At 46.1% G+C, this 121,896-nt stretch overlaps 2 protein-coding genes across 4 annotated transcripts; one reads left to right on the top strand and one right to left on the bottom strand.

Moving 5' to 3' along the window:
* The first annotated feature begins 4,408 nt into the window (after nucleotides 1-4,408).
* On the top strand, nucleotides 4,409-60,406 carry OCRL (OCRL inositol polyphosphate-5-phosphatase). Of its 3 annotated transcripts, none has more exons than XM_040999757.1 (24): nucleotides 4,409-4,542; nucleotides 4,811-4,899; nucleotides 9,192-9,271; nucleotides 9,887-9,925; nucleotides 23,466-23,576; nucleotides 23,987-24,076; nucleotides 24,750-24,870; nucleotides 24,957-25,112; nucleotides 27,019-27,120; nucleotides 27,576-27,690; nucleotides 29,443-29,559; nucleotides 29,658-29,845; nucleotides 32,761-32,872; nucleotides 34,232-34,341; nucleotides 35,854-35,989; nucleotides 41,165-41,275; nucleotides 41,891-42,056; nucleotides 42,631-42,866; nucleotides 51,701-51,724; nucleotides 54,783-54,902; nucleotides 55,759-55,843; nucleotides 56,727-56,854; nucleotides 57,669-57,780; nucleotides 57,977-60,406. In XM_040999757.1, exons 1-24 carry the CDS (start codon nucleotides 4,504-4,506, stop codon nucleotides 58,099-58,101), a joined length of 2,712 nt encoding a protein of 903 aa, XP_040855691.1. In that variant the 5' UTR covers nucleotides 4,409-4,503; the 3' UTR covers nucleotides 58,102-60,406. The 3 variants fall into 3 exon arrangements, with proteins under 3 accessions (XP_040855691.1, XP_040855692.1, XP_040855693.1); XM_040999758.1 differs by having other exon boundaries at nucleotides 4,409-4,544; nucleotides 4,822-4,899; XM_040999759.1 differs by lacking the exon at nucleotides 51,701-51,724.
* A 47,166-nt stretch (nucleotides 60,407-107,572) lies between these two features.
* Nucleotides 107,573-114,644, bottom strand: APLN (apelin). The gene is made up of 3 exons (XM_040999996.1): nucleotides 114,578-114,644; nucleotides 108,671-108,842; nucleotides 107,573-108,052 (listed from the first exon to the last, which is right to left on the bottom strand). Exons 1-2 carry the CDS (start codon nucleotides 114,642-114,644, stop codon nucleotides 108,676-108,678), a joined length of 234 nt encoding a protein of 77 aa, XP_040855930.1. The 3' UTR covers nucleotides 107,573-108,052; nucleotides 108,671-108,675.
* Between the last annotated feature and the right edge of the window lie 7,252 nt (nucleotides 114,645-121,896).

The raw sequence follows: 121,896 nt of genomic DNA, 5'->3' as shown, positions 1-121,896 counted from the left end.
TGCCACCCATGTGGAAGACACTGATGGAGTTTCCAGTTCCCACCTTTCACCTGGCCCAGCCTTGGCTGTTGCAGGCATTTGGGCAGGAAATCAGCAAGTGGAAGATTTTCTCTCTCTCTCTCTCTCTCTCTCTCTCCTCTTTTCAAATGAAATGCAAACAAATAGATATTAGTAAGTACAATATATGTGTGGTGAATCGTGATGAATTAATTTTTTAAAGAATTATTTATTTTATTACAAAGTCAGATATACAAAGAGGAGGAGACACAGAGAAGATCTTCCATCCAATGATTAACTCCTCAAGCAGCTGCGATGGCTGGAGCTGAGCCAATTTGAAGCCAGGAGCCAGGAACTTCCTCTGGGTCTTACATGCAGGTGCAGAGTCCCAAGACTTTTGGTCATTCTTGACTGCTTTCCCAGGCCACAAGCAGGGAGCTGGATGGGAGGCAGGGCTGCTGGGATTAGAACCAGCACCCCTATGGAATCCTGGCGCTTTCGGGGTGAGGACTTTAGCCACTAGGCCACCGTGCCAGGCCCTAATTGTGATAAATTCTTTAACAAAAATGAATGGGAGAGGCTGGCAAGATGGCATAGCAAAATAATCCTCTGCTTGTGACTCCAGCATCTCATATGGGTGCCAGTTCGAGTCCTGGCTGTTCCACTTCCCATTCAATTCCCTGATTATGGCCTGGGAAAGCAGAAGAGGATGACTCAAGTCCTTGGGACCCTGCATCCATGTGGAAGACCTGGAAGAAGTTCCTGACCGCTAGCTTCAGATTGGCTCAGCTCTGGCCATTGTGGCCATTTAGGGAATTAGCTGATGAAAGCTTTCTCTCTCTCTTTCTCTAACTCGGATTTTAAAATAAATAAATAAATAAATAAATATGTTTTTTAAAGTGGCTGGGAGACACATAGAGAACATGTATGCATAGCGTGGTGTAAGGAATTGCAATTTTAAATAAAGTCTTCTAGGAGTCCCTCACTGATAAAATGGCATTTACACAAAGGCCTGAAGGAGGTGAGAAGTCAGGCAGGATGAATAGCAAGTACAAAGGCCCTGAGCCCATGTGACCCAGCAGAGCAAGTGTAGGGAGAAAAAAATCCAAAAGGCGATGACATCCAGATCAGAATCCCTTAGATTGTCATTTATTGATTATTTGCATTGAAAAATATTTTCCTAGTCTGTGGCTTGTCTTTTCAATTTATATACACTGTGTCAAAATACACATATTTTTAAACTTAATTAAGTTGAAGATACTCCCATTCTTACAACAAATCATAAAGACATTGTCTTTATTCTGCAAGTTGCAAAGATTTCCTTCCTTATTTATATCATTAATCTACCTGGAATTGTTTTTTTTTCCTGTGTCATGTGAAGTAGATCTGATTTTATAATTTTCCATATGGGCCATTTTAGTGCTATTGGTTAGATACCCTGGCCTTTCTCCAATGTTTTGAAATGTTATATGCCCTGTCAACTTTCCATACTTGTGAGACAGTCTGTTTTAAAGGCTCTGCACTCTGTTCCTTGGATCAGTCCCCATACCATTCTCTTAATTACTAAAGGTTTAAAGAAAATCTTTTTTTCCTTTTTTTTTTAAGATTTATTTGTTTTCTTTGGAAAGGCAGATTTGCAGCAAGGAGACACAGAGTAAGAGAGAAGGAGAGATTTTCCATCCATTGGTTCATTCCCCACGTGACAGCACATCCAGGACAGGATTAGGCCAAAGTCAGGAGCCAAGAGTTTCCCACACAGTGCAGAGTCACAGGCTTTGGGCCATTTTCTGCTGCTTTCCTAGGCCAAAAGCAGGGAGCTGGATGGGAAGAGGAGCAGCCAGGACATGAACCAGCGCCAGTATGAGGTGCCTGCACTTGGAGGTAGACGATTAGCTAGTTGAGCCAACAGAGTGGCTCCAAGTCTTTTTATTTTTAAAAGACTTTGTTTATTTGAAACACAGAGTTGTGGGGATAGGGAGAGAGAAAAAGGTTTTCCATATATTGCTTCACTTTCCAAATGGACACAACCACCAGAAGTAGGCCAGGCTGAAGTCAGGAGCCAAGAGCTTCATCCAAGTTGCCCACATGGCAGCAGGGTCCCAAGGCTTTGGGCCAGCCTGCGCTGCGTTCCCAGGCCGCAAGCAGGGAGCTGGATCACAAGTGAAACAGCTGGGACTCAAACTGGAACCCAGTTAGGATACCAGTATTCTAGAAGGCAGCCTTACCCACTACATCACTATACTGTTTCCTCAAAGTCAATCTTGAGGGTTAGTCTATCATAGATTTCTGGAGAGAATGAATAAAAATATTGGAACATTGCTTTGAGGTCCCAGAGTAGAGATGGATATGAGGAAAGGAAGGAAGACTGGTGGCTTTAAGGTTTCAATCCCTGTTGACTATGTGACATGATGATGAATTGTCCTGTCACAGTATTCATTCTCTGTGAGTGTATCAGGCAACAGGTTTGACCAGGGGCCCAGCATTATGGTTCAGTAGGTTAAGCAACTATTTGCAATGCAGCCTTCCCATGTTTCAAGCTCTGCTTGGAGTCCCAGCTGCTCTGCTTCCAATCCAACTTCCTGATAACATGACTAGGAAGGCAGTGGATAATGGCCCAAAGACTTGACTCCCTGCCACCTTCATGGAGGCCAGGACAGAGTTCCTGGTTCCTGAATTTGGCCTGGTCCAAATCTAGCTGTTCCAGTCATTCAGGGAGTGAACCAGCCGATGGAAGCAAACTCTTTGCCTGTGTCATTTTGCCTTTCAGATAAATAATTGAATCTTTTGTTCAAAGGAGACATAGTGTTACAAAGAATAGTTTTATAGCTGCTAGAAAGTAAAAAGGTCAAAGCAGAGATTAAAGCCAACAGGATTTGTCTGGGGGAAGTGCAGTAACCTCAACAGGATATCATGAAGGCTTACAGTAAAGTGATGACTATGACTGGAGAGGGAACAAGGAATTTAAAAAGCACTCCAAAGAAAATGTTAAGCAGGCCTGTTGACTCATTAGAGACAGATATGAGGAAAGGGAAGCAAGCTGATGGCTTTGAGCTTTTAGTCCCCATTGACTATGTGATGTGGTGGTCAGTTGTCCTGCCACAGTTCTCATTATCAGTGAGTAAGTACAAGAAGGAAGCGGTTTGGCCAGGGATATATACATTTGGACACTGCGTGATTAAAAGTGAATTGAAGGAGGCTCAAAGGATGACCAAAAGTCTACGTTTTGTAATGGGGTGCAGCGTTTGATGGCTAGCACCCGCTTGACAGGCTAATTGACAACGGTCAATGTCCTCACCATTACTACTTCCTCTCACGTCATTCATGTTAATTGAACGTACGGATTCAGTTTCCTAGGCTCCTTGTGCGTACCCTGCTCCTCCTGTCTTCTGCACCATTCAGGACAACTGTCAGCACGCAAATTACTCCCAAGGCTCCAGGCTTGGTGCACCTGGCCCCTCCTGCCTGCTAGTGTACTAGATTAGGATAGCTACAGGAAAACTTGAGTCTCTGGTAACTGCCTTCCTGCCTCCTGCACATGGAAACTTTGTTTGTACTGCGTGGCTCTCAATCTGATTGGAGGATGAGAGCTTAAAGACGCCTGACTTTGGGCAACTTGGCGCAGTGACTCCTGGAGCTACTGTCACCAAGCTTGGGAAATAGACTTCTCCTAACATCCTACACTTGGGTCCAGTGTGATCTCGCTTGCACTCGCAGCAGTTCTGGAGAAGTTTCCGATTTAAGAGATAGACAAGGTGCTAATATTGTGGTGTCCTGGGTTAAGCAGCAGCTGCAATGCCTGGACAGCGGGTGCAGAGCCCGGCTGCTCCTCTGATCCAGCTCCCTGCTAACGTGCCTGGAGAAGTAGTGAACGATGGCCACTGTCACCTGCGTGGGAGGTTGGATCGTTTTTCGGACTCTGAACTTCAAGACATTTAGAGAATGAACCAGCAGACGGAAAATCTCTGTCTCCACGTGACTGTGTCATTATGTCTTTCAAATAGATAAATCTTAAAAGGGGTTGGGGGGGGGGTGAAGAAAAGTGAGGAAGGCTAGCCAACAGGGTTACACTGTAACCCTAACAAAGATTTTTTCACTGCAGGATGCGGATCTTTATTGGGCCAATACAGGTGAGCTATTTCATAGGTATGGCAATATTTTGTTTCTGCGGCAATCTTTAAGGATCTAGGCACAATTCGGCTGTCTCAGGATGCATTTAAAATTAAATCGGTGCTGGAGTGGTCCCAGTCCGTTGGGTGTGTGGCCGCAGTTCCGCTGCTTGGCCACAGGAGGCAGAATCTGCGGCGGCCTGGAAAACTGGAGGAGGCGCGAGGCGCCGCTCTCTCTTGGATCAGGTTCTCCATTCCCGGCTCCCAGCTCCCCGGCTCCTGGCTCCCGGAGTCTGGCGCCGAGCGCCTAGCCTAGGCGGGTGGGTGTGAGGACGCGGTAGGCAGTGTCATCGGATCTGTCCGCAGTCCCGCAGCCCCACAGAGCTCAGAGGCCGCCGGGATGGAGCCGCCGCTCCCGGTCGGAGCCCAGCCCCTTGCCGTATCCGCCGAGAGAAGGGGGTGTTGGGGGAAGGGAGGCCGCAGAGGGCGGGGGCTGGGGGCTGGGGTTCTGGGGGGACTGCGGAGCTCGGCGGGGGAGGGGGAGGATCTCGGAGCCCAGAGGCTGCGCGAGGAGCGCGGAAAGGGGACCACTGCAGGAGGCTAAGCTTGGGGGCACGGGGGAGGGCGGCCAGCTGGGCCGGAGACTCCCTGCGCTCTGCACCACGCACCCATCCCCGACTGCGTGTCTACAGGAGACCCTTGACTAGTGCCCGCATACTGTGGAGGGTATGGAGATGAAGGGTCCTGTCCGTGAGCCCTGCGCCCTGACCCTGGCCCAGAGGAATGGGCAGTATGAGTAAGTAACCACCTGATTCCCACGGCGGAGGGGAGCCTGCTGTTGCCTCCCAACCCTGAACTGCAAGGAGCCACCCTCTCCCTTCCCACCGCTCCGGCAACAGGTTCTGGCCTAGGTGTGAAGTGACAGTGCCCCTAGTCTCCAGCTCCCAAGCCACCAGATTGTGCGTGGCAGTGGGGCTCGGTGAAGGCACTCCATGGGCAGGGAACCAAGAAGCCTGGGTTCTTAGTTCCTGGCCAGTGACTGAATGGATTGTGTAACCTTGGGCAAGCCAATAAAGCTGTCTGGGCCTTACTTTCCTCACCAGTGGAATAAAAACATTAATTGCTTACCTTTCAGCCTTTGTAATATGTAACTTATACAGGTTTTAAGTGGGGCAATAATAAATGCCAAAGTGACTTACAAAAAGGAAAAGTGCCATAGAAATGCTTCACTGCTAATGCTACAGACTTGTCATTTCCTAGCTCCATTCAACTGGTTCCTCCAGTCTCCCCAACCTCCCCCGCATTATTCCACTTGCTTAAAGGCATACTCGTTAATTCAGTTGTAGCTGGTGTAGGCCAGAAACTGCTGCAATTAACTGTTGGAAACAACAAGTAATCAAATGGGTAAAAAATAAATAGGCATTTTTAAAATCAGTGTGTATTACTTTCTACTCTTCCTTGGACATAAGTGCTCAATAAATACTGTTGCCTGGATTGATCAAAAGATTATTTTGACAAGCTGTCACCATGGCTGCCAAGCTGATTGATGTGCCACTGATGGTGCATCCTGAACGTATTCACGGTGACGATTTCACAGTGTAGGTCCCAGGCCCCTGGATGCCCAAGCTACTTCCTTTGGTTTTTCACTGGTGTTTGGATATCAGGTTTCCTTCTGGCTTAAAATTGTTGATCATTTGAGTCTGGTTGTCTCCCGACATTGGATCTTGACTTAAAAATCATTTTTTTGCTCTTCTTTTAATTTTTTAAGTGTTGGTTTATTATTTGAGCAGCAGACGAGACTGATAAAAAAGGAGAAGAAGAAACACAGTGTTTATCTGCTGCTTCATTCCTCAAATGCCTGCAATAGCCTGGGCTGGACCATGGGGAAGCTGGGAATTCAATCCGGGACTCCTACCTGAATTGCCAATAGTCTCCAATGGTGTGTGTCATGAGCAGGAAGCTGGAATCAGGAATGGAACCAGTACTCTGTCCCAGGAACTCTGATAGGGCATGTCTTAACTACTAGGCTGAGCACCCACTCCTCAGTTCTACTTGGATTCTCTACATCCACGTTGTCTGATTTGTACACTAAACATTCTCACAGGCATAACCTGCTTTTACTCTACCTGGACATCAACAGGTTCTGTAAAGTAGCTTTTCCCTAAGCGCTGCTGGCTCCATCCCATTGATGTGGGAAATTCACGCCATCAAACCAGGGAAGGCCAGTTTGATGAGACTAAATTCAACAGAAAAGTGAATGGAGAAGTAGAATATCACTACCAACTTTCAAAGGCTAAAGATCAAATGGAGAGATCTGGTCCTTGAACAAACCTGTGAATTTTTGTGCCTTAGTTTCCTTTTGTGCAAAACAAAATTATGAGGATTGTTAACAATAGTTGTGTGGTTGAGATGACCACAACCCAGAACCTCATCTCTTGGTTGAGTGCATAAGGAGAATAAGAGTATGCTGTTGGCCTTGTGATCGATGTCTTATGTTTTCTGGCCCTTATACCAGAACATTTTTTAAAAATGTACACTTATTTTCATTGGAAAGGCAGACTTAGAGAGAGGAAAGACAGGAAAATCTTCCATCCACTGGTTCACTCCTGAAATGGCCATAACAGCCATAGCTGAGCTGTTCCAAAGCCAGGTGCCAGGAGCCTCTCCTAGATCGCTCATACGGGTTCAGGGTCCCAAGGCTTTGGGCTATCCTCTGCTGCTTTCCCAGGCCACAAGCAAGGAGTTGGATGGGAAGCAGAGCAGTGGGGCGTGAACCAGTACCCTTTTGGAATGCAGGTGGAGGGTTAAGCAGTAGAGCCATCTCCCTGGCCCCAGTACTGGAACTTTGTAACTAGGTGATAGCAGCTCTTCTGACTTTTTGCAGAGAAATCAAATTCTTATTTGCCAATTTTATATAAGTTATGGGGGTATAGTAACAATAAGTACTTTGCATTAATTAGTTCATTTAATTCTTGTGTGAGAGTTATCATGATCATTCAGCTTTCATAGATACAGAAATTGAGGCACAGTTAAGAAATACCATAACTCAGATCTGAAGCTATATATCATATCTCAGAATTGCTTTGGGAATTTTTAAAAAATCATTTCCTGGAGACATCTATATGAGGGAACTTCAAAAAGCTTGTGGAAACATGAAACAAAAATGTGTGGATTTCACTTTTTTGCATCAGTGAATGCTTCATTCCATTTTTCTGTGAACTTTTTGAAGTATTCTTACACAATACAATCAAAACTTTACTGCTAACATTCAGCACAATTTTTGTTCCACAGATTTCAAGATTCTGGCAGTTTGTTTTCATTTTCCTTAAAGTAAGCTCTTCCTTCTTGACCCTTTGTGTAGCTTCTGAGTGTTTGGACAACTCCTGAGCTTTTCAGGTTGAAAGGGGTCTGGCCCCACATCCCTATAATCAACTTAAAATGCATACCACTTCAAATAAGGCAAGTGGGATTAGAGCAGGAACAACATTGATACTTTATTTCCCTTAGTTCTTCTGTAAGCAGTAACTCGCTACTCCTTATCCTTTTCCAAGCTTGATTTGAAGAATATCCAAAAAGAGAAAAACAGCCCATCTAAAAAGACAACAACATGAAATCAGACACTTGGAAGCAATGACATTTTTAGCATCAGAAGTTGGATGGATGGGGTGGGCATTTGGGACTACCACTTGGGACAGTTGCATCCCATATCATTGTTCTTTGTTCAAGTCTCAGCTACTGCACTTTCCTATCTAACTTCCTAGAGATACGTACCGGGGAGTTTAAGTATGGGTCACTGCCACCCACATAGAAAACCTAGGTTTGGTTTCCAGTATCCTACCTTCAACTGGCCCAGCTCTTGACGTTGCAGGCATTTGGGGAGTGAATAAGCAAATAGAAGGGCGCACTCTCTGTCTCCCTGCCTTGCAAATAAAATGAAAGTAAATACATTTTTTAAAAAATTAAAAGAAAATATACTTTAACATAAGCTGATATTTAGAAATTCTTGCCACTACTCATAGTTTAATTAAGCTAGTTCCCTTATTCCTCCAGTATTTACTGAACATTTGTTAGGCAAAACAATATGATAGAGTCTTTGCTTTCTAGGAGCTCAAATCGGTGAGGGGAACTATTAATAGAGTTTATGTTTTATTAGACGGGTAAGCAAAGCAATGGAGCTTCTGGTTCTACTGGGGGTGATAGAGGAAAGCTTCACAGAGAATGCAGTATTTGATCCAGCTCTTGGAAAGAAAATAATATTGCTGGGAAAAGGAACCACTTGAAGAGTCATTGACTTTGGGGAAACTAGTTGATGTTGAGAATGTTTACTTACTGGTGTGTTATGCCTTGGTTCTGGGTCACTGTGGTTAAGTAATGAATGAGACAATAATTCAGGAATACATATGGATTTAGAAGTCTTGCATTTCATACTTGGAAGCCATGTTCAGTCATGTAGAAATATTAGCATGAAATTGGAGACCAGAGGACAGAAAGGGTGTAAAGGCGATCTGATGGTGCTATGTGCTGCCTTGTTGGTCAGCAGGGTTATTTTTTGACTAATCCAGGTGGCTGGGTACCCTCTCTCATTCCTTCATGAGCCTGTGTGCCTGTTTGAGGAGATAGACTATGTTTGATAAAACTCATGGAAATATAAGTAGAACACTGATGTCTGAATTTTATAATTCTTTGATTGACTTCATACACATGAGTACCATGTGCCCAACCACTGTGCTTGGTTTTAGGAATGGTGTTATAAAGACAGAATTATAGTTTCTTTTCTCATGGAGTTTATGTTTAGCTGTTAATAGGATGTGCATACATTAAAGTTATGATTGTAAGCTGGTTTTAGGACATAAACTAGAGACATGTTCCTCATGTGTTGCTTACTATCAATATCCTTTTAGAAGTAGAGCAGTATCTATCTGTCAGGCTCAAATTCGGGGTATTAGATGCAAGAAGTTTAATAAATACAGATACAGACAGGATAAATTAATGTAACGAGGTAGCTAAGTCTTTCTGGTTTGGGTTGTGTTTCTGTGAAATATTTTGTTTTTCAGTAACCAATCAGTGATACGTTCTTCTGTTTCCTAGGTTAATAATCCAGTTGTATGAGAAGGAACAGCATGTTCAAGATATCATTCCTATAAATAGCCACTTCAGATGTGTTCAAGGTACTAGCTTTCATTCCTTAGCTAGTTTTATGTGTTTTCCACACTTTGATCATCCTTGCATTGTATAATACCATATACATTTTAGTTTATCCCTGCATATAGAATGAAATAACATTTATTATTCTTTATGTAAAAAAAAGATGGCATTGCTAACCTAGCATTGATATGATGTATGCTTTTTCAAAATGTGCTGAAGGGTTGTATTCAGAGAGACAGAGTGAGCTACCATCCGTGGATTGACTCCCCAGATCCCTGCAGAGGCCAGAGCTGGCTGGAATCGGAGACAGGAGCTGGGAATGCCATCCGGACTTCTCATGTCAGTGTCAGGAACCTAATCATTTGAGCTGTCACTGTCACCTCCCAAGATCTTCATTGGCAGGCTGCTGGAGTCAGTAGCCAGAGTAGGAAATTAAACCAGGCGTGCCCGTGAGGGGTGTAGACATCTTAACTGATAAAAGAAATGGCCACTTCTACAAAGCATACATAAATGTGTTCTGAGACCTAGTGGTAGTGACCTGGAAAAACAATTTCTCAGTTAAGCTTATACTTGTTTTGCTTGGAAAGAATGTGCTTTGCCCCGACCCCCCTGATTGGTTCTCTTTCTCACTTCTTCAGAAGCCGAAGAAACTCTTTTGATTGACATAGCTGCAAACAGTGAGTACCTCTCCAAGTTGCCTTTCACTTAGCAAGTATTTACTTGAATACGCTATAGATTTAAGACACATTTTGGGGCAGAGCTTTTCTTTTGCCCTCTTATTCTGTAGTCTCTCTCTTTTTTTTTTTTTTTCCCTGAAAAGAGCCATACAAATCAGCATTGTCAAAACAGTTGACATGTTGAGCCATACCTAAGAAAAAGCAGGTAACTGGTAAGAATCTTTATGTGTATTAACAATATGACCTGGTGCTCTAATGCTGAGCTTAAAATACTGTTATTACTGAAATCATTGATATGGACTTGGTCATTTAGGAAGGGTAATAGTAATATGTCTAAGGCACATGATGGATATGAGTGGTTTCTTTGAACATTGTTATAAGCTTTATTCTCTACTTTTTAATTTTTGTGTGTTAATCCATGGTGTTCTCCTTTATTTGTTTTATTATTTGGGGAGACTGCACAGTTCCTTAAATTGCCCGTCTAGGTATTCCTTCTCCATGTTAAACTACTTTTGGTGTTTTACTTAAGCTGTATCCCCTTCAAGGCATCCTTTTTCTCAGCAAGAACATAGTCTTCCTTCTCACTGATTCAGTTCTTTTATTTTTATCTGTTTGAGGCAAATTGTCATGGACTTTCTGTGCAAGCTGTTCTTTGTTTATCATCTGATTATACTGTGTTATGAGGAGGAAAAATGGGGACTGGACTGCTACGTGACTGCTGTGTGGTTGCTATGGAAAAGAGCATCTGACCACATGAATCTAGAACAGACAGGTCGCCTTATCTCCTGATTGAGTCCTCAGATGAGTGGAACTTGGCACTTACCTTGGAGCTATGGGTTATACGTGATTTTGTTTAAACACAGTTGCTGCCGTTGGCACTTTGATTTGCGCCAAGTGGTTTACGTAGGCTTTTTCTACTTTGAGTTTTTTTTTTTTTTTCCTCTCCACGCTCATGGATTTTGAAAGTCTTAAAAGTTGATGCTGGAAATCTAAGTAAACTCAACAACTAACCAAAGCAGAGAATAATGTCTATATTTTATTGTGCTTAGTAAAAAAAAAGAAAAGAAAAGAAAACATACAAAAAAGCAGCATGCGAGCATTTCTGCAGAAACTGACATTGCTGCTGCAATAAGATACAGAAACGTCTTATTTTTGGGGGACTGGAAAGATTTTTGGTTGAAAGCTGAGAGATTAAATTGAGCTGTGCTTTTTCTCTTGTAAACACCTAGTTCACAGTATTGATGTTGTTATAACCCCCACTACATAGATATTGCCATATGTTGCTATGTGCAGAGTTCAAGCCTTGGATCATAGGGAAAAAATAGGGAAGTGACCACTTGAATAAAATCTGTTGTTATTTCTGTTCCTTGGTCAATCAGATTTTACCTTGGCCTTCATATATATGCCTTTAGAGCACATAGTTTGGATGAGGAAGACCCTGCATTTGTCAGGCCCACCTAGCTTTTTAGTGTATGTTGGTACTAAGTATACTTGTATTTTGGTACTAAATACATCTAGGTTTATCTTTTCTGATTGTAGAGATAATACATCTTTATTATGTATAAGTCTTATGTTCAGACAAGTTTAAAGTATCAAATTTGGGCCCAGCACAATGGCTCAATTGGTTAATCTTCTTCCTACGGGTGTCAGCATCCCATATGAGTGCCTGTTCATATTCTGGCTGCTCACATCACTTCCAGATCCCTGCTTGTAGCTAGGAAGGGGAGCAAAGGATGGCCCAAAGCCTTGGGACCCTGCACCCACATGGGAAACTTGAGGAAGCTCCTAGCTCCTGGCTTTGGATCGGCTCAGCTCTGACTGTTGTGGCTACGTGGGGAGTGAACCAGTGAATGAAAGATCTTTCTCTCCTTCTCTCAAATCTGCCTTTCCAATAAAAATAAATAAATCCTAAAGAAATAAGCAAAAAAATAGAATTCAATTTTTTCTTTTGTAATCTAGAGATTACCACTGTAGTTACCATTTTGTTGAATTTTCCTCTAGTCTTTGAAAAAAAAATTTTGACATAATTGGATTCCTCATATGTAGGGTTTTAAAATGTCTTCATTAAAATTAATTTATTATTTGAAAGGCAGAGGTGTGTGTGTTTTGAGTGGGTGGGGTGTGACAGGCACACAGAGAGACACAGCAGCCCTGCCAATTGCTGCTGGGACAAGCCAAAGCCAGGCGCTAGGAACTCCGTCTGGATTTCCTGTGTGAGTGGGCAGGAGCCCAAGGACTTGGGACATCACACATTGCTTCCAAGAGTGCACATTAACAGAAAGCAAGAATCAGGACAGAGACAGGACCAGAACCTAAGTACTGGAATATGTGATGTGGGCATCCCAAACAGCATCCTAACTGCTATGCCAAACAACTGCTGCCTCATTAGTTTTTGTCTTACATTTCTATTTAACGTTACATCGTGACATTTTCTCATGTCATTTAAAATTATTTGAGAACACAATCTTTAATTACCACTATTTCACCATAGTTATGTGTTAAATTCTAATTAGATAAGCTTCTTGACAAAATTAAGACACTGCCAAGGAACATGGTGTATTTCTTGTATTTATTCACATTGTCTTTTTATGTCTCTAAGATTCGTAGTCTTGTCACTTTTTGTAGGTAAAATTTATTGTGGTGGATTCCATTTATTTGCTGTATTTAGTGTGGAACTTATTTTCTGTTAACTTCTAGTCATGTGTTGTTAGTATACAGAACAGCTTTTGTTTATTTTATTCAACAACTTCACTGAAATTTATTTTCATTATTATTTGCTGTTTTTTTGTAATGGCCTTAATCATCTTCAGATAGTCATGCTGTCTCCTTTTTGGTAGCTGTAACTGTTGGCTTTGCTTCCCATCCTACCGCACCAATGAGAATTTTAGAACAAATGTTGAATAATGGTGATGATCTTATTTAACTCTTTAAGTGGTGTTTTGCTGTTTAAGAATATCATTATCTATTGGTTTAATGGATTGTTATTTTAAAAATATATGAATGAGCTGTGTTTATGTCAAGCTTGTGTATGCTTATGAATGTATACTGAATTTTATCAACTGTTTTTTTTTTAATATCTATGGAGATGGTTATATCTTCCTTATTTGACCTAGTGATAGCCTATGTGGTACTCATTTCCTGATATTACACTCTCCCTAATTCATTGTTCAACAAATATTTGGTAAGTGCTGTCTGTTTGCAGGGCATGGCAATTAGTGCTGCAGAGTCAACAGAAAGTAGTCTAGGTAAGGTTGTTGTTGTTTTGAGTATTATTTCTGTGCTGTTTGATACTAGTGTCACATAGAGGGCTATAACCCACTGATTCATTTTGTAAAACTAGGAATGCCTTTTATGTGCCAGGCACCCTGCTTTGCTCTAAGGACATGGCATAAGCAGAATAGTGTTGTGTGATTCATTTTAATGCAGGACAAAGACTTTGACAAGGTACAGTTTTTCTAGGTGCTATCAGGAAGTACAAAGCATTTCTCTTTTTTAAAGATTCATTTATTTTAGGGGCAGGTGTCATGGCACAACTGGCTGATCCTCAGCCTGCAAGTGCTGGCATCTCATATGAGTGCCGGTTTGTGTCCTGGCTACTCCACTTCCCATCCAGCTCCCTGCTTGTGGCCTGGGAAAGCAGCAGAGGATGGCCCAAAGCCTTGGGACCCTGTCCTCATGTGGGAGACCCAGAGAGGCTCCTGGATTGGACTTGGATTGACTCAGCTCTGGTTGTTGTAGCCATTTGGGGAATGAACCAGCAAATGGAGAATCAATCTTTCTCTCTCTCCCTCCCTTCCAGCCTCCCTTCCTTTTTCTCTTCCTCTCTCCTTCTCCCTCCCTTCTTCCCTCCCTCTAACTCTACCTTTCATGGAAAGCAGATCTCTGTCTGCTGGTTGACTCCGTAAATGGCCACAATGTCCAGAGCTGGGCCAGTTAAAAATCAGAAGCCAGGAGCTTCTTCCAGGTCTCCCACATTTGTGCAGGGTTCCAAGGATGTGGACTATTCTCCATTGCTTTCTCAGGTCATAAGCAGGGAGTGGGATTGGAAGTGGAGCAGCTGGGAATCAAACTGGTGCCCATATGGGATACCAGTGCCACAGGTGGGGTTAGTTTGCTGTGCCTCCATGTTGGCCTAGTGGAAAGAATTTCTAAGAGTGGTGAGTAAATTAGGCAGAGTGATCATGGAAGACTATTTTGAATAAGTGACATTTGAACTGAGACTGGTGGACTTAAGTAAGAGACAGGTGAAGGAGAGAATAATCCAGATAAAGGGAACTGTAAGTCCTGAAGGTGTGAAGTATCTTGACAGTTTCTTTGAAATGAAAGAAAAGGTAGAGTTCCTGAAACAGGGCTTGGGCACCAAGGAAACACAGGCTAGGGTCACATCTGGCAGAATTTTGTAAGCCATGATATTGAATCTGGATTTCTAGATTTGAAAAAGTAAAGAATAGGAAGGATTTTCTTCGATACAATCAAAATCTGCATATAAGCAGAGAGACTATCTAGAGGAAGCTGTTTTCCTAGTATAAGTTAGAAACTCTGACGGAAGTAGAAATTGACATCAGCAGAGAGATTTGCTTCATGTATTTGGAGGTATAATTAATAGGAATTGGTTTGGATGTAAGGGATGAGAGAAATGTCAAGGGTGAGTCTCTGTGACATGAATGTGGATGGTGGTACCATTTGCATAACTGCAGGAAAAAAGTGTTTTCCTTTGTGCGAGGGTCATGACTTCAGTTTCAGCTGTGTTGAGCTTTGGATTTCTTTGAGACGTTTGAGTGCAGATGATCAGTTGTCAGTGGAATGTGTGTATTGGAAGCTCAGAATGTAAGGTCTGGGCCACTAGTGTATAGATGGTGTTTGAGGCCATGAGAGGTGATGTGATTACATAGGGAGTTGTGATACTCAATACAGTACCCACTACCTAAATGTGCCTGTTTCAGTTTCTCAGTCACAGTAGTAAAATTCCAAATGCTCATCAGTGACATGTAGTTGGCTTTCAGCTGTCATATTGGACCATGCATTATAGAACATACCCATTATCACAGAAAATCCTATCGGATAATGCTGATATAGAATAAGCAAAATATTTAGGATTGAACTTGAAGAACTCTTAGACGTATAGAGGGAGCAATGCTACTAAAAATTAACAATGACAGAGAAGGAGCAAAATTAGATGAATCTGCTCTCTAGAAGCCCTTGGGAGAAATTATTTTGAGAAGTGATTCACTGTTGATTTCTGCTGATAGATTGAATAAAATGACCGAAGATAATCTATTGTATTTAATAATATAGAGGCTATTGGTGATTTAGCAGAGCAATTTCAGAGGAATAGTGGCTGTAGAAGTCATATTGGAGTAGGTGAAAGAGAATGGGAGGTGAGCAAGTAGTGACTGTGTTTTTTGAAGAAAGCTTATGTGTGTGTGTTTGAGGTGGTTTATAGAGATGGACTAGAGTTGGAAAAAAATGAGTCCAGGAAGAGTTTTGGTTTTCAGATATGAAGGACTTAGAACAAGATTGCATGCTGGTAGGGAACAGCCTGTAAAAGGGAAAGACTAAAGATACTGGAAAGGGAGTGTGAGTAGCACAATGGCTCAGTTGGCTAATCCTCTACCTGTAAGTGCAGCATCCCATATGGGCGCCAGTTCATGTCCTGTCTGCTCTACTTCCCATCCAGCTTCCTGCCTGTGGCCTGGGAGGGCAACAAAGAATGACCCAAAGCCTTGGGACCCTGCACCCACGTGTTGGACCAGGAAGAACCTCCTGTTTCCTGGCTCCTGGCTTCAGTTTGGTTCAGCTCTGGCCATTGTGCCCATTTAGGGAGTGAACCAGTGGATGGAAAATTTTGCTGTCTCTCCTTCTCTCTGTGAATCTGCCTCCTTCCCAATAAAAACAAATAAATCTTTAAAATAAATCTTTAAGAAAAGATATTGAAATGATTGTTTATGAAATGATTGCAAATGTAAGACCATTTAATCATAATTCTAATTCAGTGTGGAGTGCTGTTTTTGTTGTTTTTAAAGATTAATTCATTCATTTACTCTTTGAAAGGCAGAGTGACAGAAAAGGAGAAAGAATCTTCTATCTGCTAGATTACTCTGCAAATGGCTGCAATAACCAGGCCAATGGCTACACCAGTCTGGGCCAGGCAGAAGCCAGGAGCAAGGGTCTCCATCCAAGGCTCCCACATGGGTAGCAGGGATTTAAGGCATTCTTCACTGCTTCCCAGCTCATTGGCAAGGCTACGTCAGACACAGGCAGCCATGACTTGAAACCACATTTGGATATGAAATGCTCATGTCACAAGTGGCAGCTTAAGTTGCTTTGCCACAACGGAGACCCCGTGAAGGTAGCCTTGATAGGAGGAATTTCCCTTGTATCCAACAGGAAAGGAAGGGATGTGCACAAATAGAGGCAGCTTTCCATGTGGCAGCTTTTTTTTTTTTTTCTCTAAAGTCAAAGGCAGAGCAGTCTGCTTGGAAGGAGAGGCCTTGTGAAGGAGATCCAGAGTTTGAGGATAAATGAGAAGGCATGAAATAGTTGTTCCACATGGTTGTAGGAAATGACTAGACTGTAGAAACTTCAGATTGCTTCCTAAGATAGAAGGCACAATTGAGGTGGGCAATCAAGAATTTATAATTAGGAGTGGCATCATGGCGTGGCACATTAAGCCTCTGCTTGGGATGCCCACATCCCATATCAGAATGTCGGTGTTTAAGTTGTGCTTCTGCTTCCTATCCTGCATTATGTTCATGCACCTGGAGGCAGCAGGTGATGGCTGAAGCACTGGATTTCTACAAACCATTTGGGAGACCTGGATGGAATTTGTGGCTCCTGGAGTGAGCCTTGCCTAGCCCAAGATATTGGGAGCATCTGGAGAATGAGCCAGCAGTGGAAGCTCTGTCTCTTTTACAGTCAGTCACTCTAGCTTTCAAATAAATAAGAATGAACAAATGTGTTAAAGATAAGCAACACTAAGAAAAATGGACTGGCCATTAAAACTGTGTGAGTGTGTTATCACTCTGGTTGCTCAGATGTAAGTACAGCGAGTACAGCGAGGGCAATTAAATGGATTTCTGGGGGTTGGAATTTAGTTAGATAGGGGGATGAAAGAACACAGAGCAGTTCTGGGCTTTTTGCATGATATAATGATGACAAGCGTTTGATTAAAAAAAAGGGAAGTGAAAGCAGGAGGGAGCGGACGGATACGTGAGAACATGGAGGAGTCAGTGGTCTGGAGATTTCCATGAAGTTGAAGAGCAATTACGGCGGGGATAATGAGCAAGGTTGTTGGAAGGAAAAACAGGTCAGAGTGGGATGTTTGAATCAGATTTGTGAGGTGGTGGTGTGTGTGATGAAAAAAAAAAAGAGGCATAATTTGGAGTGGCAGCTAAGGGGGCTCCAAGGTCAACTGGATGAGGAAGTTGAAAGTATTGACAGGGTTTTCCATGCTAACTTGAAAGGGACCCAAAGTAATGGCAGGAGACTGAGTGGAGAGGAAGGCACAAGTGGGATTGATCCTAGATTCTGAAGTTTCCGGGAGGGTTCTGGATGCTCTCATAGACCAGGAAAAGAAAGCTGCTGGTACAGTTCAATGGTACAGTTCAGCCTTAAAGGAGAAAGGCCTCTTCTCAAGGGAGGAGCAGGGGGATTAGTTTAGAGGTGGTATTAGGACAAATAAGAACGCCGACCTTAAATTACATTAGGTGACAGAGAATATGAACATTATATTTATCTGGATGCAAAAAAATGTTTAAATCCATCTATGTAAGGAGTCTTAAAGTTCATGTAACATGTGTGTTCTGAGAGAATGGTATGGATTTATTTTTTAAAAGATTTATTTATTTTTGTTGGAGAGTCATATTTATAGAGAAAATGAGATACAGAGAAAAAGATCTTCTGTCCATGGGTTCACTCCTCAAGTGGCTGCAACAGCTGGAGCTGAGACAGTTCAAAGCCATAAGCCAAGACTTTCTTTGGGGTCCCCCAAGCAGATGCAGTATCTCAAGGCCTTCAGCTGCCCTCTACTGCTTTCCCAGGCTGCAAGCAGAGAGCTTAGTGGGAAATGGAACAGCCTGGACATGAACTGGCAGCCATATGGGATCCTGGCATACACAAGGCGAGAATTAAACCACTGAACCACCACGCCAGGCCCAACATTGTGCATTCAACATACTTTGCACCAAAAGAGACAACTAGTTTAGCTCTGTTTTTTTCCACAAACATGTTGAAGTCTTTGCATAAACAGCTTAAGAGGACTGCAGGGGAAGTGGTTCTCTCAGAGACCAGACAGCTTGCAGTTGACTCTGGTTTTCAATCTGGTTGCACATAGAATCAGCTTGGGAGTATTTTAAAAACTACCAGTGCCTGCAGTTGTCCTGGAATAGCCCCCGTTGTCAGTTTTTCCTAAAAGTGACTGGTGATTCTAATGCATCGATGGTTGAAAATTACTGAGAGGTTCAGGGAATGTTTGAATGATGCTGAGGAGCCAAGGGTGATTGGCTGATCCAAGTCCAGGGGGTTCTGCATGAAAGAAAAGGAGAAGGTTGGGTTATAGAATAATTTGTTCTCTTTTCCGAACAGCATGGGAAGGGAGCATCTACTGTTATTTTGTAAGCAATTTCTGGAATCTTGAAGCTGTTGAATGTGTCTGTTTCTTTTATTTGTTAAAATATATCTTCAACAATTATGGGAGAGAGAATGTGTGTTCTTGTTCTAAATTTTTATCAAGTGCAAACTATTCCTTTGTAATTACTTTTAATATAGATTGTCTGAGAAAGGGAGGACTTGTTACACCCTGAAGGAGTTTTTATCTTCAAGGCTGTTCCTACTTGATATTTTATTCATTCTGGCTTTTTTTTTTCCTCCTCACAATGGTACCTTCAGTAGATTTCTTATCTTTAGTACACATGTGCACCTCCTTTTACATTTTTCCTCTACTTTTTATCTTTTCTCTTTCTGATCAGTACTTTCATTTTCCTTTTAAAAAAACGTATTCTGTAAAGATAGAAACAGCAGGAAATGCAAAGGACAAAAAGACAAAGACATAGAAACAGATTTCCACTTTAAAACATTGGGAATTTCAGTTTGTTTTTGCATGTGTTTCTTATTTACAAGTGTGAAAGAACTTGATTCAGGCCCTGTTTGCCTGGGACTTCCTTAGTTTGGGATAGAAAGTCTTGAGTGGCGTGAAGCCCGTCAGTTCCAGGTAACCCAGGGACAAGTTGATCATCCTAGACTAGGAGTAGGAAACCTTTTTCTTCTTCTTCTTCCCAATGCCAGTTGGGTATTTATAACATTTTTGGGGGGCCATACAAATTATCACCTTAAAAATTATCCTGTATGAATCTTTTGAATTTAAAGTCCCGCCTGTAGATGCTCTGGTAGGCTCCGACCCAGTGATTTTGCAGGCCTGCTTATAGAGGCCATGGATCAGTCCCTGCCTTAGAGCAGCAGAAGTGCTGAATAACTGTATATACAACCTGCCACTTGTCCTTTGAGGAGTTTGTGGTTTTCAGGGTCATGTGAAAGCAACTTACATAACAAAACAGAATAAGAATATTAAAAAGTATGTTGGTTTCCTAGATCACCGAATCCGAACAGTTAGGCAGATGACAACTATAGGGCATCAGAAAAGAGGGGACAGAAAATTAGAGTCCTAGGGTAATGCATCTAATTCTGCTATTCTCCAATTTGCTTATATTGAGCAAAGCATGCCCAAGTATAGGTCACCATGTTGCTTTTGTACATTTATTCAAGATATAATAGCTTTCACTTGAAAAAATGAGGTATAGATGCTTCTTGCAGAATATATTGAACCAATCCCACTGGTCTTTCAGTAGTTTGCAAATTTAATATGTTCATATGAACAAACTGGTTTACTTGTATTACTCCATTCACATTTTAGATACTCTCACTGCATGATCAGGATGTGAAGTGGTAGAAATGGAAGCTTCCTGCATTACCACCTGAGAGAGAGAAATTAGAAGGCAGGAAAACCATGATGTTAGGGTGTGCCACATCAGCAAGTCTGTCCGGAAAGTCTGATTGACATTGTTAATTGGTCCTATGAATGCTCACTTCCTTAAGGTTTCGTCTCTGTAGCACTCCTTCCCCCACTGTGCTCAATCCCTTCATCTTATACGTGTGCTTCCAACATTAGAAGTTTTGAATATGTATGATCCAGACCTGCTTCTAGTAACCTTAGACATCAGCGATCTGCCCCACCTGTAGGCAACTCCCTAGGTTGCCTTGTACCTAGACGAGTGTTACACTGCTGGTAGAAAAGCAGCCAATAGTTGATGGGCATTCTGGGCCTGCATTAATGTGTTAACTATACTCAATACAAGTGTACCAGCATAGTTGGCTTTTGTTTGTTTATTGGTTTAAGATAGTGAGAGGGGCTGGCAGCCCTGCTGGAAGATGACCCCAGGACCCAGGGCCTATGCTGGCAGCAGGGTTGTGAATTACCTAGGGAAGAGGGTTTGGGGATGTGTGGGAATGGGGTCTGCCAAGGGAGTACTTTACAGATGCAGAATGATTTCTAGGGGCTCCCATGGACCAGGCTACTATACTCGCAGGTAAATGCAGGAGTTGATACCAGATGATTTAGAAAGGGGAAGCCAGAGGGCATGTCTGAATCAGACCAATGCACTTGCCTATGTGAAAGGCTGGGGCAGGGCTAGGTGGCATTGCCCTCCATCTGCTAGCATTAGAGGGCCTGCCTGCCGGGATTAGACCACCATACCCGCCAGTAAAGGCAAGGCAAGGGATGGGCTGTGATTGAGGGCAGACTATGCTGGGCAGGGTCCTAGCACCTACCAGCACACATGAGATGGGGCATGGGAGTGGGGCTGGGATTGGGCCAGTCTAGGCAGGGCTATACCACTCTTCAGCATGTGTGTGGGCTGGCTCGGGCAGGGGGGAGTGTAGGCTGGGATGGGTTGGCCTGGGCTGGGCCAGGCCAAACCCTACCAATCATTGGCACGTACAGGAGATAGGATGGGGTATGGGCTGCCCTAGTTAGGCTGTTTCATCCGTGGATTCACATGAGAGCCAAAGATGGGAGCAGGCTAGGCAAGGCTAGGCCATAGCACCCACTGGCAAGAGTTGGGACTGGGGGCAGGTTGGGCCAGGCCAGGCTGCAGCATCCTCTGGCAGGTGCTAAGACTTTGGGCAGGCCAAGCCAAGTCAGTTAGAGCACATAGGTAAATGTGCAAGACCTGGGCTGTGAGCAGGACTAGTAGGGGAACTAAGGAGGCTCCCCTACTATGTTGCAGTCCCCACAGGGGATTACAAGAGCCAGGGCTTTGGTGGATCAAGCTGAATATTGCTGCAGTACCCATTGGCGTGTATGTGGGATGGGTGTAGAAGTGGGCCTGACTGGACTAGGGCCTAGCACCTGCTGGTGGTGCTTATAAGAGCCAGAGTGGTGTGGAATAGGCTAGAATATGTTGTGGAACCTGCTGGTCCACAAGAAAGCTGGATTTTAGGGTGGGCCAGATCGGACTGGGCTGTAACATTTGTGAGTAAGTGTGAGAATAGGCATGGCTTGTCAGGCAGGACCATGGTACCAGCCAGTAAGTGCCAGGACTGGGGAAGTACCATATCAAGCTGGGCTGAGCACCCACCAGTGTGCATAAGAACTGTCTGGAAGCTGGTCTGATAGGGAAACTTAGGGAACTGCTCTGTTAGGCTGCAGTTCCTAATGGACAGCTCAGGCCATGCCAGGCTGCAGTACCTGTTGGCATACATGTGGGCCAAGTCTTGGGGTGAGCCATACTGGGCCAGTCTGCAGCACCTGCTGACAGGTGTGAGAGCCAGGATAGGGTGCAGGCCAGCCTGAGTTGGCTTACAACACCCACCAGTTCACATGAGGGCTAGGACTGGGGGCTAACTGAGCAGAGCCAAGCTGCTGTACCCACCAGTGAATGCTGTGGCAAGGTGAGGTGGGCTGCAGCACCCACTGACACACACAAGACCCAAGGTTGGGGGTGAGCTTGATAGGCGAACTTCAGGGACTTCCCTACTAAGCTGCTGCCCCCACTGTGAGTGTGAGAGCTGAGACTAGGGGCAGATGAATCTGGGCAGGACTGCAACGCCTTTCAACCCATATGTGAGCTGGGTTTGGGGGAGAACCAGGCTAGCTGAGTTTACCTCATCCACTGACACATGCAAAAGCCAGAATAAGTGTGAGCCAGCTGGGCTTTTCTGCACAATCTACTGGCAAGTGCTAAGACTGGGTGCAAGTCATGCCAGGCTGGACTGTAGTACTCCCTGTCAAGCACAAGATCCAGGCTGAGAGTGGGTCTAGTAGGGGAACTGTGGGTATTCTTGTGCTAGGCTGCAGCTTGTGCTGGTGAACATGAGAGCCAGGGCTTAGGGCACGCGTGGATGGCCAATGCAACAGCACCTGTCAGCAGAAATGTGTGCTGGGTCTGGGGTTTGGTCAGGATGAGCTTAGCATCAGCACTCATGGGTGTATATGAGAGCCAGGTGGAATGTAGGAAGGGGCAAGATAGACTGCTGCACGTGTGCAGGAATTGGGGCTGGGGCGGGCCTAGTGGAAGTTATTGGTGGTCTCCCCAACTGGGCTGCAGTTCCTGTTGGTGTGTTACTGTAAGAGTTTGTGGCATATTGTTTTGGGATAGGCCACAGCACCCATCAGTTGGCATAGGAGATGGAGCTGGGGCCTTAACTGACAAGGCAACTTCATTTGTTGTTATGTTTGTAGGCTGATACAGTTGATAGACTGAACCCAACCTTGCATTAGCTTGTGCACATGAGAGTCAGGTCAGATCTGAGGTCACTGCAGGTGAGGCTTCTCGGGTGGTCTCCATCTAGATTGCTGGACTCAAATTCTGACCACAGGGAAAATCATAGTATATGTGGTCCAACCTTGGAGTGCATGTGTCAGGACTGGGCTTCCTCAGTTACTGATGTCTGTGTAGTGGACAGCATTCCCAGATGTACACAGGGGACATAACAGCCAGCTCATCTAGGCCAGCAGAATACATGGAGTGTCTTGTCAGAAGATAGAGAACAGAGAGGTTGGATAGCTCTCCTGGCCAAGCTTTGCAGCAGAGGCACTAAGGTGGAATTTGTCAACCAATAGGCCTTGGAAAGATTGTCTCAGCCCTGGAGCAATGAAGCCAACCATGTCTCTGAAATATCAAAACCACTCATGTAACACTCTTGGAACAATCTTCCCGGCGTGGGGAACCTCTGATATAACATCAGATGACCATCCAACATCCATAGGTGCTGATGTAATTTGGCAGCAAGAAGCAGGCCCCTCCTCTTCCCCCATCCCTGTAGATACAGGAGAAAAAGAAAACAATTAGAAGAATTTGTCCCACCCTCCTTCCTCCATACCTCAACCTTTCCCACCATAATCGGTGGCCTACATGGGCATACATCCTTCTCAATTATGTTAACACCATTGAAAACAAAATAATACAAAATAAGATAAAAGTCAGGGGTCTGATCCTAGGAAAGCATTGGATCTGTAAACATGTGTATGGATTTTGATTCTTTTAAGGTGGCTGCAAAATTCGGATCCAGGGCGACTGGACCAGAGAGCGACGCTTTGAAATTCCTGATGAGGAACACTGTCTGAAGTTTCTCTCAGAAGTCCTTGCTGCTCAGGAAGGTAACTCAAAACTCAGCAGTTTCCTTTCTACCATTTCAGTGCAAGTGAAATTCTGACATGCTGATACAGAGGCAAGTGGCTAAAACAGAGTTCCTCACCCTGTGCGCTAGATGGCTGATAAGGACGGGTTAGGGAACAAGTCCGTCCAGCTTCACAGACACTGATTCCGTTGGTTGGCTGGCGGAGTCTCCAGTGTCTTGGCAGGCATAGCTTCCCCGCTGAGTGTAATCTCCCTACTGCCCCCAGGTGACTTCAGCACTGCCCTCATTTCCTTAGTCTCTTCCATTATGGTCAAGAATGGTGATAACTTCTGCATGTGAGGAGTGTTGACTGAATGGATTTAGGTTATGATAAATTCCATTCAATGACAGGTTCTCTGGTTTCTGATCATAAAATCCTTACCTCTCCAGCTCAGTCACAACTTCTTGTTCCGGAGCAGAAAGACTCATCCAGCTGGTACCAGAAATTAGACACTAAGGACAGACCTTCTGCTTTTACAGGTACAGGAAAAAACTCTATTCCCCACTCCCTCCTATCACTGGCTGCTATGGTGATTGCAGAGTCAGTAGATTTTTATCAGGCCAGGTGAGATGATGTGTGGACTAAAGTCACTGTCACACAGATGCCCACTGACTAATGTTTACTCTTAATCCTTTCTGTATTACGGTAGCACTCAAGAGCCAGCTTAGCAAACTAATGGGGAAAAGAAACAGTATAGGTTTGAGGGCCAGATGACCTGAGTTTGAATCTCAGATCTGGGACTTGTTAGTTATATGACCTTGGGCAGTTTATTCAGTCACTTTGGATTTCCATTTCTTGTTCTATAACTTAAGGTTTTTTTTTAATAGCACCTATCTCATGGAGTTTTCTGTTGGTTAAGGGAGATAATAATCTAATATTTCATTGTCAATGAAGACTTTGTGTTGTCTTCAATAAATGTTACCTATTTTTATTCAGGTTCCACTTCAATGTAAACCTCTTGGGGTCTGATGAGTGGATCAGTGCTTCAGGGATGCCTGCTTAAAACCCCAGCCTGAGTGATTATTGCCCTTATGGTACCTTTCTGTTTAGTAATGCCACTGGTCAAATCATAAGCAGATCAAAGCACTGTCTACCCTGGATATGTTGAATGCTAGTTTTTCCTCCTTTAACTTTGGATTCTGTGTCTTTCAGGGTTTCTTGGATTTGAGGATAACTTTTCAACAATGAATTTGGACAAGAAAATAAATGCACAAAATCAACCTTTGGGGACTCATCGGGAACCCCCACCTCCACCCCCTCCTGGGAATAGAATGTAAGTCTTTTGTCGAAACATGTATCTCTGTAGGAGACTTATATTTCAGGCAATTTTACTTTTGAATTTCTCACTAATTTTTGAAGGCTACCACGTGAAAAAGACACTGCTAACAAAGAACAACCCAAAGTAACCAACACCATGAGGAAACTCTTTGTACCAAGTAACCAGTCCCGGGAGGGCATCATCAAACACATTCTGGCAAAGCGAGAAAAAGAATATGTCAACATTCAGAATTTCAGGTTTGTCTCTCTTCTATGTACTAATGCTTTCTGTAACATGGTAGCACTTCCGGAGTTAGCTTAGCAAAGTAATTAAAAAACAAAAGTATATTTAGTTAGTAGGGGGTGGGGATAGACATTTGGCCTTGTGGTTAAGGTATCCTCATCCCATATCAGAGTGTTGGGTTCAGTGCCAGCTCCTGACTTCAGGTTCCTGCTAACACTGGCCCTGAAGGGCAGCAGTGATGGCTCAAGTGATTGGGTTCCCAACTTTGGCCCTGGCCTAGTCTAAAGATGCTGCAGGCATTGGGAGAGTGGGCCAGTGGATGGGAGTGTTCTCTTGGTCTGTCTTGCTCAATTTCTCTGCCTCTGAAATAAACTTTTTAAGATTTCTAAATTATTTTAGAAGGGTTATTATAGTTCTTTTATTTATTCGAAATATAAATACAAAGAGAGCTCCCCTCCATAGTTTCACTCTTCAGATGCCCACAATGATTAGAACAGGTCCAGGTTGAAGTCAGGAGCCATGAATTCAATGCATATCTCCCATGTGGGTGGCAGAGACCCAACCACTTGAGACATTACTGCTACTTAACCAGAGTTCAGGTAGGCAGGATTGCTAGAATCTGGAGCCAGAGCTGGGAGACAGACTCTGGTGCTCTGATAAGCGATATGGATATCTTAACTGCTGGGTCAAATGCCTGCCCCCCAAATTGGCCTTTTGGTATTTAAATTATGGGCTTTGTTAAGAGTCAAAGCATGATAAAAGGGAATGGTCATCATATTCAAACCCCTATCTCTATGCTGGTCAGTAACATACATATACAAAATGATGCAGATACTGGAATTTCTCTTGGATTTTCTAACTACTACTAATACCATGTCTCCTAATATTTCTATCCACTCTTAGGGAACCAAATCAAGCTCACATATTCTAGAGAATTATCCCCTAGCACATTTCATAAGCAAGTGTGTCTATCTATCTGGCCTGCTGAATTTTTTTTCCAGCCAATATTGGAAAGTTAAAGCCCACCATTACCACTAGATCTTAACTTACTTACTTTGGTAAGTTAACTAAATGAAAGTTGCACCCCACCCCCTCTTGATCGAGAGGTCTATCTTGAAGTTTCTTCTGTATTATTTTTCATTTCATCTCTACTTGTCAATGCTGTCTTTTCTAGACCTGGTGTGTTGTGGTATACTCGGGGTGGGGGTGTGATGTGGCATGGCATGTATTCCCCAGTGTGCAAAGCAGCAACACTTTCCTTGTTACTTGTGTACAGGATGTACTCTTCTAGTCCGAGGTTACAGTCCTATCTTCTGTGCCATCATGCCTTGTGTGTTCTAATTTTGTCATAACTACATCTCAGTGCTGAGCCCTCTGGTTCCTCACACTCCTCATGGTGCTCAGATTTGTGTGAAAACAGTTAAGACAGTCATGAGTTCTCCCTTCTGCTTTCCTCCTCAATGCCTTATCTACCTCACCAGAATTTTTCTACGGAGATGTCCTTAGAATCCTCTGGAAAGTAAGTCTTTGGATTCAACTACAGCGTGGAATAGAATAACAATGTGTCTTAGACTAGCTTGCAGCATGAATACTCTTCTTTTTCACCCCTAAGTTCTGCCTTCAAGTAGGAATTTGGGTGAAGTATAATGGAAAGCAAACAGTGTAAAGCAATCTACTCTCTGACTTCTAAATAGAGTCTTGGTTCCTTTCTGTAGGTTCACTTTATGTAAAAATTGAAGAAAATAAGTCCACTGACTGTGTTCTAGATGCAAGAGGTTTTTCTAATGTGTGTGGCAAAACATTTTGAGGAATTGTGTTAGATGATGCAAACATGCCCTTGTATAGAGGTGACAAGAGAGAGCTTTTGTTTGTTCACACGTGATCTTTGTTTTCAAATTACTTTCTGGTGTTATACATTAGATTTTTTGTTGGAACTTGGAATGTGAATGGCCAGTCTCCAGATAGCGGGTTAGAGCCCTGGCTGACCTGTGATCCGAATCCTCCTGATATCTACTGCATTGGGTAAAGAACACTTCTGGAATTTCCTTTTGATTGTATGGTTGGTGTACATGACATTTTACCTTTTTTTTTTTTAACTGTTTGGTAAAAATGTGTGATAGGCCATATGTGTGGATTGACTGGTGGATCAAATTTGTGAATTCAGAAATAAACAGATACTGGAAATGGTATAAAGAAGCAACTAGTTTTCTCAAAACCCCTAGAAAATGAAATTCTGCATAGAAGCTGAGAGTTGTTGGTTCTAACAGTGAATGTTCCTTGGATATAAATGCAGAACTGTGCTTTTATTCCTTGTGAGAAATATTTTTGGTTTAGTTTTTGCACAGCCTATAGCTATTTACTGCTGGGGAGTCTTTAGAAAGAAAGCTACTTGTCCTTATTGATAACTGCAAACAGGACAGGAGGTAGCCACATCTAACTTTGGGATATGTACAGATCTCATATCCTTCCTTTCTCAGATTCCAAGAGCTGGACTTGAGCACAGAAGCCTTTTTCTACTTTGAATCTGTAAAGGAACAAGAGTGGTCCATTGCTGTGGAGAGGGGTTTGAATTCCAAAGCCAAGTATAAGAGAGTAAGCCACATTTATGTATCCTTTTAGTATATGACTGAACAGAACTCATTGGGAGTTTTTGCATAATCTAGACCTTGTTCCAAAAGAGTGGTTTAAATGAATCGTTGCCTCTGTGTAGTACTGGGATAGGGCAGACTAATCCATCATAATTATTTCCTAGGGAAAAAAATTCCCCTAAACTTTCTAATCTTTTATAATTCAGAGTAATTATATATATGCTAACTGATTTGTATGGTACATTGAAATTGTCCATTGACATGATCAGAATTGCAGGATTCAAGAAATGCAATATGAAGCATGTGGGTACATGGAATGTGCTTTGGAAGCAGAGCAGCAAGTGTTACAGTGTACACATGTATTGAAACATCACCTGCTACCCATGTGTACATGTGCATAGCTTTTATGTTTCAATTTTTTTAAACAAAAAGCATCAATGAAATTTAAAGAAGTTCTGAACTCAAGTGTAAGTAAAGAATAGTGTTGAATTTAATAAGCTAGGTCAATTTTTTGGCATTTAGAAAGCATTCTGTAGAGACATTTAGCAGCCAGAAGAATTACATTCATTACAGCTATTATACTAAATTCTTTAAAGGAAGTAATTGAGTGATTCTAGTCTATATCTGCTAACTATATGTAGGTCATAAAATCCTTGAAGTCGTTATCCCTCTTATTCCTCTCTGAATAGTTGAAGTAAAAAGGGATTTTTTTTCTACAGGTTTGAATTTCTTAGAAAATTAGTAATGAGAAACTTGGAATAAACTAGGATAGTGGCTTTATCTTTGTTGTGAACTATTAATGCTTTCATTCCTGGTATGCTGAAAAATGATTGAAAGACTTTATCTCTAGTTGAGTATACCTATTTTCCCTCAAGACTTTTAATTTTTTTTAAAAAAATGTGTTTTTTTTTTTTTTTGACAGACAGTGAGATAGAAAGAACACTCCCATCTATTCATTCATTCCCCATATGCCAACAATGGTCTTGAGTCCCGGACTGAAGACCAAGAGCCAAGGACTTGGGCCTGGCGCTGTAACCTAATGGCTAAATTCCTCACCTTGCGTGCACCAAGATCCCATATGGACACTGGTTCGTATCCTGGCTGCTCCACTTCCCATCCAGTTCCCTGCTTGTGGCCTGGAAAAGCAGTAGAGGATGGTCCAAAGCTTTGGGACCCTGAATCCATGTGGGAGACCTGGAGGAAGCCCCTGGCTTCAAATCAGATCAGCTCTAGCCATTATGGCCACTTGGGGAGTGAACCAACAGATGGAAGATCTTTCTGTCTCTCCTCTGTAAATCTGACTTTCTAATAAAAAATAAATGAATATTAACACACAAAAAGCCAAGGACTGGATCCAGGTTTTCCACATAGATTAATTATGTGACAATTATCTAAATACTTAACTCATCGCTGCTATCTCCCAGGGTCTCCATTAGCAGGAAGCTGGTGTCAAAAGTGGAGCTGGGCATCAAGCCTAGGCAGTATCGCCATGGGTATCTCAACTGCTAGGCCAAAGACCCAGTCCAAGATTTTCCACTCAAAATGATCAAAACCAGGTTAGAACTTCCCCAAGGAATTTTGGTTTGTAACTTACAGAGTCTGCTTGCAAATCAGAGGATTTGGATGCATTCAAATCTAGTCAGAGGATTTGGGCACATCAGCTTCAATATGTCATATTGATGGAAAACTAGTTGAAAGTAGCTGCATGAACGAGTGATATTAACCTTAGACTTTGCTAATTCCCTGGAACTCATAGATTCAACTAGTTCGCCTTGTTGGGATGATGCTCCTTATATTTGCCAGAAAGGATCAGTGTCGCTATATCCGTGATGTTGCTACAGAAACAGTTGGGACTGGAATCATGGGGAAAATGGTGAGACACTTTGTAAATGAGCTTGAAGATTATTTATGTCCGTGTGAATGAAGTTCAGTCACTTGTTGAGTTGACTAACTGAGCATTCTTGTTAACAGGGAAACAAAGGTGGGGTAGCTGTGAGATTTGTATTTCACAATACTACCTTTTGCATCGTCAATTCCCACCTGGCTGCCCACGTGGAAGACTTTGAGAGAAGGAATCAAGATTATAAGGACATCTGTGCCAGAATGAGTTTTGTGGTTCCTAATCAGAGCCTCCCACAGCTGAACATCATGAAACATGAGTGAGTGGTTAAGTCTCCCTTGGTCTTTGATTAGTTGGTACAAGAAGAATTCAATGTGAGAAGGTATAAAACTGTGAAGACTGAGGGAGTACCATTTAGGAATCAGGATCACAAAGCAGAGGCGTTTTGAGACAGAGAGCAGATTTGACATCAACAAAAAGTTGAGTGCAAAAGAAAAGTTAAGTGTATTAGTGGACCAGCTAGAGTAATGGTGTTGGGATCTATCAGATGCATGCAAGTAGGCAGTCTTTCTTCTCTCTCTCTCTCTCTCTCTCTCTCTCTCTCTCTCTCCCTCTCCCTCTCTCCCTCCCTCCCTCCCTCTTCCTTCCTTCCTTCCTTCCATCCATCCACCCATCTTTAAAAACCATTTATTTGAAACTCAGAGGGACCAGTGTTGTGGTAGAATAAGTTAAGCTGCTGTGTGCAACACTTGCATCCCATGTGGGTGTCAGTTAGGGATGTGGATGCCTCACTACAGGTTCAGTTCCATCCCAGTGCGCTTGGGAAAGCAGCAGAGGACTGGACCCCTGTGCTCATGTGGAAGACCTGGAAGAATCTCTGGGCTCCTGACCTTGGCCTGGCACAGTCCTGGCCTTTGCAGCTATTTAAGGAGTGAATCAATGGATGGAGGATCTCTCTGTCTCTCCTCTCTCTCTCTCTCTCTTTAATTCTGCCTTAAAAAATGAAATTCATCCTCCATCTTCTGCTTACAGGAAGCAACTTTCCTTGCTATGCCACAACACTGGCCCTGTAGTAAGTTTTATTTTATCATTATGAAATAGAAATGTTTGCTGTAAATGTAGTAAAAGATAAAGATTAAAAATCCCCAATTTATTTTTTAAATTTACTGAACATTTTTAAAAAGATGTATTTATTTGAAAGGCAGGATTACATAGACAGAGGGAAAGACAGAGATCTATCTGCTGCTTCACTCCCCAGATGGCCTCAATGGCTGAGGCTAGGCCAGGCTGAACTCAGGAGCCAGGTGCTCCTTCCAGGTCTCCCATGTGAGTACAAGTGCCTGAGCACTTGGGCCATCTTCTGCTGCTTTCCCAGGTACATTATCAGGGAGCTAGATCCGAAGCAGAGCAGCTGGTACACGAACTGGCAGTCATATGGGAATGCCAGTGTCACAGGTCATAGCTATCCATTGTTGGCCCCTAGAATTCCTCTTTTCTCACCCTCTCCTCTCCTCAAATTCTGTCCAAAAGAAATCATCCTCAGTGGTCAGTGCATGACCTTCTTGGTCTGTTTGTGCTATCCACGATTACAGCCAGGAGCCACATTGAAGACTGGGCACTTAACAATGCAAGTTCAAGTGAAGCTATGCAGTAGGCATAAACTGTCAGATACTTAGTAGGAGAAAATTTAAACTGTCTCAATTGTTAAATATTAATCACCTGTTGGAATAATAATTTATTTTTGTATCTTGCATTAATATGAAGCTTTTATTTTTACTGGATTTTTTTTTTTTTTTTTTTTTACTTTTTAAAAAATATTTGTAAGGCGGAGTGGCAGAGAGGGAGAAGGAGAGAAAGAGAAAGAGTCTTCCAGTGCAGAGACCCATGCACTGGATTTAGCCTGCACTGCCTTCCCAGGTACATTAGCAGGAAGTTATATTGGAAAAAAATGGCCCACGCCTCAAATTGGTACTCTGATATGGGTTGCTGGCATCACAAATTGTGGCTTAGCCTATAATGCTAGCCTCAATTCTTGCACATTTTAAATGCAGCTGCCAGAGAATTTAAAACTATATTATGACATGCATCATATTTCTATTCTAGACTTTCTCTGCACATATAAACACATATATACTTGTTGTATAAGACCACGTTATTCTATTTAATGTGTATCTTTTTTTGAAGCCACTGCATCCAGGTCTATCTACATTGTTCTTTTTGATGGCTGTGATTATTTCAAAAAGGAGTAGCAGAAAGAGGTCAGTGAAGAATGGGACTTAATATGGATACAACCAGAAATAATTGAGGAGTGGATTGGGTAGTGGGAGGAGATAATTAGCTGTAAAGAAATTACAGCTGGTTGTTGAGATTTTGAGACATTATTCTGAAATAATGGTTTGAGATGGGACTTAATGGAAAAGCAGAAGATTATTTAGGGGTATTACAATCAATAGAGAGCAGGGTAATTTTAGGGTAAAGTAGTGATACTGACCTGTCTCACAGTGCTGAAGTCAAAGCCATGAACTTTGTGACCATGAAATTGCCTTGAAATTCCATGAATTTACTCAGCTCCAGGACTCCTTGAGCCATCTCTCAAGGGAATCTACTTTGATGTTTTAATTTCAGGGTCTCCTTTTGTGGGATTTTCAACTTATGTGGAGGCCAGTTGTTATTGGGACCAAGGAGCCCCTAGCAAGCCAGGTACCCTCCTGGCCTGGATCTTGGGCTGCAGCTTGTGGGTAGGGATAGACCTGTTGGCTACACTGCAGAGTCCTGGGCCTGCTTTACCTGGTGGGCCGTGCCTGGGAGTGCTGTCAACGCAGACCTTAGTGGCAAGCCTGCAAAACCTCAGGACTCAGAGAGGCAGAAAATGTTCAGATTCTCTTTCCCTAGAGACCTGCCAAGCAGCCAGGCATTTTGAAGCTATTCCAGCAGATAAATTGCATACTTCTCAATTCATTAACTCCTTGACTTCTGAAACCCACAAATAAGCTGTGTTTCCCTGCTTTTGTTGCCAGTGTATGGAGTGCCTATTTTCTTACCTATTTTGAAATCCTTTATCTCTCTTAGGTGTGGATAGTTAATTATGCCCAAAGGATTAGATATGGCTTTAAACAGCTTGCCAGAGATTGATAAGTGAACTCCATAATCTGCCCATTGTCTTCCCACATTCTTCTCTGATTAATTCTTATGCTAATAGTGGTTCCTTCTGTTCATTTACTTCTTGATCCTCAGTGTGGTCATTTGGCTGGGAGACTTGAACTATAGACTTTGCATGCCTGATGCCAATGAGGTAAAAAATCTTATTAAAAAGAATGACCTTCAGAAGCTCCTGAAATTCGACCAGGTAAATAAAGTTTTGTTCTATCGGAACTTTTCTAGGTGACAGATCAGACTGCAAGGGGTTTGTGGGTGGGAGCCACACGGGCATCATGGCTTACTCTAGGAAGAGATGTGGAGGTCTTCCTGTCTCCTGAGACCAGTATGACGAGTGATGTGCTGTGAATCCCTATGAGAGTCCTAGTGCCTGTCGTTAAGTGTTTCGGTGGGAGGAGGGGAAGTATAACTCGTGATAAAGAGTAACATATATTCAGTAAGTTTTTATCAAGATGAGATTTCAGAGATTTGCTTGCATAGCTGACTTGGAGAATGGGTGGGGTTAATTGGCGAATACTTCCTGGCGGAAGTGAGCCTTCAGCTCTGTTGATGTGGTTTGGCAGCTGGAACAGGGGAAACTGTTCTGTGATTACTTGGAAGGCTGAACAACAGCTTGGAGGTAAAAGAGGGAGGCCCTGTGAGAGGGATTGGGAGACAGAGAATTGAGTAGGCTATAGTCTAATGAGAACTGATGGCTAAGTCCGGCTGAGCCAGTCTGGAGAGGTGGATGTTGAAGTCAGTGGAAAAGGTATTGATTATGTAACATTTCCATGTAATCTGATATCCAGGAACCTAGTTTCCATGTATTTAAAATGCTAGGTTTCCCTCAGAACTTGGCATGGGACTGGAGTTTGTACTTCAGCATATGGTAGGGATTCTGCCTTCTGAAAGGGAATGCTTCTTACTGAGTGAAGAAAATGTTTTGACTGGATTCAAAAGTCTTTAAATCTTTGTGAGAGCCCTTTTGACCTTCAGACGCAGTCAAAATGCAGATGTTTGCAGTAGAGTGATTTTTGTAGTGAGCTGTTTCTGGCTTCACAATGAACTTCACTGGTGAACTTTGCATTTCTTCCTCCTTGTGGTCTGCAAAAGGAGTCCAGTTGGAGCACATTCTGAGTGTCGTATAACTCGGGTAAAACATTTGAATGAGGATAGCTTTCAAAAACAGTTTGTAGCTATACACTGGATTTGGGTTGGGAATTAGCCATTTAACCTTTGTGTGCCTTTTTTTTTTTAATTAAGATCATACTGGATTATCTCAATTTTTGATTATTCAAATTTCATGCTTCCATTTTGTCCCTGGCTAATATTAGCATTGAAAAACTTAATGATGAGCTAATAAGCATTTTATGTGAGGGTGAGTTTAAATATTGTGACAGTGCTGAGGTTTAATTCACAAGATATAGAAATATTATGTACTATCACAGTTATAATAGCTGCACAACTGGAGACTTAGAAATGAGAACCGTGATGAGTCAATCTGTTTGTCTCTGTTATGATGGTGTCATGTTGCTTATGCATTGCTTTTTGTTTGTTTTACTATCTGTAGCTAAATATCCAGCGCACACAGAAAAAAGCTTTTGTTGACTTCAATGAGGGGGAAATCAAGTTTATCCCCACTTACAAGTATGACTCAAAAACAGACCGATGGGATTCCAGGTAAAAAGAAATACTAAGAACCTTCTCAGAGACTAGGTTAAGGCATGACCTGTTTGGGGCATTATGGACTCCATCCATATTCGTGAAGAGTGGATAATGTTTGGGTCTTGCCGTAGCAGTGTTAATGCTTTAATGGTTTGGTGCTACTGCTGCAGGACAGTTTTAATCCAAGTGTAAGCAAAGGTGAGCTTATCTTAGAAAGTATTACTTACAGACCAAGGCTGTTGACATTTTATGGACTTTCTGCAGCACTTATTTCTGTCACCTCACCAGACTCACTTAGGTGCTTGCTTTCCTGATCTCAGCCCTATTTCCTATCTATTGCCCTGTTCTGGCTGCTTTTTTTCTTCTTCTGTTTCTTGGCTGTTGAACTCAAGATACCAGAAGGTGAAGCCAAAGATGCATGTGAGAACTAACCCAATAGTTGTCAAGCCTGAGAAAACAATTGAGTCTCTTAGGAAAAATGAAACACTTTTAAAGTCTTGATGCTTGGACTGCATGTCCATCACTGTTGAAGACAGTTGAGACCTCTCACTGGCAGGCCCCCTGGCTTTCTGATCGCCCCAAGGAACATGCTTGTGTCAGGAGCTTCTTGGTAACTGAGTCTCCTCTTCCTGTGGCCATCTCTTTACTTCTCATGGCTTCCTAGCTGGCTGAGCACAGAACCTTGAAGGAGAAAGAGTTTCAGACTCTGAGAGCCATGGGGCAGGAGGAGTATATATTCTTGTGTTCCAAGGTAGCTAGTCATAAATAAAAAGTGATACTAACACACCTTGTACACTTTGCCTGGCTTTTTTCCCATTCATTTGCATGCGGAGTCAACTGAACAGAAATAGGCTTATCCCCTTCTGGATCAAGTATACAAGGTGCTGCTTATTTCAACAGAGTCATGAATAGGCCTTCTCCTTACCCATGGCATTCAGCGAGCTGTCAGATGCTCAGACTCACATGCTTATGTGTTCATTCATCTCTGTTAGAAGAACCTCGACTTGTCCATAAAAGCCCAGGTTTCAAGGAAAACCTCTCATCTGTTATTCCTGTCCAGAGATTTAAGTCTGGCAATACAGGACTGGATTTTAAACCTGGATTAGTTAGTTATCTTTTGGAAAATGTCATTGCATTTCCCAGAACAAAGGAAAAAGAGATGTTCAGATTATAAACTGGACCTTTTAAATAGGTGCTGTTATCATTTCCACTGGGATTACATCCAGTAATCCCAATCTTAAGGTAGTTTATTTATTCATTAGGTAACTATTCATTGAGCACCTACTTTGCATCACATACTGTATCACTAAGTGCAAAGAGCCCAGATGCAAACAGCAGGCACAGTCCCTTGTTTAAAAAAAAAAAGTCACAGAGCTTGCAGCATTACTAATGCTGTGATAGTTCAGAAAGGAGTAGTACACAGCTGTTTAGGAGCATATAACAAGAAGGCTTGTCCCAGCGTGCTAGGCGTTCTGTGGTTCTGTGATTATGTGGTACGTTCTCCGTAACTCATTGCTTTATTTACAGTGGGAAGTGTCGCATTCCAGCATGGTGTGATCGAATTCTTTGGAGAGGAACAAATGTTAATCAGCTTCACTACCGAAGTCACATGGAACTGCAAACCAGTGACCACAAGCCTGTTAGCTCTCTCTTCCATATTGGGGTAAACACCTGTTTGTTTATTAACTTTTCTGTCGTTGTTAAACGTCTATTCCTAGAGCATTGTGTAGATTCGAAATACATCAGTAATTCAATGAACCATAAATGTTTCATGACTAGTGATTATTTACAGCATGGAGGACTGGGCCTGCAGTCCTTCCAGATGCTTTCCATCTAGTTTTCCACTGTGTGAGTGACAGAGATGTATGTACTATGTGATGGCTAGGTGGTAGATAAGCTGAGCCTCCTGAAATCAGAATACATACAGAAGGGAGATGCTGTGCTTTAAAAGATGAGCAGCTTTTCAGCAGATAATAAGAAAGGATAGGTTCTAAGTGGAAGAAAGAACAGCAAAAGCAAAGGTACCAACCAGAATATAACCACCAATCTGTATATTGCCTTAAGAAGTATAGTATAATCTCTGTTGTAATAAAATTTACTTGTCCAGTAGCATTAAGTTTATTTTTCTTCAACTTTCAGGTATTATGGGCCAGATTAGTAGCCAGTTATGTATTTACTTTAAGGATTTTATTTACTTATTTGGAAGGTAGAGTTAGAGAGAGAAATTTGTCTACTGTTCACTCCCCAAATGGCTGCAGTGGTTGATGCTGGACCATGCCAAAGCCAGGAATCTGGAGTTCTTCTGAGTCTCTCACATTGGTGCAGAGACACAAGCAGTTGGATCATCTTTCACTGTTTTCCCAGGCACATTAGCATGGAGTTGGACTGAAAATGGAGCAGCCAGGACATGAATCAGTACCCATAAAGAATCTTGGCGTCGCAGGTAGCAGCTTAACCTGATGTCCTGTAGTGCAGAGTGGCCAATTATTTTATTTATCTCTATTGTAAGCAAAGCTTTTTTCCCATTGTGTTTGCTTTAGCTGTATAGTACATAAGTCACATCTCGTATTCTGGCCTAAGGTATTCTAACCAATATACTTAGGTTATTGCTTGTGGATTTTCATAGACCTAGGGTCATGTAATCTGTCAAAATGTATTTAGTGCAATGCTTAGTGCTTAGTTGCATAAACTTTTATGATAGACTTCTTGGATTTTCACCCTAGGTCAACCATTTCCTAACTACATATTACAGCCTGGTACTTCGGTTTCCCCTTGATGAAATGTGAATAGTAATGGTATTTACTGATGAGGATTCATGACATGCAGAGATCATAGTAGGGTGAATTTTCTTTTCTTCAGTTTGTATTACACTGTTGGGAGTTTCAGAAATGGCATCTACCACCAATAATAGGTCTTATCCTGCTCCTGCATCAAAGAATGACTTTGTGACTTTGCCTTTAACACTATAGTTTCCAATCTTAGATTCTAATTTAAAAACATTTGCTCTTATTTATATTAGAGGCAGAGTTACAAAGAAAGAGAGAGATCTTCCAGGTGCTCAAATTGATTGTATCAGCCAGGGCTAGATGTGGGTAAATCTAGGAGCCTAGAACTGTATTTGGGTCTCCCCATGTGGGTGGCAAGGCCACCAAGTGCTTGGATCACTTCCCCTGCTTTGCCAGATGCATAAGCATGGAGCTGGATCAGAAGTGGAGCAGCCAGGACTTAATCCATTTCTCATATGCGATGCTGGCGTCTCAGACAGTGGCTTAACTTGATGTGTCACAGCACTCACCCCAGATTTTAAAGCTTTTTTTTTTCAAACAATCATGACTTGACTTTTGTCCATTTAAAAATTTTAAAATAGTGGTGTTTAATAATAGCATGTGTTCCTTCAGTGGTAGCAGTAGCTGTGTACCATCGACTGTGTTAGGCAATTTGCACACATCTCACTGACTTCTCGCAGTAGTGCTTTGACTTCAGGATTTCTCATTTAATAGAGAAGCAGATAGAGAACCAGTGAGTTTAAACATCTCCTTTAAGAGCATTCTATTAGAAGTACTGAGAATCAGGGCTGATGCCATGGCGTGGCAGGCTAATCCTCAGCCTGTGGCACTGGCGTCCCATATGAGTGCCAATTTGCCTCTGGTCCACTCCCAATCCAATGCCCTGCTTGTAGTCTGGGAAGGCAAGAATGCACATTTTCCATGAACGTTAGGCAGACCCCTTGTATACTTTCGGATGCTACTGCCTGGAGCTGTTCTCTTTCCTTTGAATTCTCTTAAACCATTTTAAGAGAATGTCTTTCTTTGAATTCGAACTGTTTTGATCTCATCAGCTGTGCTTAACTGTTGTTTGCATTTCTTTTTAGAACTTTGGAATATTAATCCTCTATGCACACGAATCCGGAGCTCTCGGTGGGATATTTTTTAAATTTCCAGGCTCCCCGCTTATTTTTGTGTTTCCTTGGTGAAAGTCTACTACTTTTCTAGTTTTTAATGATTTTGAAGTTGTACAGCAGTTCAAAAGTACTTTAAAAAAAAATTAGAATTTACAGATGAAGCTGACATTCTTTGATTCCTCTACTACCTCCTACTTCTGCCTTTTCCCAAACTCCCAGCTGAGCTGGCTGCTTACGAGTTTATATTCTCTAGGTCTGTGAGATCCACTAGTACTTGCTGCAGTGATGCAGATGTCCTCTATGTATGTTGTTTGTCTGGTAGCTATTAGCCACGAGTGCCTATCAAGTACTTAACTGAGATCTAGTTTGAAGTAATTTAAATGTCCCTCTGTGGCTAGTGGCTAATGTGTTAGGCAGAGCAATTCTTGTCTCTTGTGTTTACAACAAAATGGTTGCTGTGTAGTGCTGCTGACCAGCCGCGACACTAAAATGGCGAGGCATACTCTTGAGGGTCTGAGAAAACCTGGAACCGCAACTAGACCCCTCACTGCCAAAAGTGGCTGCATTTAAACCCTTTTCTCCGCTGTCCCTTTCTCCATTGGTCTTAGCTTTCCTCCCCGTTCTCCAGCCCTCTCTCTGCCACCCTTCTCCGTTCTTGTCCCCATACTTTCTGTTGCACTTCTCTGTTCTTGTCCCTGTATGTAGGTCTTACTGCTTCTGTACTGCTTTTGTACCCCTCTCTGCCGCTTTTCCTCCTTGTACTCCTTAGCTTTTCTACACAAAGAGCTTAGCCCTTCTTCCCCTCTCTGCTGCCCCGTTCTTCCTGTTCTGTCCGTCGTTCTTCTCTCAGTCTTTCTCCTCGTCATCTCCCTCTTTAGCTTTTACTGGCTGCTTTTATACCATTCTCCACCAATCACTTCTCCCCATGGGTCCACTTGGCGCTACCTGATAGGCCAGTAGCAATGACATAATTACAGCAAGGGCATCAGCCTATCCCTGTGACTTCCTGTTTACCTGCTGATGAGACCAACCCTGCCTCCTGGCCCTAGGCCAACCGCTATTCTGCGACGGCCTTTCCTATTCCAGCTTTCCTATTCTAAGGAGCGGCTTCAGCACCCCGCTCCCCACAGTGTAGATTTATCTGTCACAAGTGGTTGCATGTTATCTATGTTGGTCTGCAACTTCCTTTTTTCTTTCCTTTCCATAATTCTGCAGCGTATCTTAGAAAGCTGTCCTTTTGATTACATAAAGACCTAGCTCATGATACTTTGTCCTGAATTCCTAATTTTGTCATTAATATCCTTTGTTAAATGGATGTTCGTTCAGGTGGTGACATTCTTTGCTATCCCTCCTCCATTATCCTTTATATTGATGATCATAATAACCCACTGAGAAAAGATTCGACTTTGTTGTGTAACCTGAGCATGTATTTTACCACCATTGGCACCAATGCAGCCACATGCTTTGTGGTCAGTTTCGAAAAACTTTCTGTGGGCTGGCTGAGATCAAACTAATGTGGGCTACACACTTGGTATTGTGATTTGTTGTGTTGGTTCTGAATCTTTGATAAACCTAGAATTGCCTAAAGAGTTTTTCAGTAAGTCGGAGAGGGAAGGAGCTCCAGCCTTGGAGAACAGGCTTAGTAGGCCCAAGTAGCTATGCATTTGAGACATGCCCAAGTTGATTGTCTCACATACTTGGTATTTTAGAAAGCGTCTTTCACTAGTGGTCATCTTTAATAATAACTGTGACCATAAGCATGTTCCCAACTACATGGAGAATATTTCTTGGTTTGCTAGTCTTGCAAATTGTGGAAGTTTTTTTTAAAAAATATACTTTTTAAAATTAAAAAAAATGCACAATGTTGAAACTATATAAAATTCATCTGGACTTAATCACCGTGTACAGTATGGACTCTGGTTATGCAAAAAATGATGGCTTGACCCTCAGTTGTCTGAGAAGTATGGTTCAAATATGTTTAAAACATCTTCCCAGTTTGAGATATTTGGCTGACCTTTAATGTTCTGTTTTTCACACCTGCTTTAGAAACTCTGCCGTATATACATGAATCTCTTGACATGGATTTTTGTGATTTTTTTGTCCTAAAAACTGATATCTGAACAAGTTAAAAATATCTTGTCAATTATGTTCATTTTGGCATTAGTCTGTTTGAAGTTTTAGTATTCAAAAAAACACTGCTACGTCAGGAAGCTGAAAGTGCTCTGTCATGTGGAAGTTTTTTGATGCGTTAGTCATGGTACTTTAGCTATAATGATTTTACTCTAGGACATTTTGTGTCAGCCATTTTCTAAAATGAACATAGGTTCCATTTACTAATATACCTTCGCTGTTATCCAGTCTGAGTCATGATATTATGGTTCTTAGCTAATAGAGTTCAGTACTTTAATCATATCTTCTGCTATTTTCACCACTTTTTTATAATTATTATAAATGATAATGGGTATATTTTGATGCTGTCATTTTGTATAGTGCATGAAGTAATTTTTACTGCAATTACATTTTTTTCCACTACTAATAATGTAACAGTTGAACAGGAAAATAGCCTTCCTAAGTATTATTGCCAAGCTTAACATAGAGGTTTCAGCTATTCTAGAAAATTAGTCAATTACCCTTGCCTTTACCTTAAAGTATGTGCTTCTATAATGGTTAATGTATTTGCTTGAGTAATCTTTTAAAAAATTATTGGAGAGACTTGGAGATAGGTACAGAAGTTGGGAGAACGTAAGACTAACACAAAGATCTGTTTTCTTTTAGGTGAAAGTTGTGGCTGAAGCAGGATGAGAAACTGAGGACATTATTTGCCTCACAGTTTATTTAAAATGATTGCTATACCAGCCAGTTTTAACTTGTTAGATAACCTCAAGAGAGATGAGCTGGGCATGTGTGAGACTGAAAAGGGGCTTAATTTTGTTTCAGGTAAAGGTTGTGGATGAACGGAGATATCGGAAAGTCTTTGAAGATATCGTGCGCATCATGGACAGGATGGAAAATGACTTCCTTCCTTCCTTAGAACTCAGCAGGAGGGAGGTGAGAAAACATCTGTAGCTGTCCTGTCTGCTACCCATTGTGGCCATTGCAGAGGAAACCATGTTACTCACAAAAGGCATCATAGCCAAGTGGTTAAGGCCAGGTATACCAATACGACTTCCATTCCAGTTCCAGTGCCATTCGGTACATGTGTGATGCCCTCAGATTTCTGGATTAAGGGATGCTTGTTAGAATTCCATGAGTTGATACATGCAAACCTGTTAGAACAGTGCCTAGTACATAGTAAGCCCTCAAATGTTAGCTACTCTTATTTAATATTTCAGAGTTGCTATTCAGTTCATCACTCAAAAACCAGGATTTTGTCACAAGACAAATGCCCTGAACCAAAGTTCGGTTAGTTATCCTTTTCGGCTCCCACAGGCAGTCAGTAGCCAAGGGTAGTAGCAAGAGCCGTCTAACCCCTCTGCTGGTGTGACTATAACAACGTATGAACGTGGACCCTGTGCAGTTGGCTCAGTTGGTGAATGCAGATGGCATTTGCACACCTGGCTAATAATTACCTTATTCTTTGTATTCGTATGCTCTATGGAATAATCCAACTGACTGACTTCCCCTACTAGTGATGCATGTCTGTGTCTGTCTGTTATTCCTCAGTTTGTGTTTGAGAATGTGAAGTTTCGGCAACTACAAAAGAAGAAGTTCCAGATCAGCAACAATGGACAGGTTCCCTGCCACTTTTCTTTCATCCCTAAACTTAATGACACCCAATACTGCAAGCCATGGCTTCGGGCTGAACCTTTTGAGGGCTACTTGGAGCCAAGTGAGTTTTCCCCTACCATTGTCTCTGCTTGCAATGCAATATCTCTTCAGTTTAACCTCTTGTTTTCTAACCATGTCTCTTACCTTCACATTGGAGATACTTCTTTTGTGTGTCCAATCTTTCCTTTTGTTACTTGATGATTTTTAAATATTTGTTTATTTTACTTGAAAGAGTTACAGAAAGGGAGCGGGAAAAGGAGAAGTCGAGAGAGGTCTACCATCTGTTGAGATTCACTTCTCTAAATGGCCACAATGGCTAGAGTCGGGCCAATAGGAAACCGGAAGCCGAAAGTTTCTTACAGGTCTCCCATGTGGTTACAGGGGCCCAAAGATTTGGGCCATCCTCTGCTTCTTTTCCAGACCATTTTCAGGGAACTGGATGGGAAGCGGAACAGCTGGGACTTGAAGCAGCACTCATATAGGATTCTGGCACTGCAGGTGGGGGATTAGCCTGATATGCCACTGTGCCAGGTCCAGCTTGACAACTTTTTGGAGGACACTTGTTGATTTTCTAACTTCTTTTGCTTTTCTACTGGAAGAATCTCTGTTACTGTGTATTGTCTCTTGCATTTCAGATGAGACGGTGGACATTTATCTTGATGTGTATGTCAGCAAAGACTCTGTGACCATCCTGAACTCAGGGGAAGATAAGATTGAAGATATCCTTGTCCTTCACCTGGATCGAGGCAAAGATTACTTCTTGACCATCAGTGGAAATTACCTCCCAAGTTGCTTTGGCACATCCTTAGAGGCTTTATGCCGAATGAAAAGACCAATCCGAGAAGTTCCTGTTACCAAACTCATAGACTTGGTGAGAAACATCCTAAGACATAAACCTTCTCACTATCTTCTGTGCCTTCTCTCTTCTGCGGGACAGAGAGACTGTCGAGTAATAAAGAAGAATGTTGCTTTATGCTAGCATCTCTTTGATTAGAAATTATCCTAAGAGGAAAGAAGGGGCTAATCTGTAGTTGGCACTTGTCAGGAAAATAATAGATAACATTAAGCTCATCCAATAAGATTAAAGACTGCTTGCTTGAAGATATAATGCTTGCTTGTTAAGCTCTTCAAAGTTTCAAGTCACTAGTACATAAATGAGCGTGTCTATGAGGCTATGATAAGAAGAGCAGGCCATATTAACCTCATTAAGCATATGAGGAAACTGAGGCACAGAGACATTATCTTGCCCAGAGTCTAATAAGTTAGTGACAAATCTATCACTCCAATTTTCTGACTCCCAGGCCAGTATTCTTCAGTATGCTGCATTATATCTCATCAGTGTAAAAGCTCACTGTCTATAGAAGTACAGACCTATAATGGAACCTTAAATACCAAAAGCAAAATCCCTAGGAGTTAGGAAGGTTGCTTTATTACAAGTGCAGAGTCCTTCCTACCTTATTTCTGTCAAAGAAATTAGAATCTCAGAATGTGCAGTCTGGAAACCTACATTTTTATCAATATCCTAGATGGTTATTGGTGTACACCAAGGTTGAATGTGACTCAAGAAAGGAAAGGAAAGGAAAGGAAGGGGGATTTTCTCATTCCTTCACCCAAGCTGAGCTATAATGCCAGTGCCCAAATCAAGGAAATGCTTTTAACCCTCAGTAATAGAAATGGGCTCCATACCAAGTGCATTCTATTAAGGACTTTTCTTCTACATGAAAATATTGTTGGGTTGGTATGCAGATCTCTTGGGCCTACAGAACTCTATTCTTAGTCTTTTACCCCAGAAAATTGAGTGATATGACAGCCACACATTAGTGTTTCCATTAATGTTCTTGTTAACCCTTTTGGCCTAGCCAAAGCAACTGATTTTTTATCATCTGGCAGGATGAACTTGAACCAATAGGCAGGTTACTGGCTTCTCTGAGTGTTCCGTTCTATTGCCATGGAGATGTTCTAGTGGTGATTCACACAGCAGATCAAAACACTTGAATCCGATTCCTGCATTCTCTCTTGAAATTATATTCATTTCCCTAGAGCCCTCATGACTGAATGCATTGCTTTAAGCCTGCCATTCTACTGTCATGATTTTGTGTTTTCTTCTACTACCATAGTCCCAATTCAGATTTGCTGTTTCACCTTTGAAAATACATGCTAAATGATGAAATTGTTTTCCTTTTTCCTACTCTTTCTCTTCATTAAAGATCCCATTCCCCAGATTTTTTTGCCCCAACTTTTTATCATGAAAAATGTGCACTCTGTAGACTATTTGAAACAACAGTCCAGTGAACTGCTATATGCTGTATGTATATATAGACAGAATTTGGAGAGGCACTAAGCAGCAGTATTATGTCATTTTCTCACTAAACACACCAGCTTGCATTCCTTAAGAAAAAGGACAAGCTTCTCTATGAGCAGAGCATACCAGTACTGCACCTGAGAAAACTGTCATTCCTAGGCTCTTCTAATATCCATTCCTTACAGATTTCTCCAGTTGCCCTAAACATTTATTTCATTGTGTTTTATTTTGTAAAAGATTTCTTAAAATTTTTATTTGGAAGGCAATTACAAAGAGAGGGGGGAACCAGGCAGAAAAAAAGATGGACTACATCTAGTGGTTCACACTGCAGTGGGCTGTCTGGAACTCCATCCAGGTCTCCCACATGGGTGACAGGGATCCAGGTACTTGGGCCATCTTCTGCTACTTTCCCGGGCACATTAGCAGGGAGCTGGATCAGAAATGGAGTAGCTGGGATTTGACCGAACATCCACATGGGATACCAGCATGACAGGCAAGAGCTTAAACCTGATATTGCCCCCTCCAACACACCCCATATAGCTTTTTAAAAGTCAGCATTCAATCTAAATTGATATAGCATATTTGATGAGATCTCTGTAGTTCTATTCTTATAATTACAGCCATTCTCTACTTTTTTTTAAGTGATATTGACTTTAAAGAGTCTAATACAGTTGTCATTTTGTCTGACCTTTCCTCAGTTTGTTTCCTTTTGGTATTTTTTTAACTTGTCCCTTTATCTCCCCCTTCCCCTTACTTCCTATAAACTGGAATCTGCCTTTATTTTTGACCTTGATGGAGGCCTCCTAATACTCTTTCCCATGATTCTCCTCTATTAGCTTTGGAGGTGATTGGAAAGATGCTTAATAAGTATTACAAACTTTTTTGTTTTATGTAAAATATATTATCAAGTAATTCTACCTTGTCTATCCACGGAAAGGAAATAGCCAAAGTCAATAGTGAAATTAATGGGTTTTAGGAACTATTTTCTTTGTATACACTAGAAGTGATGTAAGGTTAAAAATAAAACTCTGATCATTTTTTAATTGCAAAATTGCTCAGTTTTCCTTTTTTAAAATTTATTTTTATTGGAAAGTCAGATTTACAGAGAAGGAGACAGAGCAAAAGATCTTCCATTCGCTAGTTCACTCTCCAAGTGGCCACAACAGCCTGAGCTAAACCAATCTGAAGTCAGGAGCCTGGAGCTTCTTCCGGGTCTGTGACACAGGTTCAGGGTTCCAAGACTTTGAGCTGTCCTCTACTGCTTTCCTGGGCCATAAACAGTGCTTTTCTAGGCCATAAGCAGGGAGCTAAAATGGAAGTGGAGCAGCCAGGATATGAACCGGCACCTATGTGGGATCCTACAGCATGCAAGGTGAGGACTTTAGCCACTGGCCTATTGTGTCGTGCCCTCATTTTTTCCTAAATTCTGTGTCCAGCCATCATTTCTTCTTTCTGAATCTTTTGTTTCCTAGGAGTTAAATGTTGCATCTCAATAGTCTTAGATTACTGTAATTGATGAAGAAATTATCCATGGTAGTGTTGGACAGAAAACAAGAAATCGAAAATAATTCATATCTGCAGCAGGCATTTGGCACAGTAGTGAAAATACTACTTGGGGTAATTGCATCGCATATCAGAGTCATTAGTTTTGAACCTGCCTCTGTTTCTGATTCAGTTTCCTGCTAGTGAATACTCCAGGAGGCATCAGTGGGGTAACGCAAGTACTTGGGTCGCTGCCACCCAGGTAGAAGACCCCAGTGGAATTCTCAGCTTCATCTTGGTCCAACCCTGGCTTTTGTAACTATTTTGGGAGTGAACCAGCAGATGGAAGATAATTCCCTCTCTCCCTTCCCTCTCTTACTCTCTCTTCTTCTCGATCCCTAGTTCACCCTCAGCCTATCTCCATTTCTCTTTTTGCTTTTCAAATAAAAGGAAAATAAAATTTTAGAAGTATAAAATGACCTCAAATAGCAGTCAGTATCCCAGTCTTAATATCTCCTTCCTACCCTGTTTTAACTTGATGTTGACTTTCTGAAACTCTTCCTTAGGTACAATGTTTGTTCATATTGTTCTCCGAGACCCAAAATGATATTTCAAATCCCTGAGATGAGGCAATTGGAAATGGAAAATTTGATGAAGTCAGAAATGTACTCAGTGCATGTAGTGCTTTAGGAATATTCTTTATGCCATGCCCCCTTCCTACTCAATGCAAAATGAAATAACTGCAAAGTCTATTTCATTCTTCTGCCCTTCTCACTGACCCTGGATTTGCCACGTCTAGAAGAAGAGTTAGAATTGGCACAAGTGAGAAACAGGTGACAATCCTTGTTCTTCCCAGAATGAAGATGGATTTTTTTTTGTCTGCTTTCTTAATTAACATATCAAGTTGCAAATCATCAGCAGTTATTCATTACACACTAGATATAAAGTGTTACCGGGTTTATTGGATTCCTATAATTCAGTGATAATGAAACCATAGTTGCATCTTCAATATGGCTAAATTCCCAATCATAGTTAGAACCAGAGTTTGGTTAGAAATAATCGAAACACAAATTGCCATTGCTACCTAATATCCACTGTGTTTGGTTAATTTGGAAAGTGATTTAAACTGTTAGGGAACTTGTTGCTTGTGTTAACGGATTCATTTCCTGTGCTGTTTTCTCAAGTCCTCATGTGCTATAAAATAAAAGCTTATTGACTTATCTCCAGAAAAATCAATCTCAGAATCAGCCTATTTGGGTTTTTAGTAACCTTGATACATGTAACATTAACAAAATAGGTTTAGCACATAGAGTAAAATAAATTTGGCAAGTGATTGAGGTTGGTTATCAGGGTATTTTTCCATCAATTTCAGGTTCTTAGGAACCAGGTGTTAATATAATGAGTGAGCAGGCTTTTCCAGCTGCAAGGGACATCTTAAGTAAGAGATAGAAGGTAAAAGTGAAAAGATTCCCCCATATGAAAAATGGTTATGATTTCCTTAGAAAGAGTGAAAATTATAAATAAGAATATGTGAAGTTACAGTTTGGAAGGATAGTCAGAGTCAGCCGCTGACCGTGTATGTTTGAGCCAAAGGCCGTGCAGAACCGGTGGAAGCCTTTGATGTGTAGCATGAAATTGTAACTTGACATGTCTAACATTGCTTGTACAATGGAAAGGAGACTGGGCTTGAATTTGCCAGATCTGATTAAGGGTTATGGTTGGAAATAGATGAAAAAGGTTGATATATGGGTAGAGAAACTGTATTTGTATGGGAACGTGTGCATTGGGAGAATAACAGTCAAAATTTTGACATTCTTGGAGGATTGAGTCATCTCCAATGATTGTTTCATGGTGGTTTTTCTTTCTTTAAGCTTTTTCATTAATTCATTTCAAAATCAGAGTCAGAGAAAGAATATCTTCCACCCGCAGGTTCACTCCCAAAATGGCCACAATGTCCAGGGCTAGCCCACACGAAAGCCAGGAGCTCCATCTGTTTCGCTCACATAGGTGGCAGGGGTTCAATGACCTGAGGCATCCTCTGAGCGGTCCCAGGTACAGCAGCAGGGAGCTTAACTAGAAGGAGCAGCTGGGACATGAACAGTCACCAATGTTTTCTTTGTCACTGTTCCCTCAACCTATTTCTCATCTTGTTGGGAAAACGATTTGTGTTTCTTCTCTCTGTGTTTCATATGAACTAATACTTTTTAGAATTCAATTTCCCATTCATATTTTTGCTTTTGATTTTTTTAAAAGTTTGAATCTGCTACTTATATTATGGTAGGTGCATTTACTACTAGGTGCATCTAAGAGTGACTGTTGGAGTAAAGAATGATTTGAGTTACATTTGCTGTGTGTCATCATGGTCCTACTGAGCAAATCCGGAATTGTTTTTCCTGTTTTTTTTTTTTCTTCCATGGGATCAATGCATAGCCCTTTGCAGAGAGCTGGCATCACTACCCCTTAAAATCAGTGGGAATTAATGATTGGTAGTAAATTTGGGACTTCATTAAGAATAGTCTGTTTATGAGTGGAAGTTAAATAATGTTTTCCCTTTTCAGAATGGAAACGAGTGTTTAATTAAATGTAATTTACAGCTACTGCCTTTATGTCTTTTTCCAAAGAAGTGAACTAACAGTGTGAAGCGCCTGCCCCTCCACAGGTGTAATCAAAGTCCTATTATTTTCTTTTCAAAAATATTTATTTTTCTTGGAAAGGTAGATTTACAGAGAGAAGGAGAGACAGAGAAAAGGATCTTCCACCAACCTGTTCACTCCCCAAATGGCCATAACGGCCAGAGCTGAGCCAGTCTGAAGCCAGGAGCCAGGAGCTTCTTCCAGGTCTCCCACTTGGGTGCAGGGTCCCAAAGTTTTGGACCATCCTCCACTGCTTTCCCAGACCACAAGCAAAAAGCTTTATAGAAAATGGAGCAACCAGGACATGAACCAGCACCCACATGGGATCCCATTGGTTGTGGTACCTGCAAAGGGAGGTTTGGCCAAATGAGCCATCATGCCAAGCTCTGTTATTTTCTCTATTGGTTTAAGTGTTTCCTCTCTCCTGCTTAACCTACCCTGCTAAGCCGACCTTTAAACGATCCCCTCTGCCTCTCTCTCTTTCACCCCTTTCATTTTTTATATTCAGAGCTATCAGATGGATACTGTAATACTACTTTGGGGCCTGTCTCTTCCTTGCTGTAAGATAGTCAGTCACCAGCTTCCCGTGTTTACTGAATATAATCCAAACTCCTTAACCTGTTATTCAATGGCCCCCAAAGTCTGTCTTCACAACTTTTCAGAAATTATCTCCCACTGTTTTTAACCATGTTTGCCATATGCCCCATGAACTAGATGACCAACTTCTTCATGATTAGCTTATCTTTACCTCTTCCATTTTTACCTCTGCACATCTCAAATCCTGTGACTCATTTAATGGCTAATAACCTTTCATTGAAAACTTGCATTCCCCTTTGTCTCTCCTCTTCCCCCAGATACAGGAAGGAAAAAGAGAATGTGGAAACAATGGTCTTATCCATTTTCCTGTAGCGCTTGACCCTTTGTGCCCTAATCAACTATGTAAAGATCATCAAAATAAAAAAGAAAAAGAAAACTTGCATTCCCAAATTATAGCAATATTGGGCCAGGAATTCCAGAACTACTCACTGTAAGTCAGGTGCAAACCAGTCAAGAACCAAGCATGTCTTGCTCCTTCGTGAGTGCTCATTCCTCATTGCCCTCTCCCAGAAGACTTTAGCACAATGCCGTGTGCTACTGCTAGACAGCCACTGCTCAAAGAAAATGTCCTCAATGACCACGTTTTTTTTTTTTTTTTGATGACCACGTTTTACAGTCTAGTAGAAACGGGTTGGTTTCTGCCAAGTCTTATTCACCATATCACATGTTCTTGGCAAGAAAAGTATAAAGTCTGCCCAACAGGCAGATTCTCTTATTTTCTAACACCTACTCCTATATTTTGTAAAAGGTTATGCTCCAGAATTCTATTAAAGTGTGTTAGACACTTAATTTTAAAAGGTATTCAGACACTATAAATATTGTCTACCATATAAAGTGGTGTTAGCCTGATTATTTCATCTTTGATGTGGTTTTTGTCTATCTAGAGAAACCTCCAGGGAATGTTTAATTCATAGTGTATTAAAAAGAAAACATCCTCCTTGCTGAATGTAGCAGTCATTTGGGGGAAATACATTCAGTATGAGCACTTGGAACGTCACAGTACACAAACATCCTCCTGACCACCATTTGTCTTGGATAGTTAGATCGGGATATCTTTTACTGCCAGATATAAGATGTTATTTATGCTTGAGTTCTTTCCGTGGCCCACGGTGAGGTTGGAAGGAGTCCAGTTGGAGAATTGCAGGGGAGGTGTGGGGAGCTAGGAGGGACCCAGGCCTTCTCCTGGCATAATGTTCACCCTTCCTGCTTGCGGACTGCCTCTTTGCCCCCACTGAGTAAATGTCACTGCTGTTTTAGAGATGAAGAAACTGAAGCTCAGTGAGGGCGTTTGGCCTAGCAGTTTAGAAGCCAGTTAGGATGGATGGCTGTGTCCCACAGAAGAGTGTCTGTGCTCAGTCATGGGCCTTGGCTCCTGCTTCCGGGCTCCTGCTGACCCCAGCAGGCAGTAGTGATGACTGAAGCAGCAGGGTTCCTGCCACCCACGTGGGAGACCTGGGTTGAGTCACCAGTTTCAGCCCCACAGCTGTTAACAGACATCTGGGGAACTGGACCGGGGAAGGGGGACTCTCTCTGTTTCTCTGCCTCTCAAAGGAAGAAAAGCTGAGACAGTACAACGTTCAGTAACCTGAGGTCTGTATAGAATGAGTAAGAGAAAGAACAGAGATCTGTGCCTGGACTGTCTAATACCATCAGCCACGGTGCCTTGCACTGCCTTGTGAGTGGGATTTTTCAGGCTCTTCAGTCTGTTATGGAGAATGTACTCTCGCAGCTTTCCCTTGCCTCTCCCGCTAAGAAGCAGTTGCTGCAGAAGCATAGTGATAATGACTGTGGCATTGGTCAGACCTGGATTCCAATCATGATGGTACTGATAGTGTCATCCTGGGCAAATAACCTCTCAGAGCCTCAGTTTCTTCATGTGTAAAATGGGAACAGTATCTGCCTTGCACATCAGTGCAGGTTGCCATGACATAAGATGCAAGCACCTGGCACAGTTCCTGGTGTATATCAGATGCTCTGTAAGTAGTGCCAACAATTACAGTTACTTTATCACTAGGTTGTCATAGTAACATAAAATGGAATGTTTAGTAAGATGCCCTTTTCTCTTTATCTGGCTTTTCTTTTTCTTTTATTAAAAAAAAAAAAAAGGTGGAGGGGGAGGAGGGAATAGATCCACAGAAGTCTCAAGTGAAATGCATTTCCATATCAGAGGTTTCAAATCTAGGGGGACTCCACAGACAGGGGTGGGTATGGGTAGATGATGGAGAGGAATCTGGGATGCAGCCTGGGAAGCTAGCTGGAGTCAGGAGGGGCGGGCAGCAGAATGGAGAGAAGAAATCACAATGTCAGACCCACAACAAACTGTTCCATGGAGGTGGGTTAAGGTAGGGTGAGAAGATTCACAGTACAGCAGCAGATGACTAGAAAATACCAGTGAGTGTTTGGCCTGCACTGCTAGCAGCTAGCCGTCCAACTATGAAAAACTTACAGGTATATTTCTTGAATGATGTACTCAATAAACAGCACTCAGACAGGTATTCATAATAGAAAACTTTGTGCATGGAGAATGTGTTGCATGTTTGAAAATTATAAAAGCTTCGTTGAAACATTTGAAGCAGTATAAAGCATGTGTATCTATTGAGTGAGTGAGTTCTAATACCGACCTGCTGCCAGTTCTGTAAATCTAATCATTTTCTGTCTGCCGATGACTTTCTTTCCCTGCTCTGCTCTCAGGAAGAAGACAGCTTCCTAGAAAAGGTAATGCGACCCCTTGCTTCCCCTGTGCTTGATTAACATTTACCTCTATGCTCCCGGGACTTGGCCCTTAGCTGTTCCCACATCTGAGACCCCAGGCTCAGTGAATCCCCTAAAGTCCTTCAAAGTGTGTTCAAAGAACAGGAAAGATGTTTTGGCACCGGTCAAAGCTTTGAGACTTATTATGTCACAGCCATATGACTCCCAAGTTCCAGGTTTGTATTTTTGAGTTAGCAAGGAACGTTAAGTTGCATTGAGGAATCTGAAAGCTCTCATGGATTGGAGGAAGGCACCTCCTTCACCATCCTCCACTTTCCAGGGACAGTAAAGCCAGAACAAAGGGCTTACTGTTGCTTCAGAGTGATTTGGGCTTAGCAGTTATAGTGAGTCATTACTCAAAGAACATACTGACAGGGTCAAGAAGCAAAACATAGAATAGACTCTTGGTGCTGATTGTAAGGGAATCCTGATTCTAAGGGGTCGTCTGGTGAAGCCCTCTGCCTGTGGACAGGGTCACATACTCTCCCCAATCTAACAGACAAGATAGCCATGGCCCAGAAAAGGTGAAAACCTTGCCAAAGTCGTGCTGCTCCTCCTGACTGCCAGAGAGTGCAATGAGGGACCCTGGAGCACAGGTCTCCAGAGTGGTTGATGCAACCTTCCTTTTGCAGGGCCTTGCTGCCTCTCCGTCCTCAGCCGAGAGAGTGTGCAACTCCCGATGGGGCTACAAAATAGAGTGGCATGAGATTGGGGAACATTCTTTTAAAAGCTGTCCTACAGTATTTAATGAGAGCTTCCCGTGTGGTATATGGAGTACTGATTGTGTACTTTTAGTATCAGCACCATCATTATAAAGTGTGGCCTGATCGGATACCTTTTCTATAATTCCTTTTCTAATTCTTAACTATTGCTTTGTCAAAACTGTAAAATAATTTTTCACAAGAATATACATATATTTCTTTTTGTTTCTGATATTTATTTGTTTGTTTATTCTTTTAATATTAGCTCCCACATGCAAGAGAGAACATGTAGCATTTGTTTTTCTATGTCCAGCTTATTTTATTCAATGCAGTGTTCTCTGGTTGCTTACATTTCGATGCAAATGCTAAAATTCCATTCTTTTTAAAATAACTGAATAACATTCCATTTTCTTTATCCATTATTCTGGTGATGCACAACTTGGTTGATTCCAGATTTTGGCTTTTGAGATACTTTTTGAGAGAAGAATATCTTTGCTTTTCCTTGGAAAATAAGGATTCAGAATAATATGTAGGATTTGTTTAAAGTACTGATTTTTGGTATGTGTGATTTCTCACTAGGCTTTAGACATACATTTGACATTTTGTATTGCCATACATAAATTTAAAAGTGGATAGTAGATGGTGTATGTCGCTTACTGACATTTCATTAACCTTTTTAAGTCGCTAAGGTTTGAGACAGCCATGCCCCCCACCCCCACACACATTACCACTTCTCTGTTACCAGCACTGTATGTTCTGTCTTTTCATCTTGGGCAGTGCTCTGTGTTGCCTTGGTGCCTTTGGTTAGCAAAAGATCCAATTAGGTGTCAGATCTTTTTGGGAGGAAAGTACATGACTCAGTGCTGAATAATTTATATGTGATCAGTTAAGAAGCAGCTGCCAAAGAATCCATTGCTGGGTTGGGTTTGCTCCAGAAAGTTTGCAGAGTACTCTATGGACAGTGTTGTGACTTAGATTGTATGTGGATGCCTGGATGTAAGACTCACATTGGGAACAAGTCAGTAAGTGCATGGGCCATTGATGGAAGTTCTGGTGGCTATATGGAACATGCATATGAAGTGATAGAATCCCAGGAAAAGGAAGAAAGAAGGCCGAGAGAGAGAGAGAGAGAGAGTGATAGCTGACTGTCCTACTCCTTGCTCTTCCTTGCCCCTTTAGACTTTAGAAAGTCACAAGGCTTTTCAGTGATGATCAGTGCTTCTTCAAGAATGCAACATTATGAGGAGACCCCAGCTCTACCATAGTGTACGTGATCTCAGTGAAAGTAGTGACGTGCTTGTTCACTGTCCCTTGCAGGCTGCACAGTGTTAGGCAAGACTTGCCTCAAGTTGAACATTTATAATACAATGACATTCAACTGGAGGAGAGCAGAATGGAAACCTTGGCCATGGTTTCTTTCTACCCTGCGATTTGTCTGAGGGCTGCTTTCAGATGCCTGTCAACCTATTACAGACAATTCTTTGTATAATTTGGCATTTGACTCCGGAAGCCTGAGATGACTCAGTCTGCTTCCTAGCAATTTTCAGATTCAAAGTTAGGAATGATTCTGCCTGATGTCGTTGGTGGGTTGTACTCCTGCATTCTTCACATGGACCTAACAGGTAGTGGGAAAGAAATAGAAGCCGCAAGAGCATGCTGCTGAGTCATTAACAGAAATGATGACTTCTGGACTCAGACCCCAGTCTCCTCATGGTATTTCTGGCTCTTGGTTTGCCATATTCAGTTGATTGTTTGGGGATTCTTTTAGTGCTTTATGATGTGGGTCTGATGTTGAGAGCTGTGTTTAATTCTTCAGAACCTCATTTAAACCACCAGTGAAAACAATGGTATTTGCCGTGACATCTGGAGGAAGAATAAGTTAAAAGTGAAACAGAAGACCTAAGTGTAGGCACTGATGCCTCAAAGCACTGTCCAGATGGTTGTGATTTACTGGTCTACCCATCACCCCTGGGGTGTGTGTGTGTGTGTGTGTGTGTGTGTGTGTGTGTGTGTGTGTGTGAGACGCTGGTCCTTAGTCAACCTGGAAGGAATTTATAACGTGGAATCCAGCCAAGCGGTGAACAGCTTAACCCAAATGAACAGGCTACAATTAATGGGGGCATTTAGGAAAAGAGATTGTGTTACTGTGGCCATCAGTGTGGCGTACCTGCTACCCAAGGGTGTCACCGGTGAGAAAAATGAAACATCTTCAGAGATGAAAATTGCATTGTACCCTCATGAGCAGAAATTGAAGATTAAGTGACCCATGGATGTCCTTATCCTGAGACCACCTTTGATTCTCATCCCTTTTCATCTATTAGGAGAACTCCCTTTTGCAGATGGTTCCCTTGGATGAAGTTGGTACAAGTGAGAGACCCCTTCAGGTCCCCAAGGAGATCTGGCTTCTCGTAGATCACTTATTCAAATATGCCTGTCACCAGGTAAGTGATGGGAGACCTTCCCTGCAGCTTTGAAAGTGTGCAAGTACTATGGGAAATTAGAATACCTCACAGTGGCCGAGTGCTTTTAACATTCCCAAGCTACCACCACACCACATGGCTAGATCACCCAGCCAGGGTGAAGTGTCCCTGTTCCCAGATGGGACAACCGCAGCATGTGAGCCAACTGACTCACCTAAGAACACAGCTTCAGTGTAGTGGCAGGGCTGGGACTGAGAGTCCCTGGCCTTGTACTCTTTTCCCCCAGACAGCTTATGTACCTGACTCTGTCATTGCTATTTTAGCTGTCAAACAGGCTTTGTGGATCAGAAAGACCATTTCTTTCACTTGGTTCTCAACATTCTTTTCAGTCCTATCTGCAATACTAAACGCTGCAATTCTCCCCCGCCCCCCAAAGAAGAGAACTTTCTTAAGATCAAGTCAAGAGGTCATGTCCTCTTAATTACCAAAGAGGAGTAGCACTGGAAAGGGGGGGTTGGCACAAATGGGCCGTTTGCCCTTTCCTTCACCAGCACTCAGCAGTCCTTATGTTTGAATGTGATGGGGTATCTTTCCCTCAAGGGGTTCAAAGTGGAACACCTGCTTTCCCAGTCTAGCCATCTCCTCCCCTGCCTTATCTGTGACAGACAGATCATTTGTTTATTTGAAATACCATTTCGCCCAAATCATAGATGTGATACAGAGGGAAAGTGCTGCTTCCTCCCTTCCATATCTAATCATTAATACATGTACCACCTCCCCTATTGCTTCCTGTTTCTCTTGCCATTCCCCGGGGTCATCTTCAGAACCTTAGGGTCATTAGTGTGCCTTGTTCCCTTCATTCTGATCTCTTTGGTAGGAGGACCTGTTCCAGACCCCTGGGATGCAGGAGGAGTTACAGCAGATCATCGACTGCCTGGACACCAGCATTCCTGAGACAATTCGTATCCTTTCTGATCCAGGCTTAGGAAGCTGGCAGGTGCTTGGCTAAACTCTTCTTACCCGTGTACATTTGGTTTCTGTCTCCCTGTTTGTTTTCTTTGCAGTCATCTGTTACAATGTAGTTACTGACTATGCAGTTGTTTCTCAGTTCCCTTCAACAACTTTTGACTTTTCTGTCAAGATTTTATTAAAAGCAATGGAGGGGTAGGTAAAGACTTCATTGAACTACTAGTTTCTTACATGCATTTTCATTTCATTCGAAAGGCAGAGAAACAGCCAGACAGGAAAAGAGCTTTCATCCGCTGATTGACCCCCTAAATGCGCACAATGGCTGTGACTGGGCTAGCTAAAGTCAGGAGCTGGTAAGTCAGTCTGGGTCTCCCATGTGGTAGCAGGGACTCAAGTACTTGGACCATATCCTGTTGCTTCCCAGGGTATACATTAGCATGAAACCAGATCAGGAGCTGAAGAGCCAGGACTGTAACCAGGCACTCTGATGTGGGAGGTGGGCAGCCTGCATGGTGACTTTACCACTGTGCCGCAAGCCACACAACTTTAAACAGGCGTGGGACATGGGGCAGTTGATCCCTCTTGCCACCCAATGTCCTGTGTGTCACTAGGGCAGGGACAAGGATGGGAAACACTGGCAGCTAGCATATAGCACCATAACTCTGAATGCCATGTTCCTCTGGACTTTGCAGTTGGTCCAAACCTCCCAAGAATCATATTGTAATACAGCTCAGCTTCAGGGCATGTGAACCAACAAAATATCCAACCCTGATTAGAATCAACATGTCCTCTGGGAGCCTGAGCAGGGACGCCACTGGGTGGGTCTCCCTGTGGCCTTTTCTGGGAACCTCCTGCCCTTGACTCGAGGTGATTCAGCTGGTAGCAATCACTCGGTGGCTGAGGCGCTGCTCATTTTCCTGGAGGCCCTGCCTGAGCCAGTCATCTGTTACGAGCTCTATCAGCGCTGTCTTGACTCTGCCCACGATCCCCGGACCTCCCGACAGGTGAGTTGGGTTGGTCTAGGATGTGTTTGGGGCATGTTTCCCCAGACAGAAATGATCAATTTTACCAAACCAGATTGGTAGCCAACTGGGTGGTCAGATGGGTCTGGATCTGTTATTCGTGACAACGTGCCACTGTTAGCAGTTGAGACCCATACATTTTTAGGCTGTATTATTGCCTGTTGTATTAATCACCTTTTTCTAGTGGCCCTATTGCTGTTCACAGGAAAAAAAAAATTAGTGGGTATTTTTACTCCAGGACAAGATTGGTGACATTCAGTGTACACAGAATTTTGACTGACTTACATTATCAAGAAGGATGGTGAACACTTTTAGGAGTCTTAGTTCTGTTTTCCTTATTGATAAATGTTTTTAATCTTCAAGGGATTTTTGATACAGCATAGCTCAGACTACCTGTGATTCAGACCAGAGTATTGGGAGGAGGTCTTCTCCAGGCTGAGGAACGTTGTGGAGAAAAGCAGCTTATTAGGCATCATGGCTGCCTGTCTGAGAAAAAGGTAGATTAGCGCCTACCTCCTTATGAATGCCTGAACAGAAGATGACCATACATGTGGTGGCTGCATGACGTGGTCATTGAGTGCACAGGGACCGAACAATGTGACCACCTTTTCTTTAGTTATAACTTAGCAGGTATTGTGTTGGTCCCAAGTAAAAATGATAGAGAATATTGATGAAATGAATGGGGTTCCCTGTGGGCTGGCTTTTAAACCACTCTTAGGGTAGCTGTGAACTGTTCTTACCACCTTCCTCCACCTGTTTTCCTCACTGATTCACCCACTCTCCCTTTGGAACACAGGTGATTTCCCAGCTCCCAAGATGCCACAGAAATGTTTTCCGTTACTTGATGGCATTCCTTCGAGAACTCTTAAAATTCTCTGAATACAACAACGTCAGCGCCAACATGATCGGTAAGAGTGCCCCATAAGAACAGTGGCACAGGGGCACGGAGGTGTTTGTAGAGGACGAGCCTTGTGTGTTTCCCACAGTGGATGCCCTCCTGGGTATCCAGGTATTTCCTGCTTTCTGGCCTCCTGCGCAGGGCCTCCCAACCCTGCGGCCTCATGCAGTCTGTCTAACAGAGGGTTCCCCCTTTGCTTCCTCTAGCGACTCTGTTCACCAGCCTTCTCCTAAGGCCTCCACCAAACATTATGACAAGACAGACTCCAAGTGACCGCCAGCGAGCTATCCAGTTCATTCTGGGCTTTCTGCTTGGGAGTGAAGAAGACTAAGTTGTTTATTTTTTTCTTCTTTTTCTCTCTCTCTTACTACTCTTCAAGATTCTAGAGGTGGAAGATTGGCAGGCTCCAAGTTATTTCACAGATGGTTTTTTAAGGTCATGCTGCAGGAAGGGTTTATTGCAGAAGTTCAAGTTCTGTTTATAGTACAAAAAGGAAAAGAGTTTCCTAATCCCTTCTTTAGCATACTCTACACAGCAAAACACTTTTAGACTTACATTACCAAGCCAAAGTTACCACATTTTGGTGTTTTTATGTTTTCCTCTTTATAAGGCAAAGAGATCTGTATTAACACTCCTGTACCTAGGGTCGTGTTTGTTGCCTCTATCCAACTGTCATGCTTGTCCTTAGTATCCTATGCCTGGATTCTGAGATGCTCCCATTCCAGGCCCACAAGCACTACTTGGCATAGCTCAGACTTGTCTGTAGCCTGTACCAAGCGCTTTGGAGCCACCCCTTCCCTGTCTCACTCCCTGCCACTCCTCTCCACTTGTTCTGCCACTTTGAAGGGAGCCTGGGTGAGGCCAGCAACTCCTTGAGTGTCCTCCACAGTGAGTCTGCTGTCTACATGTGGTTGTTAACATCATTTGTGCATTTTCACTACTGTGATGGCGTCCGTGTGTCACTGTACTGTTGGCCTTTTCATGGATCCACACTGGATGGAACCTCATTCCCTGTCTCCAGGCACACGCAGTAACGTAATTTGAGGGACTATAAGAGATGACATCCTATCAATATGAGAGAAATCACAGAGTGAAAATACTTAGGGAATTTTAACAGTGAGAGTGTTCATGCCTGCTGGTTCCTGATTCCTGTTATCCCTTTCCTGTTGTTAGTAACATATTACATAACATCTGATCCTGGCTGTTTATGGGGCCCATCCACTCCCTTTGAAGCAACCTCCAGAGCAACATTTGCACCAGAAGTAAGAAATGGAAGCCCATGCACCTCAAGCTACTCTCCCACTGAGGGCACTGACGGTGACACTTAGACCCATTTCCCTGGTCTTCAGCCCTCTAAAGGGCTGACTGTGAACTTCATAAGCAACTCTTGACAATGAAGAATCTGGAGACTCCCTTGGCTCTCAGTCACTATATCCGGTGCCATGTAAGAGAGACTGGCCAGTGGGACCAACCACACGTCATACCTCTCTCACCCAAGGTGATTCTCTGAGCTTTTCATTTATTCAAGTTTCGTGGGACAGCCTTTTAAAACTAATAATAATAATAATATGTCATTTGACAAACCACCATCCATTGATTGCAGAAATGCCTGGTACACTTGACCTCCTCCTTAAAAGAACCCCCCAAGTGGACTCTTGCCTGTTACCATTAGATGTGAGCAACATAAGGTGCAGGCTCAGTGTACAATCTTGGGCACTGACTCCATGATAATTCTAGTACATGTGAGGAGAGAGCCAGGGGAAACTCCACCAGTGAATGGTTCTGTAATTGCCCCATCTCTTGAAAGCTGAGATCTCTTGGGGAAGAAAAGGTATGTATCATGTGTCCTGTGGTATCCAAGTTCCACCTTTTCCTGATTGGGAGTTAGGGAAAATGGAGTTTAAGTTTATTGATGCCAAATAGCTGATGATCTTGAAAGCTCAGGGGGTGGATGCTGAACTTCATTCGTGGAGGACTGAGAGGAGGATAGTCTTGTCATCTCTGCTGGGCCAGAAGGTGATCACAGAAAGAGATAGATGACAGGAACTGGGGCAAGGTTGTAATACCAGGAAGTACCCCTCCTGGGCTCATGCCAACCTGGGTCCTGGGGTGACCAAGGATGTGTTCAGTGGGGGCCCTGTGCTGCCTGCGTGCAGGCTCCTCTTTCTTCATTATGTCAGAGCACTAAGTTGGTTTACTGCCTTGACCTGTCTCCCAGCTTGTCCTGGGCTGTACATAGGGTTGAGAGTTTTAGACAATCTCTAGGTAGGAGAGACAAGACGTAGATTAGACACAAGAAGTTTGCTTCCCTACCACACTCCTTGCAGCACCCTAGCCTCTAATTCCTAAGTTCTCAGCTAATGATTCACAGTTTCTCTTAAGGAAGGATTTCGGATCCAACTGAGTGTGAAGGACTGTGCTCCTATTGGTTTAAGGAGTGAATGGTTCAAATCCATGGGGTGACATTGCATTAGTGTCTCTTTCACTATTTTATGATTCTTACTCTGTGATTGTTTAATTTCCTAATAACATCTAATAACATCTTGGTCACTAAGCAAGCTGCTAGTGGGGTTCTGTATTTTGTGGCATCTTTTTTATTATAATTTATTGCAATTTTCTGAATAAATATATGTTGTGTGAAAAAAAAATCAACGTGTGATGTTGGTGAGGAGGAGCTGTGGGAAGAACACTTACATCAGCTGGGCCTATATGCAGCCACCTGTTTTACGTGGAAATGTAAGAATTTCAGTTTATTCGTCATCCATGAGAAAAAGAAGCCATGTTTCCAGAGACCAATAAAGAAGTCACATACTTTCAGAGGCTAACTAAGCACCTGTACTTTAAACCCTAGGTTTCAGGCACCAATATGACTCTTAGTGGAAAGAGTGTTAATTGTTAAAGCATAGAAATATCCCGAAATACCAATTATATGCTCCTTGTCACCCCAGAAACCCAACAAACCCTAACTCGTGTATATACTTAGAACTTATTCCATGCTAATGTAGTCTCTATTCTACAATTTAGAGAGCCTGCTTTCATATGCATTTTATAAATTTGGAAAAGCACATTTGAACTTGAATTGCCTGTTGGAGTGATGAAGTTCATAAATTTAGTGCTTGTTCTTTGGCGAGGGGAGATACCTCATCAAAACTCTTCAGCCCCAACAGGGCACTACTGACCTAAGTGGGGCAGCATTGTCCCCTGCAAGTGTCCCTTAGGAAACTGTAGGTTCTCTGTTCCCTGAGACACACTTAGCCTCCACTAGAGGTTTCTTCACAACCAGGGTCCTTTTCCGGTTCCCATCAGCTGTGTGAACTTGACCCAAATGAATGTGCTGACTCAGTGCTGTCATATGCAGTTCTTCAGCCCCACCCAAAGCCCTGGCAGAGGCATTTTCTTTGCCAGAGACTTTTTCTCCTCCCAGCAGATGGAGACTTTCACCCAGCAGTTTTTGCACAGGGGAAGGTGATGTGACCATCCTTTGTAGAGGTTAGCAAGCAATTTCCATTCCCAGCTGCCAGAACACCTGCTGGGGCCTGGCTGCTCCCTGTGTGGACCTGCAATTCTGCTGGCTTTCCTCTTTTACGATGACCTTATCCAAGGGTTTCATGTCTCATTTGATGTCAATGACCTTATCACATGGTAAGGTCAGCCTGGAGCTCAGGCCTGTTCAGCTGCCCTCTTTCCTCCTCCACACTGTACCACTATCCCCTATTCTGCATTTCAGGGTTTTTCCATACACCTTCCTGGGAGTGGGGGGGGGATGTAAGATAATGCATGGCAAGCTGCGCCCACCAACATGTGGCATGACTACCCTGCCCATGCCATCTCTGCCAATCTCCTGTTACTCCTTCCTATGGAGTTTTTTCTTTTCCTGGGCACCCAGGCTCTTTTAGTCCTTATCACTTGCCTCATGGAAAATTTCTCTCCAGCTTTGATCTTTGCTACCTTGCATCTGCTCTAATCCTCACCTGGATTGATTTTTACCCAGCCACTGCTACCTCCTTCTCTGCCTCTCTCCTGTGGAAACTGTTCCCACTCCTCCAGCTCTTGGGAAAATAAGGCACTTGCTCATTGCCTCATTATGCTTTCATCTGTCCTCAGTTCAGGTAAGTGGTTCTCAATTATCCACAACTAGTTACAGTCTTTCAGGACCATGGAGCTCAAAGTGTGGTCCCTAAGCTTGCAGCATCGGCATTGCCTGGAGACTGGTCTGAATCAATGGAATCAACTGGGCTGCTTAGAAAGTGCCACTGCTGAGGCCTCACCATGCCTTCAACCACTGAGGTGAGATTATTATAAAGTCCTACACATCAGAATGGTTATAAAGCTCCTTAGCCCAGCGGTCCTGAGTGACTCATGTCTCATCAGTCATCCAGAAGACTTGCCTTCTTGACCACCTCTAGAGTTTGGGTGTCAGCAAGTCTTGGAAGAATGGTGTTGTGGTCCACTTTGTGTTGCTCCGACAGCTTATAGATATGGCCATTTGAGAGGAATACAGGTTTGTGTAGGTCAAAATTCTGGAGGCTGCAAGGCCAGTGTGGGGGCAGCCGCACATTCTTGGAGTTAGCAAAGCCATCCAGCTAAATTCATGCATGGCAAGTAAAGTGGGAGCAAGTAGAGAGAGAGGCAAGATGCCAAAGATCATCTTGTTGTGTGCCAGCCTGCTCTCTTGGGAGACTAATCCAGTCCTGTGAGTGTGAGAGTTGGCTCCTAGGAAACAGCAGGAGTCTATCTGTGACCCCCATTGTCCAGATTTCTCCCATCGGGCCCCAACTCTCAACACTGCATGAGTTTTGGTGGGGACAAGTCATGAAAACAGTAGCAAAAAAACTGGTGAGAATTTGTTTTCCCAAGTGCGACTGTACTGGTTTTGACCCCTTCAGCACAATGATGTCATTCCCGAGGTCCCCGTTGTCCTCCTGACCTCACCCTCTGTGGTCATTCTGAAGGAACTGAAGCACCTGCCCCCAGCATGGCAGCTGTAGGCCCGGGCCTCTTCCCTCTGTAGCCCCAGTCAGCCATCCTGCTCCCTCATGCCCAGCACACCTCCCCTCTCCTCTTTACCTTGACCTCCACTGCTTCAGTTGTACTCTGCTTGCCAATTCATTCCTTTCTTGGCATCTCCTCAATTTCCATGGTTTTCAATACAAGGAGATTTCAGAAAGCTCATGGGCAAAAAATGGAATTAAAAAGCTTGTTTGGCTGCAAAAACGTGTTTGAAACCCACCCATAGCTCTCCTGAGAACTAGGTAAGTCTCTTCCAGGAGCAGCATCGCAAAGAACCCTGATTTACTATCCACCATTTCTTAAAGCTTCCACCAGTTCAACAATGCCACACCAGTGCCTGAACTCTTGAGAAACACACTCAAGCCATAGCAACCCACATCTTCAAAATAATAAAGTCCCCCTTTTTTACAGGGTTAGCATGGAGATACATTAATAAAGGGTTCAGAACAGTACCTAGTGTGTAAATGCTAAAGAAATAACAGCTTAAATGATTCCCAAACTCCTCCGTTGGCCCTGGGACCCACACACCTCTATTTCTGTCCTTCAACTAACAGCAGATAGCTGCATGCTTTACCTTGTGAGGATGCCAAGGCTGCCCAGCAGAAGCAGCCCTCTCAAGGCCCCGCATTACACATCAGAATGCCTTTAGTTTCACCTCCCTCCTCCCCCTTCTTCCCCAGCTCTGAAAGAAGTGGCTTCTTCCTTTCCAAGGCCAACTTTTCCAGCTGCATGCTTCTGAGCCCTTCTCCCACTCTCGCCAGACTTCTCGCATCAACCATCATCCCCCCTCTTATCAGCCATTCATTTGACAAGTATGTATTGAGTGCCTCCTACATGCCTCATGTAGTTCAAGGTGCCGAAGCTATTGAAATAAACAAGGTGAGGTGACTCAGTGTTTTTGATACAAGAGTGAGGGGGGAATGGTCATAGACAACCAAGCAAACAATACACAAAGTAACCTTTACCTCATAACATGTCCTATGAGAATCAACTATGATAATGTGCTAGAAGATTTCATCAGTGGAATTTGGTCAGGGAAGGTGGCTTTGAGACAGTGATATTTGAGCTAAGACCTCACTGGCAACAAGCCAGGAGATAATAGTTACCCAGAATATACTTAAAAGATATGTAAGATCTGGCAAAGAACATATCACGTTTAAGGGACAGCCAGGCAGAACACAGTAAAGGGGTGGTGGGGGATGGATGGACAGGGACCAGAATCCTATCCAGGCTGAGGAACCGGGGAAGGAGGTGGCATTTTATTGACCTTCTATCAGAAAGCCATGGATGACTTGACTCAGGAGTGATGTAAGCTGAGCAGTTCCTTCTTTTAACTTTAGGGTGTTAATAACTAAACTCTATCATTGTGTCTCAGATGTACAAATAACATCAACTTTAGCCTTGACAACCTTTAAAAAAAAGATTTACCTTTATTTTATTGGAAAGGTAGATTTACAGAGAACATACAGAGAAACATCTTCCATCCACTGATTCACTTCCTAAATGGTCACAGTCGTCAGAGCTGAGCTGATTCGAAACCAGGAGCCTCCTCCGGGTATCCCATGTGGGTGGGGGTCCCAAGGCTTTGGGTCATTCTCTGCTGCTTTCCCAAGCCAAAAGCAGGGAGCTGGATGGGAGGTGGAATAGCTGGTACATGAACCAGCACTCATATGGGATGTTGGTGCTGCAAGGTGGCAGATTGCAGTTGAGCTATCATGCCAGCCCCCACAACAACATTCTAAAACAGCTGCTTGAGTTTTGTAGACAAGGAAACACAGACACTAAATAACTTGGTACTGGGCTAGTGACCTACTGCAATAGGACATCAGAACCCAAATTGTGATCTTAAATACAGCCACTGTATTCCTCAGGTGAGGTTGGGGCGGGGGGCGGGGGGGAGGTAGGGCCACTCCTCAGAATCCCCATGCTTTCTAGTTACACCCCAAAGTGACCATCAGCTGAGGAATGGGCCAGCAGTTCTTATTCAACTTATCTTCAGCCTTGACTGGCTTGTCTCCCACCACCCAGGCTTATTTTTGGCCTCATGCACCGCTTCTAATTAGTTCCCAAATAGAATTCAACAAATACTAAGCATCTGCTAAATGTAGCCTTATTATGCAAGGTCCTGGCGAAACCAAAATGGAGAAGGCTGGACATTACACAATGAGACATACATAATATTAGTTTTGTCCGTGTATTTATTACATAAGAGACATTGAAATGCAGATCTTCCATCTGCTCCTTCACTACCCAAATGACCAGCCCAAACCAGGAACCTAGAGCTCAATCCAGCTCTCTCATGGGAGAGGCAGGGATGCAAGTGCTTCAGTCATCATCCTCACCTCACAGGCTATGGCTTAACAGAAAGCTGGACCAGAAGTGGAGCTGTGGGGCCTGCATTGTAACATAATGGCTTAAGCTGCCATATAAGATGCCTGTATCCCATATGGATGCCGGTTTCAGTCCCAGCTGTTCCATTTCCAATCTGGCTGCCTGCTAATGCCCTGGGAAAATAACAAAGAATGGCCCAAGTGCTTGGGCCCCTGCACCCAAGTGGGAGACCTGGAGGAAGTTCCTGGTTCCTCCTTCAGTCTTGCCCAGCCCCTAGGCAATTAGTGAGGGTGGGAAGTGACTTGGAGGATGGAAGATCTCTGTCTCTCCTCTGACTTTCAAATAAATCTTAAGAAATAAAGGGAGCTAGCCTAGAGGATAAATCTGCTGCCTGTGATGCTTGCATTCATATGGGTGTCTGCTCAAGTCCAGGCTGATCCTCTTCCCATCCAGCTCCCTGCTAATGCACCTGGGAAAGCAGCAATGGATGACTCAAGTGCCTGGGCACCTGCACTCATGTGGAAGACCCAGAAGAATCTCCTGCTCCTGGTTTTAGCCTGACCCTGTCCTGGCCCCTGTGGCCATCTGGGCAGTGAACCAGCAGATGGAAAATCTCTCCATCTCTTCCTCTCTGTAACTGACTTTTAAGCAAATGAATATATCTAAGAAAAGGAAAGAAAGGAAAAGAAAAGAAAAGAACAGCAGCAGAGCATGTGAGCATCCCAAACAGCATCTTAACTATGCCACATTCCCGTACTCTATTGTGGTTTTTTTGAAAGTTCTAATATGAAGGCTGGGAAGAAGAAGCAAGAGGGAAAGTAGAGTTGAGGAAAGAATAAAGGGAGAAAAGGAAAGAGGCAGGAAGGATGAAAAGAGAGAGAGAGAGAGAGGAAGGCAGGAACCACAAGATGTGATGAGCAGTCCCTCCCTTTCAGCCTATTCCACCCAGCCTGCTTTGATGTTACTTTCCTATCCAACATCTGTCTGTGCCCTGATCATCCACTTAGCACAAAAAATCCCAGTTCTTCAGCTCTCCTTAGCCTCTTTCATGCACCTCACCCACCCTTGACTTCTGTATGCCCGCTCCATCCCTAAATGCACACTCTGTGCCAGACACTTGGAACATTGTAGCCTGTACTTCACCTGCCCAAACCCTATCAAACCCAAATGTCACCTTGTCCGGGAAGTCTGTCCCCGTATCCCCTGAACTCCTTCCCATTGTATCACTGTTTTAGTACACCACACATCAAAGAGGGGTTTGCCTGTTTTGGACTGGAAGCTTCGAGAGAATGAGAATCAAGCAGAACAAGTTTTGGATATCCTGTGACTCCTTCTAGGAGAAACCACATTTGTTTAATAAAGATTGTCTATCAGCATTTGTTTTCCCATTTTTCTTTTTAAAATTTATATTATTTTTAATATTGTTTACATAGTTGAGAAAAATGCACACCCATGTGGGCCTCTGATTAGGGTGGTCGAGGTATGAAAGAAGGTGGGTGGGACAAATAGAGTAAATATTCCAGTTTTTGTTTTGTTCTTGTCTCTACTGCAAGGGGATGGAGGAAGCTGCTCCTTGCTGTGAAACTACATCAGCTGCCAAGGGTGGACGAGGGGTCATTTGGTCACACCTTAGAGACACCGATGTGGGGAAAAATGTTCCAAGGATGTTACTTGAGTGGTTTTGATGGTTCTAAGACATTGTCTAAGCTACAGTGTGTCAGCATTTAAATATGTGCATTTGTATGCACTAGATGTTCCTGGAGTGTGTGTGTATACATTTAATCAGCCTTTCCAAGCTATATTAACTTCAGAGGAGTTTGCCTGGTAGAGCAGGAGCCAAGGAAGGGGTGACTTGGTGAATTATGTGAATGCAACCCAAAAAGAAACAGTTTTGAGTAGTTCAACAACACTGCTCTTGTCTAGCGTTGTGTAGGCAACAAAAGCAGCCTTGTTCAACTTGATTTTTCAAAAGTGAGCCTCCATGTCCTTCAAATGATGAAACATAGAACTACCATATGACCAGCAATGCTGCATCCGGGTAATAAAGCCGAAAGAGTTGACAGTGGTTTGTACAACCATGAAAGACAGATTTGTACACCTATGTTCACAGCGGATTCGTTCCCAACATCCCAAGTGTCCTGTCCTGTGATTGACTGTGGTCTATCTGTGCAATGGGAGGTGATCCAACCTGTAAAGGGAGGAGATTCAGACTCATGCTGCTATGGCCCTGAGTCTTGGGAACATGGCATTAAACGAGACAAGAACCTCGCGACCGAAAGTAGAATAGGGATTACTGGAGGCTGAGGGGAGGGCAGACATGAGTTTCACATGATGGGAAAGTCCTGGACGTTGGTTGCACAACAATGTGAGTGTGCTTTCACTATTGAACTCCTCCCTTAAAAATGGTTAAGTTTTGGGTGCCGCTCTCCCTCCCTTTCCAGAGGCACCCCACCTCCTGGCTTTCTCTCGGCAGGTGCTTCCCCTTCCACCCTTCCATCTCCCTTCTCTGCTCACCTGGTCCTTTCACAAATAAACTTTTCTGTCTGAAAAAAAAAATAGAAGAAGAAGTTAAGTTTTGGGACTGGCACTGTGGTATAGTAAGCTAATCCTCTGCCTGCAGCACGGCATCCCCTATGGGCACTGGTTCATGTCCTGGCTGTTCCAGTTCTGTTCCAGTTCCCTGCTTATGGCCTGGCAAAGCAACAGAGGATGGCCCAAAGCCTTGGGCCCTGCACCCGCAGAGGAGACCTGGAAAAGCTCCTGGCTTCAGACTAGCCCAGCTCTGGCCTGACTGTTATGACCATTTGAGAAGTGAATCAGTGGATGGAACAGCTCTCTCTCTCTGTCTCTGTGTCTCTCTCTCTGTAACTCTGACTTTTGAATAAAATAAGGAATTCTTTAAAATAAAATAAAAATGGTTAAGATTATAAATGTTTTATGTTCCACGTGAATTTTTATAGCACAGTTATTATTTTTTCTATTTTCAGGGAAAAGTATTGTGGCTAAGCTGTCATTTAGGGTGCATGCATCTGCTATCACAGTGCCCGCCTGAATCCCAGTTACTTCACACTTCTAGTCCAGGTTCCTGCAGGTGAGCCTGGAAGGCAGCAGATGATGATCGGAGTAATTGGCTTTCTGCAACCCACCTGGGTGACCCAGAATGGATTCTGGGCTCCTGACCTTGGCCTTCAGGATATGTAGGGGGACATGTGAGAGTGCTCATTCTCTCTCAAATATATATATATATATATCATATATATATCATATATGCCTCTCCCAAGGCATCAGTCTCTGCAGAATCATTACTTTGAGTAATCTTCCAGAATAACCCAGGGCAGACCCCACCCAGGTGGACTCTGTCCTTGCCCCTTCTCCTCCCCTTCCATGTATAATCGTTCTATGAGTTCATCACTGGGATAAGGTTGCTCTCCCTGCAGCTCAGGTTTCAGCAGAGGCTGAGGCCACATCTTTGCTTAGTCTCATGGCACCAGCATCTAGTCTAATACTTGGCACCCAATACTCCATGCCATTGATTACTGCAGTCCAGGCAAAGGTGAGGGAAACAAATACATCTACTGCTTGGAAAAGGGTCAATGAGTGTTACCTTTCTGGAGGTGGTGTGGCAATGTGTACTAAGAGCCTGGAAGCATTCACACTAAGAATTGTGCAGGAGAACTGAGCAGTGCCTTCTTGGCCTGGTTCACCAGAGGGAAAAGCTGGATACAGTTTCCTCACCTTCAGAGCTGAGATGGGCAAGCGCATCACCGAGCTTATGGAAAGGACACCATGCAGAGTTTGCAAGTCATGTTTTTGAAGATCAGTGACAGGTCAAAAACACCAGGCTATAACATTACATGGAAAAGGCAGACCATACAGGTATGTATCAAATGCTCCTGGAGTAAAAAATAATAATAACCTGGAAAGGTGTGCGTAGACATGAAAACAGTAAGAGCAGTTCTCTCTGAATGGGGGCGTTGTGGACAGGGTAGTCCCAGGTTGTCCATCGAGGAAGGCTGAGGAGCATTGGAAAGCTCCTAAAATGTGCTGAAAGGCTGCCAACAGCCGTTGCATAGCCGGCCGACTTCGTCCTTTAATGCATGCATGTTGGGAGCAACTTTGGGGGTGCTGACGGACGTTATAATAAAGCATCCCCCAAGGGAACCTTTGGTGCCAAAATCAATGATTTGTTTGTTTGTTTTATTAGTATTTGATTTTCTAAATGTTCCCTAATGAGTATTTCACTTTTTACAATCCCGATAAGACTAACAACCACATGATTTCATTAAACACTAGAAGGTCTGTGTGCTGCAATGAATACACAGTGCGCTGCTCAGGCTCAGGGCCGGCTGACCCCATGCCCCTCTGTTGGCTCCTAGGCTGCCCCCTCCTTGCACCCAGTTCGCGGTATGCCCGCTCAGGCCCCATCTTGACTGTCCCCCTAGGAGAGAGCTCTGTGGAGCCCCAAGGCACTTCCGTCTGTGCAGCACACTTTCAAGGACCATTTGGTGATAACGGACACTTCTGTCTCTCGAGCAGCGGCCCTGGCTCGGAAGGGCGAGGTCATTCACTGATGGCAGCTGTGGCCACTTGGCAGCCAAGACAAATGTTTGTTCGTAAGCTGTAAAACTGGTATCTAAAGCCAGAGTTACTTTTCTTTGTGATTATGTCTTCCTATTTTGCGGGGGGTGGGGGGAGGATGGATTTGGTTGACTGTTCTCCTTACAGTCTCTTGCTTATGAACCCCCCTCCCAAAAACTCACTAACAATAAAAATATTTCTGTGTAGGATTATATTGGAATTATCAAAAAGCCATGGAGATCTCAGCTGTTATCTGTCTTGGGCACCAGACAGGACTGTAGAACATATTTGTCTTTTGCCTCCTCCATTGTCCTTCAGTGTTTTATTCAGAAATTGTTGGGACTAAGCCCAGCAAGGTAGCCTAGAGGCTAAAGTCCTTACCTTACACGCACCGGTATCCCATATGGGCATCAGTTCTAATCCCAGCAGCCCTGCTTCCCATCCAGCTCCCTGCTTGTGGCCTGGGAAAGCAGTCGAGGATGGCCCAAAGCCTTGGGACCCTGCATCCACGTGGGAGACTGGGAAGAGATTCCAGGCTCCTGGCTTCGGATCGGCGCAGCTTCAGTGTTGTGGCCACTTGGGGAGTGAATCATTAGACAGAGGATCTTCCTCTCTGTCTCCCCTCCTCTCTGTATATCTGACTTTCCAATGAAAAATTAAATCTTAAAAGAAAATAAAAGAAATTATTGGGGCTGGCATTGTGGCACAGTGAATGAGCTAAGCCACTGTCCACTTGTAATACTGGCATCCTATATGCACACCTGTATGCATTTCAGTTGCTGCACTTGCAATGCAGCTCCCACCTAATGGTGCCTGGAAAAGACATGGAGGATGACCCAAGTGCCTGGGCCCTTGCCACCCACATGGGAGACCTAGAAGAATCTCCGGGCCACTTTTTTTAAAAAAAGATTTATATATTTTTATTGGAAAGGCAGATATATCATGTCAGCCCCTCCTGGCCACTATTTTTGGTCTATCCCAGCCCCAGCTGTTGTGGTCATTTGGGGAATGAACTAGCAGAAAGAAAATATTTCCGTGTGTGTGTGTGTGTAACTCTACCTTCGAAATAAGTAAACCTTCAGACAAAGGAGATCTCACCACACACTGTCCTTACTTCCTCTTACCTTTGAGCCCTTTCTAGCCTGGCCCTCTGACGTGACTGTCACCAAGGTCACCACAGTGACCTAACCTGCACCTCCAGCTAACCTCCCAGCAGCCTTCCACCTGTTCTGGACCACTTCTCCAGGCTGTCAGGACCCCCACACCCTCCCTGGATTTCCTCACTACTTCTGTGTCAGTCTGCACTGCAGGTCCCATCTCTAGCTCTGCTGCACTGCTCTCTGGGGCCTTGTGCTGGCATTTAGGGTACATATGCACACCACCAGCATCTTGCCATTCAATAATTATGTCTGCAAAGTGTGTTAGAATGGACACCCACTGCAGACACGACACTTCCCCTTTGGCTCGCCTTCATTATGGAGGACACAATCACTCGGCTGAATGGCAAGTGGAGTCACAAGAATACTTCGTATTATCACCGCTTCTGAAAGCATGAGTCGAGTTGACTTTAGGGAAGTTGAATGCTTGGATGGTGCTACCTGCTGGAGGACTCCATTTGAATGCCAACAACTTGACATATGCCAAACTGAATTCATTGTAACCCCCCTCCAACATAAACCTGCTCCTCCTCCTATGTTCTCGACAAACGGCAGTACTCGCTCACCTTGTTGACTCTCACGCCCCTTCTCTCCTTGCACAGGCAGGAGGAGACTGACCCAGGGTGTCGAGGGAGCCAACAGAATTACTTTGGCAAAGGTAAAGACACAAATATATGCAATAGCCTAGAAGAGAGTTAAACTTAATCTAGGGACAGCTTAGGAGAGCCGAGCTGTGGCAAGCAGACCCCCATGACTGGACAGGTGGTCCAGGAATTTCACCTGGAACATCTTGAGTTGTGTCTTCCCAGAGTTGGCCAGGAAGAGGGGTGAAGCAAATGGTGGAAGAGGGAGCAAGCCTGTAGCATGCATAGAAATATTCTCTTGATGGCTTTGACCTCAGGCCGTGAGCCCAGAAAGGTCCGCCACCCATTAGTTACTGCAAGACAGCTGGCGTGTTGCATAACCCAGTGACCGTGACCTCAGCCCTCCAACCCGTGGAGCTCCCGAAGGTCTACATTGCAGATGACTCACAGCCTGGGGAGCTGAGCCAGGAGCTGAGGGAGCGCCTGAGAATCCAAGCTGCCTCCTGTTGGATTTTTCAAGTGGAAGGAGCAAAGATCAAGTTTCTTTTGACCCAAGTCAGCATCCAGATCCTTGTAGAGACCAAGTGGTAGATACTGAGGAGATTGTCATAATAGAAATCACAGCCCTGTAGCGATATTAAGCAGTGTAACCTGCACGGCTGCACGGTGAGGTAATATTAATAGTAGGAGTCCTATTTCACAGGTATGGTGTACGTTTCTCCAAAGACCTAGGCCCAGAAATATAGAAAACAGAGCCTTAAGGGGACATGGCCAAGACTAATGGTTCAAACCTTTCTGCAAAGCAAAGCAAACAACACTGGGGCCAGTGCGGTAGCATATGACACTAATCCTCTGCCTGTGGTGCTGGCATCCTATGGGGGCACTGGTTCAAGTTCTAGCTGCTCCACTTCTGATCCAGCTCCCTGCTTGTGGCCTGGGAAAGCAGCAGAGGACAGCCCAAGGCCTTGGGCCTCTACAGACCACATGGGAGACCTGGACAAAGCCCTTGGCTCCTGGCTTCGCACCAGATCAACTCTGGCCATTGCAACCATTTGGGCAACCAGTGGATGGAAGAGTCTCTCCCTGTCTCACACCTGTCCCTCTCGAGAAAGGAGAGAGAAAGAGAGAAGAGAAACACCGAGCAAGAAGCATGCAATCCCAAGATAATGGCTCATCATCTCCAGCCAGATGCACTTGGCCACTAAAGGGACATGCTAGCAGTAAGTCTGTGATGAGAGCCATGGCCTCTGTCCCAAAGTGTGGGCTTGTTGGCAGCACCCTGAAGTCAGAGCGCCATCAGGAAGCTGTGCTTCCTGAGCCAGGCTCCCTTAGCTCTAGCCCTCAAAGTCATTCAAAGTTTGGCTGTTCCAGAGCTCCATTCCTTTGGGGGCACAGCACCTTTCCACAAGCTATTTTGTGGAGGCAGGGCAGAAATTGGACACTTAGTAGGTTCTTTCCAACTGACTATGACCCCGGAAAAGGGGGTTGCACACTGCCTGGCAGCCACTGCCCCTGGTGGCTAACCACTCCCCTGCAGGGAACCCAGCTGGAGACCCAGGCTGGTCTTGATTTGGTCACTATATAGGGAACCCAGAAGGCAGTCTGCAATCTCTGACCACTTCAACCTGGAACATTATCCAGGGCCTGGCCAAGAACGGAAACCTCAGGGCTTAGGTGCTCCATTCTTTAGGTATCATCTTAAGCCAACACTTTTTGTGCACTGCCCAGTTTCCAAAGAGGCTGAGAAGGGCCAGCTGCAGGAGCAAAGCCCCTCTGTGCCACTGGGAAGGGTCAGGATTGCAGAACCTTCCCGCTTTCCTCAGCCGGCAACGTGCTGTGTGACCACTGGGCGGCACTGTTGGGTCACAAGAAACTCTAAAAGCTGACACCATTTCTGTTCCGATCTTCTGGAACGGGTGAAAAAAGCCCCCCTAGAGAACCTTGTAGGACACTGGGACTTTGGAATTTCCTTCCCTGGCAAAAAGAATCTGTCCTAATCAACAAGGGATGCCGGTGGTGGGGAGGGTTAGAGGGACCCAGGCAAAGAGCAGGCACCTAAAGGGGCTGAAGCTCCCTCCCAGGCACAGCCTTTGGCAGGTGATGGGGTGAGCAGGGAGACCATGATGTGGAAGCCAGGCAAGACACTGAACAAAGCAGGGAGTACCGGGCTCAGGGAGACGTATTGGTACCTGACTGGGAGGTTTTATGGATGCTTAACTAGAAGGTGCTTGGTGGCTGGAATGGAGATGCAGTTAGGGTTCCCAACAGAGAGCACGCAGCTGCAGGTCCGTGTTCTGTCGGCTTGCAGGTTAGGTCTGACACCTCCCTTGCCTTCGTGTCCCCGCATCTGTGACATCCCCAAGCTCTGCCATGTTCACCTTCTGACTATCCCTGAAAGTCATCCATACCGGTCCAGACTAGCACCTCTCCTAGGATGCAGATCGCCATCTGCTCTTAGCCGTGACTGTGAGATTGGACTTCCAGGTATAATATGGAATGTGCAGTTCAATTTGCACCTCACACAAAGAAAAAGATGTTTCAGCACAGTCAATGAAATATTTGAAACATTAAAAGAAAATTCGTCGACCCCGGTGTAGTAGCCTAGTGGTTAAAGTCCTTGCCTTGCATATGCCAGGATCCCATATGGGCACTGGTTATTGTCCCCACTGCTCTACTTCCCTTCCAGCTCCCTGCCTGTGGCCTGGGAAGGTAGTAGAGGATGGCCCAAAGCCTTGGAATTCTGCATGCACATGGGAGACCTGGAAGAAGTTCCTGGTTCCTGGCTTCAGATCAGCTCAACACTGGCTGTTGCAGCCACTTGAGGAGTGAACCAGCAGATGGAAGATTTTTTTTTTCTCTGTCTCTTCTTCTCTGTAAATCTGACTTTACAATAAAAAATAAATATTGTTTTAAAAAAATTCATCGCTGACATTGAAATCTAACTGAGCAACCTGGTTTTTATTTTGATTTTTATCTTTTGGTCGCTCCTTAACCTGGCAGCCTCACCAAGAACCTGCACCTCTGCACATCAGCTGCCATGAACTTGAGAACTTCAAGTCCAACTATATGACCAGACTTCTCAAAGCTCTCCATGAAAAAAAAAAAAGCCCCCGTCCCTTCTGCCTTGTGCTGATCCCGTGCCTTTGCCTGACACACAAGGAAGGCCAACAGCCATCAAGTTCAACCATCTCTGATTTGTCCTCTCCCTCCCCCGCCTCTCCTGCCCCCGGGAAAGTCAGCAAATGTAGTCAACAGTGTGGAGCACAGCGCCTGTGCCGTGTGGGCCACCTGATCAGTGTGTGAAGCATGAATGAATGGACGTGTGAATAAAGGACAATCCGCTATTTGCAATTTCCTGGAGCCAGAGCCAGCCACTGGAAGTAATAAGAAGGGACGCCAGGGGGCAGAATAACCTCAGTTTTCTTTTTCTGGATGGGAGGAGCTCCTGGCTCCGTTCTCCAGCTCCAGGTAGAGGAGTTCTCCTTGTTATGGTTTGTTTTGCTTTTAAATCATGAACACGCAAAACAGGAAGGGACCTTAAGAGACCTTTGGGACCAGTCGCTTGCTTTCATGAAGTTTAAAAATTTCTTTTCATTTCCATTTTGACCACCTGCGAGCAGGTGATTCAAAGCATCCTTCAGTTTGTTACAAATACATTCCAGAGGTTAAGGAACTTGCTCAGTTTCAAAGAGGTCTGGAGCCCAGTGTTCCATGTGTGTTTCACGTTCTTCTCGCCACATTCCTGCCAGGGAGGGAGCATCCTCATCCTACAAGCTGGGCAGGAGCGGCAGCAGCTCACGGGCACAGCGAAGTTGTCGCCTGGCTGCATTACACAGCAGTAGAACTGAGACTTGGATGTGGATGCCCAGCCTTCCTTTCCAGTGTCCTTACCTAGCTCTCACTCAGCAGACTTTGCCTGGACTGGACGGAGAGGGGAGGGGTGCTACTCGCAAAGTGTCTGTTGCAGGTGTCCCCTGGGTCCCCCTGTGGGCAGGCCTATATGTACTGGGCATACTGCTTTGAGTCCAAATTGGCTGCTGTACTGGTCAGTCAAGCCCAGGACATCCCTGGAGAATCACTGGGCTCAGGATGTCCCAGGAATCCTCCACCCAAAATCATGTGGCAGTAACAGATGGGGCCAGGCAGACGAGGAGGTTAGGAAGACACGTGGAATGTGAACTTGAATAGGGATGGGGATGCTCCCTTTCAGAGCTGTGTCAGTGCAATGTCCAGACCCCAAGGAGTCTCATCTATAAGCCTGGTCTCTGCTCCTCCAAGTGGAGGTCACCTTAGCCCCTGGGGGCAGCTGTAGAAGCAGAGGAGCCCACCAAGAAGAAGGCCAGAGGGGTCACAGGTTCTGGGGACCCAAATTCACAACTCATTCCTATTGTGGTGTCCCAGCTCAGCACAGCATGCACTGATGACGCTCTGCTTTTCCTGTAGTCACAGTACTATGCCTGTCTTGGAAGGGTCTGGAAGCCTCCCCGCTTCAGAGCACCCCGATGTTGGAGAAGCTATTGAGTCCTTAGCTCTTCCCCTCAAGCTCTCACATCCCATCCCCACTTACAAACACCGAACCCCAGCAGCACCCCAAAGGCCTTCACTCCTGATATCCCTCATGCAGCAACCTGCCCTCTTGGATGGAATGAGGCAAGCCCACTCAAACACACTGCATCCTGACCTGTCACTGTGCCCGGGAAAGCTTGCCTGGCCGCCCACACAGCTCCTGCTTCTGCTCTTTGCCCCACCCTCATTCCATACCACCCTTTCGGATTGCTCGCACACACTCATGGTAGAACCATAAGAGTTGCCACCCAACACCCAAGCAGACATTCAACCAGGAGATATCATTGTTTCTTCTTCAAAGCCCAACTTTCACCTCCAATCTGGGTGCATGTTCTTAGAACCCCTCACCTGGCTGTGGTCTGGCAAGAGCAGGGGGAAAAGACACAATGCCACGTCCAAAGTCATGTATCCTGACTACTGTCCCTCCTCTACCTTTTGTTTACTAGAACTAGAGCCTGTTTGGAGCCTCTTCGTACATCTGGGATCTAGAGGAAAACCCCCAACTCAGATCCTGTTGAATGTCAACTGTATAGTTCCGTATGCATCTGCACCGAACCCCAGAGACTGAGGGTAACAGGTGTGTCCCTCATGGACCTCAGCTCCTTTTAAACTGGGCAGAAATGGGGCTGAGCACAACTGAGATGCCGAAAGAGGGCAAAGACATTAACAGGGACTCATTGGCGAGTACAAAGACCCTTCAGGTAGCAGAAGGAGCGGACTCGTGGTCACCGATGAGATCTGTGGATTGCGCAAGCCCTGGAACTCTGGGCGTATTCGTTTCTTGATGTGTAAAGTATGGATGACACAAACATCTGAGCAACGGAGAAGAAATGAGATGAGATCTTGTAGTGAAAGCCTTATAGCAACTGTAGAACACTGTTCAAGGGAGAGGGGATTAATCATCAATCAGTTGGAAGAAGCCTGTCCCCAGCTTCAAAGAGCTTGTGGTAGTTGCAGAGATGATGATGAGGGCTGAGTTGTGAGAAGCAGTAGAGAGCAGTAATGAAGGGCAGGTCCTTGCACTCAGATACACTTGCCTTCCGGTCCTGCCACATGCTAGCTGTGTGCCAGAGAAAAAGTCACCGCTACCCTCTGAATCTCACTTTCCCAAGATGTGAAGTGGAGCTGCTAATGATACTTCCCTGGCTTGCTTGGCACCGAGTGGGGACCCAGGAACATGTGCTGTAGCCAGTGTTCTTTGGAGATTGGTAGACATCGCAAAGGGTAGGAAGAGCCGGGGCAGGTTGCCAATGCAGCTTAGACCTGAGATTGCCCTTGAGTGAAAAGAATTTGGGAAGGTCAGACTTAAGACATGTGATTCTTGTCAAATCTTACAAAACAAAGTCTAGAAGTGCACTTCCATTCTCTCTAAAAGCATGGTCAAACAGGTGGCCTGGCCCCAAAGAGGTGCAGCACTGAGAAGTCAGAGGGAAATGGTGTGATGACATAGTCCAGTTACTCCCAATGACATTTCTGGGCCAATTCCTGCAGTTCACCCCTCCTGTCCCTTCTTTGCGTCCCAGGATGAGTCCAAGGCCTGTCCTGTCCATCCAAATCTTGAGGATGTGACTCTGGGTCATCACTGGATACATGTGTGACCCCCTTCCAGGGAGCTAGCATGCCTTTCAACTTGGGGGGTTGGAGCACTGGCTAGAAACAGTGCCTCACCTCCCTTGCTTTCCCTGCACTTTAGCAGCAAGAGTGCTTGTTTTCCCAAGTGAAACTTCGAGGGCTTCTTTGAGCCATTTAAAGTGTCGTTTCTTGCTGGATCTCAGACCTCAGGCAACACATCTTGCACCTGCCTTAACACACAGGACTTGCTGAGTCCACTCTCAGCCCTGGAGGCCAGCTGAGCCAGGGGGAGAACAGCAGGTGACATTCACTTACTATGGTTTCTGTCGGAACAAAAATCATATACCACGTCCTTTTCCTCACTACTGTGTACTGCTCAACACACCCTCAGTTGTGCTGCAATAAGAGAAAGCCAGATGGGGCCCGGCGCGGTGGCGCAAGTGGTTAAGGTCCTCGCCTTGCACGCCCGGGATCCCATATGGGCGCCGGTTCTAATCCCGGCAGCCCCGCTTCCCCATCCAGCTCCCTGCCTGTGGCCTGGGAAAGCAGTCGAGGACGGCCCAAGGCTTTGGGAACCTGCACCCGCGTGGGAGACCCGGAAGAGGCTCCTGGCTTCGGATCGGCATACTATCGGCCCGTTGCGCTCACTTGGGGAGTGAATCATCGGACGGAAGATCTTCCTCTCTGTCTCTCCTCTCTGTATATCCGCCTTTCCAATGAAAAAATAATAAAAATAAATCTTTAAAAAAAAAAAAAGAGAAAGCCAGATGGCCCAGTGCCATGGCCTAGCAGCTCAAGTTCTTGCCTTGAAAACACCGGGATCCCATTTGGGCATGGGTTCTAATCCCGGCAGCCCTGCTTCCCCTCACTCCCTGCTTGTGGCCTGGGAAAGCAGTCGAGGACAGCCCAAAGCCTTGGGTGTCTGCACCCGCGTGGGAGACCTGGAGGAGGTTACTGGCTCCTGGCTTAGGATCAGCTCAGCTCCGGCCATTGCAATCTGTTGGGGAGTGAATCATCGGATGGAAGATCTTCCTCTCTGTCTCTTCTCCTCTCTATATACACCTGGCTTCGTAATAAAAATAAATCTTTAATTAGAAGAGAGAGAGAGAAAGTCAGAAAAAAATCTCAGTGGTTTACCACATAAGAAAGGCCCCCTTTCTTGCCCATACAAAGTCTAATGCAGGTTAGACAATGGAGAGTGAGGCTATTTGAGACAGGTGGTCACAAGAACCGCACAACAGGAGGAGAGAGAGGAACATATGCTTGACTTGGGCTGCCTCGCTGATTACCATAGCCCGAGTGGCTTAACACCAGGAAACGCTCACAGTTCTGGATCCTGGAAAGTCTACAATCAAGGTATAGGCAGTAGCCGGCAAGATGGAGACTTTCTTTTTTCAAGATTTATTTTTATTTGAAAGGCAGAGTTATGCAGACAGAGCAGGAGAGACAGAGACATTTTCTATCTGTTGATTCATCCCCTAAATGGCTGCCTTGGCCAATCTGAAGTCAGGAAGCAGGAACTTCTTCCAGGTCTCCCATGTGGATGCAGGGTCCCAAGTCTTTGGGCCATTATCTACTGCTTTTGCAGGCCACAAGCAGGGAGCTGGATGGGAGGTAGAGCAACAGGGACATGAACCAGCACACATACGCTATGGCATGTGGAGGATTAACTTGCTACGTCGCAGTGATGGACCTGATGCCTAACTTCCTGCTTTGTTCTTATTTGCCAGAGATGAAGAAATAATGGGAAAGTGAGCATAAGAGAGAGAGAGAAAGAGAGAGAGAAACTCTGCTTGTAGAGACATTAATCTTGTCTGACCAGGGTCCCACTCGCATGACCCTATTTAACCTTAATTATTTCCTGATTCCAAATATGGCCACACTAGCGGTTGGGATTTCAAAACATGAGGAAGGAATGCAACTCAGTCCAAAACAGCATGCTAGCTGCTACTGCCAGCCCAGATATGCTACTCGTTGCTTTCCCTGACTCTCCAGCAAATCCAGTCACACAGGGTGCACTTAACTGTAGGGCAGTCTGAGAAATGGACATGAGCAGGCGGGCATGTTTTGAGTGCTGTCTCCGGGCTGAGCCTTGCTGCGGAAGGCAAGCCTTGCAGGTCAGCCCGACAGAGTTGCAATGCAAGGCAGGAAGCACATACATGCATATCTGGAAATGTCTGCCAAGCAGGTTCAAAGGCGCCAAGGCCTGGGACTTGATCTATTTATTTATATATATATAAAAGATTTATTTTTACTGGAAAGGAAGATCAGATTTACAGAGAGGAAAAAGAAACGAAGATCCTCCCTTCAACAGTTAATTCCCCAAATGGCTGCAATAGCCGGAGACAAGCTGACCCTAAGTCAGGAGCCAGGAGCTTTTTCTGGGTCTCCCACGCGGGTGCAGGATCCCAAGGCTTTGGGCCATTGTAACAAATTGCTTTAGGGAAACTTCACAGTGGAATGACACTATTATGCTCACAGCCCTCAGACAGACTCCCCCAGTGTGCTGAACTTGGCCAGACATGATCGGCCCACACCTGCATCTCCAACCATGTCCCTGTGTCCAATGACCCAGGATTGTTGGCCTCTATTCCCTTCTAGAAGGCCCAAGGTTTCTGCTACCTAGGGGCTTTTGCATTACTATTTCCTCTGCTTGGAATGTTCTTCTTTCATCTATTTCCTGGTTGAATTCCTTTCCCTCTTTCCGGTCTTACCTCAGACGCCATCAGTTTATAGAAGTCTGACTATGGGAACCAGTACCATGACATAACCTCCACCTATCAACCCATTAAAGTCTCACAGTGACCCTCCAGCTTAACTACCTTTAACCTGCCCATTTTTACAAACTACAACATTGAGGCTCAGAGACTCCAGTAAGCTGCACAAGGTCAGGGAGCAGGTGAGTGCAAAACAAGCTATTCTTAGTCATGCACAGGGGAATTTCCCTGGTTTTTGTTGTTGTTGTTGACCAAGCTTGCTTAGGAAGTACTATATCCACTTCTATTGCAGACAAGATCCTGTGTGCTGCTGGTCGCAATAAACAAACAATGCCCTGGACATTGCTAGAGTTCTCGCATCGACTTTGCATGTAATTGAGCTCCCGACCTCAGCGAGCAAAGCTCTTCTTTGAGGGACCACACTAAGTGAAATTGGGAGGGAAATCATGTTTAAAAAGAGTTGGTCTTTGCTTCAAGTTAGGGAAGGTCTCCTACTCCAGCCAGTTCTATGGCTTCTCTGCAGGCTATGCCCCCAAGACCATTTTTTTCCTAAGAAAATGTGTCAAAGTGACCATATTACATTTTCTATAGTTCCCAAGAAGAATCAAAACCTGTGGGTTTGTTAATCCAGCGGATTAACTCTTGAGCACCAACCATCTTGCAGGCACTATTCCTGGAGGTGGTGAAGGTAGAGGGGGTGAATTCTTTTCTGCCAGGCTCTTGTCATGCACAAAAAGAAGCATTCTTATTACCTACACAAATCAAGTGAATTTTATTCAATAGTGAGAAAGCGCACTCACACACATGAACATGGATTGCGCCACACACAGAAATACCCATCATGAATGGGCAGTGGACTGAAGGAGAAAGGACTGAGAGGTGACACAGAGAGAACCCCAACACCTGCTCCAGTTGGGGTCTTCAGTGGATGGGAGAGAGAGAGAGAGAGAACACATCTCCCAGCACCCTCTTTTCTGAGGTGGAGAGCAGGTGTTTCCACATGTGTAGAGTCACCTAGGAGTTTCATGGTACCTCCATAAACGCTGTCCACCAAGTCCCAGATGAAACAGGTGATACCTGGGGAAGGGGTTGTTATGACTGACAAGTAAAAGACTACAATAACAATATGGAGCAAGGCACGGGTGGTGGCTTCCAGGTATGCCCAGATCAGCAGATCCTAGCCACTGGTTAGCCCTTCACAGTGTGGCACTACAGCAGGCAAAAAGACGACCAAAACCCTCGGCACTCCTGGAACATGCTATGCAGTGGAGAAAGAAAAATGAGAAAGCAAGAGATGGCATTCAATGATGGATGCTTTTGGAGATGCATAGAGCTTCCCAGGGCCATAGAGGCACCGGAGATGGAGATGGGTGCACTTAGAGCAGGGTGGCCGGGGAGAGCCTCATGAAAAGTGATCCATTTACAGTGATGTGAGGGGGCACAGGATTTTCAACAGTTTCGCTTGAGGCCCTTGCCGGTACGAAAGATCAGATATTCATTGGCCTGGCTTGTCCAAGTTGGGCGGTGGCTGCTGCTGCTGCTTCAGCCTTATCATCTCCTTTTTTAATAGTACAGTTGTCAGTGTGGCTGGTGGGTGGGGCTTCATGCCAGCACCCCAGCCCATGGGCACCCAGCTATTCAGCCTGCCAGGGCTTGGGAAATTACTATGTCAACACAGACCCATGCCCACGGCAATTGAAAGGGATAGGCACAATAGGCTCACTCCCAACAGTTGCCAAGAGGTCACCGTCCAATACTGGCACCTTCTCAGTTTCTGGGTGCAGGTCCCCCTGAGGCCTTGGCTGTTGTCTGTTCTTCTGGATTTGTCTCCTGTGTTAAGGCAGGCTTGTCACAGGCCTTGCCTCCACTTCCAAGCCACCAACAAGCCTATGCTCTGTAGTCCTTACTGAAAGTTGCAACCTGTATACTAAAGAGATCATTGCAATACCCAGTGTGTGAGTGTGTGTGTGTGTGTGTGTGTACACATGTGCAATAGGAGGGAACACAAGGGAAGCATGTGTCAGGCCCTCACGTTTCACGCATTCGTGTGACTCATCCTGTCTCTTGCTTTGAGCCGAGGGCTGATGAAGTCATAATCATGGGTTCCAGTTCTTTCTTTCTTTCTTTCTTTTTTGTTTTTAAGATTTATTTACTTTTATTTGAAATGCAGATTGTACAGAGAGGAGAGACACAGAGAGGTCTTCCATCTGCCAAATCATTTCTGCCACAACAGCCAGAGCCAAGCTGATCCAAAGCAGAAATCCAGTAGCTTCTTTCTTGTGTTTCACATGAGTTTAGGGATGCAAGGACTTGCGCTGTTCTCTGCTGTTTTGCCAGGCCATTAGTAGGAAGCTCTATAGGAAGTGGAGCAACCAGGACATGAACTGGATGATTAGCCTGCTGTTCCTCTGTGTGCCATTTCCCCACGCCTAGTCCACTCTTCAAAGACCCATAATCACAGGGAGTATGCTATGACAAAGGTAAGGGGCAAGAATTCCATCGGATTATCCCATATGGGTGCCAGGAAGCTGCACCAGGAGTGTTCCAGTTCTTTCATTCTTTTTAACAGGATAGCAGGGGTTTATGAGCCTAACTTCAGCATCAGATAGACTTGAACTTAAGCATTAACCCAGCTATATCCGTAACAGGCTGTATGGCCTTAGACACATCACTTTTACACCCCCAGACTTTATTTTCTTATTTGTAAAATAGGACTAAAAGGAAGTAGCTTCTTCCTAAGCTTGCCTGAGATCATCACTTGATCCAATACCCAAGGCCTCCAGCCCTTCCTCTGCTTGGGGGCCCACCTGAGTGCCAAGTATAAGGCCCGATCAGCCAGGTACAGTTCTATCTCATTCCCAGCTGTGCTTTGTGGTGGAGGACCTGACTGCAGTCCAAGGAGCTGCTCTGCAAGCCTGTTCCAACACAGTAGAGGAGCCCTGAACTGGGCCAGGGATCTCGCTTACCACCCTCAGCTCCTGGGCCATTGCCAATGCACCACTGCCTGTTACCTTTTCTTGCAAAATGGCTTCCCATTTCGGTTGGGAGCTATTTCTTATTATACTTTGTGTTCTTTTTTTAAAAAATGTTTGTATTTATTTATTTTCATTTCTACCGGAAAGATGGAGAGAGGAGAGAGAGAAAAACGGAGGTGGAGAAAAATATCAAAAAGACAGAGACATTTGAGGTTCACTCTTCAAATGCCCACAACAGCCCAGGCTGGGTTAGACTGAAGCCAGGAGCCCGAAACTCCATGAAGGGTTCTCACGTGGGTGGCAGGGGCCTGAGGACTTGACCCATCCTCTGCTGCCTCCCAAGGTGGGCTGGATCAGGAAGCTGGAATCAGAAGCAGAGACGGGACTCAACCCAAACATCCAATATACAATGCAGCATCCCAAGAAGCAACTTAACTACCAGGCAAACGCCCATCATGTACCTCCTACTTTTCACCATCACCTCACTATTCAGACACTATCCTCTGTCACTACTCATGTTCATAGGGAGGCACAGTTCTTAACTGGCCCACAGGGTGTGGCTTATTGGAGAGATAGGGAGGAGAGCATGTGCCTGTGTTGGGTGGGAAACCCCATGGGGCATTAGGTACCCAGCCCAGTGCTAAACCACGCAACCTAGACTTAGGTTATCTAAGAAGAGGAGAAGGACTGTGAGGGCCACAGTGGTGAAAGTGGCAGTTGAGCTGGACCCTGTTGGAGAGGAAGTGGGAAGAGGATGCAGCAGGAAGATTCTGCCCTGGGTCCCTGGAATGTCTCTTGACTGGCAGCAGGGATCAGCAGATGAGGAGGGACGAAGGTGGTGTCAGGGGTGGGGACCGAACAAAAGCACCCAGGAACATCGGGCCAGATCGCTGCTTTCCAACTTCCCTTCCATTCTATTTAGCTTTTATTTCCCACACTACTCCCTATTATCCTTCTCTTCTCTATCATCCTCCTCCCTTTCTTTTGAGTCCAGTTATTTCATCTGAAGAGGAAAGGCATTCCTATCGGAAGCCAGCAGTGCCACCTCTCCTGCCTTGCTTTCTAGGTGTGAGAGTTGATTCAGTAAGAACGATCACCTTGGCTCTGCCCCACTCCCAGCCTTGGCCCCAATGGCTCCTGTGGATGCGCCCCCTGCCCACTGCACACTCCTGCAGGCCAGAGGGCTCTCTGGGTTCCTGCTTTACTGGACACTGTGGAACAGATCTGTTTCGTTTCTGACCCAACCAGCAGACAGATGAAGATGCCAAGTCTAGAAATCATTTTGCCCCCAGAACCTCATGGGCTTCCTCTTGGCAAGCACAGCCTTTTCAAGAGGAGAGAACAGATGGGAGAGGAGAGCTAAGATGTTGTTCACTCAAGAAATCCATGGGATGGGAGTAAGCCCGGAAATGCTGGGACAGAGGGCTCCACAGTTGGCTGCCTTGGCACAGCCACTGCCTGGATTTTGTTTTCTGATGGCTGACGCTCCCGGATGTAAACACAGGCCGAGCCGGGGAATAACAACCCTCAGTCCCCAAACAAACAAAACAGGAACGGGATCTGTTTTGCACGAGGCAAGGGCGGTGGGGTGTCTTGCTGTGATGATGCAGCTTGAGGGGCCTTCACTGTGGAATTTCCTGCCATGAGCATGATGGATTTTTCATTTTTGTCCTTAAAGGAGCTAGAGAGGCCCAGCATGGTCTTCTGGGAGATAGGTAGCACCATGGGGGCTAGGCCTGCTCAGACTTTGAATAAATGCTGCTCTGCCCTCCCACAACAGCCTCCCTGCCCCCCCGCCACCACTACCTCAAGACCTGTCCCCCTCAGGTGCTTAAAGACACCTCTTTTCCTACCTGTTCTTGGACAACTCCCCTCGACATAGCAAACTCTCAAGCCTGTGCAGGACCAACCAGCACAAGCTGGAACTGGGAGCAGGTTGGTTTAAACTAGGCTGAAGCACCCATGGATAGATATCAAGGAAAGATGAGCCATGTCAGTCTGGGGGTGGTGGGTGTTGGATCCGTGAGCTCCAGGGGTGGGGGTCTGGAAGGTCCTGGGTCTCCTGGGCCAGATCCTAGAGCCCAGCTATGTAGTAGATGCTGGGTCCATGAGCCCTTGAGGTGGAGGGGGGATTCTAGTGGAGCTTGGGTCTCGTGGCCCAGGTCCTTAAGCTCACTTGCACGGTGGGTGTTGGATCCCGTGAGTCCCAGAGGTGGGAGGCCCGGAGGAGCCTGGGTCTCCTGGCCCAGGTCACCCAGCCTGCTGCCTGAGTGTTGGGGGCTAGGTCCATGAGCCCCAGGGGCAGGGTATTCTAGTGGGTTCTGGGTCACATGGCCCAGGCCATGGGCCTGTCTGCATAGTGGGCACTGGATCCGTGAGCCCCAGGGGTAGAGGGTCTGGCTTGGTCCAGGTCAGCTTGCCCAGGTCCATGAGCCCACCTAGGAGAATTGGTCCTCCTCAGTGTGGAGAATGGACTGCTGAAAGGCAGACCATGGTGCACATGGAGGACATGGTAGCTCATTGGATCCAGCAGAGAACATTTGGTACCACAGCAGAGAATGGAGAACAGAATATGTGGACAACTACCCCAGCCAAAACGATGACAGCAAATATATGGGCGAATGGAGAGTATAAGATCAACCGTGTCAGCCAATGGACACTGGAAGGGATTCCTCATTCATAGATTGGCAAGATCAACACAATTTCAGAATTCTCGCATCCACTTGTGCAGAGCCTTCGGAGCATGCTCCACATTGTGACCCTGGGTTGATATAGGGTGGCCAGTCCCCATCCTCAGGTACTAGGATGCTTCGCAGGCTGGGTATGTATAGCCTAACCCCAGAAATGAGAAGAAGAAATAGAAAGCCTCAAAACAATGATCACACCCACTTCTCCCTAACCCTAGATCCTTCCCATCCTGATTGACTATGTAAACATCATTTAATATTAAAAAAACAACAACAAAAACACCTCTTCAGCCTGTATCAGACACATATCTGCCTGTTTTCCATTAGGGGCCAAGTTTTCTTGCATCCATTACTTTGCTTTTTCTATTCCTGTTGCTTGCTGTTCCCTGCTGCCACTGCATTTCTACCATCAAAGGGTAATATAGGATGCTGGTTATGCTCATGAAATCTGTTGCGGTTGATCTGTTGCTTACAATCTGTGTGGCCTTGGGCAAGTCAGTAAACATGTCTGGGCCTCCATTTCTGTATCTGTTAAATGGGGTGGAGTGTGATAACAGCACTTAGTGGGACTGTGGGACTCTTAGTGGGTAAGTCTTACTTGCAGGTAAGTCACTATGGCAATGCTTTTTAAAACTTTAATTTCACTCATTCTTTTTTTCTCTCTTATTTTTATTGGAAAGACAGATTTACAGAGAGGAGAGGCAGAAAGATCTTCTGTCTGCTAGTTCACTCCCCAAGTGGCCGCAACAGATGAAACTGAGCTGATCTGAAGCCAGGAGCTTCTTCCAGGTCTTCCACATAGGTGCAGGGTCCCAAGGCTTTGGGCCATCTTTGACTGCTTTTCCAGGCCACAAGCAGGGAGCTGGATGGGAAATGGAGCAGCTGGGACACAAACCAGTGCCCATATGGGATCCTGGCACATGCAAGGCGAGGACTTTAGCCACTGAGTCATCACATGGGACCCAACAATGCACTTTTGGTCATTTGGCACAGTTAGGACTGTAAGACATGTTAGGATTACTGAAGATCTCAATCCTACACTTTCATGGGATTCAGTGCAAATGTCTCCCCCTCCCGGAAGTCTTAGTGGTATGCCACACAATGAAGCTTCTCTCCTGTCTACAACTTCCAGAAGCCTTACAACTGGATCTTTGCTGGGAGAAATAGACCACTTGGTGTGGTCCCAGCATATGTATGTACATGCATCAACTGTGCCAGAGATGAGTCCCCTAACTCCTGTGGGGCGTGGCAAAATAGGCACAAAGTGCTCAACAGACTCTTGAGGAGTGTTGGGACACTGTTGCAAAATGAAGAGCCTAGAGCTGAGGAGGCAGACTGTGAAAGGCCAGGCCTGTTAGCAGCCAGGGATGTATGCATTCATTAATCAGGCCTCAAGTCAGCAGGGGACAGAAGGAAGGAATGCAATGAGCAGCCCCCACTTCTGGGGTCCCCTATTGCCAACTCTGAGATGCCCTGAACCAGCTCTGGGCTGCTTCACACCTGCTCCTATCACAGCATTCTGGCTCTACAGCGGGGCCAGGTCAAATCTGAACTCAGAGTTGCCTCCAACACACTTCAGTCCTCCTAGGCCCCCCTGAACTGGGAAGTGTAGACAGTTTCCCCTTTCCTTTCTTTCTGTTTCCTTTCTTTCCCTTTCCTTTCTCTCTCTCTTTCTTTCTTTCTTTTCTGTTTCTTCCTTCCTTTCTTTCTTTCTAAGATAATTTTATTTTTATTGGAAAAGAAGATTTACAGGGAGGAGAGACAGAGAGAAAGGTCTTTTGTCCACTGGTTCATTCCCCAAATGGCAACAATGGCTGGAGTTCAGTCCATTTGAAGCCAGAAGCCAGGAGTTTGTTCCAGGTCTCCCACGTGGGTGCAGGGTCCCCAGGCTTTGGGTTGTCCTCAACTGCTTTCCCAGGCCACAAGCAGGGAGCTGGATGGTTAGTAGAGCAGCCAGAACATGAATTGGTGCCCATCTGGGATGCTGGTGCACTTGAGCCATCGTGCTGGGCCTTCCTTTCTTAACTTTGTGGCCAGGAATGCTAGACACATGAAGCAGGTCCTGCTGCCAGGCTATGGTCCACCGAGGCTGGCCTTTGGCTCTCCTGGGTTGCTAAGTTACTTTCTTGGTGCAAACCAATCTCATGCCATCCTACTCAGCCTCACTGGGACAGAGTCATCCCTTTGTACAATGTATCCGTGCTGTGTAAGTTACCTGACAGCTGTTCTGTTGCTACTTGGGTTATCACATAAGCCACGTCAGTAATGCAGGGCATGCGTTCAGGTTGCTCTTATTTTACTTAAGAATAATGCTGGAGCATAAGAATAGTGATGTAAAGGAGGCTCCAGAACTTAAAACATGGAAGGACAGATGAACTTGGGTACTATGTGTACTATGTGACAAGGCTGCCGGGTATGAGAAATAAGGTGATTCAGGGCTCAGTACTGCCCATGGTATCAGGGGTCTGCCAGAGGTCATGGAACTTTTCCTCCGAAGGCACGGGGATGCTGCTGTGATTGCATTTACTGAAGATCCCTGATGAAATGGGATCTTAGGAGGAGCGGGGTGAAAACACAGCAAGCAGACTCACTCCATCTCCCCATCTCCTCCCTTCACTGCTCCTCACTCATTCCCTCTAAGGTTTCTGAAATTGTTCCACATCCTTGCCCTGCCCCCTGAGGCCTTGATACCTACTAAGATTATCACTTGCTAACATCAAGAACTTACCCAGTTTTTTTAACAATAGATGATCTTACTAATGGTCAAGAAAAAAAAAAAAAGATTACCCCACCTTATTATATGAACAAACTCCTTCTCTTCTGGCTTCAGTTTACTGATCTATAAAGTCAACTAGAGTCACTAGATCAATTCTAGCTACAAAAAAGAGATATGCAAGACACATGTGTAATTTTTTTTAAAAGATTTTATTTTTATTGGAAAGGCGGATATACAGAGAGGACAGACAGAGAGGAAAATCTTCTGTCTGATGATTCACTCCCCAAGTGAGCACAACGGGCGATCCTATGCCGATCCGAAGCCAGGAGCCTCTTCCGGGTCTCCCACGCGGGTGCAGGGTCCCAAAGCTTTGGGCCGTCCTCGACTGCTTTCCCGGGCCACAGGCAGGGAGCTGGAAGGGAAGCGGGGCTGCCGGGATTAGAACCGGCGGCCATATGGGATCCCGGGCGTGCAAGGCGAGGACCTTTAACCACTTGCGCCACCGCGCCGGGCCCACATGTGTAATTTTTTAATAACACTTTATTTTTATTTTATTTATTAAGATTAATTTTTGTTGGACAGTCAGATATACAGAGAGGAAGATAGAAAGAGATGAAGATTTTCCATTCAATGAATTACTCCCTAAGGGGCCGCAGCAGCTGGAGCTGAGCCAATCCGAAGCCAGGAGCCCAAAACCTCTTCCAGGTCTCCCACATGGGTGCAGGGTCCCAAGGCTTTGGGCCATCCTTGACTGCTTTCCCAGGCCACAAGCAGGGAGCTGGATGGGAAGTGAGTCCACCAGGATTAGAACTGGAGCCCATATGGCAAGGACTTTAGCCACTAGGCTATCACGCTGGTCCCCACTTTATTTTTTAAAAAACGGTTTATCTACTGGGGCTGGCACAATGGTTCAATTTCTTCATCCTCCACCTGCAAGTTTTGGTATCCCATATGCACACAAGTTCGTGTACCCCCTGTTCCATTTCCCATCTAGCTGCCTTTTTACGGCCTGGGAAAGCAGCAGAGGATGGCCCAGGGCGTTGGGACCTTGCACCCATGTGAGAGACTCAGAAGAAGCTCCTGGCTCCTGCTTTCAGATAGGTTCCTGGTTTTGGAGCAGCTCAACTCTGGCCACTGTGTACATTTGAAGAGTGAACCAACAGATGGAAGATCTTTCTCATTGTCTCTCCCCTCTGTAATTCTGCCATGTCAATTAAAAAAATAAAATATTTCTTTTTAAAATTTTTATATGTTACATTTATATATATATGTAGAATTTGTTCATTTTTATCATCTGGGATAGCAATGCAGTAGCTACTGAGAATGGTTCCTCCACGACATCACTGAGGTATAACTGACATATGATTAAATGCATACACTGAAAATGTACAACTTGACATGTTTTGACATCTGCATACACTCATTATATCATCACCACAACCAAGATAGTGAACACATTCATCACTCCTGAAAGTTCCTATGCTTCTTTGTAATTATATATAGTTAATAGTATATTTTATTTAATTTGATATATCCAAAATAGCATACTTTTGACAGGTAATCAATGTAAAAAGTATTAATGGAGCTGGGTTTTGTGATGCAATAAGTTAAGCTGCTGCTTTCAATGCTAGCATCCCAGAGTGGAGTCCTGATTCAAGCACTAGCCATTCAACTTCCAATCCAGCACCCTGCTCATGTACTTGGGAAGGCAGCAGAAGATGACCCAAGCGCCTGGGGCCCTATCAACCATGTATGCGATCTGGAGAGTTCCTGGACCCTGGCTTCAATGTGACCCATCCCCGGCTGTTGTGGACATTTGGGGCAGTGAACTAACAGATGGAAGATCTCTCTTTCTCTCTCTCTCTCTCTCTCTGTGTCTTCCAATCAAATCCATAAACTGATCCTTTTAGAAAGGTATTGCTATGATATTTTGCAAAATTCTGGAATTCCAATATGTATTTTGCACTTAGAGAACATCTTATTTTGCACTGGACCCATTTCAAGTGCTCCTGCTGGTGATGGTTCTGTATAGTTAGTATAGGTCTGCCTGATCTTGAGGCACCTTGCCTCTGCTGTAATTTAATGTGGTTCCCAACCCTTCATCCATTGGAAACGGAATTTCCAAGGTAGCAGTGTAGGCAGGCAGGGCCTGATAGGAGTTGTTGAGAGGGAAGGAGTCCTCAAGAATGGATTAGATATTTTTCTGAAAGCGGCTCAATTCCTGCAGGAGTGACTTTAGTATCTAAAACAAGGACTTTCCCACGCACATGCTCCCTTGCTCTGCCACAGTGTGGCCTCCCTTCCATGAGTTAAAGCAGCAGCAGAGCCCTCAAACCATCACCAGATGCTACCACCATGGCCTTGAACTTCCCAACCTCCAAAAGGATGAACTAAAGAAACTTCCTTTCTCATACATTACCCTATCTAAGACATCCCTAAGCCCCGCTCCAACTTCATCTCATGTTACAGGGTTTCACGTGTCTGCAGCTCCTGAAGCGTGTCAGCATCTTCAGGCTTCAGGTCTCTGTGTCCTTGGCTCACTCCTGAGGGCCTCTCCAGATGTATGCCAGCTTTCTGGCATGTGCCCAGAGGGTGGCCAGCATGCTGCTCTCCATGTGTTAACTTGAACCAAGCAGGATTGCTGCTGTCCCTGCTGCCACTGCCACCACACGCACAGGCCACATGCTGGCCTCCGGGGCAGCCTGTGCTACATCCGTGGTCCCCGCCACCCAACATCAGCCAAGGCCTGTGCAGGAGGAGCTTGATGTGGGAACCCCTGTTATGAAATGCAATTGCAGAACACGCTGGGTAGGGACCCTCTCTGTTAACAGCAGAGCTAAGGTTGGTCAGTTGCAAGGTGTGTTCCTAATAATAAAGAATCACAGTTTGCAAATAAAAGACTTGGTAGTATAAATGAGGTTGGCATCAGGATTAGTCTCCATATAAACAAGGGTGGAGTTGAAGGTGCCCCAAGGATAAAACTACTTTCCCTCCCATAAGGCTTTCACAAGTGCGACAGAAGGGGGGAGGGCATAGCTACTGCTTCTGTGCTGGGATTGTACTTGACCTTGGCCTCCTCTTGCCATGCACCCACTTAGGATTTCAACGAGCTGTGGCTGGGACGACCAAAAATATTGGCAGTGGGCAGAGAAGACTGAGGAGTCCGAGGACAGGAAGCCTAGGTGAGACAGGCTGTCCACAGTAAGAGGCCTCAGTTGGCCTGGAGTCCTGTGCTGTCCCCAGAAGCCACAAAAGATCTGGAGGCTGAGCGAAGCCCAGGAAGGTCTGAGGTGGCTGCAGGGAGTAGGTGGGAAGCCCGGCATACCTTCCACACCCAGATGTCCACAGGATGAGGCAAATGACCTGGGAAAGGGTTGTGGGAGACCATAACCTTGAACTCTCTCCGTTCCCTTTTAGGCCTAAGGACACCCTGCTGTGGGCTGACGGAGCTGCCTCCTTCCTCAGGGACGGGGAGTGGGGAGCTGACAGAGGCCCCCAGCGCCCTATCTTTCCAATGCATTGCCACTGGGAGCCAGGGGGAAGCTGTAGTTTTGGCTTGTGCAGCTGCAGCAGCAGCAAAGAAGGCGGGAGGGCATCCTGAGGCGGGAAATGCCTCTCAGGGCCATCCCCAGCTGTTTCCGCCTTCCACCTTCCAAGAGGCTGCAGCTCCTCTGAATCCCCGCCAAGCCTTCTCCCCTGAAGCCACCCTCCTCCTGAGCTCTGGCAGGCAGCTGTGTGCCTGCGCGTCACGGTCCTCTGAGGGGCTGTCAGTCCCCCATTGTTCTCCCAGCTTCTCCGCTTCTCCGGCATTCCTCTGGCTCTGGAAGGGAAATGCCTGAAGCTTCGCCCCCATCCTTAGACATGCTTGGCTGAAGAGTCACCAGCACTCCTGAGCCCTTGAGGGACCCTACTTGGGAGTGTCTGGTTGTGTTGGCTGAAGTACAAGTGCACCTGCCGGAGGCCAAAGATGGAGTCTTGAGAGGTTAACTGGGTCTCTGTGCCTTTGGCTCAACCAAAAGGCTGCTAACAGACATCTATCCCTTCTCCCCTCTGTGCAGAGTGACCCCCATATTCACATACACGGCAACATCCCTCCATTCCCTGACCTACCCATGTCCACACAGTTCTGCACAGGTTCTTACGTGTGTGTTCCTGTGCAAGCCATTCTTCTAGGAAAGCCCTCTGATAGCCAAACTGAAGACTTACAGGGGTGAAAACAGAGACAAATCAATTAACTCCATAATGTTGTAAATTGTTGTTGATGTTATGTTGTGACCTTTAATTGGTCGGGATGATATTCTGCCAGCTCTGCCTTCAGACCAGGGATGGCATCCCCAAGAAACTGTTGAATTTTATCTGGACAATAAGATGCTGGACTCTATGCTTGGTACATGCTTGCAATGAAGGAATATTGACTGAATTTGAACTGTAATACTGCAACAAGGTAGAAGACTCTACCATGGGGGGAGGGCACAGGGAGGGGTGGGGGATATCCCAGAGCCTATGAAACTGTCATAAAATGAAATGTAAGTAATTAAATAACCCCCCCCCAAAAAAAAAGGGAAAAGAGAGACAAACGAGGAGTCTCTGACAATGGCCCAAGGGAAAGGCGATAGTGTGGTGGGCCTCCGAAGTAGCAGTGGCTGTGGTGAGGCGTGGGCAGGATCTGGATATAGTCGGAAGGTCCAGTTGACAGGACATCCAGTGAATTGGATGGAGGATAGGATGTGAAAAAAAGAGCAATATGACACTTTTGGGTTTAACTTCCTGTGTGAGTTTGACGGGGCATAGCATGTTGAAAACAAATGACAGCAAGGAGGAAAGGCAGCTTGCCATCCACTGGTGAGCATTCAAGTGGCATACTGTACTTCACACACACACACACATTTGAGTGTTCTGTTGACCCAGTGATGTTGGTATGGTGGGTGATAGCACTGTTTCCATTTAACAGAAGAGGAAGCAAATACAGAGAGCAGAAATGCCTTCCTAAGCCACATTTCTGAGCAAGCCAGGGCTCAACTTATGTATTCCGGCTCCCAGTGGTTCCAGTCCAGGACTGACTCCTCACCAACGTACTGCCTCCTGTGCTTCAAAACCAACCTTGGCTTCATCGTGGCTGTGAAGTCGAAGAACTCTACTCACTCCCCAGGGAACTGAGTAAGGGACCACAATGTTGGAGCAAGCAGGGCAGACTACAGCTGGGAATGAATAAGAATTCTATGCCAGTTAAGGGGCTGCAACTCAACATGGGAGGTTCTGGGGATGTGAGCAGTGCAGGGAAGCCATGCATACTGAGCTGGTGAGAGACATACCACGGGGTTCATGGGACTCGAATTAGTCCTAGAGAACGAATGTAAGGGGGCAGAGGGGAGAATTCATGTGGGCCAAACAAGGCCCTGTGGAGCAGACGGGCAGCCTGGGAAACCTGGCTATCACTACAGACCTGCCCTGTTACTTCTTGTCCCTGCTGCTCAGCTCGGCTGGCTTTCACAGCAGCTGACAAATCTGCATGAGTTTCCTCCCAGGCCTGGAGGGCCCACTGGGGCTGGGCAGCTGCTTGCAGTCAACCTTGGCATGGCCTAGCTTCCCCTACCTGCTGGAATAAGGCCTGTCTTGGACAACATTTAGAAATTTGCTGAGGAATTTTGGGAAGCCCTGCCTCAGTTCCCCCCACCCCACTGCCCCCATCATGGGCCCTTGCCTTACACGTGTTCCCACCCTGGAGATGTGGAGCAACTTGGGACTGGGTGCCAATGTCTGCCAGCAGGCAAAGCAGTCAGGGCACAAGCTTCCTCACACCACTCTGTTCAAGCTCTCAGCATGCATGTGTGTGCATACACACACATACCCCTCTCCCCAGGACAAGGGCTTTGTCATCCAAGAGCCCCAGAGTGACAAGGGGCCCCAGAGACCATTTAGACTCTCATGATTTAGATAAGAAAATTGACAGTAAGGAATTGAAAGGATCTGGGCCAAGATCACAGAGCCATTGAGTGGTAGAGGAGGAAAGCCTTAGTTCCAAGGAGACTCAGGGCTAAGAAGAAGAATATTGGGCAGCTAAGGTAGCAGTTCTTCTAACAGCTGGTCCAGGGACCAGCATTATAATGCAGTGGGTTCAACCTTCATATGCCGTGCCCTTATCTTATAGAAGGGTACAGGTTCAAGACTCCTGTTCAGTCCTGGCTGCTCTGCTTTTGATGCAGCTCCCTGCTGAAAACAGCAACAGATGGTGTAATTTCTTAGGCCCCTGCCACCATGTGAGAGATCTGGAAGGGGTTCTGGGCTCCTGGCTTGAACCTGGCCAACCCCACCGTAGTTTTGACCAAATTCACAAAAGTGAATCATTTGATGGAAGGTCTCTCTCGTTCTCATTCTCTGCCTCTTTCCCTCCCCCTCTACCATTCTGCCTTTCAATTAAACAGACAAGTAAATCTACCTAAAAACAAAAATCTGGACCAAACACCACTTGAAGAAGCATAGGAACAGTACATAGTAAGTGTCCAAATAATGCATCGTGAATAAATATTGCTGCTTCAGCAGTAAGGGAAAGACAAAACCACGGGGGTGGAAAACTCTGCTCTGGGTCCTGCTGGATTCAAATTAGTGAGCTACTGGAATAGCCATTCTGGACTTTCTTCCTAGAGGCAGGTAGTACAACTCTAGCTAGGAACTGGAGTGATGGTAATGGGAGGAGGGGGTAGGTCAGAGGGAGGGATACTCCATGCTAACTTGCTATAAATAACTCCCTTGCTTCTCCCTTCAATTTTTATGAAGTGATGCTTTAGCAGTATCAGAAACACACACACACACACACACACACACACACACACACACAGCATTAGCACACAGGATCTCCACAAGGCAGGTACTATCCTCACGTTTTCCACAGAAGGAAACTGGCCCTGAACAGTTCAGAGACTGCCTCATACCTCACATCTGATAAGCAGTCAAGATGGGATCTGAACCTAGCCCATTTGGCTTTCATGCCTGTGCTGCCAACCATTAGGCCACACTGCCTTGTGCCTTGAGAAGGGCAGTTTGTCCCAGAGTTGCTGTCCTTGCTAGGCTGAGGCCAAGCCACTCACAGCCAAGCCACTCTCACTTGCTGGTGGCAGCACAGGGCCCAAGTTGGGGTTTCCCCAAAGCACCCAGGCATCCGTATCATGTAGCAGTCAGGGGCCCCAGCGGGGAGCGTCCATCCTGGAAGGGCCTATGACACCTTAGTCCCCGAGAATTCCTTGTCATGAGCTTCTCAGGCCTGTGTTGGGACAGTAGGGCCCTAGGGAGATGCAACCGTGGTGGAAATGTCTGCAAGAGAATGCAGGAAAGCCTTATCTCTGCTCATTTGCCAATTAGTATGCAAGCTCAGTGCACACTAGGGGCTTCCTGGGGAAGCCAGTGGAGAGCAAGGTGCCCACACTCTCAGGGTGTCCCTGGGTGGTTGGAGGAGACAGCACACCCATCCCATACAGTTGTCTTAGTTGTGGTGAAGGAAGGCCAGCCTGCACTCAGGAAATGGGGAAATATTTCTTGAGGTTACCCCAAACTGCACCAATAGCTGTGGACCATTTTGGAGGCATGGTATTCATGACACCTTCCTGAGTTTCCATGACAACCAGAAATCACCACCTCCAGCAACACTACTGGCTGCCAAATCAACTCATAACATGGTCTGCCTGTTGCGCCCAGAGGCTATGTCTTAAGGACTGGCTGTATCCAGCTCCAGTCCTTGCTGATGGGGCAGAGCCAAATGCAGCTGATGGAGGGAAAGATGGTGAGAGCGCTCTCGATGCTTTGCATCTACATGCTTCCATTCGGTGTGCCCAGACCTAGAGCAAGGGTCAGCTGTCATCCCAGAATTCCCTGCCAAGTAACTGCTCAATTTTTAAGATGTATCAGCTTCGGTTAACCCCCTATAGGGTTCTTTGTTCTCATCTGTCAAAGGAACAAATCGTCTCTTAGAGACTTACAATAACTCACACAGAAAGGAGACCCTAAGCTAATAAGTGGCATGTGGGAGGTGGTTAAAAAACCATCAAGTCCAGAAGGCTCGGTAGGTTCATTGTAAACAGTATTGCCCCCAACAAAATTCTGTCTCCCTTCCAGATCCTTCTTAGGAACCCCGCATCTAGAGAAAAGCAGAAGCCCCCAGTCCTCCTTAGGAAGTTGGACAGGCCAAGGGAGAGTCCCCACAGACATTCCAGCACACTGCTTATCGTTTCCCTTGCCCTCTCTGTCTCTTGGTTGGCCTCTTCGTCTGCACTGTGAGGTGGACTGGGCCAGACTCGTGGTTTGCCATAGAACCCTCCAGACTTTAAGATTTACTGGGAAGGAGAGGGATGATGCTGATGGGCTAAGACTTTGGTCCCGGCATCTACTTTGATTGAATCTGTAGGCAACACAACTTTAAAAAGACTTTGCTCACTCTGAGCCCCTGCTCTTGACTTCCATAGTGGAGGTAAGCAGGTGGCTTCTTAGCTGAGTCCTTCAGCCCTAGAGCACACGAGCCCAGTGGCCCAGGTGCAGCCTCAAAAGGGTCTCAATGCTCCATTTCTTCCCATGCCCACCAGACTTTCTCCCTGACAGTCTCACCCACCAAAGCCAGGCTGCTTTAGCCAGATCTTTTAAGGAGGAGTATGGCAAGGGACCGAGACAGGAGAGGGCAGCAGAGGAGGTAGAGCAAGCCCCCCTGCCGTGCTGACTCTTCCAGCCTCCCCCTCCCAGGGAAGAACAGCAGGGGCCAAGGCCTGAGAACACTGAGCCACTGGCCTGCTCTCCCAGGGTACTCTTGCTGACTATGGAGGGTGAAGGTCCAATCTGCATTTGGGACAAAAGGCTACCCGGTACTTGAGTATCGTTGTCATGGAAACTCAGAAAGGTGTTATTAGCTTCTTTTCAACTCCATGGCCCCTGTGTGGTCCCGGCCTGTGTAATCTTAGCAGTAGCGCCTCATCACCCTGGCAACCCATTAGCCTAGTGTTGTTACCATGGAAACCCCAGCAAGGTCGATCAGCCCAGGAACTTCCCTGAAGAGATAGGCACAGGGGGACCCATCCATGACAATGTCTAGTCCCCAAGTCTCTCAACCAACAGTAGCCTGCTCCACAATCAGTGAGGATAGTTTAGGATCTTTTCTTTTTAGAGATTCATTTATTTGTTTGAAAGGCAGGCATGGAGAGAGAGAGGGAAAAACAGAAAGAGATCTTCCATCTGTTGGTTTATTCCCCAAATAGTCACCACAGCCCTGGCTCAGCCAGGCTGAAGCCAGGCGCTTCTTCCAGGTCTCCCACATGGTTGCAAGGTCCCAAGGATTAGGTCCATCTTCCTCTGCTTTCTTAGGCACATTAGCAGGGAACTGGATCAGAAGTGGAGCAGCTGGGCCCAACGAGATGGCTCAGTGGCTATATCCTCACCTTGAGCATGCCAAGATTCCAAGTGAGTATTGGTTTATATGCCAGCTGCTCCATCAGCTGATTACCTGTCAAAGAAACAAGCAACCTGCTTGTGGCCTGGGAAAGCAGTTGAGGACCCAAGGCCTTGGGAACCTACACCCATGTGGGAGACCCAGAAGAATCTCCTGGCTCCTGGTTTTGGGTCGGCTTAGCTCCAGCCAATTGCAGCCACTTGGGTCTTGAATCAGCAGATGGAGGATCTTTCTCTCTGTCTCTCCTAGTCCGTAAATCTGCCTTTCCAATAAGAAATAAAATAAATCTTAAAATAAAAAAGAAGTGGAATAACTGGGATTCAAACCAGGATTGCAGGCAGCACCAGCCCCAGGATCTTTACTAAAGTTAGCTAAGAGTTTGTGTGACAGGAAGGAATTCGACTCTGGAGAATACCAGGTACTTTTATGGATGCTTTTAAAGATCTCCAAGCATGAGCCAAAACTGACTCTTACAGGACACTGAGGCTGGTATGAAGAGGCTTAAACCTGTCTTTCATTCACTTGTTCATTCGTTCATTCATTCATTCACTCACTCACTCATTCATTCAGCAGTTAATGAGCACTTATTGATCAGATGTGCACTGCATGCATCCCGAGTTCTTCTAACACCCGATCCCCTAGTATCCTCAACTGAAAACAACGTTGAGATGAGGAAACCATCCTACTTCCTGCTTCGACTTGTGTTGGAGGAAAAAGTGTGGCCATGCCAAAAAGGAACAGAGTCAGAGTTCTCTGTGTGTCAGGCTTATAGGGAGAAGGCTTACCTATAGCCTCCTGTTTGTAGCCTACCCCCTACGTCAGTGTTCAGGGAACTGAGATCTTTGTGAAATCTGGGTAATTCAAGGTGTGACCAGACACATCAGAAGATTCTAGAAGTCACAGCCGTGAGAAGTAAGAAGAGGCTACCTTGATGAGTAATGTGCTTAATTGTCATTCTTATGTTACAAATGGGGGATGTGGGGAGGAGGGGGGTGGAGACTGACCTGCCACAAAGTGGCACAGCTAAGATGGAATCCTACCCTTTGTCATAACAATTCAGTCTGCTATGATTTCTGTATTTGCTCCCTGTCACCCAAACTCAGGAATTCAATCTTCAAAAACATCTTATGATAATAGTGCAAAGAGGATAGAAAGTTATTTCAACTATAGTGTTTGAAAGTGATTAGCTCACTTAGAGTGGAGGCCCCACGATCAGAGCCTGGTGATTTGGTAAAAGATAAAGACAGGCAGATAGGCACACTCTGTCTCTTGCCATGTGATGCCCTGGGCCACCTTAGGACTCTGCTGGCTAGAGTACCATCACCAGAGGATGAACCTCTGCCCCCCCATCTTGCACAGTGAACTTCCATAATAGTGAGCCAAAAATAAACCTCTTTCTAAGGTTAGGTTGCCTTGGATATGTCATTACAGCAATGAAAAGCTGAATGGTACACAGTTTTCCGGGTCACTCTCCAGGGAGTACAGCAGTTAAGAAGGGCCACGTCACGAGGTGGGCAAAGGAGAAGCCCTGCACAGTAGCCATAAGCTGCAGAAGGGAGCTTGTCTCTGCTTTAAGAAAAACAGGAGCTGTGGCCAAATCCCTGGGAGCAGAAGAGGGCATTTCCTAGAAATGCTGGGGGTGGGGCTGGCGTGCCCCACCCAGAGCCAAAGGACAAGGTTTAGGTTTGCGTGTGAGCACTTAGTTTACTTCAAGCTGAACTTGGATCCTCCAGAGCTGCCTTCCCTCTGAGCTCCCGCAGAGAACTCTCCTTTTGGTCGGAGTCCAAGGGAGTCATTCAACTTGGATCTGCTATTTCTATTCCTAACTGAATGGTTCAAGTACTTAACTGATGGCCTCACCGAAACAATTTGCTTGCTCAGACTAGCAAGATAGGCTAGTGTTTTGATTCAAGCTGCAGGAGAAGTGGTAAGGGTTTTTGTTTGTTTGCTTGTGGTTTTGTTTTTTTTGTTGTTGTTGTTGTTGTTGTTGTTGTTGTTTTGGTTTTTTTTTTTTTTTGAAGAGCAACTTTCTATTAGGTTGGAGAACAAGGGCCAATTCCTAATGTGTCCCCACCCCACCGCATCCCAAGCCCCGGAACCTATGGGCTAAAACACATACTCCCAAACAGCAGTGAGATGCCCACAGGCTGCCGTACGGCACCCATCTAGAAGTACAGCCGGCTTTGATCAACTCGAGTCAGCTGCCCCTCTAACCCAGCCTTGCACTTTGCTGCTTCTGATACCTCCTACGAAAGGGCCAAGATGAGCTTTTCCCCTCAATGGCTGGCATGTAATCTTGGCACCGATCGGAGGAAGGAAGTTCCTGCAGTTCCTAAGGTTGGACAGCAGGGGGAACCGCTCACGCGGCATTGGATTTCGTCCCAAAACTAAGGCTGGGAGAAGGCAAGCAGGCCTTGAGTGCGCAAGTACAGCTCAGGGGGACACCGAAACAGCTGTGCCTGAGCTACTGAACGAGCTGATCCGTAGCACAGAGGTAGCCCCACACTCCTGTGCACCTAGCGAAATCAGCAGGCCATTGGACAACTTTGTCCACAGAGGTGCACCCTGCCCGCCTCAGCCAGGAGTCCAGAAGGCATTCAACCAGCACCCAGGAGTTCAACGGGAATCACTCGCCCTGCACGGAACTCTCAGAGCCTGCGTCCTCGCCCGTGCAATGGGTTGAAGAAGGAATCGCATCAACTCCTTCACTCCTGTGCGTTTGCACACAAGACCTGCCCTGCCTCTGCCAGGAGCTGCCTTCTGCTGAATCCCCACGCAACCATCAACTTCTGGCTTTCTCTCACCTCCAGGAACCGTCCTGTGAGCCCAGCTGCGGATCAGATCCTGTGCCCAGACAGAACACCCTTCCCCCCGCCCCCTCACACCCCCCATACCCCCCCCCCCCCCCCGTGCTCTGGCCACCACCCGGCCAGACTGTGATTTTTGAGTAATATACGTCTCGAAGCTGCACAATACCTGTGCAGGAATCTCTGGTGGATGCTGAGAAAGGCATTTGTATAGCTTTTCACAGATTACAAACCAGGGCGGTCATACTGGCCTGAAAGACGCTTTTTTCTCCCACCTTCACACAAGCATGGTGTCCTGTACTGTACCAAACACATTTTTTTAAAAAAAGTGCATTTTGTGTATTTGAGAGACAGAGAGAGAGAACGAGAACTCTCATGCACTGGTGACTCCCCAGATGCCTGCAACTGCTGGGGTTGAACTGAAGTCAGCAGCCGTGGACTCAACCAGGTCTCCCAATATGATGGCAGGAACCCAGTCACTTGAATCTGCTGCGTCCCATTGTCCAGAACCACAGCTGGGAATTGAACCCAAACACTCAGATAAGGGTCACAGGCAACTTAACCACAAGAGCAAACGTCCACCCCCCAGAAACAAACATTTTCTTTTTTAAAAGATTCATTTTATGTGTATTGTAAAGGCAGATTTCCAGAGAGAAGGAGAGACAGAGAGAAAGATCTTCAGTCCACTGATTCATCCCCCAAGTGGCTGCAACAACCGGAACTGAGCCAATCCAGACCAGGAGCCTGGAGCTTCTACTGGGTTTTCCACGTGGGTGCAGGGTCCCTTGACTTTAGGCCATCCTCCTCTGCTTTCCCAGGTCACAAGCAGGAAGCTGGCTGCAAAGTAGAGCAGCTGGGGCATCCATCAGTGCTTATATGGGATGCTGGTGCATGCAAGGTGAGGATTTAGCCACTGAACTATGACACCAGGCCCGGAACCAAAGATTTTCATATCAGAAACTTCAGTTGCTCTTTGAGGAATCTAGGGATTATTATTCCCATTTGAGCAAAGATAAAAGTGAGGCCCAGCAGGACGAAGGGGCAATGATCAGATTTCCTTGACCTTCTTTGTGGTTGTGGCCACGTCTGGTCTGGTGAGGAAGCAAGATTGCTAAGCATGGTGCTCTGGAGGTTAGGGCTTGGGTTCTCACCCTGGCCTCACCTGGATGCTCTCCAGGGCTAGGGGAACACCCAGAAAGGCTTTCTGGGGAAGGTGGGTCTTGGTTGGTCCTGGAAAGAAGCAGAGAAGGGATGCTTGGGGAGACTAGAGGAGCCCTGGGAGAGGATGCTTAGGTGACTCAGTGTAGCTTCTACTTCTTTAAGGGAAGGTGTGAAGATTCCTGCCTTGCCAGTGCCTGCTGGGACCAGAGCTGGGGCTCAAGGCCAAGAGAATAGCCCAGGGGGTCTAGGAGGTTCTGGGGAGTCATGGGAGGTGAGGACTGTCACACCTCCTTGCATTCCTCCTTGCCACTGGAGCCTTCCAGGGCCGGCAGAGCTATAGTGAGCCTTTTTTCTTTTTAAAAAATATTTCTTAATTTATTTGAAAGGCAGAATTACAGAAAGAGGGAGAGTGCAGAGATCCAAGGACTTGAACCATCCTCTGCTGCTTTTCCAGATGCCTCAGCAAGGAGCTGAATCAGAAGTGGAGCAGCTAAGATACAAACCACAGCTTGAAAGTAGAGGCTTAGCATACTATGCTTCACTGCTGGCACAGCCTGGGAATTCTTTAGCATCCAGGGAAGCAGGGCAATCCTTCAGGTGGCACAGTATGGAAATTCTGAGGTGGAGGCCCCAGCATCTCCTGCAGCCCCAGGCCAAGGTGCCCACATTAGAGGCCATTGAATACTCAGCACCTCTGGCATGGCCTCTTGGGTTACTGCCCAAGCTAGGCCATCACAAGGGAGGTTGCTGGGGATCTAATCTGACCCTATGGAGATCCTACAGATTGTCTAGGAGATGGAAGTTTCCAGTAGCAGTAGCCCACTCATGTTGGGGAAGTGGGCCCCTAGCAAGGAGCATGCAACTGACGCGAGCTGAGGACAGACCCAGATGTGCCAGCTGACTTGCCGAAGTGACTGTGTGCATTTCACCTACCGACTTGACCTCCACAAACTCATTTTCTCTGTCTATAAATTGGAGATATGAAGGCTTGTTCTATCCATATTTCAGAGTTAGAACAAGGCTTTGCAGAGAAACTAGCTCCCACATAATGAGCCTATCCCAATGGGCTGAGCCCCACGCCAGGCAGTTTAACTGCATCATGGTGTTCAGCAAGGCAGCACTAATCTGGCCTACGTGGAAACACAGGTACAGCCCCTGGCAGGACCACAGATGGGTAAATACTGGTGCCAGGCTTTCAATCCTGCTCTAATGCTAAACTTTCCCTTTCCACCAAAAGCCCCTTGTTTGTATGTACACTATCAGAGTCTGATATAGAAATGCCATAACTGGTGTACTTCATTCCTTTAACTCAAGAAGTTGCTGTAAAATGTAGGTCTTCCCCTGGGGCCCCAGGCAATGGCTCAAGCACTGAGTTGACGGACTTGCTGATGCTTCATTTGCGACAGGGTTAGGCAAACTGTGGCCCGCCACCTATTTTTATAAATACAGTGTCACTGGATCATAGCCATCTCCATTGGTAGACATATTGCCTATGGCTGCTTGAGCTTGACAATGGCCAAGCTGAGTAGTTGAGACAGAGACCATATGGCCTACAGAGGAAAAAAAAAAAAACCCACCAAAAAACTCCCTGGCTCTTTGCAGAAAGTACTGGCTGATCCCCGATCTGATATGTGTCAGGAAGCATCCTGGATGTGGCTCTAGCCTTTGGCGGAAGTCCAAGGCAACAGCAAGGGGAGACCCTTAGCCAACTCCCTCTGTAAGCACGGGCCACTCCCTAGGGGAGAACTGGCTTGTCCCAGGAGGCCCACAGGGCAGGAGGAAGGGGCAGGTTCCAGAGAAATGTTGACTGAGTGAGCAGCCCTTCTGGGGTGCAGAAATGAAGGGACAGATTGATGGCCCCTTCTGCTCAGCAATGACAGAAGACAGTTCACACCAGGCCTCCTGCTTCGCTCTATGGTGGCCAAGAGAGACACAGCCCTAATTGATGGTGCCATCAGGGGGTACCAACACAGCCAAGGCTCTTGGGAGAGTCCAAAATGTTAGGCTTCAAAGCGGCTCTGGCTCATTTGACACAGCACCCGGGGGCCTGAGAAGCTGTGTGTGGTCTGGGTCTGTTTGCTTCTCCTAATCTCAGTCATTTCAGAGGCTGCTGAATTTCCGGATAGATTCAAAGTGATGTTTTCTCGGCTCCTCTGGGCCCCTGCCCTTCAACCTCTCGGTTCACGACCCCCTGTCCAGAAACCGTCATGGAAGTGAATTCCTTTCTCTTGGCTCTAAAACTCTGTGACTTGCCAAAGTGACTCCCTACTATGAATCTACGCTGTTCACTGGGCCAAGTCAACATAACTGCAAAGGATGGCAAAACCACATGTCCCACCTTCTTGTGGTTCTGGGTCTAATTATCTTCCTAGAAAACCCCCAATTTTCCTTTCCCTCTTTTTATGCTCCAAGGACATCAGACCGATAACCATCCAGTAGAATCCAGTTGGGTGCGAATGAAGGTGCCTTCGTGTCTGGTTCCCACCTCCACTGCCTATCATCTCTGCCCATTCCACAGCCCAATTGAAAGAAATGCTCCTAGACCTTTTCCAGGGCCAGCTGGGTCACTTCTCCACTTCCATTCATTCTCACTGCTGCCACCAGTGTCCACTGACCAATCAATGTCTTGCACTCTCACTTTTCTGTGGTACTTCACACTGAATGCCAATGCACTTTGCAATGGTTCATCTCTCTAACTGGATGACCATTCCACAGTACTGTGGAAAGAACTGAATTCTAGAATCTAAAGACCAGACTTTATGCCAGTTACTAGCTAGCTGTGAGGTTTGGCACAAGTTGCTTCCCCTCTTTTTCTGGTTTCTCATCGGCAGTCGTTAGGGTGATCCCATGAGTCTCTCTCTTTTCGAGAACTCTATACTGTTCCAGGCCTGCACACTCAGGGGTCCATACTGTTGCCCTGACCCCATCAGCTCTTGGTTTCCTATGAAATGAGAGCTTTGGGGGTTACCAGGGGGATAACAGACCAATCAGAATAAAGCCGGGCCACCCAAAATGTCTGCTTAAAGCTAGTCCCTCTGATGATCACTTTGCCTAAAAATCAAACTAGTAATTTGAAAATAAGGCACTTTGCACTGATTTTCCTAAGAGGCATGTCCAATGTGGTGTATTTTTAAATCACTGTGTCACAATTTGCTGCAGCCAGTCAATGACAAAACTGCCTTGAAGGCTTGCGGCTGACTTTTTCTATTTTCACTCCTATTGAGCAGTTTTATGTCTTTCGAGTAAGTTTATCTGAAGCGCCTTTAAGACTCTGTATCTCCAGGACTAAATACTTGTCCAATCTATAGAATTCACCGCAAGATTGATCGAAGGCACCCACTTTGCTCTGCAGTGCGTATGCCTGTGTACACCTAATGGGATTATTAACCAAATTAGCATGTAGCCAATGTTCCTTTCCATCCCCCAAGATATTGGCATTTTGACAACCAGCATGAAGAAGTAAGACAGATGGGGCAGACTCGTGGTGAACTCTTTGCATTTTATTTTTCAGGCTATCTCATTTATCAAAGCAACTCGATTTCATGAGACATAAAGTGATACATACAAGTCCTTACCAAAGGTACTTGTTGCTGAAAACAAAACATTTCTCCAGAGAAGGCGAACTGGCTAGAAAGTCCTGAAAGTGTTCTGAAAGTAGATGAAAGAGAAGATACCCACCAAGGCTACAAAATGGTCTTTAATAGACATCCCATCTTTAGTCAGCAGGGTCTTAAAGACATTGCCTTTGAAAAATCCTTTAAACAACACTACACACCCTCCCCCCAAATTGGACAACCATAGAAATGCTAAACAACTTAAAAGTGGGCTACACTTTATGTACACTGGTCATTAAGCCCCAAAATTCCTTTTGTGAGCTTGTGGCCAATTGCGTTGTGACCAGTTGGCCTAAAACTGATTTGAGAAGCAGGTAGTTGCCTCCTGGTACATGATACGTGCTGTGTGCAGGCACAGGGACAGCCATGGTCCTGAACATGACCTCCGAGAGTAAGCGTGAATTGGCAGCTTTTAACTCTTTATTATAAAGATAATATTTACACAGAATAATCTTTACAAACACAGTGAACACAAATTATGGGGAGGGGACACTTTCTTAATGCAAAAGGCCTTCATCTCTTTGTATAAATTAGCATAAGAATTAAACACAACCATTTTAAATAAGGTAGCACTCACCCCCCCCTACACACCCCACCCCGCCCTCCCACTACCCTCCTCTGGCCTATATCTCCCAACCTTCTCAACCTGACATCCCCTTTCTCTCCCCTTTCCCACGGCAACTGAGCAGGGCTGCAGCTTATGCAGGCAGCAGGTGAAGAAAGGAGGAGGAAGAGGAGGAAGAGAAGGGAGGGCCAGGGCCCTGGTAAGGAGTCAGCAACAGAATAGTCTTTCTGGACACTGAGCACCCTTCCACCCCGAGTCATCAGGGTGACCAGGTCAGCTCCCCAGGATAGGCCTGGAGGTGGTGGCAGCGGTGGCAGCAGCAGCATCAGCAGCAGCACAGGTAAAGGACTTGGGGAAAGGCAGACAGATAAACACTGGGATTATTGTGGCGCTCTGGGGTGGAGGGTGGGGGTTGCCCTCATTACCCCTGCGCTCACACAATGGGTGAGGGGGACCAGGCTTCTGCCCCACCCTTTCTCCCTCCTGGGAGCCCCAGTCCCACCCCAAGAAGGAAGCCTGCTCTGGCAAAGGGCGAGAGCGCCCCCCATCACTTGCTCCTCTCTCTCCTCCCTCCTCCGTTCCTGTCCTTCTTCCCACCCTTCTTTCTGCTCTGCCTGAGCTCCTTCCCTTCTTCTCCCATCAACAGGAAGGAAAGGTAACTGAGCTCAAGTCTAGACTAGCAGGGCCTGAGTTGGGCAGCGCTGGTAGTGTGAGGCAGCAGGCCAGCGGCAGAGGATGGCTTTGTCCCCTTGAAGGGGCTGTGAGGAGCCAGCTTGCCTCTCCCTACCCTTCATAACTAGCCCCCAGCACCAAGCCCTCAAAAAGGCACTTCATTGTGTTGGGAAGATATCATTGAGAGGAAAGAGGGCATCATAAAGAGGGGGTTTGGGAGACCTGGTCCTCATTCTTGCCTCTGCAGAGCCCCTGAGCAGGTCACTGTCTCTGTATTTGTAGGCATCCACATAATATAACAGACACTGAGCTAACTGATTGCTAAGGGTCTTTTCAGCTCTGACAGTCTGTAATTCTTGGCAAAACAATCCTCTTGCTTCACTCTTACCTCTGTGGGTAAGACCCAGGGCAGAACCAGTGTCCCAGTTCTATCCTGACCCAGAACTTGAATTTTGCTGGGAGGGCGGGATGGGGGAGAGACTTAGAAATGAGTATTAGGAGACACAATAAGGTGTGAGCAGTGACAGTGGCCTCTCCTGTTCCCCTCTTCTTACCTGAGCTACCACCCCAAAGGTCAGGGAAGGTTCCCGAGGATGCCAACCACCATCTCCAGAGCACCAGTCCCATGTGGCATCCCCAATGCACCCTGTTGTCTGTGTGTCAACACTCAGCCCCTGTGATCGGAGTCTTCATTGCACCTCTGTGTGTTCCTGTGCAGAGGCCGGTGTCATGGTGAGAATCCCATTGACAATATTGCTTAAGGGAACATTTCCTGGCAGCCACCAGGTCAGAGGTGAGAAAGGAAGGGCTAAGTATATAGATTGGGTCCCCGAGGTGGGTGAGGTAGGACTAGAGCCATGCAGAGGGCCACGGGGAGCAGAGGGGGAAGCCCAGGGCTGGGTCTCCAAAGTCAGTCCAGGCAGGGGCCAGGAAGGTGGCCTCCATGGATCCTTGCGAGAGAACTGGAATCATCAGAACGAGGGCTGGGACCACACCACGGCAGGCGGCTGGTGGGTGCGAAGGTCAGGACCATCAGCAGCTAGAATAAGTGCAAGACAACAGCTGAATGGGTATGAGGGCTCCAGAGAAGCAGGCTGATTTGTGGAGTGCACTGCGGGGGGCAGGCCCTTGGGGGCACCTTCAGTCCTAAAGAGACAAAAAGGAGAGATGAAGACATCACTTGTATGACACACTTGTATGTCTCAAGCAAGAGGAGGCAGCTTTCATCCCTGCCCCCCAATTCCGGACAACTGCAGTCACACTGCCCCACCTCCCTTTCTGCCTGCTATCCTCGTGGGTTTCTGCCTCATTTCCCTCACTCCTGGATAAGGTGAGGTCCATGTTAAACATACACAGTCACACCCTAAGCACCCCAACCACCCCTTCTCCTACTGGTCATCAAGGCCCAGCAAGTTATCAAGGACTTTCAGAACTCTCCAATTAGTCAGCCTGTCCAACTCCCGGGAGGCAGTGGAGAAGAGCTGGCTCTCTACTCTTGGAGAATCAGGAGATGAGCCCAAGTGTCCAGCCTCTCTGTGGGCATCCATGTCCACTTCTGCATAATGCAGGGGCCACACGGGCACTCCACAAGTTGGGTGCTTGGCAGCTCGAAGGCCCTGTGTGTGTAGGGGGAAGGAGGTGTGGGGACTGCTTGATGGATATAGTCTGGCTAGTGATAAGCGACAAGGTCACGGGGTCACCAGCTTCCCAGCTATCCCTCCCCCAGCACATTGGAGCCTGCCCACTGGCCAGGGGCTGCAGTACCTGCTTCAGAAAGGCATGGGGCCCTTATGGGAGAGGCGTGGCCGCTGGCGACGGAACTTCCTGCGACTTCCCTGCCAGGGCCCTGGTCCCTTCCTGGACCCCTTGAGCTGCACCAAGTAGCGAATATTGCCTTCTTCTAGGTCTTTCCCATCAGGAGGTTGCACCAGGGGCCCTGTGGGGAAAAGAAAGCCTGTTAGGAGGAAGACTGATGAAAATTGATAGGGGTGGGGTGCAAAGCCCCTCCCCCCCAATCTGGAACCCGCAGGCCCCCGGGAGAGGTAGTCTCTCCAGCAGGGGGCGCTCCTCAGAACTTTTCTTTGCGTTTCTTTTGGATGGTGATGAAAAATCTTCAATGTATGTACCATGATTTTTTATCCTTCCTGCAGTCAATTCATGTTGTGACAGACTTAAATAAGTTCTTTCTGATTTGGGGGTGGCGCACTTTAGGGTTTTGTGCCTGTACTCTGGGCTGCAGTGCAGCGCACATGACCCCATGACATCCCTGCAACCAGCACAAGTCAAACATTCTGACCTCATGCCATCACAAAGACTCCTACACAGTCCCATGAGCTATAGTTTTCCCTTCTCTTTCATTCTTGGCTGTAGGGTTTTTTTTTTTTCTTAGCGATTTATTTATCTATTTGAAAAGCAGAGTTACAGAGAGCGGAGAGAGAAAGAGAAGATTTGATCTGATAGTTCAGTCCCTAGATAGCTGCGATGGCCAGAGCTGAGCCAATCAGAAGCTAGGAACCAGGAATCTCTTCCTGGTCTCCCACTGGGTTCAGGGTCCCAAGGCCATCCTCTACTGTTTTCCCAGGCCACAAGGAGGGAGCTGGATGAGAAGTGGGGCAGTCCGGACTCGGCTTTCCCTGCTACATCATGATGCTGGCCCCGGCAGAGTCTTCTAAAGTTAGCCTTGACCATCAGGCCATTGTACTCTTCCATTGCAGGGTGATCCACTTTGGAGCACTGAAGCTTGCATATCTCCCACCTCCCTGGAGTAGTTCTGGGGCTCACTCTTGCAACCAGGCTCTCCTGGTGGGTGTGGCTAGGGGGCATGTCCCACTCCCTCCACTTGCCAGACTCAGAAGCTGAAAAATAGCACAGGACATGAATGAGTAGATGAATGAGTGAACTTGATCACTTGGAACAGCACATCTGCGCTCAGGAGGTGGCAGGGTAGGGTGGAGAGTCGGGGGAGGCTATTGCAGTGAGCCCCTCACAACCTGTGCCCAAGCTCTTCCTACTGCCCAATCACAAAGCCCTGTGCCATGCATGAGGTTAACTCCTTCTGTTCCAAGCCCAGTTGGACTCTGCTCTGCTCTGCTCTCGGGCTCCTCATGCCAGCCTGAGCCCTGACAATGGAGTCCAAGTGGTGCTGTGTTTGCTTGGGCGTGATAAGGGAAAAGGCACACAGGCTAGCTCTCCTGCATGCAGCCTGCACTGCAGCCATACTGGTGCAGCTGGCACCTGGGCTCCCAAGGCAGGCAGCCTGGGTGAAGGAGATGGCTGTGGGAAGCTGCCTTCAGTTCTCTCCACGGCTGGCCCATGAGCCCCACTCTCATTCATGCAGCAATCACCACCAGCTCACAGTTTCCATCCAGCTTGTGTTGGCAGCTCACCCCCAGCTGGCTCCCCCTGGTGGCCCTTCCTTCCCCTCCTCTCCCCTGCTTCCCCACATCCTCACACTCAGATTCCCGCCTGGGTTCCTCCGCCCTTAGATTCCTCCTCCACTTGCACACACAATTTCCAGGCATTTGGCCTCCTTGAGAGCCAAAAGTGGGTGAGGTTTGTCCTTATGGCTCCCAGGATGGCTGCTTTTTCTCCCTGACTCACATCCAGGCACACAGAGAAAAACCCCACAAGAAACTCTCTGGTCCATTAGGAAGTGGCCAGTTACCAGGATCATTCAGTGAACGAAACCATACAGCTATGCTCATACTCAAGGGGGTTACTGAGTCGACTCACTATCCTTGACACTTCCGAGAATGAGATCAAAATCATATTAGCACTTAGGAGCAGTAGGTGTGATTGTGACAAAGGGGACTGTTTTCTGTGTGACTGTCCCAGAGCCATCTGCAGGGACAGGGCTTTACCAAGCCCACCCCCCCCCACACACACACACCACACACCAGCTACTGTGGCTTCTGCTGTGAGTTTAGGGGTCCCCTCAAGGCTCAGCCTGCCTACTGCAGGTGGGTATGAAGGAAGCTGATGGAGTGTCCATGGAAGCAACACACTCAGGTAAGAAGGAATGCTCCGAGGCTGTGGCCATGCACAGGGAAGAACCCCACAGAAGCCTTGGTTCTCACAGGCAGGCCTTCAACTCCTGCAGGTGGGGCAAGAGCACAGGCCATTGCATCCAGAGGCCCAGCAGGTGCCAAGATGGGGAGCGGGGTCCTCTTCCTATGCTCAGCACCCGTAACGGTGTCTGTGCCAGCTGGGAATGGGAGGCTGATGGGGAAGAACCCAGAGGCAGGCCCAGAGCCAGGAGGGGGAGGGAAGATGCCCCAAATTCTAAGCCCACAAGGAAGGACCACCCCAAAGCAACTGAGCCCTCAGCCACCCTGAAGCCTTAGGCTTCTTAGACCTCATCGGCTAGAGGCCCACTCTCCTCCTGATTGCTGGAAGGCTTTGGGCTTCTGCTGGCTGGCTGAGCTCCTTAGCCACCTGCTTCCTATCCTGCATTGATGCAGCTTAGCAGGCTACCTGGGATGCCCTGGCTTCCCATCGCTGCAGAGGCCCTGGCTCTATAGGATTCCCCTTCCCACCCTCAGCCCCACTGAATATTTTGTGCCATGTCCTTGGCTGTTGCAAGGGAGCGAATCCCTAAAGACCCTAAGGTAGGCACAACTGCTCAGGAACACACCAGCCTTACCAGGAATGAAGCACCTGCTGTTCCTCACGTGGTCTGGCCTGCCTTGTGATGATAGGGACCTCTGTGGCTGCACCCAACCCCTGTCCTATAGCCCTGTGTGTCTGCAGGATGGGGCTCCTTTCCATTGTCTGTCCAGTCCCATAACCTGTCACCTTCTCCGGGGCCTTGGGTTGTCTTCCAGTGCCAGGTCTGTTGCCCTCAGATGCTCCATGCCTTGGCAGCCTGGCCCTCCCTGTCACTTGCCTCACTCCTCTGCCCGGAGAGGCCTGGCTCAGGTTACCATGTGGACGGGTAGGCTTGCTTAGAACCTCAGACTGGGGACACTTTGTAAGTGCTCCTCCCTGGGCGAATGGGAGGGGCACAGTAGGCTATCCTCACACTGCCACTGTGACTGCGGGCTTCCTTCGAGCTGGAGCAGGCAGCAGGCGAAGAAAAGAGAGGCCTTCAGACATAGACCAAGGGACACTTGGCACTGGCCCAGCAGCCTCAGAAGAGCAAAGTGTATCCCAGGTCAGGAGGCAGTGGCAGGAGGCGCGTGGGAGTGGACATTCCAGAGCAGGACAGAGTGTGGGGACAGGAGGAAGCATGCCTGCAGCCCGGCCTGAGGACTCTGGCTGGGGACAGCAGGCAAGTCTGGGCCAAGGGGCCTCCTGTTTCTTCCTTTTATGGCCTTATTTTGCTTTCACGCACCTGAAAGCCAGGGTCACAGAGAGGGAGAAAGGGAAGAAAGGAGAGAGAGAGAAAGAGGTCTCCCATCCATCCACTGGATCACTCTCTAAATGCCTGCAACAGTCAGGAGCTCTATCTGAGTCTCCTATACAGGTGCACCATCATTCTCTGCTTCTCCCACCCCCAGATGCATTGGCAGGAAGTTGGACCAGAAACTGAGTGCCTGGGACTTGAGCCAACACCCTGATGTAGGAAGCAGCCACCCCGAGCAGAGAGTTAACCCGCTGCACCATAATGCAGCCCCGTAGGGGTCCCTGTTTCTAACACAGGATAGGAGGCAACAGGAGAAGGGTATGTTTAGCTGGACCAGGAGGTGGGGGGAGCATGGCCACCTGCATGTATTATGGCTCTAGGAGAAGCCAAAGGGATAATAGAAGTGGGAGCTGTGGAAGTTTCCATTGCTAAGTTTGAGCCAAATGCACAGGGCAATGAGTTTACCCAAGTCAGGTCTGGAGATGACCTAACTATGAAGGGTGGGTTAAAGCGAGGAGAGGCAGGGTCTGGGTTAGATCAACTTGTGTTCCCTCATATGGAGCTCTCCTCTTTACCATCACTGCTCCAATAGCCCATCTCCAAAAGGAGTCAAGGGGTGGCCTGTTGGCCAAGGGTCTTCTGAGTAGCCTCTGGGGAAGGTTGAAGTGTGCAGATGCAAGCCTGGCTCCCTCAGGGACAACTTCTTTACACCCACTCTCTCCTCGCTGAAGGCTCCAGCTTGAGTGATTGGCCTGCAGTGCGATCTGGTGAGCCTCCTCTTGCCAGCTACCCTGGATGGTGGCTCCTGGAGCTCACGCCCTGCAGTCATTTCTCATTCACAAGTGTTGGCTCCTGCTAGCCACTGGGTGCCCAACAGGAGCTCCTGGAGAAAAAGCCCATCCCCTCTTTCCCCAGAGATGGTCTACTCAGTGCTCAAGTCTAGAAGTGAGTAAGCACTTGAATAGCCACCTGCGGGCAGGAGGCAGCAGAGCCAAGCGATGAGCCTTGCTGGGAAGCCAGGCGATGCTCCCAGGAACAGAGGAAGGAGACTTGCCTAGCACAAGAGGCAGGCAGAGCTGCCTGGGCCCCTCTGAGGTTCCTGAGCCGCCAAGTCATTCGGCCGTCCTGAAGGAACAGGGACCAAGGAGGGGCCTGTGCCCTTCCTCTAGGAACCCTGCCACCCTGCCCTCTCTTGCCAGCTCCCTGCCCCTCTATCCCTGCCACTGGCATTAGTCCACCTAGATTTGGCCTTGCCTTTATGTGGCACTGGACAGGCAGAAGTGACAGCCAGGTCACAGGACCGTAGCAGCTGCAGGTGGGAGCTGATAGCCCCCAGAGACGTGGCCACAGGGAGGTAAGTCTGGAGTGGAGCTGCTACTGTATGGGAGGTGACCAGCCATGGGGTGGGCACATGAGGACCAGTGCCAAGTAATTTGTCAGGTGTGGGTGTATTGGGGGAGAAATGTAGGTGTCAGGTCATTGGACCCAGCAGGACCAGGATGAATCACGCTCATGCCTGGGGCAGTGGAGAGGCTGCAGCCCTGATATGGAAGAAACAAGACCCCCCACCACCCCAACAAGGAAGGAGGTTGTGGAGGAGGGCTGGTGTCGGGGGGGGGGGGGAGGGAAGCAGGGAGGGGTGCTGCCAGGGCCTTGAGGTCCCGAGAAACAGAGACCAGCTCACATCTGGGATGGGGATCGGAGCTGCCTCAGCTCCCAAGCCCGCTTAAGGAGCAACAGTTGGGCTCCCTGCCGCCAGCGCTCTTGCCTATGCAGCAAGTGTCACGTCTGCAAACTGGCATGCTCATCCCTGCGGGCGGCCAAGCTACGGGATCTGTCGGTGGCCACTACCCCTCAGAGCCAAAAGACCCTCAATGTGGGGGCCCAGCCCACCTATCTCAGCTCACTTCCCTCCACTGACCCACGAAGGGGAACGTTGCACGACCCCCACCCCCCACCACGTGGGACAAGAGAAGCGGGACACAAGCCCCTGGCTCTGGAACTGCCCTCAGTAGGAGCACGGAGTGTGTGGAGTGAGCAGCCCCGGCAGGTGATGTTCTGGGCTGAGCTGCGCTTCTCCCGTCTCCCACCCGCAGCCACCTCTCCCGCCTTGCAAGCTGTCCGTGCAGCTGGCCGACCCCGCGTCGGGGGCGCCCTGTCAGTGGGCCTCCCGGCGCGGCCGGCGCGTGGCTGCTGCTGCAGCGCTCGCGCCGGGCTCCCCAGGAGGTCGGCCGGCAAAGGGCAGAGGAGGGCAGCGCGCCGGCTGCCTGCAGCCGGGACGAGCGGCGAGGGAGCGCGGAGCGACCGGCGGTTGGCCGCTCACTCACCTCCACACACCGCGGTCAAGGAGAGCCAGAGCAGCAGGAGCGCCTGCACGCACAGCCGCAGATTCATGCTGCCCCTCGGGCCGCCGCGGCCCCGGCCAGCTAGCGGGAGGGTGGAGAGGAAAGCTGCGCCCGAAGGCACTGGAAGGCGCGCGCCGCGGCAGGCGTGTGGGGCGCGAGTTCGCGTGGCTCCCGGGCTGCGCTGCTGGCTCTGCGGTCCGCTGCGGTCGCTCGCCGCTGTCTCCGCGCCGATGCAGCCTCGGTCTCCTCCGGCACCCGGCAGCGCCGCGAAGCTGTTCTTTTTCTAAGAGGCTGGCTGCTCCGCTGCGGCTCCAAGTGCCTGTGGCCCCAGCTGCCAGCGAGAAAGCTCCCTACTCACTCCAGGGGCTGCGTTTTGTAGCCAGTGGCTTGGCTGTGAGCCCATTTGGTCATGTGGTCATCGGGAGGGCTGGAGGCGGGGGCAGGAAGAGGGAGAGGGAGGGGGAGCGAGCGTGCAGCGCCGCCCCCCACTGCAACTCCCATCCCGACACACACACTCTGCAGCCCCAGCCAGGGCGCGAGCGGGAACCCCGAGGTGGCCCCCTACAACAAAGGCTGCTGCGCATAGTGACTCCCCGGACAATACCCGCCTGGCCCTGGGCCAGAGGGTTTGCAGAGACACGAACTATTTCAAACACAGGAAACATTTTGGGGCAGTGGTTGGGGGCACGCTTAACCCTTTCTCAGCTGGCTTTCTTAACACCTGTCAGACAACCTCGGCGCTGGATTTGAGCTGCCCCCTCTGACCACGCCCCCATTCACCCCTCCACCTCTGACCCTGATCCAGCTCCTTTCCCTTGTAACGGTTTGCAAGAACCCCCCACCTTCAAACCCATCCTGCCCTACAACACACACACAAACACACACACACACACTGCTCCTCCTATCCTTTGCATCTCCAACTGAGTTTGAACAGAGTAGGGGTGACCTCCTAGTCTTGTGCCCAAGTGCTTGGATAATTGTGCAGCACCCTCGCTTCTCCACCTACCCCCAGGGAGGCAGCCTGTACTCAGAATGGCCACTCCACCACCACCACCCCGGAATTAATTCTCAGTAGCTGCTTCAAATCCTGCTCATCCAGAGCCAGGCTTCCTTTGGCTTTCTCTTCATTTCTGGGACAGACGACGACACCTCCTATGGTGCCTCTCCAGTTCTCCCCTTTCCAGTTTGCCACCGTTACAAGAGGGAGACTATTTATTCAACTCCACACAGGCTGGGCTGCAGTGCCATGTGCGAGGATCTGGAATTCCCCCCTTCATAAGCGCGTGCTGAAATCGTTTGCCTTCCCAGACTTTGTCAGCATCTTCCACACCCTGGTCTCTCCTAAGCAAAGGGGCTGCCACCATGTCTCATCAGGACACCCCTCAGAGTGGAGCCAGCCGTATTCTTCCAGCTCTCTCCAAAGTCCCTAATATCACACTCTGCACATAGGTGGCACTCCACACATGTGAAAAAGAATCTGTTGATAGGTGTGTTCCCACCTTCTACCAAGGCAGAAGGTTTGTTTGCATTGCAAGTCCAGATTTACACAAAACATGCCCCGAGTGGTATTTTTGTGTGCCATCAAAGATGAGAGGCCGTGATACATTTTAAAACATAGAAATGCAGTCCATGCCCTGCATATTATCATCAGGCTCCCTCTGCCAGGATTGCCACCTGAACAAGAGAAGAATCTTGGCTTTGTTCACAGGTATATTCTCACACTTACTACAGTGACTGGAACAAGGTTGGTGCTCAGTCTGTAATTTTGAACATATGGCTGGAACTTTCAGGAATCTTCCTATTGCATCCATCACAAGCACGGAAGGGTTCTCATTGGTAGACTGTAGCTCCATGTGCCATGATTGGCCCAGTAGGAAAAAAGGGATATGAAGCAAAGCACCATCTTCATGCATGAGCCGGTAATCCCTCCTCTGCCGCTGCCCCTGGAAAGCATTCCAGCCTGGAGGAGAAAGATCTGACCTCTGATCTCCACCCTCATCCGCTGTGGGGCTTGGCTATCAACATCTGAAGTGATGGGATCTTATGGAAATGATCATCTGTGTACCTGAAGGTTCTGTGCAAATCTGAAGGCTCCGTAAGGAAACTCAGCATTCCCAGCCCTTGGTGAAGCAAGCCAGGCACACTCTCCTAAGCGCCCCTGATTAGGTGCCACAGGAACCTTCATATTTCATTGCACTTTTAGTAGGGTATGGATGTGCATACCCACCAGTGGTCGGAGCAGTGCTTTTTTGTCTAGTAACTACTGATTACATTTCAAATGAAGTTACAGTTTCAATTCTATAGTTGTATTGGACATTTTCACTTGCTCAGCAAGTAACCACCTGTGGCTATTGGCTATTATATTGGACAACACACAATAGAGACCATCAATCATTCTGGAAAGTTCTGTTCCATAGCCTTAGCTTAAAGCACTCATTCATTAGCTTTCTGTACTTTCCCCACATTACCCTGTTTTCCAAATGCACTGACGTAAAAGAATAACAAAACAAAAACACACAAAAGCAAACCAATCCAAACCAAAGCTAGGCAACAGTAAATTGAAGACATCAATGTAGAGCAAGATTTAAAGAACTGAACACTTGTGAGAATCCGTTTTTAATCTAATCGTTCTCTTCTCTTAACCAAATTGTGCTCATTTTTCTAGTCTCAGATCCAAGATATCATCTTCCCCCATTCTCAGGCCATTGTCACCCTTCATGACTTTGCCCTTTGTAGAAATGTGCTGAAACACTTTCATTTCTTAAGGCTAGGCTCTGTGGGGCTGCAGTCATCTGAGCAAAGAGTTGATCGGCCCTGAAATCAAGGCCTCTGTGGCCAGGAATGAAACCCTGGGTGCTCATTCAGAATTCCTTAAAGGTGCCTATCCATTTCAACATCATATGAAATGCCCACTTTTGTCTCTATTTGTTAGATTTTAAGGTCACTATTGGAGTTTCAAACATCCAAATTGTAATCCTGTTCCCTCAATCCCATTGGGTAGCTTTGTAACTTTGAGCAAGTTATTCAGCCTCTCCACTGCTCAGTTTCTTGCTTTGTTAAATGATGCTAAAAATGATGCCTACCTTATTTGGCATAATAGTTTGGACATAGATGTGTCTCTCCATAATTCTTACGTGGGATGAGGGTCCCCAGGGCATTAAGAGCAGGAGTCTCTGGGAAAGTGATTACGTGGATTACTGTCCCTATAACAATGTTGAGGAAAGCACCCTAGGGCCCTTTTTGACTTTTCACCTCTTCTGCCATGTGAGCACCCAGTTTCGCCCTCTCTGGAGTCAGCAGCTATTATTCAAGGGGCCATCTTGAAGCCCCTGCAAGACACCTAATCTGTTGACTCCTTGATCTTCAACTTCCAGGTCTAGAGCTATGAGAGAACTACCCAGACTCAAGTGTTTTCATTTAGCAGTGGGAATAGATGAAAACATCAAGGCTGGTCTGGCACAGCGGCTCAGTAGACCAACCATCTGCTTGCAGCACAGGCATCCCATATGGGCACCAGTTTGTGTCCTTGCTACTCCACTTCCCTTCCAGTGCTCTGCTTGTGGACTGGGAAAGCAATGGAACCCTGCACCCCATGAGAGATCCGGGAGAAACTCCTGGCTTCTGGCTTTGAATCAGCTCAGCTCTAGCCATTGTGGCCATTTGGGAAATGAACCAGCAGATGAAAGATCTTGGTCTCCTTTTCTCTGTGAATATGCCTTTTCATTAAAAAAAATTTTTAAGTAAAGAAAAGACTTCTTGATTGGAAGATTAAATAAGAAATGCATGTAAAATACTTAACCCAGTCTTTGGCTCACAGTACTTGCTCGCACAATGTGTTTTGTGCTCTGCCTGACCCTCCCTCTCTCCCCATCTTTGGCTCTGGCCTCTGGCCTCTTAGATCTATCTGATCAGGAGGGAAAAGCTCTGTCTTTGCCCCATTTCATGTGTCCCTGTCTTCTTAGTAACCATCAAAGCTGCTCACTATCTGATCTCCCCAAAGCAGCAATCTCTGCTAAGGCTTCTCTGATAAGTACAGTTGATGCAAGCAGTTAACTCAGGTTAGTAGCTTGAGGTTATGCCTCCCATGTATGACATTCATCTTAAATTTGGCTTTTTAGAAGCAGTGTCCTACTCTGAGGCAATATCAAGCTCCACTCACTGCAGCAAGGAGACCCTCGGGTTACTTGCGTTTGGCTTTTCTACACAGAGAACATTTTGCTTCAGATCAATTAAGGAAGCACTTTTTCTGGCAATTTACAACTAACTTGCAACCTAAAGGTGCGGCCACTGAAGCTTCACAGTGCAGTCTTGGTGTAGTCCATTCCTCTAAGCCTGTGTCTACAGATGATGACTGGTGATGATGGTGGTAGTTGTGGTGGTGGTGGTGATAACTGTGTTGTCAATGAGGATGGTGCTAGATAAAACTTGCTGTGCATATGCTATGTGTCAAGCACGGGTCTGAAGGTTTTACATATGTTAACTCATTTAATACTCACACCTGTGAGAGGTAGATCTTATTCTTTATCATTCCCAATGTCCCAATATGCAGAGGAGACAACTAAAGCTAACACACACTAAGAGATTTGTTTTAAACATTTATTTATTTACTTTAAAGTCAGAGCTAGAGCAAGTGAGAGACAGAAAGACAGATTCATCTATTGGTTCATTCCTCAGCCACAATGGCTCAGGCTGGGCCAAGCTGAAGCCAAGAACCAGTAATTTTTTCAGGATCTCCCACGATCCTGAAAGAAGCCAAGCACTTGGCCATCACCCACTCATTTTCTAGGCCATTAGCAGGAAGCTGGATGGAAAGTGGAGCTGCTGGGACATCAACCAGCACCCATATGAGATGCCACCATCTCAGGTGATGGCTTTACCTGCTACATCACAATGCCAGCTCCACATTAAGTGTTTTTCCCCCAACGTCAACCCACTGTCTTTCCTCACTGAGCATCAGTGCTCATGTCTTAAACCCACATATCGTCTTATTTGCACATCTAACATGTCACTCCTACTATCTTTTTTAAAAATTTATTTATTTTTATTAGAAAGGGAGATTTACAGAGAGAAGGAGAGATAGCAAGAGAATCTCTCATCCACTGGTTCACTTCCCAAATGGCCACAGTGGCTAGAGCTGAGCTGATCTGAAGCCAGAAGCCAGATACTTTTTCCTGGTCTACCACATGGGCACAGGATTCCATGGCTTCGGACCGTCCTCTACTGCTTTCCCAGGCCACAAGCATGGAGCTGGATGGGAAATGGAGCAGCCAGGACATGGACCACTGCTCATATGGATTAACAGTGCTTGTAAGAGAAGAATTAGCCAATTGTACCATTGCGCCAGGCCCCTGACACTTGCCCCCTACTATCTTGAGTTAGAAAGCAGTAATGCATGGTGGTTAAGCACATAAGCTATAGCTAGGATATTAGTTTGAGTGAGTCCCAGAGACTGAGTCCCTAAAGACTTGGTCCCCAAAGGCTAATGGTGCAAAAAGAGTGGAAACTTAATCCAATTATAGTGTTTAATTTTTAATAATTGTAACAGCAAGGAGTGAAACACACACACACATAATGGCCAGAAATGTGTCAAGGCCAGAGGCAGGAGCTGGCAATATAATCAGGGTCTATCTCGTTGGGCAAGAGGACCCAATTACCTGAGCCATTACTGTTGCCTCCCCATACGCCACAGTGATGGGAATCTGGAGTTCAAAGCTGTAGATGGGAATAAAGTCCAGGCACACTGATGAAAGATGTGAGTGTCTTAACCACTAGACTTGTCACCTGTTCCCCAACTATGGTGTTTAGAGATGGAACCTTTAAGACATTATTAGATTGGAATATGTTATTAGTGTGGAACTTTTTTTGTCAAATTAGGGTGGCTTTATGAGGAAAAACATTAGTGTGCTCCTTCTTGCCATGACATGCCCTATGCTGTCACAGGAGCAACCTCATCACTTGCCCAACCAATGGAGTCACTCAATCTTGGAGTTAAACCTCCAAAACCTTGAGCCAAAATGAGTCTCCTTCCTTCATGAATAATTTGTCTCAGGCATTTTATTGTAGTAATGAAAACCCAACTAATACACACACACTCACACACATGTATTCTGGAATAAGGCAGCTCTGTCACTTACTCAATGGGTAATTTTGAGTAAATTATTAACTCTTTTTTTGAGCCTTGGATGCCTCATGTAAAAAAGACAGCAGTACCTTTTTCCTTGCGGGATTGGAAGGAGTAAGTGAATCATTGCCTACCAAGAACAGGGCATAATGTTTGGTTCTCATCATAAAGCAATCATTGTATATATTATATATTCTTACAGATATTTGCATTTATAACAGCAATATGAGATAGTAAGATATGTCTTATTCACTTTTATATTCTCATCAGCAGTGTTATTGCTTAAAACAAAATAAAAATGTGTGTTCAATGATTCATATTCACCAATAATTGCCACAGGATTATGATGTGAATCGAGTGTCCTTCTTTGGGATAAAAGTGTCACAACCAATGCCTACTGGCTCCATAGTCTCCCAGCCAACTGCGAAGTCCCTCATGACTGCTGTGAGGAGGCACAGGCCCTTCATCCCACAGCCCAACCCTTCTAGAGCATCTCACAGGGAGACTTCCCAATGTCGCTCATTCAATTTGTCCCCTGAGGGCTAAGCTAAATTAATGAGGAAAGAAGTTCAGTTAGCAGCAACATCAGTTTAAAAAATGCATTTAAGAAAAGCCTCAAGGCTTTCGCTGTCTTCAGAACTATTTAACAGAAACATGGGGGGAGCAAAAGCATTAGAGGTCAGCTGCTAACTGATGCCTCACTAACTAGCTCCATGGTGGAGTATCTTGGCTTGGTTAAGCACAAGTTCTCAAAACTAAGACTTCTACTCATCATTGTATCATTACCAAGCACCTGTCAGAATCCATGGAGTAGAGTCGAACTAATCTAACTTGTCCATAGCCAATCAAAGTGCCTAGCACAAGGCTTGCAATAGAGTAGTAGGTGCTCAAGACATATCTGTGTATGAACTTCCCATTTGGTGTGTGAGGCCATTTTTTATCAGAAAACATCTGGTATTTATGTCATGAGACCTAGCCTGAAATACATGCTATGACCCAAAGGACCCCAATGACCACTGGGAGGAAATAACCTTGGGGTTTGATGAACTTTAGCCAAGATTTCCCCTTCAGCTAGCTAGTGAGCCTCCCCTTGCCATGGTGTTCAAAGCCTCCTAATCCTGACCACCAGCTGAGTCTTGACCCTGGCCACAGACTGGGATCTTGGCTTTCACACTTGCCC

The sequence above is a fragment of the Ochotona curzoniae genome, unplaced genomic scaffold (assembly GCF_017591425.1).
Source record: "Ochotona curzoniae isolate NIBS_2020 unplaced genomic scaffold, NIBS_Ocur_1.0 scaffold_1852, whole genome shotgun sequence".
Taxonomy (NCBI): Eukaryota; Metazoa; Chordata; class Mammalia; order Lagomorpha; family Ochotonidae; genus Ochotona; species Ochotona curzoniae.
Note: the sequence above shows the minus strand (reverse complement) of the source record. Positions and strands in the feature narration are given on the sequence as shown.

What these genes read in the sequence shown, in the direction of transcription:
- APLN (XM_040999996.1), bottom strand. Translation starts at nt 114,644, where the DNA reads ATGAATCTGCGGCTGTGCGTGCAGGCGCTCCTGCTGCTCTGGCTCTCC. An exon ending in CTTGACCGCGGTGTGTGGAG is followed by an intron (nt 108,843 to 114,577) that starts GTGAGTGAGCGG and finishes TTTTCCCCACAG; the next exon opens with GGCCCCTGGTGCAACCTCCT.
- OCRL (XM_040999757.1), top strand. Translation starts at nt 4,504, where the DNA reads ATGGAGCCGCCGCTCCCGGTCGGAGCCCAGCCCCTTGCC. An exon ending in CAGCATTCCTGAGACAATTC is followed by an intron (nt 55,844 to 56,726) that starts GTATCCTTTCTG and finishes GAGGTGATTCAG; the next exon opens with CTGGTAGCAATCACTCGGTG. An exon ending in CGTCAGCGCCAACATGATCG is followed by an intron (nt 57,781 to 57,976) that starts GTAAGAGTGCCC and finishes TGCTTCCTCTAG; the next exon opens with CGACTCTGTTCACCAGCCTT.